The sequence below is a fragment of the Cervus canadensis genome, chromosome 7, assembly GCF_019320065.1.
Source record: "Cervus canadensis isolate Bull #8, Minnesota chromosome 7, ASM1932006v1, whole genome shotgun sequence".
Taxonomy (NCBI): domain Eukaryota; kingdom Metazoa; phylum Chordata; class Mammalia; order Artiodactyla; family Cervidae; genus Cervus; species Cervus canadensis.
In genome coordinates this window covers 31,807,125-31,951,303 of record NC_057392.1, presented here as the reverse complement: position 1 = coordinate 31,951,303, position 144,179 = coordinate 31,807,125, and the positions used below count along the sequence as shown (strand labels likewise).

General features: G+C 41.2%; 1 long non-coding RNA gene across 1 annotated transcript; it reads left to right on the top strand.

The window, feature by feature from the left end:
* The first annotated feature begins 76,730 nt into the window (after positions 1 to 76,730).
* Positions 76,731 to 127,542, top strand: LOC122445114. Its single transcript, XR_006270452.1, has 4 exons — positions 76,731 to 76,836; positions 80,488 to 80,572; positions 123,365 to 123,480; positions 126,151 to 127,542. It is a non-coding gene; the product is annotated as an uncharacterized LOC122445114 (long non-coding RNA).
* Positions 127,543 to 144,179: the final 16,637 nt, after the last annotated feature.

Here is a 144,179-nt window from a genome sequence, read left to right as displayed (position 1 = left end):
CACCAAAGTGATTTGGATATAGATATATATGTCTATATGTATGTATATATTCTATTTCAGATCCTTTTCCATTACAGGTCATTACAAGATACTGAATATAGTTCCTTATACTATACAGTAGGTCTTTGTCAATTATCTGTTTTATATAGAGTGGCGTGTTTCTGTTAATACCAAAGGGGAGAGGGCATGAGAGAGGGATAAATTAGGAATTTGAGATGAACAGGTGCAGCATGATTTGCACAGGTCGGAGATGAATCATTGAAGGGCAGAAGGAACCCGGAAGGCTCGCCAGACATGATGCCTAATGGCTGGCTGAAGATGAGGCTGCTAAAGGAAGGCAGAGAAGTAACTCATCAGAGAACTTCCTTACAGTCGAGTCCACTTTAGACTCCAGATGTCCTTTATGTTATTGTATACACACGTTTATGTTGCAGGGGGTCTCAAAGAGGCGGACACGACTGAGCAACTGAACCGAGTGATAGCATCCAACAGAGACAGAAAGAGGCATACAAGTATAGGCTTGTATTTCAACAAATTCCTTTTAAACATAGAAGGTTTCAGCTTTCAGTCAAAAACCTGCAGCGATCTCCTGTTCTGATGGGAGGAGAAGGGGGCACCTGGGGGTATTTCTGTGGTAGTTGAATTAAATGATGAAGCTTCCTCTTCGTCTCTCTCGGTTGACACAAAATATTTTTTTCTAGAGTTCCTGCCGCTTGGAGTCCTGCTTTTAATCTTGGGTTCACTAAGCATCAGTCAGGGCCGTAAAACGAATGTTCGAAACATATGCTGATTCTTGGGAAGGTGGTGTCTCAGATGATGAAGAAATATGTCCCCCCCATCCTCTGTTTCAATGCTTTGCTCCGCATGCAAGAAGCAGCAAATGAAAGGACCCACATGAGCACGCAGTGGGAAAGCCAAACCTCCGTGTCTTTAATAATCCCGAAACAAATGCTATTGAATGGACGGCTTTAAGTGCTGTGTTTATTTTAGGGAAATTTTTCCAAAGGAAGCCTTCGTATGTGGGGCCATGAAAAGCCTTTTATAAAAGGATATTAATTATATGCTGAAAGTTAAAAGTATTATTGAGCCAGAGTAGCTGGGTAAAATACCAATATACCATCTCACAGATCTACTAATTTAGGCTAGTCCTGATCCTAGATTTCCAGCTGAGAACTGGAATTATTTAGCAATTATTTAGCTGAGCATAAATATTTAGGACAGTTTTTGCTAACAAATCTTGCCTCTAGGAGCCAGGTCCATAACAATATTCTTGGCACTAGTTCTCCACACATAAATCAGACATCTAACTTCACACCTTCTCTATTTCATTTTTACTATTGTGTGTGGTATCATTGCTCTTTTCTACTCCTCGTCTCTTTCTGCACCACCCTGTGGGATGGAAACCTGGCCGACCTCATGGAGCCTGAGCTGAGAATCTGGAAAAGTGCTCGAGGAAAGCAGGGTGGGTTTTTTTGAGTGTTCCATTACGGGTCTGTACAGTTGATGAGAGTTTGAGATTTTCAAATTCTGGGGTCTTATTTTCACAAAATGTGCTTGCTGTTAAATGTTCTCTCTCTCTCTTTTTTTTAATTGAAGTATAGTTAATTTACAGCGTTGTGGTAGTTTCTGGTGTACACCAAAGTGATTCAGTAATATGTAAATTATACATATATATGATGAATATGGGTATGTGTATATGTGTGTATGTATTAGTCGCCCAGTCGTGTCTGACTCTTTGTGATCCCATGGACTGTAGCCCACCAGGCTCCTCTGTCCTTGGAATTCTCCAGGCAAGAATACTGGAGTGGGTACCATTCCCTGCTCCAGGGGATCTGCCTGATCCAGGGATCGAACCCAGGTCTCCTGCATTGCAAGCGGATTCTTTACCATCTGAGCTACCAGGGAAGCCCATATGACTGAATATATATTATACATTTTGTGATTCTTTTCCCTTATAGGTTATTGTAAGATATCAAGTATAGTTCCCTGTGCCATCAAGTAGGTCCTGGTTGTCTACCTGTTGTATATACAGCAGTGTGTATCTGTTCATCTCAAACTCCTAATTTATCTTTTCCCCTTGCTTTGTATCTGTGCCCACATGGGCACAAGTGTACGCCCTTGATCTTGATCTGAAAGGCTATGGAAAATACTGGGATATTTCTCCACCTTCAAGACATCCCTATTTTAAACAACCCACCAATTGTGATGATGAAATCGAGTGTTCAAACCACCATGTACCCTTTGGTGGTATGGGGCAGACTTTCCTGTCCTTTGTGGATTTTAAGCCCTGAAAGTAAAGTGGCTCACTTGTGTCTGACTCTTTGTGACCCCATGGACTACACAGTCCATGGAATTCTCCAGGCCACAACAGGAGTGGGTAGCCTTTCCCTTCTCCGGGGGATCTTCCCAACCCAGGGATCGAGCCTGCATTGCAGGCGGATTCTTTACCAACTGAGCCACCAGGGGATCCCTAATGGATTCCTGTTAACTTGTGTCCTTTGAGAATGTACAGCCCATTAGGAAAGTTCACAGATTTTCCAGCTCTCTGCTAAAATTTCCAGGGAGCTTCAGTGACAGCAGAGAGACTCCAGCTGAGTTCTCTATACACGGTAAATAAATCATGTGAACAACAGTCCCCAATTTCACATTAATTGTTTGGAAATCTCCACAACATCAAACATTTTGTTAAAAGTCTGGAAAAAAATAAGGGTAGCTCTTTTGTTGCCGTCGACATTGTTTTGCTTCAGAGTGATTTGTTCTAAATACAGCTTAACAGGCAGATGACTGGTTTGTGACTAGAGTATCTTTTCTGAGATGAAAAAGCAATACAAATGCTCCCCAGAAGGATGCCAAGCAGGCGGAGAGCAGCACGGGGACCCTGCAGGAGCTGCGCCCGGGGAGATCCTCATCACAAACTGGATTGACAGGGAGGGTCGGTTCCTGCCCCAGGACATGGGCCTCTGAAAAGCGGAAAGTGAATCACGTGCTTTAGGGACGAGATCTGGGAATTGCCTCTATGTGAGAGTTTCAAATTGTTCAAGCATTGAGAGAATAAGGACATGAGATGCGAATGTTGCAAGGATAAAGGGGGAGAAGATAAGGCTCGAATCTCATCATCGCAGAGAAACAGAGGCAGAACCTGGAGGCACGCCCTGGGACGGGAGGCAGGGAGACCGCCCGTTCCTGGGTGGGCTGACTCACTTTCATCCCTCTTTTCCACAGGTGACTTCTGGCATCTGAACAGAAATGGAAGGTGGGGATACCTTCAGAAGTCAGTGGAGCATGGTACAAAATCGATATAGGCACTTGTTGGTCAAGATCTTTCTCACTCAAGATAAAAAAATTACCAGACTGAAAAGAGAAATAAAAGCCAAGCTCTGCTCTGTATTCGTCTACAAGAAGAGTCCCCTTAAAGGTGAAAAATGAAGGGCTTCGTTTTGTTTTTTTTAACGTGATAGCTGTTTGGCTCCTCTAAATGCAAGATGCCATGGTCTCTGTAACCTCAAAGGCTTGAATAGTATGAAAATAAAACAATGACCCTCATTCCACAAAACTCGCCCCCAGAAGTCTGGTCAACTTTCTTTAGTGTTCTCCTCTGTGAACCGTTCATTTCAGATTCTGCCTTGCAGGTAAGGTTATGGTGAATTTCATCCCTGTTTTTATTTTTTCAAAGTTTCAGAATCTCTGCTTTAAAGTGTTTCTATCCCGTCAGCTGTGTTCTCCACTATCTAACCATTTTCTTATTTTCTGATGAACCCCTCTTCTGGGCTATGTGTATGTTCATTAAGTTACTGATTTTCAAAGTTGCATCCTTAGACATATTTTTTTTAACTTTTTTTTTTTCCGGCCACATCACTGGGCATGGGATCCCGCAACCAAGGATTGAACCCATGGCCCCTGCAGTGGAAGCACAGTCTTAGCCACTGGACTGCCAGGGGAAGTCCCGCCTTAGACACCTGTTACACAAGGACTTCTAGAGGTGAGAACGCTAGCCCCACTGGGAAAACACAATGACTAAAAATCACAAAAGCAATTTTTATGGCTAAGTTGAGGGCAGAGACAGCAACATGGAATCTTGCAATGATGCTTCCAAAGTAGAATTGAACTATTTGCATAAGTAGACCAGTGTTAATGAAGCTTAAACTTGGGGTATCAGGATGAAAGAAATCTGTTTTGTTGACTCTTCTCAACAGAAAACAAGAGCTTGTTCACACAATAAACAGTGTGAGGTTACAGTGTTTGTGCCTGAAGTATTAGCTCCTGTTTTCCCTTTCTCTCCACCCTGTATAACCCTGTGCTGTATGGTAGGGCCTTATTGTTTATTTTATATACAGTAGCGTGTATATTTTTATCCCACACTCCTGATTTATCCCACCCCAACCCCTTACCCCTTTGGTAACCATAGGTTCATTTTCTGTGTCTGGGAGTCTCTTTCTGATTTTGCAAATAACTTCATTTGTATCATTTTTTTAAGATTTCACCTATAAGCATTATCATATGATATCTTTCTCTGACTTACTTTACTCACTGTGACAATTTCTAGGTCCATCAATATTGCTGGAAATGGCATTATTTCATTCTGTTTTATGACTGAGTAACATTCCATTTTCATACTGTTCATACTGTTCATGGGGTTCTCAAGGCAAGAATACTGAAGTGATTTGCCATTCCCTTCTCCAGTGGACCACATTCTGTCAGACCTCTCCAACAGGACCCATCTGTCTTGGGTCGGTTTCATTGAGTTAGACAAGGCTGTGGTCCATGTGATCAGATTGGCAGGTTTCTGTGATTATGGTTTCAGTGGGTTGGCCCTCTAATGCCCTCTCGCAACACCTACCATCTTACTTGGGTTTCTCTTACCTTGGACGTGGGGTATCTCTTCATGGCTTCTCCAGCAGGAATGAAGCAGGGCAAAGGCTAATAGAGTTTTGCCAAGAGAACACACTGGTCATAGCAAACACCCTCTTCCAACAACACAAGAGACAGGCAACTCTACACACGGAAGTCACCAGATGGCCAACACCAAAATCAGACTGATTATATTCTTTGCAACCAAAGATGGAGAAACTCTATACAGTCAGCAAAAACAAGACCAGGAGCTGACTGTGGCTCAGATCATGAACTCCTTATTGCAAAATTCAGACTTAAATTGAAGAAAGTAGGGAAAACCACTAGACCATTCAGGTATGACCTAAATCAAATCCCTTATGATTACACAGTGGAAGTGAAAAATAGATTTAAGGGACTAGATCTGATAGACAGAGAGCCTGAAGAACTCTGGATGGAGGTTCGTGACATTGCACAGGAGACAGGGATCAAGACCATCCCCATGGAAAAGAAATGCAAAAAGGCAAAATGGCCATCTGAGGAGGCCTTACAAATAGCTGTGAAAAGAAGAGAAATGAAAAGTAAAGGAGAAAAGGAAAGATTTTCCCATCTGAATGCAGAGTTTCAAAGAATAGCAAGGAGAGAAAAGAAAGCCTTCCTCAGGGATCAATGCAAAGAAATAGAGGAAAACAACAGAATGGGAAAGACTAGAGATCTCTTCAAGAAAATTAGATACACCAAGGGAACATCTCATGCAAAGATGGGCTCAATAAAGGACAGAAATGGTATGGACCTAACAGAAGCAGAAGATATTAAGAAGAGGTGGCAAGAATACACAGAAGAACTGTACAAAAAAGATCTTTATGACCCAGATAATCATGATGGTGTGATCACTCACCTAGAGCCAGACATCCTGGAATGTGAAGTCAAGTGGGCCTTAGGAAGCATCACTATGAACAAAGCTAGTGGAAGTGATGGAATTCCAGTTGAGCTATTTTTAACCCTGGAAGACGATGTTGTGAACGTGGTGCACTCAATATGCCAACAAATTTGGAAAACTCAGCAGTGGCCACAGGACCGGAAAAGGTCAGTTTTCATTCCAATCCCTAAGAAAGGCAATGCCAAAGAATGCTCAGACTACCACACAATTGCACTCATCTCACATGCTAGTAAAGTAATGCTCAAAATTCTCCAAACCAGGCTTCAGCAATGCATGAACGGTGAACTTCCAGATGTTCAAGCTGCTTTTAGAAAAGGCATAGGAACCAGAGATCAAATTGCCAACATCTACTGGATCATCGAAAAAGCAAGAGAGTTCCAGAAAAACATCATTTCTGCTTTATTGACTATGCCAAAGCCTTTGACTGTGTGGATCACAATAAACTGTGGAAAATTCTAAAAGAGATGGGACTACCAGACCACCTGACCTGTCTCTTGAGAAACCTGTATGCAGGTCAGGAAGCAACAGTTAGAACTGGACATAGAACAACAGACTGGTTCCAAATAGGAAAAGGAGTACGTCAAGGCTGTATATTGTCACCCTGCTTATTTAACTTATATGCAGAGTACATCATGAGAAAAACTGGGCTGGAAGAAGCACAAGCTGGAATGAAGATTGCCGGAAGAAATATCAATAACCTCAGATATGCAGATGACACCACCCTTATGCCAGAAAGTGAAGAGGAACTAAAAAGCCTCTCAATGAAAGTGAAAGAGGAGAGTGAAAAAGTTGGCTTAAAGCTCAACATTCAGAAAACTAAGATCATGGCATCCAGTCCCATCACTTCATGGCAAATAGATGGGGAAACAGTGGAAACAGTCACTGACTTTTTATTTGGGGGGCTCCAAAATCACAGCAGATGGTGACTGCAACCATGAAATTAAGACACTTACTCCTTGGAAGGAAAGTTATGACCAACCTAGACAGCATATTAAAAAGTAGAGACATTACTTTGCCAACAAAGATCCGTCTAGTCAAGGCTCTGGTTTTTCCAGTGGTCATGTATGGATGTGAGTGTTGGACTGTGAAGAAAGCTGAGCACTGAAGAATTGATGCTTTTGAACTGTGGTGTTGGAGAAGACTCTTGAGAGTCCCTTGGACTGCAAGGAGATCCAGCCAGTCCATCCTAAAGGAGATCAGTCCTGGATGTTCATTTGAAGGACTGATGTTGAAGCTGAAACTCCAATACTTTCGCCACCTCATGTGAAGAGTTGACTCATTGGAAAGACCCTGATGCTGGGAGGGATTGAGGGCAGGAGGAGAAGGGGACGACAGAGGATGAGATGGCTGTATGGCTTCACCAACTCGATGGACATGGGTTTGGGTGGACTCTGGGAGTTGGTGGTGGACAGGGAGGCCTGGCCTGCTGCGGTTCATGGGGTCGCAAAGAGTCGGACACTACTGAGCGACTGAACTGAACATTGCATTGGTGCTTCCCTGGTGGCTTAGTGGGAAGAAACTGCCTGCCCATGAAGGAGACATAGGTTCAATCCCTGGGTTGGAAAGATCTCCTGGAGAAGGAAATGGCAACCCACTCAAGTATTCTTTCCTGGGAAAATCTCATGGACAAGAGTCTGGTGGGCTACAGACTACAGTGTCACAGAAGAGTCAGACGTGACTTAGTGACTCAACATCAACAACAACCATATTCCATTGTGTGTATGTATCACATCCTCTTTCTCCCTTCATCTCTTGATGGACATGTAGGTTGCTTCTATGTCTTGGCTATTGTGAAAAGTGCTGCAACGTACATTGGGGCACATGTACCTTTTTGAATTTGAATAAAGTCTTCCCCAGATATATGACCAAGGGGCTCCTTTTGTGCATTCTATACACGGGCCTTCTGGACTGCCATGCCGCATGGGAAAGAGGAATTACCCAGTTCTTGAATGAGAGTTCTGCTCCTGGGTGGATCTGAGTTGGTCCTTGAGTTGCCCAAGCTTCACCTCCTGTGGAGTGACAAAATTACCCCTGCTACCTCCAAGGGTACATCAGAATATTGAATGAGAGAGTGCATGCAGCATAATCCATAAAATGCCAAGCTCATGACAAACTTGCAATGATGCTTGTTATTGCTGTCAGTATCCTTAAAATATGTTTGATCCTACTTCTGGGATAGTTACATTACCAAGCAGGGAACAACAAGGCCAGGGTCTCTGGCCTGAAAGGACTTTTCAGTAAACTGTTGACCCCCATTTTCCCCTGTGGCTCCACAGACATCTGTGTTTCCCTCAAGGTTCAAATGTTCTCCATGCAGCTGACCCTGAAGTGAGACAGGTTCCTATCCTGGAATTCTTTGGTGTTTTTTTTTTTTTTTTTTTAACTGGAAGCTAAAAATGAAAGGCTCAGATATTCCAGTGATCCCTGGAAGAGCAGAGCAAAAACAGTAATACTCATTAGTAGCTACCAGAGCTGTTCGGCATGGCAATAAGCTGCAAATTTATGGTTTTGTTAAGAGTCAGGATACATTTGAAATCTTTTATATAATATTAGATATGAAAATACACACCATCTGGACCTCTTGCTGGTAGCCTTGAAATGTCTACATCTCACAGGAATCAAACCCATTTTACCTGCTAGGGAATAAAACACCTGTTTCACATATTACTTCACACTGGGTGATGAACATTTCCACCATCTCCAGCCAGAAAGAAAAAAATGAAACTGTGGCTTCACATTGTTTAGTAGATTTTAAAAAGCTAGCAGGGTTGGGAGCTCTTTCATTATCTGGTTGGAAGAAGGCTCTGCAAATTGCCCCTGTATTAGTAGGGGTTATTATTAGTTCCCCTAATAATTTGGGGGAGTCCTCAGAAGCCCTGCTTAGTGTTGATAAAAATGCATTTCTTTCTCATTATAAATCTGTTTACGAAAACACTTAGTGAAATGAGCCAACTGCAACTTGGCTGCTGGCTGTATCTTGTAATGGATGGTCCCAAAGTGGGTGGAAGGCTGTAATTCACTGGAGAAACTCTGTTGATGACATAAATGTGGAGCGGTTTATGAATAGCCCTAGAATCTTGAGAGAGAATCAGGACTTGCCTTCTTTTCTAGGGTGTCTGCTGTCAGTCTATAGATCTCCTTATACAGACTTTTTTTTTTTTTTTTTTTAATAGATCTCCTTATACAGACTTAAAAAAAAAAAAAGCTTCCTTAGCAGATCTTTCCACTTTCCATAAATCCTTTTGTTCTTCAGCTGAAATTCAACTGCCCCAATAGGGAATTAGGTTGTATTTTTTTTTTTTCCTTAACATACTCATCATACCATTATCTCTGTTAAAAATATCACAGTGAGTCCCTTATATCTTCAACTATCCAGTCACTGTTAATGTTTGCAATTCTTGCATTATCTTTTAAAGTTATTTGTTTGATTCAGAACAAAATGTGATCTGAACACTTCTATTCCTTTCAAATAGTATGCCTATTTGTTTTACAGATGTCCCCATAGTCTGAATTTTGTTGATTGCATCCCTGTGGTGCCTTTTAACAGGTTCTCATGTCCTCTGTATTTTTTTGGTTATTAATATATAGTGTGTACAGTATATTCTGTATTTGTAGGCAATCCAGTTCAACTTTGATTTCTTTGGTGTGACTGCTTCACTGGTGGGATTTCTCCTTTTGTAAGGAAGCATGTATTATCTGATTGTCTCTGCTGTTTGCATCATGTCAGCAGTTGTTCAGGGACAATATCAAGGTTCATTTGCCCATTCCTGGAAAAATATTGCTAATCTAACCCTTTTGCACCTTTCTTGTGTATTAGCTGTAAAATGACTATTTAGAGAAAAAAAATCTCTTGATCTGCTACTGGTTACAAAGTGATATAGTTTGGATAAAAGACTTAATTTTTCTCCCTTTATCTATCAGTTTTCAAAATAGTACATTGCTTTTCTAATATGGTTCAATAGTTACCTATTTGCTCTTCTTAAATATCATTATAAACTCACAGATTTAAACATATTTGAGATATTTCAATCAGCTGGTGTGCCACACATTTTGAAATTTTTTTTCCCCCAAAGAAGAGACCATCTCTGGTGATTTTTTATATCTCCTTTGCTATTTGTTACAAGACGTCCCAGATTCATTTTGTACATTTTGTATCTCTGACTTGGAATCAGCCATTTTTTTTTAAGGTGCCTGGGTTCCTTTCAGTGGGAAATGATATTTGGATGCCATAATCTGAACAGTAGGACTGATTATTGTAACTGGATTAGTGTTTCTAGGTCCTTTCAGTGGACAGAGCTGGGAGATATATGCCATTAGTTCATGGAAATGTTTCCAATTCAAATTCAGGAAGACAGAATTTTAATTTTTCAATCTTCAATCCATATTTGATTTAAGAATCTACCAGAAATGACAGAGTTGGAATATCCCATCCTTATCCAGTCTACTCAGAGCAGGATAGCAATACCAGCAGAACCAACAGTAGCAATAAGGTGATTATTGAAAATAATTTATGATTTTAAACTCATTTTTGTACATACAATATCTCGCATTAGACTTGTCAATTACAGTGTTTTAATATCACTTGAAATTATTTCTCTCTTTCTTTTTATGCCACCAACTGGATATATGTTAGGTATACTTGCTTCATTTTATTTCTCTAAGAATATTTCATAACATTTATTTTTATTTTATAATTTTATAAAATATTTACATGGTGCCAAAGCCAACTCTACAAATATAGCGAATTCAATACAATCTAGTATCTAACCCTAGCCTTCCCTCTTTCCATAATCCAAAGGTAACAGCTTTTTAAAAAATTACTTTCCCATTTATTTGAAAATTAAGTTATGGTTTAAACCTTCAGCTGCTTATTTCCTAAATGTAAGTTTATTAAGTAGCTATACTTCTACCTTGGAGAAGGAAATGGCAACCCACTCCAGTATTCTTATCTGGAGAATCTCATGGACAGATGAGCCTGGCAGGCTACAGTCCATGGGGTCACAAGAGTTGGACATGAATTAGTGACTAAACCATCATAGTTCTACCTATCTATGCATTTATCAGGCATATTCCACCATATATACTTGCATGTGTATATAAATATCAGTTCAGTTCAGTTCAGTCGCTTAGTCGTGTCCAACTCTTTGCAACCCCATGAATCGCAGCATGCCAGGCCTCTGTCCATCACCAACTCCCAGAGTTTACTCAAACTCATGTCCATCAAGTCTGTGATGCCATCCAGCCATCTCATCCTCTGTCGTCCCCTTCTCCCCCTGTCCCCAATCCCTCCCAGCATCAGGGTCTTATCCAATGAGTCAACTCTTCGCATCAGGTGGCCAAAGTATTGGAGTTTCAGATTCCTCATCAGTACTTCCAATGAACACCCAGGACTGATGTCCTTTATGATGGACTGGTTGGATCTCCTTGCAGTCCAAGGGACTCTCAAGAGTCTTCCCCAACACCACAGTTCAAAAGCATCAATTTTTCTGTGCTCAGCTTTCTTCACCGTCCAACTCTCACATCCATACATGACCACTGGAAAAACCAGAGCCTTGACTAGACGGACCTTTCTTGGCAAAGTAATGTCTCTGCTTTTTAGTATGCTATCTAGGTTGGTCATAACTTTCCTTCCAAGGAGTAAGTGTCTTAATTTCATGGCTGCAGCCACCATCTGCAGTGATTTTGGAGCCCCAAAAAATAAAGTCTGACACTGTTTCCACTGTTTCCCCATCTATTTGCCATGAAGTGACGGGACCGGATGCCATGATCTTAGTTTTCTGAATGTTGAGCTTTAAGCCATCTTTTTCACTCTCCTCTTTCACCTTCATCAAGAGGCTCTTTAGTTCCTCTTCACTTTCTGCCATAAGGGTGGTGTCATCTGCATATCTGAGATTATTGATATTTCTCCCGGCAATTTTGATTCCAGCTTGTGCTTCTTCCAGCCCAGTGTTTCTCATGATGTACTCTGCATATAAGTTAAATAAGCAGGGTGACAATATACAGCCTTGACGTACTCCTTTTCCTATTTGGAACCAGTCTGTTGTTCTATGTCCAGTTCTAACTGTTGCTTCCTGACCTGCATACAGGTTTCTCAAGAGACAGGTCAGGTGGTCTGGTAGTCCCATCTCTTTTAGAATTTTCCACAGTTTATTGTGATCCACACAGTCAAAGGCTTTGGCATAGTCAATAAAGCAGAAATGATGTTTTTCTGGAACTCTCTTGCTTTTTCAATGATCCAGTAGATGTTGGCAATTTGATCTCTGGTTCCTATGCCTTTTCTAAAAGCAGCGTGAACATCTGGAAGTTCACGGTTCCTGTACTGTTAAAGCCTGGCTTGGAGAATTTTGAGCATTACTTTACTAGCATGTGAAATGAGTACAATTGTGTGTTAGTTTGAATATTCTTTGGCATTGCCTTTCTTTGAGATTAGAATGAAAACTGACCTTTTCCAGTCCTGTGGCCACTGCTGAGTTTTCCAAATTTGCTGACATATTGAGTGCAGCACTTTCACAGAATCATCTTCCAGGATTTGAAAGAGCGCAACTGGAATTCCATCACCTACACTAGCTTTGTTCATAGTGATGCTTCCTAAGGCCCACTTGACTTCACATTCCAGGATGTCTGGCTCTAGGTGAGTGATCACACCATCATGATTATCTGGGTCATAAAGATCTTTTTTGTACAGTTCTTCTGTGTATTCTTGCCACCTCTTCTTAATATCTTCTGCTTCTGTTAGGTCCATACCATTTCTGTCCTTTATTGAGCCCATCTTTGCATGAGATGTTCCCTTGGTGTATCTAATTTTCTTGAAGAGATCTCTAGTCTTTCCCATTCTGTTGTTTTCCTCTATTTCTTTGCATTGATCCCTGAGGAAGGCTTTCTTTTCTCTCCTTGCTATTCTTTGAAACTCTGCATTCAGATGGGAAAATCTTTCCTTTTCTCCTTTACTTTTCATTTCTCTTCTTTTCACAGCTATTTGTAAGGCCTCCTCAGATGGCCATTTTGCCTTTTTGCATTTCTTTTCCATGGGGATGGTCTTGATCCCTGTCTCCTGTGCAATGTCACGAACCTCCATCCAGAGTTCTTCAGGCTCTCTGTCTATCAGATCTAGTCCCTTAAATCTATTTTTCACTTCCACTGTGTAATCATAAGGGATTTGATTTAGGTCATACCTGAATGGTCTAGTGGTTTTCCCTACTTTCTTCAATTTAAGTCTGAATTTTGCAATAAGGAGTTCATGATCTGAGCCACAGTCAGCTCCTGGTCTTGTTTTTGCTGACTGTATAGAGTTTCTCCATCTTTGGCTGCAAAGAATATAATCAATCTGATTTCAGTGTTGACCAATTGGTGATATCCATGTGTAGAGTATTCTCTTGTGTTGTTGGAAGAGGGTGTTTGCTCTGACCAGTGCATTCTTGTTTGCTATGGCCAGTGGGTACTAAATCTCAGTGCGTTATTTGTATACATAAATAAATGTATATATTTATATAGCTGGAACCCCTTCTTTAGATAAACAGTAACTTGCTATGCACATTTTTATCCACTTTGTCTTTTTTCACTTCAAGTACAACTCAAAGATCTTCTCATAGTCCTATAAAAAAATCTCTTATTTCTTCTAATTTGTATAGTACTCCATTCTACCACTCTACCATAGTTTATTCAACCAATCTCTTATCATGGTTACTTGTTTTTTATCAGGGTTATTTTTATGCATTTGCTATTAAAAATAGACACATAATAAATATTCTAGTGTATATGTATTTTCGTATTTTCACCAGAGGAACTTTAGAAGAGATCCCCGGAAGTGGGATTGCTGGGTCAAAGAGTAAATGGCCATGAAATGTTGTTAATTATCACCAACTATTACCTATTTCCCCTCCATAAGTATTGTAGTACTCTGCACTCCCATCAGTGATATACCAATGTAAGGCTGTTTTAATGTCTACACCTTCCTTGCTGTTTATTGTAGTAACTGGTACTTTACTTCTTCTCTTTTTATTTAGGAACAAGAGGAAAGGATAGCCATCACTTTAAGTGACATTTGTGCAAAAACAATTTCAATGAAGTAAAAATCTGGAGATATAGAAACAACTCTTGGCTCTCTCAGGGTTGTCATGAAGAAAGGTATTAAACAGGGCTTCCCAGGTGGTGCAGTGGTAAAGAATCCGCCTACTATTTCAGGAGACTCAGGAGACATGGGTTCGATCCCTGGGTTGGGAAGATACCCTAGAGCAGGAAATGGCCACCCACTCCAGTATTCTTGCCTGGAGAATTTCATGGACAGAGGAGCCTGACAGTCTACAGTCAAAGAATTGGACAAGACAGAGCATACACACACACAAGCTATTAAACGAACATAATAGAGCCACCACCTTATGAAAATGTCCACACTCCTCACACTCCTTTTGCTTTTGATGTTTGAGAAAGTTGTTTCTACCTTTTACTGTGATTTAAGATGGTTTGCATCCTGTTAATCTCTAAAAAAGGATTAGCATTTCTTTTTGTTTATCCATTCTGGAATGTTGTGCATTGAAAAAAAAAAATAATGCATCAGATTTATATCTCCAGCATATTATCTTTATGGCCGTGGTACTCAAAGCATGCTCTGTAGACACTGCCAGTCCACAGATTATTTTCCTCCATAATGAGAAGGCACACAGATAGGAATAAACATAGCAAAACTCCTGTAGTCATTTGACACTGTGATGATACCAAGTGCATGACCTGTGGACTTCCACAAAGGTTTTGATACATGATAGATTATGAATGTCATTAGTTTAAATAAAACTGATAAGGATTACAAATCCATTACTATATAATGGGTTAGAAGTATGGTCTTTCACCACAGATGATTTAAGGAGCACTGCTCTGTGGCTCTGCTTTATCTTCTGCTTTTATCCTGAGTCAATAGTTCTGCATCTTCTGTGCTTTCAGAGTCTGCTTTCATTTGATTTAATCTTCTAATAAAATTTTCCTTATTGGTTTGGTTCAGCGCTTCCCAAAATGGGCCTTAGTGTAGAGTTATACAGGTTTCTTGACGTCTTTCCTGCAGAACTTCTCAGGGCCTTTAAATGCTAACACATCTTATCAGTCTCTCAGAGAGCAGAGTAGTTTTGCTTGGAAACCTTTTTTGTAAAGTGTTTTATGTTACTAGGTTTGCAGATGGGAACCATAGGAAAATCCTGGTTTAGGCTCATAATTTGCTTTCTACAAAAGTGGTATTGTGGGAAAATGTCAACATTTTACAATCCTGTCAAGTCATTAAGACACTAAGTAAAGACTGGGTGAAAATGAACAAGCAAAAACTATTCCAAGACTTTAGATCACCAGTTATGTCTCTTCCTCTAAAAGTAGCTTCCATTCCATGCCTTTAAAATAACTGGCTACTTATTTGATATTTGAGAAATTACTTAGAACAAAGCTCCTGTAAACACTTAAATAGTATGTTCTGTTCACAGCAAATATATGGAACAGTCTGTTCTGAGGTTTAGTAACTTTGTTTTGTGGAAATTCTTCCATGGATGGCTCTAAATCTCGTCAACTTCAATCTAGACTCAGTCACACTTGAAATTCCCTTCTCTGTGTTTCTAAATTTCCTCAAATTTATGTTCCGCGTTTAGCCCTTTCAAGGCTGCTACTGCTAAGTCACGTCAGTCGTGTCCGACTCTGTGCGACCCCATAGATGGCAGCCCACCAGGCTCTCCCATCCCTGGGATTCTCCAGGCAAGAACACTGGAGTGGGTTGCCATGTCCTTCTCCAATGCATGAAAGTGGAAAGTGAAAGTGAAGTCGCTCAGTCGTGTCCAACTCTTGTCCGACTCTTCACGACCCCATGGACTTAGCCTACCAGGCTCCTCCCTCCATGGGATTTTCCAGGCAAGAGTACTGGAGTGGGGTGCCGTTGTCTTCTCCACTTTCAAGGCTAGAACTCTATACATTCAACCTTTGTTTTCCAACAGCATAATATTTTCATGCTAACATTCACACAGTGTAGACATAAAGAGACTGGGTGTTGGAAATGATCACACTTGGTCACAGGTGGGGAACGGGTAAGATGTCTGAGGGAGCACTAATGACTTGAAGCAGATTTGCTCCTGGTAAACCGAACGTGATGTGATCCACCCCCTAATTCCCACCTCTTTATCTCTATTTCCTTTTACGTCCTAATCTCAAGAAGAATTCAAGAAGCCAGAGATCACTGCTCAGTAAGTTTTTTTCAATTAACATCTGTTTTTCTTCTTCCTCATTAACAAAAACATATTTGTTGCAATAACTTTAGTACACATAGACAAATGAATATTTAAAAATGAAATCTCTGTACTGTCACCTGATGAAAACACTATAAATATTCTTAAGCTCCTCCTTTGGTGTTTGCTTTAAGAATACACATAGTAAACATGTTATATATGTATTATGCTTGTTCAGTTGCTCAGTCATGTCCGACTCTTTGCGACCCCATGGACTGCAGCACCCCAGGCTACCCTGTCCTTCAGCAACTCCCGGAATTTGTTCAAACTCATGTCCATCGAGTCGGTGATGCCATCCAACCATCTCAGCCTCTGTCATCCCCTTCTCCTCCCACCTGCAATCTTTCCCAGCATCAGGGTCTTTTCAAATGAGTCAGCTCTTCGTATCAGGTGGCCAAAGTATTGGAGTTTCAGCGTCAGCATCAGTCCTTCCAATGAACACCCAGGACTGATCTCCTTTAGGATGGACTGGCTGGATCTCCTTGCAGTCCAAGGGACTCTCAAGAGTCTTCCCCAACACCACAGTTCAAAAGTATGAATTCTTCAGTGCTCAGCCTTCTTTATGGTCCAACTCTCACATCCATACATGACTACTGGAAAAACCATTGCTTTGACTAGACAGACCTTTGTCGACAAAGTAATGTCTCTGCTTTTAAATACGCTGTCTAGGTTTGTCATAGCTTTTCTTCCAAGGAGCAAGTGTCTTTTAATTTCATGGCTGCAATCACCATCTGCAGTGATTTTGGAGTCCAAGAAAATAAAGTCTCTCACTGTTTCCATTCCTTCTCCATCTATTTACCATGAAGTGATGGAACCAGATGCCATGATCTTAGCTTTTTGAATGCTGAGTTTTAAGCCAACATTTTCACTCTCCTTTCACTTTCATCAAGAGGCTCTTTAGTTCTTCACTTTCTGCCATAAGGGTGGTATCATCTGCGTATCTGAGGTTATTGATATTTCTCCCAGCAATCTTGATTCCAGCTTGTGCTTCATTCAGCTCTGTATTGCATACAGGCACCAATATATGGCACATTACATTATATGATATATATAATATTGGTTTATATATTGAAAATGTCTATTCTTATCATTATATTTCACTTTATGAGAGCATTTCCCATGAATTCTCCTGCATATTAATCTCAAACTCAGAATCTGTTTCCTAGGTTATTTTAGTGTTATTTGCATTTCCTTTTATGGGATATTTTTTACTGTATGTTTTGCCCATTTTGTATTACTTGCATTATTGTACTTTTTCTATTGACTTGTATACATAATATCATTTATATATTCTGGAGATTAAATTCTTTTCAAATTTTATTTCATTTACTTTTTCACCTTGTGACTTGTCCTTTCCTTATCTTTATGGTGACTGTTGATCTTATTTTTATGGTAGTTTTATTTGTCAATCATTTCTTACAGTTTTATTTAAGACAGACTTCCATAATTTGAGTTCAGAAATATATTGTCCACATTTACTTTAAAATATTATATTTTGTTTTTCACATACACCTTTAATCCTTACAGAATTTATTTTTGTAAGGAGTGTTAGATAGGGATTCAATTTCATTTATTTCTGAAATGATCTTAAATCTATAAATCTTGCAAAACAGTCTTATTTTTATTAGTGTGTAATTTTGGGGAGTTTTTCTATATCAAAACCACATCCTTTTTGAAAATAACAATTTTTCTTCTTTCTATCTGGCCCTTATATCTTCTAACTCTTTTTCTTGTTTTATTTCATTGACTTGGAATTCAAATTCAATCTTGAATAAAATTAGTGGTTAGTGAGCATTCTTGTCTTGTTCCTACTTAAAAAAATAGCCTCCTCATTTAATAAGATATTTGTTTTACATTTTTTGTGACAACCTCTAACAGGCTAAGGGAATTTTTCCCCCTAATTTCCTAAGGAAGCCTTTTTTTCCCCCCGTTATTATTGGATGCTTAAATTTATCAGATAGCTGTTTTGCATACATCAAGACCATATTTGTTTTTTTCTTTAACCTTTTAGTGGCATTACTAATTATATAATATTATAATTATAATGATAGATTATAGATTTCTCTAATGTTTCACCGTCCTTGTATAAATGTACCAAATTCCACTTGATCATGATATATTATCTTTTTTATATGCTTCTTGAAGCAATTTTGCCCATATATCATTTTAAAAGCTTTTATCTATGTTCACATGTTAAAATTACTTCTGTTGTACTCTCCTTTGTCTGGCTTTGGTAATAAAGTTTTACTAGACCCATAAATTGAATTGGAGCCTATTTGCTCTTTTTCCTATATTCTGGAGAGTATGGGGTAAGTTTGGAATGATTGTTTGTTTGAAAGTTTCATAGACTCATTTAAAAATTTCTTAGAGATTGGTGTTTTTTTTGTAGAAATATGTTAAACTATTGGTAAATTTCTTTATTGAATTATGTGGACTTTCTAATTCTTGAGAAATTTTAAATCTATTGCTAGTATGTAGTGATTCTTTGCTTTAAAATATGTTTCCTAAGATTGAAATATTCCACAAATGTCCTAAATCACAAATGTATTAGTCATGCATTTCTAGTAATCTAGCTTACTAATTTTTTGACTTTTTAGAAGTGGTATATCGAAACATCCCACTATGACAATGCATATGTAATTTTCTCCCTGATTTCTATCATCTACTGATTTATTTCTTTACAAATATTTTAGTGATGCAAAGACTTTTTAATTTTTATGTCTTCCTGGAAAAATTGAACTTTTTAGTTCAAGATTAAATGTGTGGCACAGCCCACATTTAATGATTATAGTGCCCTTTTTGATAGGCAGAATGCTAAAATATCCCTCAAGACCTCATCCCCAACTTGTGCATAACCTATAAGATTGTAGAACTCAAATTTGATGGCTTTTACCCCATGGTTATGTTATGGCACAATTGATCTTAAGAAAGGGAGATGATTTGGAGGGTCTAAGCTAATCACACATGTCTTTTGAAAGCAGAGCCATTTCTGTGGCTGGGAATGGCAGAAGTCAGAGAGATTTGAAGCGTAAGAGAGATCTGATACAAGAGATGTTTTCTGTTCCTGAAATGAGTGGGACCACAGGGCAAGGGTCGAGAGTGGCCTCAAAAAGATGAAAAAGATCCTTGGTTAACGGCTTGCAAGACAACAGAGACCTCAGTCTTAGAGCAACAGGGAAAGAATTTCTTCCAACAACCAGAAGGGGCCTACAGCAAATCTCCCCCTGGTCAAGTCTCCAGATGGGGTTGCAGATTGCCAATACCTTGATATCAGCTAATAAGGTCCTAAACATAGATCCTAGCCACTCTGTGCCAGACTTCTGACCACAGAAAGCTGTGAGATGATAAACTGGTGTGTTTTCCAGCTGCAGTCTGTGACCATTTGTTATGCTGTAGTAAGAGAACTGATACACTCTCTCTATCCTTAAGCAGTTTTTTTGTCTTAACATGTATTTTGTTACTTACTAATATAGTTATGCCTTTTGTTAGTATTCTGGTTGTATGTTTTCCATCTCCTTATTTTCAGGCTTTCTGTTTTCTTATATTTGGGGTATTATTTTGTAAGTAGCATATACTAAATTTTAAAAATCCGAACTGAAAATCTATGTCTTTTAATTTAAGAATTTGTCCAAATACATTTATTGTAATTACTAATGTCTTTGAGTTTGGAACTATCATGTTCTTTTCTATGATTTTTTAAAATGTTTTTTTGTACTTTATTATCTTTAAATAAATGAATAAGCATTTGTTTTTTATTTCTTTTTTTCTTACTATTTCCTCTTTTATTGTTCAGAAGTTGTACACTCTAATTTTATTCTATCATGGTTAATTTTGAAATTTTGCTCTGCATATTTAATAAAAATATGGGAATTATCATGAATTTGCATGCTGTTCTTATACATAAAACCACAAAATCTTTCCTAGATTGTTTACATTTAGTAAATGTGTAACCAAAGTAAGAAATTTCCTACGGCTTCTTTGCCCACTCACTTCACTGCTTCCGAAAATGGGGAGAGGGAGGGCTTCCTATCCTCCCACCTTTGCTCCATGCAAGCTGATGTCACTTTATGCAACAGGGCTCAGATTCCAGAATTCTTGCTTGCTATGTGTCACCAGGAAAGTTACTTATTCTCTTATTCTCTTTGAGCTTTGTTTTGCTCATCTACCAAATGGGGTGGGGGTAGTGAGAACTGGCTCACGAGGGGTTTTGTGAGGAGTAAGTATGATAATACACGTATAGCACTTAGATAAATGCTCAGCACTTAATAAAGTAATTTTTATCCAGTATTGGTTTTCTTTTTGCATCATAACTTCTTTGGCTCCTCTAGCTTCTCTCCTCTAAGGGTGTGTTATGTTTATGTGTGTCTGTGTTCACATCCTATTCCATTTTCTCTCACTAAATTATATTCCCTAATTAGACAATCTATTAAAGGCCTTTCTGTATAGGATTTCAAGTGTGAAGGCTCTGTCTGTCAAGTGGAGAGTGGTCCCTAAGGAGCGCCATTCTTCATATCCTCATAATACTTTTGAATGTAATGTGTCGTGGAGTGAATGGGCAGCATACACCTGAGGAAACCTGACCTTAACCCTAAGGGAAGTATTATCATGATTCAGAGCCAAGAAGGACAAGGCACCTTCAGGAGGTTTATGTAAATTGGATACAATACAAATTTTAACATGTGTATTTGGATTTAAATAAAAGCCAAGTGGAAATCTTTGTTCCAAAATAGGCTTTCATAAAAGGTTCATGAGATTTTTTTGGTAGCTTTCTAAATCTGACCTTGAATGCTTATACCTTTTAATTTAGTGGACTTGAAATTCTTGGCTTCCAAGAAACATGTTGTAAGAAGGTTATTTCTGGACCTTCTCCACATGTAACATATAAAATTAGCATCCTTCTTTGGCAACTGAAACTCTTCATCTCAAAGCTCTAAGCTAACCCAACTCATCAGACTGTTACAAGCGAAGACTAATTAAATGTTCTTCTGCTTTCAGTTTAAACTCGTTATTGGCAGAGATACCTAGAGGTCAGATTTGAGCAGCATGAGTCAAATAAATGATCAGCAGCATTACAATTTCGTCAGAAAGTATAATGCTTAAAAAAAAAGAATTACTGCTTTATGATCACATTAAAGCTACAATGCAATTTTAATTCTTGATCCTCAAAGATTCAACCTATGTGTAAAATGAAGGAAGTCTGCTTAAAGGTTGTCTCAGACCCTCACATTTCTCTTTTCGGAGGTTGAGCAGCTGCAGTGAAAATAGCCAAAACGTCTGCCTTTCTCAAGAACAACGAAAAACCTTCCCACTGTTGCCAAGATGGCTAGAACCCATGCAGTGGAGAAGCTGATGCTGTGAAAAAGCATGCAAGACATCACTCCATGACAGCTTAAAAAGACGTGTCTGAGGCCTCTGCTGCCAGGGGCAGGCAGGAGAGCCCTTTGAAGACTGAAAGACATATAGAAAACATTGTTTTTTCATTTTTTAAGGAATTGGGAAACTTACAGGCTTGAAAATGTTAAATGTGGAAATAGACAAGCAATGTAAGAAAGTTTCATTGTATATCTCTTTTCAAAAGTTCCACCTGAAAAGAGGAAATTGAATCATTTGGAGGAAGGCCTCATGAAAAAACAAAGAAGGAGAACCTACTGGAGCATTTGAGAGGACGGGTGTGCACCGAAGCTACACTGGTTTTGTCTTTAGAAATCTATATAGAACTGGTGCTTTGCTCCAGGGCACTTTGAATTATTAATTGTGTTTAATTACTCATCCCCACAGTCTTATGGGGCAACACCATTTTACACATAAGGAAACAAAAGTAAGGCAGATTCAAGAAATAATACTCAAAATACTTCTATCGTTTGTCAGGGGTGAACAGCGCAGCAGACATCAAAATGGTGAATCAGAAAACATTATTAGCAATCACAAGGATAGGTCACGTGACCCCCTGTTAGAAGTTAGAGATGCAAATAGAATAATTCCCCCCAAAGATGAGTTGCAAGGGAATAGCAGAGTCAGGACACGAACCTACGCCAGTTTGATTCCCAAGTCTTGCAACTTTTTAAAACAGTTCTCTAATAAAAAGTCTCCCCCATGCAGCACCCTGCTGATAAGTCCAGGGAGCTCCAAGGGGGCCAGCAAGTGCACAATCAATGGTTGTGTTTGCACCGGTCAACAGGGGAGCTATTGCTCCTACGCACTCCCTGAAGCTGAAGCTCCAGCCCCACACGCTCCTGGAAGTCAGCACCTCTGTAAAGAGTCACTGTGGTCCAGAGTCAAAGCAATGCTGGGATGCCCCACGGCCATTCCTCTGCGGCTGCTCCCACTGGTGCCAGGCGTCGCCCACGGCGCGGCCCAGCTTCGTGAGTTTCAGCTTCTGCCTTTGTTTCTCTGCCGCTGGTGTAAATTGGTGCCCAAGTTTCCACGTCTCCCTCAGGATGTGAGAGGCGGCAATGCCCATCTCAGAGCGTGTGCTGGACTCCTAGGCTCTTCATAGTCACCTGCGTTGCTCTTTATCCAGGGACCAACCTGCCTTGGTGTGGCTGGGACCATTCTCCTTGATCCTCTCAACTCAGCTCTGTCTTTTCTTATCCTCAGGGGGCTTCAGAGTTATCTCAGAGATCTCCCTGCCCGGTTATCCTCAGGGGGCTTCAGAGTTATCTCAGAGATCTCTCTGCCGGGCCCAGTGCCTTGCAGACATTTGCTTCCCTAAGCCAACAATTTTCTGAGAAATTCAGTTTCCTGAGGCAATGATGAGCTTTTTCTGCTACAGACTCTTCAGAGGAGAAATAAACGCAGCATCTCCCTTCTTTCTTTTCAGTGAGAGACACCAGCAGTGTTTCTGAAGGACTGACCTCTCGCTGAAGCCAGTTGGTGATGCAGGGAGGGAAAACAGTGCCTCAGATTTCAGAGCTAGTCGAGCATTTGAGTCCAGATTCCACTGCTGTTTGACCTTCTGCAAGCTACTGAACCTCTCTGGTCTCAGCACTTTTCCATTAGTCAAATGGAGATAATATTCTTACTTCCTGGGATGGCTGTAAGGATGAATGCGTACAGTCATGGGAAGTCTAGAGCAGGTTTTGAGACACAGTAAGTGCTGTGTGGTGTGTGTTCAACAAAATTAAGAGGCGTGTTCTCAAGGTGTTTCCACCATATTGTCATAAGAGGGGTTGGGAGGAGGCTGTGTACTTCAAGGGCTAGTAAGGCTAGGCTGACTCTGGACGATTTTGGAGACTGGGAAGGGTAGACACAAAATTATGAGAAATGTAGGGGACAGACACCAGACTGCCACCTGTGATACAATAAAAGTAGATACTTGGTCTTTGTCCCCGGTTCCCGGCACTCAGTGCCTACCGCCATTGGAATCTCTGAAGGCGAGAGTCATGTGTATGCTGATGAGATGATTGGTGGCTGAGGATGAATCTGGTCCCTAGAAAAACCAAGTGAAGACTGGGGGATTGGAACTTGAAACTCCATCGCTGACCTCTGTTGCTGGGGGAGAGGAGCTGGAGGTTCAGTTCATTTATCAATGACCAATTATTTAATCAACCATTCTGACATAATGAAACTTCCATAAACAACCTTAAGTGGTGGGGTTTGGGGACCATCCAAGTTGATGAGAACGTGGAGATTCTGAAAAGGCGGTACACCTAGGGAGCAAGGACGGTCCCCCATACACGACCGTATGAAACTCTTCCAATTGCCTGTTGTCCAGTGGTATCCTCTATAATTAAACAGCAAAGGTAAGCAAAGTGTTTCCTGAAGTTCTGTGAGCCGTTCTAGCGAGCTGTAATACCTGAAGATGGGGTCGTGGGGACCCTCACTTTATGGCCAGTTGTGAGAAGTTCAGGTGCAATGTGGAACTTGTAACCGCTCTGAAAATGGGGGCAGTCTTGTGGGGCTGAGCCCTTAACTTGTATTTCTGGTAGTCCATGTCAGAATTGTTTAAACTGTAGGACACTCAGTTGGTGTCCTGAGAGTTATTAGAGAATTGATCGATGTGAGGAAAACACCCTACGTGTGGTGTCAGAAATTGTGTTGAAAAACAGTGCAGATCATGTGAACCCCCATAGGAGGTTGGCTGTCTGATAACCCACGCAGGCTGGGCTTTTAGGCACCATGGCCTTAAAGATTCCAGAGGCTGAGCTTCATTTGGAGGGAGTGGAATGACACCAGGAATGGAATTTTAAATAATCCATGCAGCCCTGAACCAGTAACTATGCAGGGGCCTGAGAACGTGGGTTCTCCTTCATGACTCTGAACGTGTAAATCCCCTAGATATTGTATAATTAAAGGCAAGAGAAGAAGGCCTTTGAAAGTGAATTGATTAATGTTGGATTGCTCATAAATTTTGCCGAGTGTGAGCTAGGTCTGGATTTCATTTGGTTTCTCGAAAACAAACAAACAAAACTGGAATGTGACCTTTGTTACTTTCAAATCCATCAGCTATACTGATCGCTTTTATTCTTTCATCTGGTTCCTTTCTAAGTATTACAGACAACTGTAAGGCTGGGATGATTTTGCCAAGTGTGGTGGAATTTTATCATGAGTTGTGGGAAACGAAAGGCTGTCAAGCGGCTTGAGGGAATACCATTGGAAGAGTTACGATTTTCACCAAAATATGCCTTTCTAGTGATTTAAAAAGTAGTGAGCTAGCCATCGCTTTCCTAGCCCCTTTTGATGATGTAAGAGAGAGTTCTCATAAAGGGTAAGGACTCGTAGGGAGGGGCATACTCCCCATCTGAAAGGATGTCTCCATCCCTTTAAAATATTGAAGTTGGCTTCTGCCATGCACATCCAGTATGGTGGCTATTGAAACTCAGCATCTCTAACTCACATAGAGATCAGGCTCGGAGCCTCCCCCTTCCTCTAGGAATTCACAGAGGGTCTTAGAAGGGGTGGGAAGACCTTCATTTTTAGAGTCAATGGACTTGGGTCTAACTATTTCAGTTATCTGATATAACAGATCTTTGGCTCTCTTCAGAATAGTGTAACTGTCAAAAAGGCAGGGGTCTGGTTCTGGAGCAGCTGGTACTGGATTCAAATCCTGGCTTGGACAATTACCAGCTGGAAGACTTTGTGCAAGCTGTTTAATTTCTTTGCACCTCAGGCTTTCCACCTCCCTTATTAAAAAGAGGCTAATAAGAAACTTAATTGCTATGAGGATTAAATACAAAGCACTTGTAACTCGTAAGTAACATACAGTTGGAATAATTGTGGTGTGTGATAAGGACTCACACGCGGGCTATCATTCTGTAACTGATGCTATTATCCTGTGCCCTGGGGAATTCCTTATGCGGTCACTGTGATCCTATTCCCATACGCATATAGGAATGCGTATCGGTGGGTGGTAGGGGCCTTGGATTTTCTGGTCTCTACATTGGACGTTTGCCGTGATGGCCCGGCTAGAGGGTAGGCTCTGCTTACCATCAGAGAGCAGAAAAGGCCAGATGTCTTGAATGGCATGGGGTGTGGACTCCCAGGGCCTGTTGTATCAGAAAGCAGAAGAGCTTCCTGGGAGATGGCTGAAGACCCATCTGAGACTCACCACGGGGAAAAAGTCATCATGTACACAGTGTGGCTGATTAATCATGGCCAAGTTGTTGTAGATAAGGGAAGTGTGTGTGTGTTAGCCCGTCAGTCGTGGCCAACTCTTTGTGACCCCAGGGGGACTGTAGCCTGCCAGGCTCCTCCGTCCATGGGATTTTTCAGGCAAGAATATTAGAGTGGGTTGCCATTTCCTTCTCCAGGAGATCTTCCCAACCCAAGGATAGAACCTGGGTCTCCCACATGGCAGGCAGATTCTTTACTATCTGAGCCCATAGGGAAGCCCCAGATGAGGGGAGAGATGATATCAAAAACATCACGGGGAACTAGTCTGCTCTCTCCTGAATCTCCTAGTTATTGAATCCTATAGAAGTTAGGCTTTGAGAAAAACCAAAAGCACTGTTCTCATGGACACCTCTGCTAAGCTATTAGGAATCCTCAAGAAACTCCCTAAGGCAATGGTTTTCCTTTTCCCCAGGAATTGAGAGTATTTATGGATTGTGACCAATTTTTCTAAGCAAAGGAGGCCTGGGAAACACCACTCAGGTTCCTAACAGCTGTTCATGGGGGTTTCTGAATGTTTTTTCACTATGGGCAGAGAACTTCATGCCTTTCACTTGGTAATGAAGAGAATCTTGGGGTATTGGTGAGGGCTAAAAGCACCATTGATTGTACCCATCCTGGATGGTCAAAGTAAATTGATCACCCCTTTGCTCCACAGCTGGCAGATGTGTGACCATTTTTCAGAAGGACTGGCCTGGTTCAGGGACATTCATACTTCAAAATACTGCTCAAAGGGTACAAAGTCTCAGGAAGGAAGAAAAATAAGCCCTGGGGATCAACTATACAGCATAGTGCCCGTTGCTGACAACTCTGTATTATATACTGCAAATTTGCTAAGAGGGTAGGGTGGTGTCCCAAGGGTGGAAGAACAAGTGTCCGAGCAGGGTCCTGGAATGCAGGAACAGAAGAACCAGCCCCTTCGCGCCCTTCCTGCCCCCATGGTGTAACTACTGAGGGAGTTTTGGACCCTCCTGGGCAGTACAGCCTGTCTGCCCTCCTAGCCCATATAAGGAGAAGGTATCTGCCTTACTCTTCTCCTACCCAGCGTACCTCATCCAATCGACAAATGAGCTGTAAGACCTCTACCCCGCTCCTTGGACCCTGACTGTGAAAATGGACCAAGAAGCCACCTTCACCACCGGCTCTCCCTGACCGCCAGGAAGCCGGCCTGCTGTGACTCTCCCCTCCCGGCTCTAGTAACCTTTATTCTCCTTTCTGCCTCCTGTCTGGAAATTCTTTTCTGACCCACGCACAGACCACAACAGGTAGATCTTATGTCAACTGTTCTTACACAAAAAATTTACAACAACAACAATAATGATGGTGATGATAAAGGGGTGGGAGGAAAATCTGGTTCGGGATGGACATGTTTATGGCCTTGATGCTAGTAATAGTTTCATGCGTGTCTACTTAGCCCCAAACCCACTGAGTTACAGGTATCAAATACGTACACCTTTCTACATGTCAACACACCTCAATAAAATGGCTTAAAAAATAACGTTAAAAAATAACTCCAGTGGAAGGTTTTCTTCTGTCTTGTCCCATGCTTTCTCACATGGGCATCTTTGCCTCTGGCTCAAGTCCAGGAAGGTACCAGAATCTCCTGAAGACAACTGTGCTTGCCTGTTCTCTTTGGTCTGCATTTTAAATAAATTTTTAGCTCCAACTCTGAGTGATATGCTCCTCTCCCCTTGCCCTCCAACTCCTAGGGCAGTCTAACCTTCCCTTTCAAGAAAAGCGGTTTCCTTCACAAAGCCCTGTTTCAGGATAGACATGTATCTTAAAGATATGTAATACACCCCACCCCTCTAGCAAGAATGAGGCAAAGGAGAAGTTAGCTACTCTTAGAATAAGACCGGGACACACACACCCACTCCAGCTGGGGAAGCTGGCTTCCACTGGACCCTGGCCTGTTTGCACGTGACTGTCCACGGGAACCAGAAACCAGGAGCTGTGGGCAGGCCAGGAGGCACCACGGAGTAGATTACAGATCTTTTACAGAAGACTGGCTCACAATACCCCTGGGAAAAACGACCTCCGATAGGACTTGGGGTCAGGAAGCTTTCACCTTGGTTACCCTCTGGGGCTTCGGCTTTTCTTCCAGACATATTCCCTGATGGTTAATTTTCTAAAATCCAGTAAAACCTCCTGTTCTGGTGACTTACTGATGAATTTCTCCGCAGGCCACTTCCCTGGGAGCTTTTGCAAACTCCCATATATCAAGGCTGTTGAATTATACATTCCTTAAATAGAATGCTTCAATTTATTGTTGAGTTCCTTGACAGTTGCCCTATTTATCTGATATTGCTAATCTGACTTAATCTAATTGAACCAGAGAGAGGAAAAAAAAAAAAGGCTGTTTGGCGCCAAAAAATTCAAGGGAACCCACTTCCCTTTCTGACCACAAAACTTGCTGCTTAATTGTACAAATATTTGTGGGCTTGGTGGAGGTGAGTGCTAATTTGTTGTTTAGTATAAGGCTGGAAAGTTTCAGAGACTGCTACGAAAACAGGACCAGAGTGCACGTGTTGTGCTAGATGCTTGGGAAAGGCTGAGGCTTCTGTAGAGAGGACTCTGCAAGTAGAAGCTTGCAGAAAATCTGAAAGGAAATTGGTAAACAGAACAAGCAACAAGAAAAACAGGCAAGAACCTGTTCTAGGGGTAAAAAGGCATTTCCCCCCTCTGTATGGATATGCCTACATTTGCTAGTTTACTGCATTTGATTTTTGCTTTAGAAATTGGTTTAGGAATGCTAAGGGAGGGAATGATTTAAGGAGTCATAATGCCTCAGCCTGGAAATGAGAATACTTAACAATGAGAAACAATCAAATAATTAAAAATTGCAAATATGCCTTTCTTTATGCATCTCTAAAATAGGTGTAGTGTCCCATTAGGAAGATGAATTGGCTATGACTAGGAAGCACTTGAGACCCTCAGGTGGAAGCTTTATTGCGCCATTGTTTTTATTTGTCTGAGTTAACCGCTCCCTGCGCCAAGGCGTCGCTTCGCTAACTTGAATGTGTACCTGGATCCCAGGCGGCTGTTATTAAAAGGAAGGCTCTGATTCTGCAGGTTTGGGGTGTGGCTGAAAAATCTGCATTTCGGACACGCTTCCAGCGAGTTCAGCATTACTGGACCACATTGGCAAAAGTAGGGTCTAAAATCCCTCTTTCTCAAAGTGGGCTGAACATTGGGATCTGTTGGAGAGCTTTTAAAACACTCCCCAAATGTTCTGGTTGGCCAGGCGTTGGGGTTTTTAAGCACATGGCTTTGTTACTGATAGCAAGTTCACAAGTTCCTCTGCCCGTCCCACGGTGAGCAAGCAAACCGAAACGTCTGTGTTCAGAGCAGAGAAGCGTTTACTGCAGGGCCATGCAAAGAGAATGGGTGGCTTATGCTTAAAAAATCCCAAACTCCCTGAAGGGTTTGGAGAAAGCGGTTTTGAAGGCCAGCTGAGGGAGGGGTGCCAATTCTCCAATTGGCTGGTGGTCGGTTAGGTCACCGTTATCCGTCCTGGGGCACCAGTGGGTCTGCGGGCTGTGTGCTCATGATCATCAAGCAGTTAACTTGTCCCTTTTGGTGCTGGTTTTTCATCTGAAAATTTCAGGAAATGTGCACGAGCTGCCGTTATCCGGGCACTTCAGGGAGGAGCTGTAGCAGATGATGGGAGGGGTCTGCGCCCTGAAGACCCCGCAGAGTCCTGCTCGCTTACAGCTCGTCCTCGCCCTCGGACCAGGAGTCCAGCGTGCAGCCGGTTGTGAGGGTCACGGGGGTCTCAGGAGCAGGGCTTAGGCTCACCCATGAAGGCTGCTCTGGGGAGGAAATGCGAAAACGAAGCAAAGCCTCAGCGCTGCCCCTGCCATGGCGTGGTCGCTCAGCGAACCTCGACTGTTGACACAGCCTGGGACCTGGGACCCTGCGCAGCGGTGCTTGAAAGTGAAAGTGACGTCGCTCAGTCGTGTCCGACTCTTAGCGACTCCATGGGCTGTAGCCCACCAGGCTCCTTCGTCCATGGAATTCTCCAGGCAAGAGTACTAGAGTGGGTTGCCATTTCCTTCGCCAGGGGATCTTCTCAACCCAGGGATCGAACCCGGGTCTCCCGCATTGTAGGTAGACGCTTTATCATCTGAGCTTATACCTGGACAAACATCTCCCCAAGAACAGAACACAAAGAGACTATAAAGGACAACAAATGCCTGCCTGGAAGTGCAGCTGGGGCCGGCTGTGAACAATAAGATACATAAAGACCAAAGACCCAACCGCCGCTTCCCAGGTGCTGGGAGCAAAAGCAGGACGCTGTGCCCCCGCCCCCAGGACCACCCGATGGCCTTCCCACCTGAGCTGCTCCTCCGGTCTGACCCGTGGTCCCTCTCCAGCCCCTCCCCATTTCAGGGACTGCCCCCGGCCCCGCGATCAAGAGCAAGCAAGGGACCCTGTGACCTGTTTTCATGCCTTTGTGCTGCAGCGCAGATCCCATAGAGCCTGAATCCATCATCGGGCCTCTTGTCAATGTCTCTAGTGCTCCAGCCTGGTGCACTGGGAGGACCCGGGGGAATCGGGTGGAGAGGGAGGTGGGAGCGGGGATCGGAATGGGGAATACGTGTAAATCCATGGCTGATTCATATCAATGTATGACAAAACCCACTGAAATGTTGTGAAGTGATTGGCCTCCAACTAATAAAAAGAAAGAAAAAAAAAAAATGTCTCTTGACTAAAGAGTCCAAGCACCCCGCCCCCATCGGTAACATTATGGGCAGCTTCGTCTATAACAAGATATACCCCGCAGGGCGCGGACAATACAAGCCCGCGGAAAATCGGTGGTGGCAGACGCCAAGATCCGCGGAGGACGGAGGAAACCTCCGCCCATGTTAGGGGCGCAGCAGACGCTGCCACGTGAGCAGAAAAAGAAAGAAACGGGCGGCTTTAAAACCTTGGGTCACAGCTCTGAGGATTCCGGGAACTTGAGAAGAAACCTTAAAAGTGTGGCTCACACTGCGGATAACAGGACGGCTCACAGGCGGATAACAGGCCCTCAAACAATTACAAATTAAAGCACCATGTGACTCGGCAATTCTACTTTTGAGTATATATCCCGAAGAATTGGAAACAGGACCTGGAAGAGATACTTGTACACCTATGTTCATAGCAGCACATTCACAGTAGCCAGAACGTGGGAACAACCCACATCCATCAATGGAGGAATGGGTAAATAAAATAGGATATGTACATACTGCAGAACCTTATACAGCTTTAAAAAGGAAGGGAATGCTGACACCCTACAATGTGGATGAACCTTGAGGACATCCTGCTAGTTAAAATAAGACAGTCACAAAAAGACGAACAGAGTAGGTTCCACTTACAGGCAGTACCAAGAGTAGCCAAATGCATTGAAACAGAAAATAGGACAGGACTTAGCAGGGGCTGGAGAGGAGGAACAGGGAAATGCCGTTCGGTGAGTATAAACTTTCATTTTGGCAAGATGGAAAGAGTTCTGGAGATTTGTTGCCCAACAATGTGAATTACTTAACACACATGAGATATACACTTCAAAATGGTTATTTCTATTTACCCTCAATTTAATTCTGTGGAATAGATTCAAGTACCATCTCATTTTTCTGATGAGGAAATTGAGACTGAGAGAGAGGTTGAAGTTTTGAGAGAGTAAGAACTGAGACTCGAGCCAAAACTAAAACTATGCTTTTAATTACTGCACTGTTCTGTGCATATAATACACTGTCAATGTTCATTTGATTTTAATCCCAAAGGCTCATGTTATACAGTGCTTAGAAAACGCAAGCTACTTAGACTCTGCAATAGAGAAATACTAGTAGCTAAATTATTCAAGGATTTGAAAAGTTTTAATACTTTTCTTCAAAAGAAAAGAGGTGGATTGAAACAAGAATGCATTTAGAAACAATTTGACTTCATAAAAGTCTGTATGTTGATGTATTGTGTTACTAGAGATATCCTGGATTTTTTTTTAAAGGCAGGCAATGGCATTTATTGGGTGTACTAAAGATTTCTTGAGTTTTAACTTTACATTTAAATGTATGTTACTTTACAACTAAGTATAAACTTGAGGCTATTTTTAATGCTTCATTTAGAAATAAGAAAAGCCATATAGAATACTTCTGAAATGGCATGGGGATAAAGAAATATATACAAATACATGCATATACACACACACACCCCTATACACAAATAAGGGAACCACTATAATGCTGGGAAAAAAAAAAAGAAAGAGAATTAGACCAAGTGCCTGTTTTTGAGAGCAATCTGAGGATATGCAGCATGAATTCATGGAATCACTCAAGAGCAAGACTTCATAAGGTAACATACTACCCTGTATACGTGTGTGCCTTAGTCGCTCAGTCCTGTCTGACTCTTTGTGACCCCATGGGCTGTAGACCGCCAGGCTCCTCTGTCCGTGGAATTCTCCAGCAAGAATACTGGCAAGGGTAGCTACTCCCTTCTCCAGGGGGTCTTCTTGACCCAGGGACTGAACCCGGGTCTCCTGCATTGCAGGCAGTTCTTCACCACCTGAGCCACAAGGGAAGCCCCCTATTACCTCCGCATTCACCTCTTACTGTGTGAGACGTGCTGTTATGGGTGTTCCCCGGGTCTTATTTCCGCGGCCCCTCACAGACACACTGTAGGTTAAATGTGATGGTCCTGATCCGGATGAGAAGCCTGCAGCCCAGGGAGACGGACAGACCTGCTCAGGCCTCACGGCGAGTCAGGAGCAGAGTGAAGAGCTAGATCCAGGCCTTCCTAACTGCTGCACTTGTGGCCTGCAGGGACCCCACTGCAGGGAAGAACCGGGCCCCTCATCACTGAGGGCTGAGGAAGGAGCGGCCAGCAGGCCGAACATGTGAGAGCTTACAGACAGTGACGGCAGGACCGGGATGGTGTTCCTGTGTGCGCGCTCCACCCCACCCTGTCCCTCCCATGTGCTGATCAGAGTCCTGGTGGCTTCTGGGCTGTTCCATCGTGTCACAGGCCATCCCTTTTAAAACACAGATGTTTATTTATTGCAGAGTTCAAAAGGATGTATATATGTATTCCATAATATGAACTACTTTATCAGGCTGTGAACACTCCAAAGGTACCGGAGATCTAAACCTCAAGGAAATGGAAAAGTAGAGGGTCAAGAAGGTGGATGTGTTAAATCCACTGTGGGGTAGCCTCAGTAGAAAACTCAAAAGATGAGACCATGGATGACCAAGAAAAGGAGCGGATTGTGGGGCCTGTGAAGTAACCCTTCACCTTCACCCTTTTCCAAAGTAAGTCTTGAGATGACCCTTGAAGGACACATTCCAAAGTAGAAAGAGGGCCTTCTAGACACAGACTAAGATGGACAAGACAGAGTGCCCAGTAAAGGGAATCCAGTCTGGTCTGATTAGAGAAGAGGATGCATGTTAGGAGAAGTGAGATTAGGGTCCGCTGGAAGAGGTGAGATTCATGACTTAGCACATGAATGGGCAGGTGGTAAGAATGGAGGTGGTGATGAGCCACCGCACGTGTCAGACTGGAAAGCGGATGGGCCCATGACGGCAGCTGGGATTGATGAAAAGAGAAAAGCAAAGCAAAAACTTTCTGGCACAGCTCAGATATTGTTGACCTTCACTAGGGTTCAGTTCAGTTCAGTTCAGTCGCTTAGTTGTGTCCAACCCCTTGCGACCCCATGAATCGCAGCACACCAGGCCTCCCTGTCCATCACCAGCTCCCAGAATTTACTCAAACCCATGTCCATCGAGTCGGTGATGCCATCCGGCCATCTCATCCTCTGTCGTCCCCTTCTCCTCCTGCCCCCAATCCCTCCCAGCATCAGGGTCTTTTCCAATGAGTCAACTCTTCATGTGAGGTGGCCAAAGTATTGAAGTTTCAGCGTCAGCATCAGTCCTTCCAATGAACACCCAGGACTGATCTCCTTTAGGATGGACTGGTTGGATCTCCTTGCAGTCCAAGGGACTCTCAAGAGTCTTCCCGAACACCACAGTTCAAAAGCATCAATTTTTCAGCTCTCAGCTTTCGTCACAGTCCAACTCTTACATCCATACATGGCCACTGGAAAAACCATAGCCTTGACTAGATGGGCCTTTCTTGGCAAAGTAATATCTCTGCTTTTTAACATGTTGTCTCGGTTGGTCATAACTTTCCTTCCAAGGAGCAAGCGTCTTTTAATTTCATGGCTGCAATCACCATCTGCAGTGATGGTGCCTCCAAAAATAAAGTCTGACACTGTTTCCACTGTTTCCCCATCTATTTGCCATGAAGTGATGGGACCAAATGCCACGATCTTAGTTTTCTGCATGTTGAGCTTTAAGCCATCTTTTTCACTCTCTTCTTTCACTTTCATCAAGAGGCTCTTTAGTTCTTCACTTTCTGCCATAAGGGTGGTGTCATCTGCATATCTGAGGTTATTGATATTTCTCCCAGCAATCTTGATTCCAGCTTGTGCTTCTTCCAGCCCAGAGTTTCTCATGATGTACTCTTCATATAAGTTAAATAAGCAGGGTGACAATATACAGCCTTGATGTACTCCTTTTCCTATTTGGAACCAGTCTGTTTTTCCATGTCCAGTTCTAAGTGTTGCTTCTTGACCTGCATACAGGTTTCTCAAGAGGCAGGTCAGGTGGTCTGGTGTTCCCATCTCTTTTAGAATTTTTCACAGTTGATTGTGATCCACACAGTCAAAGGCTTTGGCATAGTCAATAAAGCAGAAATAGATGTTTTTCTGGAACTCTCTTGCTTTTTCGATGATCCAGCGGATGTTGGCAATTTGATCTCTGGTTCCTATGCCTTTTCTAAAAGCAGCTTGAACATCTGGAAGTTAAAGTTCATGTATTGCTGAAGCCTGGCTTGGAGAATTTTGAGCATTACTTTACTAGCGTGTGAGATGAGTGCAATTGTGTGGTAGTTTGTGCATTCTTTGGCATTCCTTTCTTAGGGCTTGGAATGAAAACTGACCTTTTCCAGTCCTGTGGCCACTGCTGAGTTTTCCAAATTCTCTGGCATAATGAGCGTAGCACTGTAACAGCATCATCTCTTAGGATTTGAAATAGCTCAACTAGAATTCCATCACCTACACTAGCTTTGTTCATAGTGATGCCTTCCAAGGCCCACTTGACTTAACATTCCAGGATGTCTGGCTCTAGGTGAGTGATCACACCACTGTGATTATCTGGGTCATGAAGATCTTTTTTGTACAGTTCTTCTGTGTATTCTTGCCACCTCTTCTTAATATCTTCTGCTTCTGTTAGGTCCATACCATTTCTGTCCTTTATTGAGCCCATCTTTGCATGAAATGTTCCCTTGGTATCTCTAATTTTCTTGAAGAGATCTCTAGTCTTTCCCATTCTGTTGTTTTCCTCTATTTCTTTGCATTGATCACTGAGGAAGGCTTTCTTATCTCTCCTTGCTGTTCTTTGGAACTCTGCTTTCAAATGGGAATATCTTTCCTTTTCTCCTTTGCTTTTTGCTTCTCTTCTTTTCCTGGCTATTTGTAAGGCCTCCTTAGACAACCATTTTGCCTTTTTGCATTTCTTTTCCATGGGGATGGTCTTGATTCCTGTCTCCTGTACAATGTCACGAACCTCCGCCCATAGTTCATCAGGCTCTCTGTCTATCAGATCTAGTCCCTTAAATATATTTCTCACTTCCACTGGGAAGGGAAGGGATTTTGAACATCAAAACGGAAAAAAGGAGAGAGACTAGGGGAATATGTCAAAAGGTAAGGGGGAGAATTTGGGAATGAATTTTAGCTTCAGACACTTAAGTTCTTAAACAAATAGGAAAGTTAAAAGTTTATGTAAGGAGATAAATTCAACTTAAGATTATAGTAAATATGAATTCATAGTAGTAAATTCAATGCAGACTGCATCATTCTTAAAATTCTTTTACATGCTCTAGAATTATTGAATTATAATAATGGCAGCCACTATTCATAGAATACTTCATGAATTCCAAAACACTGTTAGGTATCAGCTCATTGAGTTGTTGGAGCTGGAATTGAATCTATGACTTCTGGCTCTGTCTAGATTCCACAGTGATTTTTCCAACCTGATTTCTAGGCCTGTCTCCCCAGTGACCAGGGGTTTAAAATGGCCAAATTAATCTGAATGAAGAGTTTTGGCCACTGATGAGAAGGGAGTATTTATTCTATAGAAATGCCAGCAGTACTCACTGAGGCCTCTTTAAGTAACTATAGGTTGGCAGCTATTTTTCCTGCAAGTTGAATTTTCTCGGAATTGTGACCACCATATGATAAAGTAAGCATCTTTGTCATCTGCTCTGCCCTTTACTACTTTGGTATTTGTCTTTAAAATGATACAGATACTAGTCAATCTCTAAAGTGAATAATGAAAATCTCCAGGGACCAAAGGTCTTGGTTAATGTGGCTAGCAAATAACAAAACTAGTATTGAAGTGATAGATCAAATGACTCCGTCCAGGTCAAGCACAAGGGATATGCTATTAGTTTCCTTTTTTAAAAAATAGCTTTGAGTACAGGGTAGGTTATTTCACTCGTGTCCAAATCATTGCAGCTATACAGACTTCAGCCCACCAGGCTCCGCTGTCCATGGGATTCTCCAGGCAAGAATACTGGAATGGGTTGCCATGCCCTCTTCCAGGGGATCTTTCTGACCCAGGGATAGAACCCTGGTCTCCCTCATTGCAGGCAGTTTCTTTACTATCTGAGCCAGCAGGGACTCCACCTGAGAAGCCCTTGAATTGCTTTATTAAAGTGTAATTTGCATACCATAAAACTCATCAGTTGTAAATGTAAAAATCCACTCATTTAAATTAACACGTTCAGTTCAGTTTAGTTGCTCAGCCATGTCCGACTCTTTGCGACCCCACGGACTGCAGCATGCCAGGCCTCCTTGTCCATCACCAACTCCCGGAGTTTACTCAAACTCATGTCCACTGAGTCAGTGATGCCATCCAACCATCTCATCCTCTGTCATCCCCTTTTCCTCCTGCCCCCAATCCCTCCCAGCATCAGGGTCTTTTCCAATGAGTCAGTTCTTTCCATCAGGTGGCCAAAGTATTGGAGCTTCAGCTTCAACATCAGTCCTTCCAATGAATATTCAGGACTGATTTCCTTTGTGATGGACTGGTTGGATCTCCTTGCAGTCCAAGGGACTCTCAAGAGTCTTCTCCAACACCACAGTTCAAAAGCATCAACTCTTCGGCGTGTCAACTTTCTTTATGGTTCAACTCTCACATCCGTACCTGACTACTGGAAAAACCACAGCTTTGACTAGACGGGCCTTTGTTGGCAAAGTAACGTCTCTGCTTTTTAATATGCTGTCTATGTTGGTTGTAGCTTTTCTTCCAAGCTCAGGAGCTTTTCTTCCATAGCTTGGGCTTCCCTTGTGGTTCAGCTGCAATCCGCCTGCAATGCAGGAGACCTGGGTTCTCTCCCTGAGTTGGGGAGATCCCCTGGAGAAGGGAAAGGCTACCCACTCTAGTATTCTGGCCTGGAGAATTCTATGGGCTTGCAAAAAGTTGGGTGCCACTTTCATTTTCACTAAATCAACTTGTTAATTTTTAGTAAATTTCTAGAGTTCTGCAACCATCACCACCTTGAATATTGCCATCATCCCAAGAAGTTTCCTCATGCCTGTTTCCAGTTAATCCCTGTTCCCGTCCCCAGCCCCAGGCAGCCATTGGTCTGCTTTCTGTCTGTACTAATTTATCTGTTCTAGACATTTCATATAAATGGAATCACACAATATGTAGTCTTTCTTCTCTCTGTGCTTTGAAAGAAGATAGAAGTCTGGCTTCCTTCACTTAGCATGTCTTTTTGAGTTCCTTCCATGTTTTAGCAAGTATCAGTATTTCAACCCTCCTTTGCTAAAAAACATTCTACCAAACATATACCGTGTTCACTTATCCATTCACCTGCTGATGGCTATTTAGCTGGTTTCAGTTCTGGTTCACTATGAATAATGCTGCTATGAGCATTTGCATACATGATTGTGTGGAAGTATCTTTTCATCTCTCTTGCTTAGATTCCTAGAAGTGAAATTGCTTTGAGGCATGGAAAGATGGTAAGTTTTTTAGGAAGCTACCAAACTGCTTCTAGAATAGCTGTGCCATTTTATGTTTCCACCAGCAGTACATGAAGGTTCTGGTTTCTCCACACACATCCTTCTCAACATTTGGTAACATAGGTCTTTCTAAAAGTAGGTCCACTCTACTGGGTGTATACTTGTGTTTCATTGTGGCTTTCATTTGCGTTTCTCTAATGACTGATGATGTTAAGTATACGTTTATATGCTTTCTAGCCATTCACATGCCCTTTTTGGTGAAGTGTCTATCAAATCTTTTGCCAATTTTATATATTGAGTTGTTCGTCTTCTTCCTAAGCTTTAATTATTCTGTATATATTCTAAATAAAGTCTTTAATTAGATATATGATTTGCAAATATTTTCTCTCAGTCTGAAGTTGACTTTTGACTGTCTTAATGGTAGCTTTTGAAGCACAAAATCTTTCAGTTTGATTAAGTCCAACTTACCAGTTTTTTTCTTTTTAGGACTGTGCTTTTACAAAGATTTTCTCCTGTATTTTTTGAAGTTTTATTGTACTCTTGTACTTCTGTCTACAATCCATTTTTTTGGGGTAAAAGTTTAAATTCCTTTTTTTTTTGCATTATTTTTTTTTCTTTACAGCACCTACATAAGGAATATAGAAACTAAGCTGCGTTTACTGGAGTTACAGAGACTCTAGTATGTTTTTAGTGTGTTCTGGAGCTCTGGCATCAAAGAATTCCTATAGTTTGAGTCCTTGACAGTGAGGATGCTTTTGGTGGGGAAAGTGGTCTCTTTGTGCTTTGATAGCAGCACAAGAGAGGACAGGACAGAGCTTGGAGGTGTCATAAGCGTGTCCCTTCCCAGGTCAGCCAATCAGAATGTACTGGTTGCTGTCCTAAGGAGAAATATCCATCTGGTCTCAGCCTGGAAACGAAGAGTGGTATTTAAATGGCCTGCCTATGTGTGCTGGGCATCGCCTAGTCTATCTGCTTGGTCAATAGATAAAGATCAATGATCAATTCTGCTGCTTCTCACAGGTCCACATTTCTCTAATTACAGGGGTGCTCTGGGCACCAGAGGGGGAAGCAAGGACAAGGTGATAAATTAGGGTAAAATACATGTAGAGGCAGAGTCCTGTTGATTTATCAGGGAGATGGTGATCCTGTGTTGGACCCAGGAGAATGCAGACACTTTTAAAGGCACAGGGACCTTCGCAAATATCGCCCCTTCCCCAGCCATCAGTCACTTTAAATCTGCGGTAGCCCTTAGATCCTCAGTTTCTCTAAACTGAGGTTTTTCTGTTCTTCCCAGTTATCACAGGAACGTTCATAAACAACCACCACTGGGCTTATAAAGAACACCTTCAGGGAAGAGAAACAGTGATGATGATGAGAGCGATGGAGGAAAGGCCAGGTGCTCAGGGCGGCCTCGTGCGAACTGAGCGGAAGGAGAGGCCGTGCGGTCCGGGCGGCGGGGATGGGGCCGGGCAGGCCTCCTCCAGAGCAGAGAGGACAGGCTGTGCGGGTCCAGGCGGCGGGGAATGGGCCGGGGTAGGCCTCCTCCAGAGCAAAGAGGACAGGACGTGCGGTCCCGGCGGCGAGGAGTGGGCCGGGGCTGCTCCGGGCCTCCTCGATAGCAGAGCTGGGTCAGCACTGGCTCGAGCCCGCCGCTTCAGAATTCATGCTGATTACACAACTATCGGTTAACCTATAATCCTTCAGGGGGGGACAAAAAGACCTTATTGCCAAACAAGTAAACATGTCTTTTATACCAAACTTGCGTCTCAGAGCCACCCCTCCTCTCTTTTCAGAGATAACTGATTGTTTACTGTGACGCCTTCTGGAACTTGCCACTCCATGGACGCTCAGACACAAGCTCCATAAAGCATGGGAGAGCTTGGAGTGTTAGATAGATCGTGACCCACCCTGAACCTTGCTTTTTTCCTTCATTAATATTAATATTACATATATTTACATTTCTAGTAATATTTCTCAGAGATCCTGCAGGACCACCCCATTCTAGTGGTCCAGACGCAGTACCTTGAATGCTGAAGAGTGTGCCCTGGGCAGGTGGATCACACGGACCCAAATCTCACTTTCGTGCCTGCTGGAAAGTTACTCACTCTTGCTGTGCTTCAGGTTCCACACATCTAAAATGGGCATAAGGACAGTATCTATGCCATATTAAAAAGTTAACACATGGAAAGCCCTTAGAACAGGATCTGGTGCATTGTAAGCAACAAATGTTTATCTGTTGTTAAGCATTTAAATGGCTACACAGTAGATCTATGCTGTGGTTTAGTTGCTAATAGATGCATGTTTAGATTGTCAATAAGTTTTGCTATTATTAATAAAGAGTACTTGCCTTAAACATGCTTCCTCATGTATCTTTATGTATGTATTCCTACCCTATGTGTTTCTGTAGGGTAGAGACAAAAAGTGGAATTCCACAAGAAAGGGATTACACGTCAGATACAGCAGTTTTGCCAAATTGGCTGCCAGTTTATATTCCTTTCCATAAAGGAGATCACCAATTTTTCCATACTCTTGCCATCAATGACTGTTTTAAATATTTCATTCCTCTAAAGAATGAGAAATAATCTTTCTTTCATGTTTTCATATGAATTTCTCAAATTACTAGTGGGAACAAAAATATGTTCATGTTTATCGCTCATTGAGGTTTCCTCAAGGTGAATTCCCTCCTCACAGTCTTTGGCCATTTTTCTATTGAGCTGTTTGATTTGTAGACCCTGTTGATATATTCTGCAGGAGGACACCAAGTTTGTTATATGCTGCGCATATCACCCCCCTCCCCCCAATCTAAGTATTAATTTGTTAAAGTTCTCCAAGGAAACCTATCCCATTCTCAACCTGTCCTGTCACTGGTGGGCTCTCAGGAGGATTAAACCACAAGGATACCGCTATGGCCATGCTCAAACCACAGCTCTAATAAAAGATGATGTGGACTCGGCTCAGAAAATCATTGGTGCACCAGGTACTGCCTAGCCTTGGCGGGTTCAGGCAGGAATGTTTCTCTAAGGGCCTCTGAGTTTTGTGTTTCTGATTATTTCTGCATCCTGAGCTGCAGCTACCCCCGGAATGTGGTTCCCAGTGAGGAGGTGCTAAGCTGCCAGCCTCTGGGAGGAAACACAACACGCTCTGGCATAATATACGTGAGCGATGGAGAATGAACATGAACCCTCGCAAAATTCTCCTGGGACCTTCCACTCAAAGTAGCAGCACCCACATCGCTAGGAGCAGGTAGAAAGGCTGAGTGCTGAGCCCAGAGCAGACCCACTGAATCTGCATCTAAAATGCAGTGAGACCCACTCAGGTGGCTCTTGTCCCCCTTACAGTCTGAGAAGCACACCTCGAAGGCTGTTTAAATAGGCCAGAAGTACCTGTGGGGTGGCCTAGGGTTTCAATTACCATCAGTTATGAGTTGAACTGCAGCCCCTAAAATTCCCTATGTTGAGTCCTGAGCCCTCAGCCCACCAGAAAAGTGAAAGGTGCTCAGTCGTGTCCTACTCTTTGCGACTGCATGGACTGTAGCCCGCTAGGCTCCTCTGTCTATGGAATTCTCCAGGCAAGAATACTAGAGTGGGTAGCTATCCCTTCTCCAAGGGATCTTCCCAACCCAGGGATCGAACCCAGGTCTCCTGCATTGCAGATAGATTCTTTACTGTCTGGGCCACCAGGGAAGCCAGAAGGTGACCTTAGTTGCAAATGAGGCTGTACCAGGCCAGGCTGGAGCCTGAATGCAGTATAACCCTAACCCTTGTAAAAGGGGGCACTGGGCCCAGACACTCACACGGGAGAACGTCCTGTGAGGATGAAGGCAAAGGGCAGGCGGTGCAGCAGAAGCCAGCGGTGCCAGGTTTCATTAGCAAACCCCCAGGAGCTAGGAGAGAGACTTGGAACCCATCCTGCTGACATAGATCTTGGACACCCAGCCTCTAGGGCTCTGAGACAAGGCAATTCTGTTGTTTAAGCCCCTAGTTGGTGGAATTTATTAAGAGTACAAAGTAACATACCACCCCATGGGTTTCCCCTGATGCAGGAGCTGGGCATGCAGCGCCCTGGAAAAGACATGCCCAGGTTTATCTTCTGGATGATGAAATCATGTAGGCGGAATAAATAGGGCTCAAGACAGCAGCTCCCTCTCAGGCAGTCAGTCCCTCTATCAGCGCCTTCTACATCTCATTTTCATTTCACAGGGTGTCAGCACTCAGCACCCTGACAGTGTGCATGCCTGGGACATCTGTAGCTCTCCCTGCCCTTCAATAAAGTGGGAAGCAGTTAGGTGCCGAGAAGGGCCGGCTGATGGAATAACCCTGTGATCTTGTCTCTGCTCAGGTGTTGTAACTAATGGGCTGTTTAGAGGCAGTTTGTTCTGATGGAATCAAAAGGAAAAGAAAAAGTATATTTGAAAGAGAATCCAATTCTTTCTTGGTCACTCATTAGTGACTCAGAACAGTTAAGTGCATGCTTCCTGAAATTGTAGCAGAGACAAACCACCCTCTTTTACTCACAGTTAGTTGCTTCCTACTCAAGCTTTCTTGAAATGGACAGCACTTGGAAGCAAGGTGTTCTGCCACAGACTACCCTTCACTCACTTTTATCTCTGTACATTAGAATACATTTTATTAGTCCTAAACATATCTTTTAGAACAGTGCCTGATTCTTTTCAGAAAAAAATATATTCTGGATAAGCCACAAAGTCCTATGTATAGTATGGGGAACTATATTCAATGTCCTGTGATAAAGCATAATGGAAAGGAATATTAAAAAGAATGTCTATGTATGTATAACTGAATCACTTTATGTACAACAGAAATTAACACACATTGTAAATCAACTGTATTTCAATTAGAAAAAAGAAAAAAAATTCTAATAGCATTAACTAATGTTTATTGAGTAGTTAAATGCGCTAAGCTCAGAGCTTACCCTTGGTCTAAGGATTGCTACACTTAATCTTCACTGCATCCATTTGAAATAGGTGATGTGGTTATCCCCATTATACAGGTGGGAAACTGAGGCACAGAGAAGTTAATTTAGTTGCTCACACACAGCTAAAGAGACATGAGGCGTAATCTTCACTGTCACCTTCAGTGGAACATGCATAACCACAGCTCTACAAGGAAGCCTCACTCAAGTCAGTCAGACACAGGGTACTCCCAAAGGGTCTTTTTTTTTTTCTTTTTTGGTCACAGGCGCCATGTGGCAATGGGTGCAGGAAGTCATGGACAGCAGTAGGAAAGGAATAATGAGAGTTTGGTCTGGAGACAGCTAAATCCAGCCAGAAAAATCAAGCCCATTCTTTAGATCGCTATCACCAAGTCACAACTGTCTCCAAGGAAGTCAGCGGTAGAATCTAGTGCAGGGTTCTCAAACTCCATCTTGCCGCAGGATCCCCTGGAGGCCTTATTAAATACAGATTCAGGTCTCCTCATGAGTCTTCCGGATTCAGTCAGTCTTGGGTGGAGCCGAGAATGTTCCTTCCTTATAAGTCCTCAGGTGATGCTGGCGCTGCTTCTGGGGACCACACTGTGAGAATCACTGGACTGGAGGCAAGGAGACAGTTTCTGAGTCTCCGAGAGCAAAGGCCCAGCCCACCCCTAACCGCCTGGGTGACCCCGGGGAGGTTTCTAATCCCCTTTGTACCTTCCTGAGTACAAAACGGACTAAGGATTGCACCTTGTCTGTTATAGCTATTGTCAGGCATGAGTTAGGGAATGCCTATTTTAAAAATTAGTATGGGACCTGGTGCTTAGTACGCATGCAGCAAACACTAGCTTCCACCACCATCACTTCCACCACCACCACACTTTATTTTTAAATTTAAAAAATGTTTAAAAATTTTTTAAAACACAAATTTCAAATTAAATTTTTTTTAAAATTTTTAAACTTTTTATTATTTTTTGCACACTTTCTATTGCTATGGATGCATAAGTGTGGGTTCAGTTTTAACTAAGTCCTGTTCGGCTCTGCGACTCCGTGGACTGTAGCCCGCCAGGCTCCTCTGTCCATGGGGTTTCCCAGGCAAGAATCCTGGAGTGGGTTGCCGTTTCCTTCTCCAGGGATCTTCCCCACCCAGGGCTTAAACCCATGTCTCCTGTTTGGCAGGTGGATTCTTTACCACTGAGCCACCAGCTAAGCCCTTTGCTTCCTATGTGTGTATGTGTGTTTGTGTGTGTGTTAGCTGCTCAGGTGTGTCTGACTCTTTGAGACACCATAGACTGCAGCCCTCCAGGCTCCTCTGTCCATGGGATTCTCCAGGCAAGGATACTGGAGTGGGTTGCCATTCCCTTCCGGGGAATCTGCCCGGACCCAGGGCTTGAACCCGGGTCTCCTGCAATGCAGGCAGATTCTTCACCTTCTGAGCCACCAGGGAGGCCCTTTTCTTACGTGTGTGGTTTATTCTTGTGCCTCTCTTCTTATCTCTTACATGCTAGACTTCTGTGTTTCTGTGTGAAAATGTTTCTTCCTGATATGTCCTATGTCACAGGTTTGTTGAAAGCATCAAATGGTTACTCTGTATAAAGAATTTAGTATCATGCCTCATCGTGCAGAGATCATCGCTATTTCTTCTCCCTACCATTAACCATTGATTGTACTAAGCATTTTATTACATTATTCCATCTGATTCTCACAGTAACTATAAAGTAGGAAACAGTAGGATAATTATACAAATGACAGAACTAGAGCAGTAGAGGTTAAGTTACCTGCTCAAGGCCACTCAGCGATTGAGTCAAGAATTAAATGCAGGTCTCTTTGACTGAAGGTTAAACACTACTTCTTCATATTACTTCACTCCTCCCTAACTTTATAACTCATTTGAGAATGGACTGAGACCCCTTCGATTGGGCATGCTAAGAGGACATGCTAAGAGAAAGTTTTAATTTATAAATGTAAGTATAGACAAACAGTTCCCCTTATGGGTCCAGGAAATGGGTGAAAGCTTGCCTCCATGATAACCCCTCTCTCTTTGGGGATGATCAAGGTGACTTCCAGCTTATAAAAAAAATCACTCAGCAGGAAAACAGAACCTCCATGAACTAGAGGCATCCATATGTTCTGAATCACTAGCTGAAAAGCATTCTTCTATTTCCCGGTCTTATCCCTTGTTCCCTTGCTGGGTCATTGTCGAGCCAGACAGAGGGATGTTGAAATAACAGTTATAATCCTTTGAAACTGACATGTGCAATGTCAAAATGTTAGATTCAGATTTCCCCGAAGAAAGAGGTATAGACAGAGAAGCTAAGCTCCTGCTTCAAATCCACCCGAGTTAACTGCAAGATGAAAATTCTTTTCCTTTCTGTAATTACTGAGATGGTCCCCACAGATGTTTGTGATGGTAAACTGGTACCAACTGTCAGGGAGTGTGCATAGGTGGCTTTCAAGGTTATGGAGGAGGGAACCACAGGCTTGACCTAGGAGTAGAATGCCTTCCAGCCGAGGCATGTGGCTAATGTTTGCAGGAAGGAGAAGCCTCCAGCAGTAGAAGATCACATTTCTATTTACCTGGAGGCAAAAAAAAAAAAAATCATAAACAGATGCTCTCCAATGTTGCACCAGCTATTTGACTTCCCAACCAAACACCTCCTCAACTACCTCGGGTTTTGGGGAGGGAAAGGCAGCTTTAATTTGTTTTCCTGTTATCTCTGAGTCCTTTAAAAATATAAAATGAAATCTTTTAGGATAACAGAACATGTGTACAGAATGTGGTGGGAGCCAGAAGTTATCCCATAGCTCTGGCCTCTGACCAGTTTGCCTGGGAGGATTTATTTTAAGCTATTCTTATCTGAATTCGTCTGGCTGTGCCAGCATGGAAGCTAATTCTCTGACAATAAGCCTGCTGGGGTGTGTTTGGGTCTCTGTTTGTTTGTTTTGATGTGTATGAAGCCTGCAAAGTGGAGAGCGGCATCACACTCGGCTCAAAATAAGAGGCACAGGCTGGCACCACGGGGATGCAGGCGATATTTGGGAGCTGGATAGTGAACATGCAGGCACTTCGGGGAAAATGTAGGTAGGCACATTCCCTCCCAGCAGGAGACCCGAAGCACAGGGTCTCTTGAGATGAATAGGACTCCACAAATGCAAAATACCAGCATGTCAAGATTTCTGGGAGGAGACATGCAGACATTTCTGCAGAACAGGGAAGTGAGTAAGAATGGCCCAGCTCCAAGCCGAAGCTGTTGACAAGGCCTCTGACCCGGGACATTTCACACCATTTCTGCAACCAGCTGGGGGCGGGAGGGTCCTGGGCTCATCGTCTTCCGAAGCCTTCCAGTCCCGTTGTCAGCCTGGATGAAACCTCTGGTTCCGTGTCTTATCCCAGGGGTTTCCAACCCCCGGGCCAGGCATTAGTACCAGCTCTAGGCCTGTTAGGACCTGGGCTGCACAGCAGGAGGTGAGCAGCCGGTGAACCAGCGACACTTCACCTGATTTCCAGCCGCCCCCATTGGTCACATTGCCACCTGGCCTCCACCCCTGTTAGATCGGTGGTGGCATTAAAGTCTCATGGGAGTGTGAACCTACTGCGAACTACACATGGGAGGGGTCTAGGTTGCTTGCTCCTTATGAGAACCTAACACCTGATGATCTGATTCTCTGTTATGGGGAGCTGTGTAATTATTTCATTATATATCACAATGTAATAGTAATTTAAATAAAGTGCACAATAAATGTAATGCACTTGAATCATGTTGTTCACTCACTCAGTCGTGTCCCACTGCTTGAGACCCCACAGACTGCATCACGTCAGGCTTCCCTGTCCTTCACAGTCTCCCAGACTTTACTCAGATTCATGTCCATTGAGTTGGTGATGCTATCTAATCAACTCATCCCTCCTCCTCCTGCCTTCAATCTTTCTCAGCATCAGGGTCTTTTCCAATCAGCCATCTCTTTGCAACCCATGGCCAAAATATTGGAGCTTCAGCTTCAACATCAGTCCTTCCAATGAATATTGAGCATTGATTTCCTTTAGGATTGACTGGTTTGATCTCCTTGCAGTCCAAGAGACCTTCAAGAGGCTTCTCCAACACCACAATTTGAAGGCAGCAATTCTTCAGTGTTCAGCCTTCTTTATGGTCCAACTCTCACATCCATATATGACTACTGAACAAACAGCTTACTATATGGACCTTTGCTACTTGGACCTTTGTCAGCAAAGTGTTGTCTCTGCTTTTTAATATGCTGTTTGGGTTTGTCATAGCTTTCCTTCCAAGGAACAAGTGTCCTTTAATTCATGGCTGCAGTCACCATCTGCAGTGATTTTGGAGCCTAAGAAAGTAAAACCTGTCATAGCTTCCACTTTTTGCCATGAAGTGATGGGACCAGATGCTGTGAACTTCCTTTTTTGAATGTTGAACTTTAAGACAGCTTTTGCACTCTCCTCTTTCACCCTCTTCAAGAGGCTCTTTAGTTTTTCTTCATTTTTTGCCATTAGAGTGGTTGTTGTTGCTGTTCAGTTGGTCAGTTGTGTCCAACTCTGTGACCCCATAGACTGCAGCACACCTGTCCTTCTCTGTCTTTCCCTGTCTTGCAGAGCTTGCTCAAACTCCTGTCCGCTGAGTCAAGGATGTCATCCAACCATCTCATCCTCTGTCGTCCCCTCCTCCTCCTGCCCTCAATCTTTCCCAGCATCAGGGTGTTTTCAAATGAGTCAGCTCTTCTCATCATGTGGCCATAGTATTGGAGATTCAGCTTCAGCATCAGTCCTTCCAATGAATACTGAGCATTGATTTCCTTTAGGATTGACTGGTTGGATCTCCTTGCAGGCCAAGGGACTCTCAAGAGTCTTCTCCAACACCACAGTTCAAAAGCATCAATTCTTTGGTGCTCAGCCTTCTTCATGGTCCAACTTTTACATGAGAGTGAGTATCATCTGCATATCTAAGGTTGTTGATATTTCTCCCAGCAATCTTGACTCCAGCTTGTGATTCATCCAGCCTGACATTTTACATGATGTACTCTGCATGTAAGTTAAATAAAACAGAGTGACATATACAAACTTGCCCTCCTCTTTCTCAATCCTGAGCTGGTCAGTTGTTCCATACAGCGTACTAACTGTTGCTTCTTGGCAGTTCTCAGGAGGCAGGTCAGGTGGCCTGGTATTCCCCATCTCTTTAAGAATTTTCCACAGTTTGTTGCGACCCACACAAAGGCTCTAGCATAGTCAATGAAGCAGTTGGTGTTTTTCTGGAATTTCTGTGCTTTCTTTATGATCCAGTGAATGCTGGCAATTTGATCTCTGGTTCCTCTGTGTTTCTAAACCGAGCTTTTACATCTGGAAATTCTGGGTTCACATACTGCTGAACCATAACTTGAAGGATTTTGAGCATCACCTTACTACTAAGTTGAATCTCACCAGTGTGAAAAAGGTTGGGGACCACTGTCTTAACTTCCTCAGGGCCAAATTCTTTGATTTCTGCCTCACTTCACCTTGAACTTTGTCTTTCAAAACTGTGCCATGCCAACATTTCACCCAGTGCAGTTCTGCCACAGATGTCCACTGTGCATTTGTCTTCCCCACCTCTCTGCTCCCTGCTCCATCACCAGGCTGCTGATATCTCTCTGCTCTCAGTCAACCCAGATCTTCTAGCTCCCTTGGTATTTCCCCAGCCCTCTTCTTGGAAATCCTGTGGCCTGTCAAAGCTTGCAGGTTCGATACATAGATGTTGAGCTGAGTGGGTCCGTCGCACAGTCATGGGGTCGCATCTCAGTGGAACTTGAGTCTATACCAGCATATTTTGTATTGTTCTCTGACCAAGTCCCTCCAGTTCCCCCCAGTGCTTTGTTCTAAACCTCTGGCCTCTCTTACACCCCTCTCTCCAGCCCCTGGCTCTTCCTTAGAGAGAAACAGCCTGACTGCTTGGTTTACCCAGAGGACTAAGGGGAGACTCTATAAGAATCCTGTTTCTCTTCACCTCAAAATCACTCATCCTTAGCTCCCCCTTGCCCTTATTTCAGAGGAGGAGGTATTCCCCTTTCCTGCCAAGACTCACTCATCCTCATCCACGGACTGGATCCTACCCCTTACAGCTTTGGCTATGGTTTATCTCATCCCCATCATCCTTTCTATTAGGTCAAATTCTTCTCACTAATTCCTACTGATGCTCAGACCTTCCACAGTAAAAGTAATATCTTTGCTTGTCCTTAAAACCATATTAAATTATCAATTTCCTCTGGCCCTTCTTCAACAACCAAGTTTATTGAAAGAGATATCTTGGCAAATGAAGGGAGAAAGAAGATGTGGTTCATATATACAAGGGAATATTACTCAGTCATAAGGAGAGTAAAACACTGCCATTTGCAGCACTGTGGATGGGCCTAGAGATTGTCATACTGGGTAAAGCACGTCAGACAGAGAAAGACAAATAGCACATGCTATGGCTTACATGTAGAATCTAAAGAAAAGGTACAAATGAATTTATTTACAAAACAGACACAGGCTCACAGACATAGAAAACAAATCTCTGGTTACCAAAAGGGAAAGGGGGAGGGATAAACTAGGAGTTTGGAGTTAACATATACATATGCACCCTCTGTGTGCCCCTGTTGACTGTAGCCTGCCAGGCTCCTCTATCCATAGGATTCTCCAGCCAAGAATACTGCCCTCCTCCAGGGGATCTTCTCAATGCGGGGATCAAATCTGTGTCTCTTACATCTCCTGCCCTCACAGGCAGGTTCTTTATCACTAGTGCCACCTGGGACGCTCTACATACACACACTACTCTATATAAAATAGATAACCAAAACGGACCTACAGCATAGGGAAGTACACTCAATGTTCTGTAACAATCTATGTGGGAAAAGAATCTGAAAAACAGCATATGTATATATATGAATCACTTTGCTGTATACCTGAAACTAATATGACATTCTAAATCAACTATATGTTGATAATTTTAAAAAATTAAATGCATTAAAAAAAAGAGAGGTCTCAACACATACATACTTTATAACTCATTTTCTTTACGTTTGGGCTCTATTTCTCTATCAACAAAAACTCTCCCCTCCAAGAATGCCAGCGAAAATGACAAACCCCACAGCTCGGGTTTCCTTGGTTTCTGTGATCCGGGGCCATCTTGTTTCTTCAGCCTTTCAAACTGTTTCTCTTCTACCTTTTACGTTTCATTGTAGGTTTACTCAAGGGTTTATCCTCAGTGTTGCTCCCTTCTCTCCCTAGGGTCTCTGTCAACAGTCTCAGATACCTTCCTGTCCCAAACGCCATCACCACCCAAAGAACTCCTTAAAGAAATTCTAACCTTGTCCCAAGATCCGCCTCATAAGTCCAACTTTCAGCTGGATCTTGAATGAATAATAACAGTAATAATAACATCTACAGCTTACTCAGCACCTACTATGTTCCGGACACAGTCCTAGGGCATTTATTTAAATGATCTTATTCACTTCCTCCACAGCCCCCCAGTAGATATTGCATACTCTTTACAGAGAAACATATCAGGGTTCAGAAAGGTAAATAACTTGCTTGAGATTACGTATTTTATGGCACAAGACTGGTACTTGAACTCTGCTCCCAGAGAAAGCATAGAGCTAAGGTTAGAGGATCAGAAATCTAGTCCTGACTTTGACATGAACTGGGTCTGAGTGTTTCAGTTAGCCTTAGTGGGCCATTGTTCTCTAGTCTGTGAAATGTGGGTGATGGATCCCACCAGTATTGCCCAACTCTGAACTTTCAGGTTTTTATAGTTCAAAAATTGTTGCATCTCAAATCCAACAAGATTGCAAACAGTTGCTTGATCATATGTGTTCAAAGCTGTTGTACTCCATTTGGGCTTAATCAATTCAGGATTACTGACTAGTGTCCCTACAAGAGTTCCTTCTCTTGTTAGATACAAGATTGGCTGCCCCAAGACTCTTATCTCAATGGAAATAAAAAATTCAGTTGTCATACTTTTACAGAATGATTACTTCACCAACCATTTGCAAATAGTGAGTTTGGAACATTTTAAATGAGGTGCTTGAAGGTGGTTCATTAGTTTAGTGTTTTATAAAATGTCATTTTAAAAAATGTAATGGTTTCAAAAAATTTTACTTTCAAGTCAATCTGTGAGATGTCCTGGAAGACAACAATGACAATAAAAAATGCATAAAATTATGCAGAGCAGAGCAGAGCACTTCAGAACCAATCAGGATCCACTTTAGTTTGGAATATCAAATATCCAATATTTCCAATATTTAATGACTTTTCCTTTTGGCCTTTCCAAAAGTAATACAGACCACATCAAAAGCATGGAAGCTACAGGTAAGAAAAACATGCCATCCACATACCTACATCTGACAGACACCTACTACAAACATTTTTGTGTGTAAATTCCCTTTCTTTTCCTCTAAATGTGTTTTTAAAAAAAGTGAGCTTCTGTTCTAAATAATATTTTTAAAATTTTGTTCATTTATTTATTTATCTTTTTGACGGTGCTGGGTCTTCACTGCTGTGCGGGCTTCTCTCTGGTTTCAGAGAGCGGGGCTGTTCTCCAGCTACAGTGCATGGGCTCCTCGTTGCGACGGCTGCTCTTGTGGAGCACAGGCTCCAGGGTGCGCGAGCCTCAGGAGCTGCCACACGTGGGTGCACAATGGCCGTTCCTGCGCTCTGCCGCACAGGTGCAGCAGTTGTGGTGCACCGGCTTCGTTGCTCTGCTGCATTAAATAATATTTTAATTTGATTTTTAATCTTGAAATGTATCTTGAACATCTTTCTGTGCCATCATGTATTTTTTTCTTCATCTTCTTTTTAAAATGAATGCACAATAATCTGGAGTCAGGATGCACCATAGTGTATCTAACCAAAAGCCTCCTGACATTGACCAGTTCAGTTCAGTTCAGTTCAGTCGCTCAGTCATGTCCGACTCTTTACAACCCCATGAGCCGCAGCACACCAGGCCTCCCTGTCCATCACCAACTCCCAGAGTTTACTCAAACCCATGTCCATCGAGTCGGTGATGCCATCTAGCCATTTCATCTGTCATCCCCTTCTCATCCCACCTTCAATCTTTCCCAGCATCAGGGTCTTTTCCAATGAGTCAGCTCTTCGCATGAGGTGGCCAAAGTATTGGAGTTTCAGCTTCAGCATCAGTCCTTCCAATGAATACCCAGGACTGATCTCCTTTAGGATGGACTGGTTTGATCTTGCAGTCCAAGGAACTCTCAAGAGTCTTCTCCAACACCACAGTTCAAAAGCATCAATTCTTCTGCACTCAGCTTTCTTTATAGTCCAACTCTCACATCCATACATGACCACTGGAAAAACCATAGCCTTGACTAGATGGACCTTTGTTAGCAAAGTAATGTCTCTGTTTTTTAATATGCTATCTAGGTTGGTCATAACATAATTTTTACTCTTCTAAACAATGTTCATGCAATTGTCATTTAGCTAAGCTTTTGCACATACCCTTGAATGTTTTGGATAAATTCCTATATATTAAATTAGAGGGCCAAAGAGCATGCACGTTTTAAAAGGCTTTGATATCATTATTGCCAAACTGTTTCCAAAAGGAATGCATTCGTGTATGGCTCACCATCAGGACAGACTCTCTGCTTTCTTCTACGTTCACCAGTGCTTCATATTACTGTTTCAATGCCTGCAAAATTGGGAGTCATTTTAATTTGTATCACATAAAATTTATACCAAATATTGCATCCAAATTATATCATAGTATGTTTTTAAAAAAGTGTATTCTCAGGGCTTCCCTGGTGGCTCAGCAGTAAGGAATCTGCCTGCCAATGCAGGAGACACAGGCTTGATCCCTGCTCAGGGAACATCCCATATGCCGCAGAGCAACGAAGCCCCTGTGCCACAATTATCGAGCCCACGCTCTACAGCATGGAAACTGCAGCTCCTGAGCCCATGCCCCCGCGTGCTCTAGAGTCTGTGCTCCCCGAGAAGAGAAGCCATCACAATGAGGACTCATGCACCACAGCTAGAGAGTAACCAAAACCCGTACAGCCCCAAAGGCCAAGCACAGCCAAAAATAAATAAATTAAATTATATTGAAAAAGTGTGTTCCTTATAGCAAGAGGAAACTGGTGAGAAAAAGAGAAAAGGCCCTCCATTGGGTCAGAAACACTTTTAGAGATATGGGATAAAGTTTATTTCTTGAAATGGTGTAAAAATAATGTTCCAGAGCCTGTATGAACCTGAAGGAAAGAACAGACAAAAACAAACAAGAAACAAGCAAAACTCAAAAAATCCTGACAAAATAAAGCTAAAAAAAAGGGGGAAAAAACAAACAAAAAACCAAGACCAAAAATCAGAGAAGGACTAGCTGATCACTGGAGAAATGATCACTTTTGGGTAAAAATAGTTCCTTATGATTCTGCAAGAAATAGAAGGTAGTCTCATGACATATGATAGAAGTTAAGAGAAGACTTCAGCCCAGGAGGCGAGCCCTGGCCACACATTCTCTGCTGGCATAAAGCACTTCCTAAACCGTCACAACACTTAGGCAAAGAAGCTCACTTGTGTCTCAACAAGTCTCGGATTAATCATCAAGAAAACATCCAACAGCTCAGTTAATAGAATGAGCACCTGGTCTGACATTTAATCCTCAAGAAGCAGAAGGTTTATACCTTGACAACTTCAGCCCTCCCTAAAAAGCAGACAAAAGAGTGTGTTGTAGAATGGTTCCTAAGACAGATTGGAAGCCTAATCAGTTCTAGCTGTGAGATCTCTATAGGTAAGTTAAATATTTAGAGCTTCAGTTCCCACTTCAGTGAAATGGAGATGATACCATTTTCCTGCTTACCTCACAGAGTTGTCAGAAGGTTCAAGTAAGATAATAAATGTGAAAAAGATCTTCAGGACTGATGATCATAAAGGTAAACATGGTGGAATATTGGAGTCCATAAATCTTGTATGATTAACGTAAAAAGATATCTATAAGATCAATGTATGGCAAAAACCACTACAATATTGTAAAGTAATTAGCCTCCAACTAATAAAAATAAATGAAAAAAAAAAAAAAAAGATTTCCCAACTCTAGAATACTAGTTATATTCTTAAATCCTAAAATCTGGAAGGGTTCATTTTTGCCAAATATTTTAATAAATACCAAAGTCAAATAAGCTTAAGTCGAAATGCTGTCTGGGAAGCCTGACTTTCTTAATCTTGCCTTGGCAAACCCACATGATAATTTGAAAAATGTGTTGTCTTCAAACCCACCTGACTCCATCCCCAGAGCATACTATGTCCTACTTTCCGCCAGGTGCTTGACCTAAAACTCCAGAGTCCCTTGCTGTTTGTCACTTTCATCTTCTCCCACTCCATCAAATTAACCAAGGGGGGAAACCCTTCATGAAGATATATATGACGTTCTTAAAGTATTTAATCAAAGCCATAAACTTAGCCATACAATCCTAAAAAACCCAAAGTTAAAGTTGGAACTCACGTAGCTGAGTAGGGATCTTGATGACTATGTTTTTACTCTGAGTCATAATTTGCTAGAGGATTTGTCTACTCTCTTGGAAAACACAAAATTAACGTTCTATATGAGTTTTCTACTCTCACATTCAAATTCAATAACTGATGCTGGGGAACGTCCCTTGTGGTCCCGTGGCTGAGACTCCAAGCTCCCAGTGCAGGGGGCCTGGGTAGGATCCCTGGTCAGGGACTAGGCTCCACAGGCCACAACTGAAATGACCCTGCCTGCCACTATGAAGGCTGGAGATTCCGTGTGCCTCAACTAAGACCAGGCGCAGCCAAATACATACATGAATAAATATTTTAAAAATGATTGATGTTAGGATCACACACTGGTTAATTGACATCGGCTAGCTCTTTCTCATCAATTGTCCGTTTTTCTTGTCAATTATCTGGTTTTCTGTTCACCTTGAGAACAGGAGCAAATACATAACAGCACACCAGAGAGTCTATCCTCTGTAACTTCTCAGGGGTTGATACTTCTTTGTTCAAAGGGTGTGTCATCAAAATGCCATCTATGACTCTCTGGTCCAAGCAAGCCGTTACATGCAAGACACAACAGAAACCAATGAAACCATTGGTTTCATTAGCTCAGTGTTCACCATGTATCCTGGTGCTAGTGGTAGAGAACCTGGTGCCAAAGCAGGAGACATGAGAGACGTGGGTCTGATCCCTGGGTCAGGAAGATCCCCTGCAGGAGGGCCTGGCAACCCACTCCAGTATTCTTGCTTGGAGAATCCCATGGACAGAGGAGCCTGGTGGGCTACAGTCCATGCAGTCACAAAGAGTTGGACATGACTGAAGTGACTTAGCATGCATGCACCGTGTATCCAATGCCATGATAGGCACTAGAATATGGTCCTGAGACAGATCTCATTCTCATGACCCTTCAGTCTTGTGAAGGAGGTTTACTATACACAAGTAAATCAATAAAGATTTTATAAGGTCACAAAGTGGTGGGTACCATGGTGGTTTTAAATGTTATCTGTCAACTTGACTAGGTGGTAAATGCCCAGTCTTTGGTCAAACACTAGTACAGAAGTTGCTATGAAGGTATTCTACAGATATGATTAACATTTACAAAGTAAATGATTTTAAATAAAGGAGCTTAACTTTGATAATACGGTTGGGCCTTGTTTAGTGGGTTGAAAGTCTTAAGAACAAAAACTGAGGTTACCCTGGAGCAAAAGGAATTCTGCTACAAGACTGTGGTAGAAATCCTGCCTAGATTTCCAGCCTGCCAGGACTGATGCTGAAGCTGAAACGCCAATACTTTGGCCACCTGATGAGAAGAACTGACTCATTGGAAAAGATCCTGATGCTGGGAAAGATTGAAGATGGGAGGAGAAGGGGACGACAGAGGATGAGATGGTTGGATGGCATCATTGACTCGATGGACATGAGTTTGAGTAAACTCTGGGAGTTGGTGATGGACAGGGAGGCCTGGAGTGCTGCAGTCCATGGGGTCACAAAAAGTCAGACACAACTGAGCAACTGAACTGAACTGAACTGAATCTATCATACAGATTTCAAACTTGCCAACTCCCATAATCCATGAAGCAATTCCTTCAAATAAATCTGTATATTTATATGCAGATGAATCTTAACACTTCCCTTTTTTTCTGGAGAACCTTTACTGATGCACATGCAATGAGGGACATGAACCAGATGAAATGGAAACATAATGTGGGGATGGTAGAGTTTGGAGAGGTTGTCAAGAACGAGTTCTCTGGGCAAAAGCTCATTTCAACAGAAGCCTGAGTCCAAGGACGGGGTGAGGCAGGCAGAGGTAGAAACGGGACCTTCCAGGCTGGAGGAACATCAGGGGCACTGAGCCGGGGTGGAGATCATCACAGCGTGTTTGGAGAAAATCGGTTAGAACGCAGAGACTGGTTAGATCACACTAACACTGAGGAGAAGTGTTAGACTGTGAGTTTAGGGAAGGGAGCAGAAGAAAATCGCGTTAGATCCTCTAGATTATGCGTTTTTTTTTTTTTTTAAGCATTGGAGAGTTCTGAGCAGGGAGTACACGTAATCTGATGTATGTTATGAAATAATTACCACTCCAGCTGCTGTGGCAATCCGTCCAGTTATCCATCAGAGGTCAGTGAGTTGCTATATTGTCTGTCAATTTATCTCCATGGTCTTAACCTAATAGCATGTTTGTTTAAAGACGGCTGCTCTCCTCGTTTAACTATTCAAATACTGAAATAAGTAGTTAGGAAACAGTGGATAATTTATAAGTACCTTTTCCCAAGGTCAATGTTGTAGGGGTTTTCACATATCCCTTCAATATGATAAAAGCTCTTTATAAATGTGATGGTTAAACAAATAGTTATTAGGTAAAAGAAGAGGCAATATGTGTTAATTTGTTAATCACGGATAGATATAGGTAATATATATACACCTACTTCTAAGCAGGTGATTCTGAAATTTCTATAAAGATATAATAGACTCAGATTCTAGGGGGACCCAGATTCCAGGGGAGGGGACTATAATTAATTCAAAAGGGCATGTACTACTCAGGTCCCATCCACATATTAGTTTCAGCCATAAACTGGAACAAGCTTCACTTGAGCAATAAATTCCCTTACAAATAGCAATTCCAAGAAAATTCCCAGGAAAGCAAACTGCCTACCTAATTGAAAGAGCTCCAGGACCAAGAAACAGATGAATTTTAATCTAAATGATTACCATCAATGGTCCTTTATGTTCTTAGGAAGCAGGCCCTGTGTTAAGCCTCTCTCTTTCTATAGCACGCCTGCTCTGGACAAAGGACCATAATCTGAGTCTGTTGCATGAAACCTGGCCAACTCCATCACACTTTGCAGGAGTCCAGATCACTCTCACGGCCGACGCCTTTGGAGCCACAGAGTGACAGTCAGCCCGGCTGTTATGAATGCCCAACACATGGCAGACCTGAAAATAAATGTTACGGAAAAGGCCACAGGGCCATAATAGACTTGTTATTAGAGTCGAGCTGAGTGCTGCAAAATGACTGAACATCCACTATCCAGAGAGGAACAGAAATTTTAGAGACTGTTTGGGGGCAGGCGACTTGTGGAGCTGGCCAGTTCCAATTTCCATTTCAGCAACAGAAGCTGAAAAAAAGCAGAATGTATATTCAAATGCCTTTTAAAAAATAAACCCAGACTCTGAGTGTTGCTTTCCAATCAGCAAAGGATGAAGGAGAAATGATATGGGAAGGTTTTCTGTTGCGTCATACCTTTCCTACAAAGAACTGAGAGTTTACACGCAGAAATCTTAGTTCCTGGTAACGCAGAGATCTTGCCTCTGCTGCTCTGACAAGGAGAGAAGAAGAAATGGTGTGTGTCCCAAACTTTCAGATGTGGATCCTGCAAAAACAATCATGTCTGTTCTATTCTTGCAAATGTTCATTTTGAAAGGAAGATGTGGTTTGAATTTTTGCTTTAGGACTGACTCTGCTCTGATGAATGACACAAAATGATTTTAGCCCAAAGTTTAGGAGACTCTTCTTAATAGCTATTTGAATTCAGTGTAATTTGAATTCAGTGTAATCCTTGGGGTGTGCATGCATGCATGCTCAGTCATGTCTGAGTCTTTGCAACCCCATGGAGTGTAACCAACCAGGCTCCTCCATCCATGGGATTCTCCAGGCAAGAGTACTGGAGTGGGTTGCCATGCCCTCCTCCAGGGGATCTTGCCGACCCAGGGACTGAACCTGCATGTCCTTCATTGGTAGGAGGATTATTTACCACGGCACTACATGGGAAGATGGATTTTTCTGCTGCTCTTATTTGTAATTCAAGATCTAGTTTTCAAAATAAAACATTTGTCATCACCACACAAGTTACTAAATGTCTAAGTGTCTAGGTGACCCCAAAGTTTTGAAAAGTTAATTTTCTGACCCTCTCTCCAATGTCACCCTTAATTCTGCCACTTTGACATTGTGTTGACTCTTTCAGGAAGCAGTGCTAAGGAGAGTGAAAATGTGTCAACAGGCAGTGTTGTGGGTGAAGGCAGTACTCTGAAGGCATTAAATTTTTATGGATGTGTTTATGTATTATACATGGACAAGTCAGCAAGTCTGTATTAGAAATAATCCGCAGAAGCAATAAATTAATGCTGCATTATTAGTATTTGTTTACATCTTCAAAGAATGGCTCCACATTTGTGGCCAAAATCCCCTTCATCACCAGCTACCAAACACCACCATGCCCTGGTGTCCAGGCCTCACCAGGCCAAAGCTGTGAGGTGCCCCTTTCGGCTCTGAAAACCTTGATTTGCATAAAGCTTCTCAGTCTACTAAATAATCTTTGTTTCTGTGTGGAATTGTAAAGGTTGAGTGGTAAGGGCTTAAAGAATCCTCTTAAATAATTAACTGGAATAAACAAAGTAACATCTTGAACAGTGAGGCTTTTCTTCCCTCCCCTTGGGGGAAAATAGTAAATTCCTTAAGATAATGCATTAGATAGAAAGGGGCAGACATTTTCTTCTTCTTTTTTTTTTTTGACTTAAACAATAGAAGTTTATTTTCTCATAGTTCTAGAGGCTAGAAGCCCACAATCAAGGTGTCGGTCAGGTTTGTTCCTTCTAAAGTCCATCTCCTTGTCTGGAGGTCGGCCTCTTCTCCCTGTTTTTATATGGTCTTTCCTCTGTTGGTGTCCACGCCCTAATCTTTCTACTTAGGACACCTCATTTTACCCTTACCTCTTAAAAGACCCCTTGTCCCCAAACAGTGGCAATCTGATACACTGGGGGCTAAGACTTCAGCAGATGGACCGAGGCAGGCTGTGGGGACACAGTTCAGCCCACTTGAAGCTGATAATGTGTTCACAGGTTGTCTCCCTCACTAGGCTAGATTGGGATACCTCAGGGGCAGAAACATTAGTTATTTTTCTTGTCTGCATCCTTCCGGGGAGCAGCCAAGCTGAGTGGGTGGCCGACAACACGGTGGAGATGCTGCTCACCCTCAGGAAGGAGGTGTGGTCTGTGTGCCCAGCCTCTTGGTCTTCAGAGACTCCAGAACTTTCTCACAATCAACAGTGCTGGGGAGCCCAGTGACAGGGTGAGCTTGATGGTCTTATCTCTAGCTCCAGGAGCTTATGTTGGATTGCTTAATTTTTTTATTTTAAATTGATTAAAATTGGCACATCACAATGTATTAGTTTCAGGTGTGCAATGTAATGATACGATATTTGTATACACTACAAAGTGATCACCACAATAAGTCTATGATCATCTATAACTGTATCATTGACGCCCACCTTCATACATTTTGCTCATCCCCCCCAACCCTCTTCTCCTCTGGTAACTATCAGTCTGTTCTCCACATCTGTGAGTTCTTTTTGTTTTGTTTGTTCCTTTGTTATGTTTTTAAGATTCCACATAGAAATAAAATCATACATTTGTCTTTCTTTGTCTGACATTTTGCACTTAGCATAATACCCTCAAGGTCCATTGTGTTGTTACAAATAGCAAAATTTCCCTCTTTTATACAGCTGAGTAGTACTTCATTGTATACCAAACTATACCACATTTTTATCCATTCAACCACTGATGGACATTTAGGCTGTTTCCATATCTTGGCTGTGTATATCATTCTGCAATGAACATAGGGGTGTTAATATCTTTGAATTAGGGTTTTCATGTTCTTCAGACAAATAGAAGTAGAACAGTTGAATCATGTGCTGGTTCTATTTTTAAATCTTTGAGGAGCCTCCATACTGTTCTCCATAGTAGCTTACATTCCCACCAACAGTGTGAGAAGATCCCTTTTTCTTTACATCTTCTCCAACACTTGTCTTTTTCACAATATCCATTCTGATAAGTGTGAAGTGATATTGTGCTTTTGATTTGCATTTCACTGATAATTAATGATGTTGAAAATATTTTCATGTGCCTCTTGGCCATCTGTATGTCTTCTTTAGAAAAATGTCTACCTAAGTCCTTTGCCCACTTTTAAAATCTTGTTTGTTTGACTTTTGAGTTGTTTGAATTCCTCATGTGTTTTGGACATTAACCCCTTATCAGAGATGTGATGTATAAACATTTTATCCCATTCAGGAGGCTGCCTTTTTATTTTCTTGATGGTTCCCTTTGCTGTGCAGAGCTTTACAATTTGACATAGTCTCAGTTGGTTATTTTGGCTTTTGTTGACCTTTTTTTGGGTGGGGGGAGAATTCTGGTCCAAAACTTCAAAGCTAACGAGATTACTGCCTATGTTTTCCTCTAGGAGTTTTACAATTTCAGGCCTTACATTAAAGTCTTTCAGTCAGTTCAGTTCATTCGCTCAGTCGTGTCTGACTCTTCACAACCCCATGGACTGCAGCACACCAGGCTTCCCTGTCCACCATCAACTCCCAGATCTTGCTCAAACTCACATTCACTGAGTCTGTGATGTCATCCAACCATCTCATCCTCTGTCATCCCCTTCTCCTCCCTCCTTCAATCTTTCCCAACTTCAGGGTCTTTTCCAATGAGTCAGCTCTTCACATCAGGTGGCCAAAGTATTGGAGCTACAGCATCAGCATCAGTCCTTCCAGTGAATATGCAGGACTGATTTCCTTTTGAATGGACTGGTTTGATCTCTTTGCAGTCCAAGGGACTCTCAAGAGTCTTCTCCAACACCACAGTTCAAAAGCATCAATTCTTAGGTGCTCAGCTTCTTTTTATAGTCCAATTCTCACATCCATACATGACTACTGGAAAAACCATAGCTTTGACTAGATGGACCTTTGTCAGCAAAGTAATATCTCTGCTTTTTAATATGCTGTCTAGGTTTCTCATAGCTTTTCTTCCAAGCAGCAAGCATCTTTTAATTTCATGGCTGCAGTCACCATCTGCAGTGATTTTTGAGCCCAAGAAAATAAAGTTTGTCACTGTTTCCATTGTTTTCCCATCTATTTGCCATGAAGTGAAGATGGCGGAGTAGAATGACAGGTGCTCATCTTCTCCTGCAAGAACTCCAAAATTTCAACTCACTGCTGAGCAACCATTGACAGGAGAATGTTGGATCTCACCAAAAAAGATACCCCATGTCTAAGGACAAAGGAGAGCCCCAGCAAGATGGCAGGAGAGGCTAAGTTGTGTTTAGAATCAAACCCCATATGCACCAGAGATGCTTAGAGGGCTCAATCAAAACCTTGTGTGCACCAGGAGAACCCACAGAAACTGAGCCAGACCTGCCTTTGAGTGTTTGAGTGTCTTCTGGGGAGGTGTGGGTCAGCAGTGGCCAGTGGCCCGCAGGGGCAGGGGCTCTGGGTACAGCAGACCTGGGTGTGGTATAAGCCCTCTTGGAGGACGTCTCCGTTAATCCCACCATAGAGCTACCAGAATTACACAGGCCTGGGGAAACAGACTCTTGGAGGCACAAACAAAGCTTTGTGCACCAGAGCCCAGGAGAAAGGAGCAGAGACCCCAAGAGACTGACCCAGAGTTGCCTGTGAGGGTTCAGGAGTCCCGGGCAGAGGCATGAGTCAGGAGTGGCCTGCTACAGGGGTGGGGGAACTGAGTGAGGCAGTGCATGCATGGGACCTTTTGAAGGAAGTTGCCATTATCTTCATTACCTCCAACATAGGTTGGTCTCAAACCTGGAGGGAACACAGCCCCGCCCATCAACAGAAAATTGGATTAAAGATTTCCTGAGCATGGCCCTCCCCACATCAGAACGAGACCCAGTTCCCCTTACAGTCAGTCTCCCCCACCAGGGAGCTTCCATAATCCCATTATCCTCATCCATCAGAGGGCAGACAGAATGAAAACCGCACTTACAGAAAACTAATCAAACCGAGGGCTTCCTTGGTGGCTCAGAGGTTAAAGCGTCTGCCTCCAATGTGGGAGACCTGGGTTCAGTCCCTGGGTCAGGAAGATCCCCTGGAGAAGGAAATGGCAAACCACTCCAGTATTCTTGCATGGAGAATCCAATGGACGGAGAAGCCTGGTAGGCTACAGTCCATAGGGTCGCAAAGAGTCGGACACAACTGATCGACTTCACTTCACTTCACTTCAATCAAACTGATCACATGGACCACAGCCCTGTTTAACTCAATGAAACTATGAGCCATGCCATGTTGGGCCACCCAAGACGGCTGGGTTATGGTGGAGAGTTCTCACAAAATGTGGTCCACTGGAGAAGGGAGTGTCAAATCACTTCAGTATTCTTGTTTTGGAAACCCCATGAACAGTATGAAAAGGCCAAAAGATATGATACTGACAGATCAGTAGGTGCCTAATATGCTACCAGAGAACAGTGGAGAAATAACTCTAGAAAGAATGAAGACACGAAGCCAAAGCACAAACAATATCCAGTTGTGGATGTGACTGGTGATGGAAGTAAAGTCTGACGCTGTAAAGGACAGTATTGCATAGGAACCTGGAATGTTAGGTCCCTGAATCAAGGCAAATTGGAAGTGGTCAAACAGGAGATGGCAAGAATGAACACCAACATTTTAGAAATCAGTGAATTGAAATGGACTGGAATGGGGGAATTTAACTCAGATGACCATTATATCTATTACTGTGGGCAAGAACCCCTTAGAAAAAATGGAGTTGCCCTCATAGTCAGCCAAACAGCTTGAAATGCAGTTTTTGGGTGCAATCTCAAAAACAACAGTGATCTCTATTTGTTTCCAAGGCAAACCATTCAATATCGCAGGATTCCAAGTCTATGTCCAATCCAGTAATGCTGAAGAAGCTGAAGTTGAATGGTTCTATGAAGACCTACAAGACCTTCTAGAACTAATACCCCAAAAAGGTATCCTTTTCATTATATGGGACTGGAATGCAAAAGGAGGAAGTCAAGAAACACCTGGAGTAACAGGCAAATTTAGCCTTGGAGTACGGAATGAAGCAGGACAAGGGCGAACAGAGTTTTGCCAAGAGAACGCACTGGTCATCGCAAACACCCTCTTCCAACAACACAAGAGACGACTCTACACATGGACCTCACCAGATGGTCAATACTGAAATCAGATTGATTATATTCTTTGCAGCCAAAGATGGAGAAGCTCTATACAGTCAGCAAAAACAAGAGTGGGAGCTGACTGTGGCTAAGATCATGAACTCCTTATTGCCAAATTCAGACTTAAATTGAAGAAAGTAGGGAAAACCACTAGACCATTCAGGTATGACCTAAATCAAATCCCTTATGATTATACAGTGGAAGTGACAAAGAGATTCAGGGATTAGATCTCATAGACAGAGTACCTGCAGAACTATGGATGGAGATTTGTGACATTGTACAGGAAGCAGTGATTGAGACCATCCCCAAGAAAAAGATATGCAAAAAGGCAAAACGGTTGTCTGAGGAGGCCTTACAAATAGCTGAGAAAAGAAGAGAAGCAAAAGTCAAAGGCAAAAAGGAAAGTATACCCATTTGAAAGCAGAGTTCCAAAGAACAGCAAGGAGAGATAAGAAAGCCTTCCTCAGTGATCAGTGCAAAGAAATAGAGGAAAATAATACATTGGGAAAGATTAGAGATCTCTTCAAGAAAATCAGAGATACCAAGGGAGCATTTCATGCAAAGATGGGCTCAATAAAGGACAGAAATGGTATGGACCTAACAAAAGCAGAAGATATTAAGAAGAGGTGGCAAGAATACACAGAAGAACTATACAAAAAAGATCTCCATGACCCAGATAACCACAATGGTGTGATCACTCATGTAGAGCCAGACATCCTGGAATGTGAAGTCAGGTGGGCCTTAGGAAGCATCACTACCAACAAAGCTAGAAGAGGTGATGGAATTTCAGTTGAGTTATTTCAAATCCTAAAAGATGATGCTGTGAAAGTGCTGCACTCAATATGCCAGAAAATTTTGAAAACTCAGCAGTGGCCACAGGACTGGAAAAGGTCAGTTTTCATTCCAATCCCAAAGAAAGGCAATGGCAAAAATGCTCAAAGTACCACACAATTGCACTCAACTCACACTCTAGTAAAGTAATGCTCAAAATTGTCCAAGCCAGGCTTCAACAGTACATTAAACATGAACTTTCCAGATGTTCAAGCTGGATTTAGAAAAGGCAAAGGAACCAGAGATCAAATTGCCAACATCTGTTGGATCATCAAAAAAAGAAGAGAGTTCCAGAAAAACATCTACTTTTGCTTTATTGGCTATGCCAAAGACTTTGATTGTGTGGATCACAACATAGCATGGAAAATTCTAAAAGAGATGGGAATACCAGACCACCTGACCTGCTTCCTGAGAAATTTGTATATAGGTCAAGAAGCAACAGTTAGAACTGAACATGGAACAACAGACTGGTTCCAAATCAGGAAAGGAGTATATCAAGGCTGTATATTGTCACCCTGCTTATTTAACTTACATTCATAGTGCATCATGAGAAATGCTGGGCTGGATGAAGCACAAGCTGGAATCAAGATTGCTAGAAGAAATACCAATAACCTCAGATTTGAAGATGACACCACCCTTATGGCAGAAAGTGAAGAAGAACTAAAGAGCCTCTTGATGAAAGTGAAAGAGGAGAGTGAAAAAATCAGCTTAAAACTCAACATTCAGAAAATTAAGACCATGGCATGCAGTCCCATCACTTCATGGCAAATAGATGGGAAAACAATGGAAACAGTGAGAGACTCTATTTTCTTGGGCTCCAAATCACTGCAGATAGTGACTGCTGCCACAAAATTAAAAGACACTTGCTCCTTGGAAGAAAAGCTATGACCAACCTAGACAGCATATTAAAAAGCAGAGACATTGCTTTGCTGACAAAGATCCATCTAGTCAAAGCTGTGGTTTTTACAGTAGTCATGTATGGATGTGAGAGTTGGACTCTCACATAAAGAAAGCTGAACACCAAAGAAGTGATGATTTGAACTGTGTGTTGGAGAAGACTCTTCAGAGTCCCTTGGGCTGCAAGGAGATCCAATCAGTCCATCCTAAAGTAAATCAGTCCTGAATATTCATTGGAAGGGCTGATGCTGAAGCTGAAACTCTTTGACCACCTGATGCGAAGGACTGACTCATTTGAAAAGACCCTGATGCTAGGAAAGATTGAAGGTGGTAGGAGAAGGGAAAGACAGAGGAATAGATGATTGGACAGCATCACTGACTTGATGGACATGAGTTTAAGCAAGCTCTGAGAGTTGGTGATGGACAGGGAAGCCTGGCATGCTTCGTCCATGGGGTTGCAAAAAGTCAGACATGACTGAGTGACTGAACTGAGCTGAACTGAACTGATGGGACCAGATGCCATGATCTTAGTTTTCTGAATGTTGAGTTTTAAGTCAGTTTTTTCACTCTCCTCCTTCACCTTCATCAAGAGGCTCTTTAGTTCTTCTTCACTTTCTGCCATAACGGTGGTGTCGTCTGCGTATCTGAGGTTATTTATATTTCTCCCAGCAATCTCGATTCAAGCTTGTGCTTCCTCCAGCCCAGTATTTCACATGATGTACTCTGCATATGTTAAATAAACAGGGTGACACTATACAGCCTCAAGTCTTTAATTCATCTTTAATTAATTTTTGTGTATTATATAAGATAGTAATCTAGTTTTATTCTTTTGAATGTAGCTGTCCAGTTTTTCTAACCCCGTATATAAAAGAGACTGTCATTTTCTCATTGCATATTTTTGGCTCCTTTGTAATCAATTAATTGACTATGTTTGGGTTTATTTCTGGGCTGTCCATTCTGTTCCACTGATCTCTGTCTGTTTTTATGCTTGTACCATGGTATTTGATTACTATAACTTTGTAGTAAATTTCAAAATCAGAGTGTGTAATATCTCTATCTTTTTCCTTCTTTCTAAAGGTTGTTTTGGCTATTTGTGATGTTTTGTGGTTCTATTTGAATGTTATAATTATTTTCCTAGTTCAGTGGAAAATGCTATGGAATTTTGATAGGTATTGCTTTGAATCATTGGGTAGTATGGACATTTTAGTAATATTAGTCCTTCTTTTCCATAAATAGAAAATATCTGTTCATTTATTTGTGTCTTATTGAAGTTTTCATCAATGTCTTATAGATGTCTGTGTATAGATATTTCACCTACTTGTTTAAAATTAATTTCTAGGTATTTTATTCCTTTTGATGAAGTTGTAAATGGAATTATTTCAATTGATCTTCCTGACTTTTGTTATCAGTGTATAGAAACACAATAGACTTCTAAATGTTGATATTTTATCTTGCAACTTTACTGAATTCATTTATTAGTTATAGCTGTTTTTTGGTGGAGTCTTTAGGTTTTAATCATATAATATCATGTCATCTGCAAACAGTGGCAGTTTTGCTTCTTTTTCATGTTGGATATTATCTTATTCCTGAGCTTTCAGCTTGTCACCATTGAGTATGATGTTAGCTGTGGATTTGTTATATATGGCCTTTATTATGTTGAGGTATATTCCCTCTGTACCCACTTTGCTGAGTTATTTTTAACCATAAATAGATGTTGAATTTTGTCAAATGCTTTTTCTGCATTTATTAAGATGATCACAGACTTTTATTCTTCATTTTGTTACTGTGGGTATCACGTTGATTGATTTGTGGACCTTGTATCTCTGGAATAAATCCCACTTGATCAATATATATGATCTTTTCACGTATTGTTGAATTCAGCTTGCTAATATTTTGTTGAGGATTTTTGCATCAATGTTCATGAGGGATACTGGCCTGTAATTTTCTTTTTTTGTGATATCCCTGTTTAGTTTTGGTATCAGGGTAATGTTGGCCTCATAAAATGAGTTTGAAAGTGTACTCTCCCCTTCAATTTTTTGAAGTAGTTTGAGCAGGATAGGTATTAAATTTTCTTTGAATATTTGATAGAGTTCACCAAAGTATCAACTGATACAGGGCTTTTGTTTGCAGATTTATGTCTCTTCATGGTTCAGTCTTAGAGATTGTATGTTCCTAAGAATTTATCCATTTTCCTAAGTCACCCAATTTGTCAGCATATAGTTATTCATTGTAGTCTTATAATCTTTTGTATTTCTGTGGTACCAGCTAGAAGTTCTCTTTTTAGAGTCTATCTAGTCTTTCTAAAGGGCTTATCAGTTTTGTTTATTTTTTCAAAGTATCAATTCTTAATTTATTGGTCTTTTCTTTTCTTTTTGTCTCTATTTCATTTATTCCCACTCTGCACTTTATTATTTCCTTCCTTCTACTAACTTTGAGCTTTGATTTTGTTTCACTAGTTCCTTTAGAGGTAAACTTCGGTTGTTTATTGGAGAATGTTCTTGCTTCTGAAGATGGGCCTGAACTGCTATCCCTCTTAGAACTGGTTTTACTGTATCATGTTGATTTTGGAATGCTGTATTTCTATTTGTCTCCAGTTATCTTTTGATTTGTGCTTTGATTTCTTCACTTGCCTATTGATTTTTCAGCAACATCTTGAATAATCTTCACATATTTGTGATTTCTCTGTTTTTCTTCTTGTAACTGAGGTGTCTCTGTGTGATGTACTGGGGCTTTAGACGAGTGTATGAGCTCTCTCTGGGGGATACTGGTGAGCTGTGACAAGACCAAGGAAGTGCAAAGGGATGGTGTCTCCTGCCTAAGTGATGTGAGGGCACCTCTGCAAGCCCTCGGCATGCAGCACTCCTGAAGCCTGTCACTCAGGTTGAAGCATCGGGACAAGGAAATGGGCCTTTCTCATGGGCAGGCCGGGGTAGTGTGTTTCAGCCTGCTGTTGTGCAGAGCCTAAGGCTTGAGAGCCTGCCCAGAACTGTCTTTCTGATTGTCACAGTCCCACGAGGCCCAAGAAAGCAAGCTTCTGTGGCCACCAGGGCCGGTGGTCCAGAGTCTCATAAACTTTTGTATACCCACTATGGGCTGTGCTGACCTCCTGGCTTTAGCAAGACTGCAGGAGTGCTGAGGGCAGGACACACGGGATGACCACTGGAGGCAGGGCAAGCCTGGGGCCTGAGCAAGGCTGGGAGACAGTGCTGGGGTGGGGGTGCCTGTGGCAGTCATGATTCAGCAGCACGTTGAGGGTGGCGATGAGTGTTGGGAGCAGAGCGAGCCTGCAGCTTTACTGAGGCTGTGTCCCCATCTTCACCTGCAGAAGTGAGGTACAGAAAGAACGCAAAAATGGCACTCAGCTGTGCCTCCGTTCCCAGGAAAGTCCTAACTTGTCCCTGTCCCCCAGGGATGCTTTAAAATTAGCAAATAAACCCCCTTTTACATGTGGTCCAGGCACTTCTCTAAATGTTGCCTTTATGCTGAGTGTCAGGATGAATGCGGTTACTCGTGAGTCTTTCAGATGGAGTGTCTGAGGATCCCTACAGCCCTTGGGTTCCCAGGACATAAGCCCCATTGCTCCCTAAAGCCAGATGTTCTGGGGGCCTGTCTCTTCAATGCAGGTCCCAAGGGTTGGCATGCTCGCGGTCGACACAAGCCCTTTACTTCTCATGGAGCAGCGTCAGACCACGAGGTCCTTACTGTGTATCACTGCTGAGAGTGGGGTTTTTGGCAAGACCACATCTCTTCCTCTCCTACCCATCTCGATGGATCCCTTTTATCCCAGAGGAACTATTGTGGAGGAGCTGCCCTGCTAATTACCAGTTCTTTTTAGCAGTAATTATGCCATAGGTAGACATGGGTTTGGTGTGTCTGTGGGACAAAGTTCAGGATCTTCTTACACCACCATCCTGGACTCCCTCTGGTCCAAGAGGCATTCATAAGGGACAGAGTAGGGGAAGGGGTTGGAGAGGCAGTACAGTTTTTGGTTAACTGCTTCTCATGCTAGAAATAATTTCTTGTGATCTTTTTTATGAACCTGGCAACAACACTTATGAAGTGCAGATTAAAAAAATAAAACATGGCAAGCTTGCTGTAGAAGATGCTAAAGATATACCATTAATGACATAAGGGCATGTGAGCATGTATGTGTGTATAATGTAGTGTAATAAAGTAATCTTTCTCAAAAGTGTTTAATGAGAGAATAAAAGAAGTATCTAAGACATAAGGGATTTTCTCAGGTGTTGAACAGTTCTGCCTACCAGCTGATAAAGAAACTACATGTGATTTTTATGAAAGATAAAATTTAACCACAGAAAGTGAAAATGGGAACATTTTCTGATGCCATTAATAATTGAATGAAATTACTTCTGTGAAGTTGAATTTTACTTTCCAGGGGATGAAGAAGAAATGCAGATATTCAGAGCTGGTTCACTGTTGCAGTCAGAAGTACAGCTGAATGAGGCAGCCCCAGAGAAAACCTCTAGTGAAAGGTTTGCTTCATTCTTTTCTAGGGTGCCTTTTAGACACTCAGGAACTGTGACTTTGCATGACAACCTTTGCAAGAGTGCACCAGATGTATGGCATATCCAGGGACGGTGCCATCAGTATAGCTCCCAGTCATTGTGTACGTCTTTTCCATAAAGGCTTCAAGTGACTGCCTACCGACTGCCTTTTTCTTGGGGATGGTCTTGATCCCTGTCATGAACCTCTGTCCATAGTTCATCAGGCACTCTGTCTATCAGATCTAGTCCCTTAAATATATTTCTCACTTTCACTGTATAATCATAAGGGATTTGATTTAGGTCATAGCTGAAGGGTCTAATGGTTTTCCCTTTTTTCAATTTAAGTCTTAATTAGGCAATAAGGAGTTCATGATCTGAGCCAGAGTCAGCTCCCAGTCTTGTTTTTGCTGACTGTATAGAACTTCTCCATTTTTGGCTGCAAAGAATATAATCAATCTGATTTCGGTGTTGGCCATCTGGTGATGTCCATGTGTAGAGTCTTCTCTTGTGTTGTTGGAAGAGGGTGTTTGCTATGACCAGTGCATTCTCTTGGCAAAACTCTATTAGCCTTTGCCCTGCTTCATTCCGTACTCCAAGGCCAAATTTGCCTGTTACTCCAGGTGTTTCTTGACTTCCTCCTTTTGCATTCCAGTCCCCTATAATGAAAAGGACATCTTTTTTAGGTGTTAGTTCTAAAAGGTCTTGTAAGTCTTCATAGAACCATTCAACTTCAACTTTTTCAGCATCATTGGTCAGGACAAAGACTTGGATTACCGTGATGTTGAAAGGTTTACCTTGGAAATGAACAGAGATCATTCTGTGGTTTTTTGAGATTGCATCCAAGTACTGCATTTCAGACTCTTGTTGACTATGATGGCTACTCCATTTCTTCTAAGGGATTCCTGCCCACAGTAGTAGATATACTGGTCATCTGAGTTAAATTCACCCATTCCAGTCCATTTTAGTTCACTGATTCCTAGAATGTTGATGTTCACTCTTGCCATCTCCTGTTTGACCACTTCCAATTTGCCTTGATTCAGGGAACTAACATTACAGGTTCCTATGCAATATTGCTCTTTACAGCATTGGACCTTACAGCATGTGACCTATCACCAATCACATCCACAACTGGGTATTGTTTTTGCTTTGGCTCTGTCCCTTCATTCTTTTTGGAGTTACTTCTCCACTGATCTCCAGTGGAGATTGGGCACCTACTGACCTTGGGAGTTCTTCTCTCAATGTCCTATCTTTTTGCCTTTTCACAGTGTTCATGGGGTTCTCAAGGCATAGATACTGAAGTGGTTTGCCATTCTCTTCTCCAGTGGACCACATTCTGCCAGACCACTCCACCATGACGCAACCATCTTGGGTGGCCCCACACGGCATGGCTTAGTTCCATTGAGTTAGACAAGCTGTGGTCTGTGTGATCAGATTGGCTAGTTGTCTGTGATTGTGGTTTCAGTCTGTCTGCCCTCTGATGCCCTCTCTCAGCATCTACCATCTTACTTGGATTTCTCTTACCTTGGACATGAAGTATCTCTTCACGGCTGCTCCAGCAAAGTGTAGCTGCTGCTCCTTACCTTGGACATGGGGCATCTCCTCTCAGCTGCTCCTGTGCCCGACTTTATTTTTTGGGGCTCCAAAATCACTGTAGAGGGTGATTGCAGCCATGAAATTAAAAGACGCTTACTCCTTGGAAGGAAAGTTATGACCAACCTAGACAGTGTATTTAAAAGCAGAGACATTACTTTGCTAACAAAGGTCCATCTAGTCAAGGTTATGGTTTTTCCAGTAGTCATGTGGTTGTAAGAGTTGGACTATAAAGAAAGCTAAGCACTGAAGAATTGATGCTTTTGAACTGTGGTATTGGAGAAGACTCTTGAGAGTCCCTGGGACTGCAAGAAGATCCAACCAGTCCATCCTAAAGGAGATCAGTCCTGGGTGTTCATTGGAAGGACTGATGCTGAAGCTGAAACTCCAGTACTTTGGCCACCTCATGCAAAGAGCTGACTCATTGGAAAAGCCCCTGATGCTGGGAAGGATTGAGGGCAGGAGGACAAGGGGATGACAGAGGATGAGATGGCTGGATGGCATCACCGACTCAATGGGCATGAGTTTGAGTAAACTCCGGGAGTTGGTGATGGACAGGGAGGCCTGGCCTGCTGCGGTTTATGGGGTTGCAAAGAGTCGGACACTGAGCAACTGAACTGAGCAACTGAGGGACTGAACTGACTGAAGTGAACCGATTGCCTTCCCTGTTGCTTGGCTGCTCTTACTTACTGTTTATGAAACCAAAGCAAAATAAAACGGGACACTACCTTCTACACAGATCTCATTTGTTGTTGTTGTCTAGTCGCTCAGTTGTGTCTGACTCTTTTGTGACCCCATGGACTGTAGCTCGTCAGGCTTCTCAGTCCATGGGATTTCCCAGGCAAGAATACTGGAGTGAGTTGCCATTTCCTTTTCCAGGGGATCTTCCCAACCCAGGGATGGGGCTCGTTTCTTTTGCAATGGCAGGTAGAGTCCTTCCCGCTGAGTCACCCTTTATTTTCCCATGAAAACATACCTTCTTACTCCAAAGAATGCATTCTTTAAAATTCTACTGAAAATCCTGCTATTCTATCAACTCCATCCAAGATCTTTGCACTTAAAGTAGCATCCCTTCCGGACTCATTCATTCACAAATCATTGTGAAGCACTTTCCATGTACAGGCAAAAAAATAGGATCACAGTGATGGACAAGTTGTCTTCTCTCCTCTCAAGAAGTGGGCAACCCAACGGGACAGACAGATGATATACTGTGGTATGTGCAGCAAACAGAGGAGACCCCAGGGGAGCCCCAGTGGGAAGCTCACAGGGATGTTTCCTGGAAGAAACTCATAGTATCTCAAATGAGTCTCAGAAGATCAGCAGAAGTTTGCCAGGCTGGGCCTCCAAGGCCTGGAGGTCAATGGCAAGCCTGGAAACAGGATGCTAGACATTCCACACTGTAACTTCTTACACCAACATGTTCATAAGAATCTGTCTTCTCCTTGCCTTCAGAATGACTCCTCCTTCATAGCACAGGTAGACCATGAACATCTAAGTTAAATGAGATAACGGACCTATGGCAAAGTGGCAGAAAATGGCTTCTAAACTTATTCTCACTATCTAAACTTAACTTACTGTTTATTTTCCTAAAGTATCATTAAAGTGCTCTTTAAATGAATATTCAGATCTTACTGCTTTCTACCTTACTCCGTTGTCTCTAGGATAGAGGAGGTGACTGAAGCCAGAAACAGGACTCCATGAAGAAATGAGAGATGGTCATGGAATAAAGCCAGGGTCCCCAGACTTCCTATTGAAAACCCTCCGGTGCTGACAGTAACTTCCTGTGGGGAGGAGGCAGGGCAGGGGCGCAGGGGACAGAGGAAAAGCCCAGTGGCGGCTTCATCACTTCCTCCATAGTCTAGCGTCACTGTAATCAGGCAGGAGGGCGAGGTTGGGGTGGCTTAGGTCATTGGTTTGGAACTCAGGGGGGCTTTGCGATCTCCTGAAGGATCATGCTCTACTGATTTAAGAACCCTGAACAAAACCTCCTAACTTCTTCTCTAAGCATCATCACAAGTAAAGATAGGCTTTGTTTCCTGGGTAAAATACGATTTGAGGGACACATGATATGATTTAAGTAATATGCTCTCGAAGTCTATATTTCCATTTAAGCAACTGGATCATCACCAAAACTGCAACATTAAGATGAGTGGTAAAATGTATGTATATCATCTTTCATATACATCTCTGCCTCTCTATCAGTTTCCACATCGCCGGCACATTTATATCAGATCTCAGAAGCCCACTGAAAATTAGCAAGAGAAGAAGTGTGAAAAGACAGAAATAGTACCCAATCCTTGCAGAATGTCTTATTTAGTGGAGTAGGGAAGCTGAGGAGAAGAAAGAAAAGTACTACTCTTTTTTTCTTTCCCCCTGTGTAACCCCATTACTTTTTCAAATTATTTCCCACCATTCACTTAGTTGTGACCTCACAGCTGCTTTTAACAGATGGAAAAACAGACAGGGAGCAGCCAATCAAGTGTCGCCCAAGCTGGTTTCCCTAGCTCCCGTATCCCAGGCGCGGTCCTTGCCGTCGGCTGCCAAAGCCTCTTGGTTTCTTCACAATGAACAGAAATCTCCGTTGGCATCTCAGAATAGCCAGCACATTCCTCACTCTGGCTTTGGAAACCATGTCAGAAGCCTGGGAAACAAGCTGTAGGAAAAGTCCTGCATTCCAGTGCCCTCGAGGATCTGGCGGGGTTGGACAGGGGACAGCAGGGCTGAAGGACAGGGTTCACTGGTCCAGCTTGCAGGACCACCAGGGCCCGTCCACACATCTCGTCCCAAATCTGCGATCAGCTTCCTAAGCATTTGCATCCTGGAATCTGGCAGACACTACACAAGAGTGCTGTCAGCCCGCGCTCAGCCCTAGAAGGGGTTCATGAAGCTATCTGCACTCTTCTAAGAGCACCAAATTCAATTTTCAACAGATTGAAATCTAGTTAATTTACAATGTTCTGTTTCAGGTTTATATGTTTCAGGCATATATTTTGGGTGTATATGTTTCAGGTATATATATATATACATTGGGTATATACACATATACATATACTTTTCCGATTCTTTTCAATTATACGTTATTATAAGATACTCAGTATAGTTCCCTGTGCAGTACAGAAGGACCTTGTTAGTGATCTGTTTTAGATACAGTAGTGAGTATCTGCTAACCCCAAACTGCTAATTTATCTCTCCCCTACTCATTTACCTTTTAGTAATCATAAATTTGATTTCTATGCTTGTGAGTCTATTTCTGTTCAGTGTATAAGTTCCTTCGTATCTTTTTTTAGATTCCACATATAAGTGACATCATATGAGATTTGTTTTTCTCTGACTTATTTCACTTAGTGTGATAATCTCTAGGTCCATCCATGTTGCCGCAACTGGCAGTATTTCACCCTTTTTCATGGCTGAGTAATACTCCATTGTGTATATGTACTACATCTACCACATCGTCTTTATCCATTCATCTGTCAGTGGACACTTAGATTGCTTCCATATCTAGGCTATTATAGATAGTGCATTTATAGAATATTGGGGGGTGCATCTTTCTGAATTAGGCTTTTCTCCTTCTCTGTGAATATACCCAGGAGTGGGATTGCTGGATCATATGACAACCCTATTTTAGTTTTTTATGGAACCTCCATACTATTTTCCATAGTAACTGTACCAGTTTACATCCCCACCAACAGTAGGGGAGGGTTCCCTTTTCATCATGCCAAATTTGATTTTTATTAGCAGTGCATAAGCCAAACAAATCTCTTTTGTGCCTGCTTCCAGCCCCAAGTCTGAGACCCCCTGCTCTAGGGGCAGACTGGCACTGTGCCAGAGTTGATTACTAGCTAGTTCTCTCCTGCTTTCTTTTTCTTTCTTCCCTCTCTCCCTTCCCTTCACTCTAACTTCTGAGGAGGAGATCAGTGAGGTGGCCATAAAAATTATTGCAAAGGAAGCAGAATAGAAGAGATATGCTGACCTGCCAACAGGTGTGTGAGTAACTCCAGACTTGGAGTTACTTTCTCTCTGCTGAAACTCTTCAGCCCACCTCTCCTGTTAACACCTGTGAAATTGTTCAATAAAACAATCCCACAAGCCCTGTTCCATCTCTCAAATGTGTAGTCTGTTACATTCCTTGTCAACGAGGCAGCGCATAATTCACTTCGAAGGCCATGTGAAATGTTCGTGAGGAACAAATTAAGATTTAGTTCAAACATTCTTGACGGTGTCTTGGTGTGCTAACCAGGTTTATGGATCTGTTTCATGGGAATGCACTTTACAAACCTGCATTTATGAGTTGTTTATCCAGTGAGTATAGGCATCCATTATATTTTTGTCACTGTTGTAAATATGAATGGAATGGAAGAAAATAATCACTGGGAAGAGCTATTTCAGATTTCTGCAAGTTTAAGTACTGCATTAAAAAGCTGGAATAATATGTATGTCCAGCACCAGACACTACATTTGATAAAATAATCATAAGTATCACTGCTTTTATCCTTTTCATGAAAGGATTTTCGGCCAACAGTGGAAAATGATAAATAAAACCTGTCCAAAAACAGGTTCTTAAATTAGGGTTCACAGATCCCAAGAGGGTCATGGGTAGAATGCAGGGTGGCTATGAACTTGAATGTGAAAATAATTACAACATTATCTTCACTCACTTCCAACTGAAATTGAGCATATCCTTCAATCATGAAGATAGGCAACAACCTGTAGTACTATTAGCAGTACCTGTCTCTTCATCACCAAAAAAAATTACAGATATTTTCCTATCAAATTAGAGTTGTTGCAGATATCTGAAAACATTGTTTATATCTCATCACTTCTTCAAAATTATGGTAATTATTAGATCTACTGATAGATTTTGTTTTTTAAAAGCACATGTATTATTATATCACATTTGACTTTTACATATTTTGATAACTATAATTCCCTCTAATTGGTTTCCTTTGCAATCTCTATACATCTTCTTTTACGCATTTAAAAATATTAATCTGAGAAGGGATCCACAATCTACCAGATTGTCAAAGGGACAAGGAACATAGGACCAAAAAAACTTAAGAACTCCTGTTTGAAAATTGGTCATATTTCATTTTTTTGTTCATTCAACAATCAACAACATTAAAGTACCTTTAATACATCCTGGAATGTCCTAAGCAGTAAGGCTATAAGAACAAACAAGACAAAACTCCCACTCTTAAGAATCTTAAATTCTAGAGAAGCAACCTAAATTATTTTTCCAAGTAGAGTAATTTCTTAAACACTCAGGGTCTAAAGCAACAACAGAAATTCACAAGTAGCATAGATCCTTGCTACTCAGAGTTTGGCGCCTTAAATAGCAACTTTGGCATTACCAGGGAATTTGTTAGAAATGCAGAATATCAGGTTGCATCTCAGAATCTGCGTTTTAGTAACATCCCAAGGAATTAGAGTTTGAGAAGTTCTGGTTTAGCTTTTAGACTGCACACTGCCATCCTTACTGCTTCCTTCTTCCCACTCGGCCTGAAACACAGGGTATTAGGAGGCCACTGATAAAAATAAGTCTAGATCAAATTGCTTTCCCCAAGGGCTTGAGAGAAAGGTGGAATGGCTCTTGAGAATTCTATTTCAAACCACACAGAAGAGTAAAAATTCAGGCGGGGGGAAAAAAAGTCCTGACTGAAAATTTTCTCACAGTCTCTCATGCTTAATTTGGTCATTCCTTTGTATGCAATTAAACAAGCTTATCTTGTTTAGTGATACCTCAATGGAGTGAAATTGGCTACACCATTCTTTCAGTCAAACCACTATTCATAGATTTCTATTCTCAACCACGTTATTTATACTCTGCCTAAAAGTAGGTTTCACAGTTATTTAGAATCATGCAGCACCAACAGAGATCTGAAGAGTGAAACACGTTTGAATCTCCTCACATAATATCTGGGGAGAACCCCAACCTGTGAAAAATGAAAGGAGAAAAAAAAGATACGTAAGTAAAGATATTAGAACCCAGCGGTTGCTGAAGAGCTGAAAACATATTGAGTTCTATGTCTGGTGGAAACTTCTGAAATACTACTCAACTGAAGTAAAGTGGTTTGATCACTAATGTTACTAATGACCTGGGAACAGTATTTTCTGCTCACTGCAATCTCTGATCCTATCTTTTGTTTAAAAGTCTGATTTTTTTCATCATCGATTTTTGGTATTCCCTTTTATTTTTAAAATTATTGCTTTAAAATGTGACTTGTCTTGATTAATGAGGCTTGGGGCACCCAAGGTCCTGTCCCAACCCTACTGGACATACAAGGTCAGAGGTGAGGAAATAATTAGAATAAACTTCAGAAATAAAAAGTATTTATTTCCCATGTGATTGTCTTTAATCTTTCAATATTATCACTCACAATAATTTTTAAAACAATCATGATATGTATGTTTTGTTGCATTCATACACCAAGTATAATTAAGATCTGTTGTTATCAGAACAGGTTACAGTCAAGGAACTCTTCCATTTAATTAATAAGCAAACTGAGGCTTGGATAATTAACTCAGACTTGTGGTTTCTCTAAATCGCTCCAGAGTAGAAAAATTTATCCCAAAATAACCCCACTGTAGTGTAAGAAGCAAAGTACTATGTTTGAACATGGTGTGAAATGCTATTGTCATCAAAGTTAATCATCAAGAAATCTAAGGTTAATAAATGGCTGAGATGAATTGGAAAATTTGATCTTTACTTGGATTTAAATTAATGAAATTATATGTTAGAGGGATAGCCCCTCGCTAAGGCATTTAATGTTAACTTTCATAAGAGTCTCACAGGGCATTGTTAAAATTGTCTGTCAATTGCCAGATGAAAAAATGCATTGTATCAGTATTTTTGCAAACATAGATAGCATTAGTCACTCAGTCATGTCTGACTCTTTGAAACTCCATGGACTGTAGCCCGCCAGGCTCCTCTGTCCATGGGAGTCTCCAGACAAGAATACTGGAGTGCGTAGCCATTCCCTTCTCCAGAGGATCTTCCTGACCCAGAGATAGAACCCAGGTCTCCCACATTGCAGGCAGATTCTTTACTGTCTGAGCCTCCAGGGAAGCCCATTTTTGTAAACATAATGTAACCTCAAATAGAAAAGGGTACATGATAGGAAGATAAAGTTAAACCATATCATCCCATAAAGCACAAATAATCCCAAACATCTCCAGTGGCAGACAACTGAAGATAAATAATTTGGTTCCATACCAAATAATTTCTTGAAGACGGGAAATAAACAAAGAAACACCGTGACCACTGTGGCTATTGTATTCAGCTTTGTTTGAAGAAGCAGAGCCTAACTCAAACTGGTTCAAGCTAAGGTGGGATTATGTTATGGATGAATAGGAAGCAGTAAGAAGGATAGGATACAAGAGAAATGTGACTACTTCTAATTGCGATGAGTTATATGTGTGGAAAAAACATTGGATTTCAAAAAGTCAGTACTAAAAAAAAGTGTAAAGTATTTCATTTTCATATTGATGGCATGTTCCTATGATGATATTTTAGATATACTGGCTTATAAGATATATTATTCAAATGAAGTTCACCTATTCCTTCTAACTTTCCTTAATGTGACTACTTGCCAAGGTAAAATTACACATGAGGCTCCCACTGGGGGCTCACGTTAGATTTCTGCTGGACATCACAGCTCTAGAGCTACTGGTGTTGAGATGTAAGTTAGGAAAGAGGATTGTAGAAAACAGGCAGGCAGCAGGGGCTGAGGGGGGAGTAGTTTCCTTTCAAAGGAGGATGGGCCTGGCAAGGTCAACTTCACTGCTGATTCATTGAAGAGTAAGAGAGTCCAAGAAGGAAAGAGGCAAGTCTTGTCCTCCGGCCAGGGCAAGTCTAAACTGGAGGACATCTCCAAGAGACCCTCCAGCCAGGGCAAGTCTAAATGGGGGACATTTCCAAGAGACACTCTAGATATGACAAGTCTAAATGGGGGACATTTACAAGAGACCCTCTAGACAGGGCAAGTCTAAATGGGGGACATTTCCTTCTTTTTCCTCTCTCTGTCTCCCTCTCTCTTGCTCCCTGTCTTCATCTCCATTTTATCTCCATTTCCCCTCCTCCTTCCATCTCCATCTTCATTCCTTCCTTCCTCTCTCCTGTTTTGCATTTCCTTTCCTTCTCCTTCTTTCCTTCCTTCTTCCTTTCCTGTGTTCTTTTTTTTTTTTTTTTAAGAAAAGAAATATTGATTATCCTGAACGAGTCAAACAGGAACACAAGTGATGATTATTAACTGTAGCAGACTTTTCAGAAACAAACACAGTTTTAAAACTAAACATTGATTAAGAAAAAACCTGAAGTTGCTGTTTAGTCACCTGAAGAGGAATTCCTAATTGCCTCCGAGCTAGGGCAACATCTTCCTCACTCTGGAGTGCCTGCTGCCCAGGCCTTATGCGATTGTTCCTGCCGATCAGGCCCACAGACTTAGAGGTGCTTCTTAAAGTTCTGCGGAGATCATCGTTTATGTGTATGTCAAACAGATTGCATTTGTAACATTTAATGCCCACAATAACAGTCATAAAACATGCTGGCGTGTGCTCACTGTGTAAACACTTTCTTCTGAAGATAGAGCCAGGGAAATGTTTTAGGAACTTTGACATTTATGGCCGTATTTATAATCTTTTTTGGATCATTTCCTCACAGAGTCACATGTTTGTATATTTTAAACTCTCTGGAGAAATAAAAGTGTTTAAACATAATATAATGATGTGATATGCATTTTATGAGATCTTGCTCACCATTTAGGCATAAGAAAAGAGAATTCTGTGGTCACTCCTGAAAAGGGTTTCCATAAATGCTGAATTTTCTAGATTTGTGCCACAAAGCTAAGGTGATTAGAAAGAGGAGGAGGAGGTGTATATTCAACTTTTTTTTTGCTTGGAACTAGACTACCCTGGGTTTCCCAGGTGGCACTAGTGGTAAAGAACACCCCCTGCCAATGCAGGAGACACAAGAAGTACGGGTTCCATCCCTGGTCAGGAAGATCCCCTGAAAAGGCGCATGGCAACCCACTCCAGTATTCTTGCCTGGAGAATTCCATGGACAGAGGAGCCTGGCCGGCTACAGTCTATGGGGTTGCAAAGAGTCAGACATGACAGAACTTAGCATGCAGGCAACCCTGAAAATTGAAAACTAGACATATATCCCCAGTTGGGAATATGCATTGGGGAGAATTCCTTGGGCAGATACATGCACTTTTTGTGTTTTCTAAGAAGATGAATATCTAGCAGTTTTATTGCCCCTCTATACTGGCACATCATATGAATTTACCTACTGTTTAGTTTTTGAAATTTCCTATTCTATAGCACAATAGCCCAAGAAATACCCATCCAGCCATAGAAACAAAACTTTTTAATTTTTATCTCAAACAATGCAGCTAGGTTTTACTAAACACTTAATTTGGTATATACCAAGTATCTTATATGTGCTAATTTATTAAATAGCCATAACAAGTCTAAACAGCAAGTGACTGAGATGGTATTCAAACCCAAGGGATGCGTCTGATCTAAAAAGTGTTCTTACTCCAACATGCTGTCCTGGAAGGAGAGGACATAGAAATTTTAACATGTGTCAATTTTTTTTTTGACATTCCTCCAAAAGAGAATATTCCCGTGGAATCTGGACCAACTCTAGAGACCAACAGAGCATGGCGGAAGAGACTGCTGGCTCCAGAGATTAGGACAAGGTAGGCTGTTCTGTCATTAATCTGAGACATTCATTTCTGGGGTCCTGAGCTGTTCTGTAGTAGGCATGACTCGGCCATGTCATGAGGAAGCTCAGACTGTGGTTTTTAGAATAATGGCTTACACAACTAGACAGAAGATTTTAAATTTACCTGAGGGGTGGTGGTGGTTTAGTCGCTAAGTCATGTCTGACTCTTGTGACCCCATGGACTGTAGCCTACCAGACTCCTCTGTCCATGGGATTCTCCAGGCGAGAGTACTGGAGTGGGTAGCCTATCCCTTCTCCAGGGAAACTTCCCGACCCAGGGATTGAACCTGGGTCTCCTGCATTGCAGGCAGATTCTGTACCAACTGAGCCACCAGGGAAGCCCAGCTGAGGGTTAGGAATATCCACTTAATACAAAGCTTTATCTCTCATTATTGTTGAATCTTTAAAAGACCATTTCTTATTCAGGCTCAATTTAAAAATTTTTACACACAAATAATAGTTATGCCTAATACAATATGCCTGACTTTGTCCTAAGGAATTTTGTATGTGTCGACACACAAAATCTTCCCAACAGTCATGAAGTAGCTGTTGTAATTATCTCTAACTTTACATATAAAGAAACCGAGGCACAGAAAGGCTAAGGGTTTGCCCAGGATCAGTCAGCTATTAGAACTGAAGTGTCAGGATTTGAACTTGGGTTTTCTGGTTTCAGATTCTGTGTTTTTCACCACCTTTTTTACTGTCATGAGCAAATTCTCAAATTAAAGAGGTTACTTAAAAAAAAAAAAAAAGATTAACAAAAATAAACATTTCCCCTCTCTGGTGGCTCTTTACTACTCCTCCCCTTGAATTTGGGTGGACTCACGAATGCTTCAACCAACAGAACATGGCAGAAGTGATGCTGGCTGGCTGTGAAGGCTAGGTCATGATAGGTCTTGCACCTTCCACTTTGTCCATGGGAACACTTGCTGCTGGATTCCTAAGTCACTATAGGAAAAGTCCAACGACCCTGAAGCCTCCATGCTGTGAAGAGTCCCAGGCCACGCAGACGTCACTGCAGCTGACAGTCCCAGAGGAGTAGCCTGGAAATCATCCTAACCTGGGCACCGACATGTAAAAAGTCTCCGGACATTGAGTTCCGGTCTTTTGAGGGGTGAGCTTAGGGGTGGTGGTGGTTTAGTCACCCCTTAAAAGACCCCGGTCTTTTAAGACAAGGCTTCAGATATCTTAGCTCAGACACAAGCTGTCTCTGTTGCATTCTGTCTACATTCATGATCCATGGAATCTGAGAGAATGAGAAAACGACTGCTGTTTTAGGTCCCTGAATGTGAATGGTTTGTTATGCAGGAAAGGATAATTGAGATGCTTTCTAATGACAGCTTTTCCTAAACTTGACTCCTAGAAGTAAGTACTAAAAATATTTGCTGTTACATTTTCAGTCCTTTTTCTATACTTGTAAACATTGTTCATATTCAGTTTTAAATATTAATAGGACCATTATATTTAAATGGTTCATACACTTATTTTCACACTTATTTATTCAAAAGATTTTTAATTGAGAACCTGTATGCCAAGAATTGTTTAAGATGTTGAGGATACAAGATGAACAAAGTCTTAAAGCAGATGGAGTTTATGTTTATTTAACAATGTCTTGCTCTTTATGTTCTTATATACAAGTCTATATAATTCCTTTTCTCTGCTCATGCAATATTTGTTTTTATTTGCCCATATAGATTACATAGTACTAGAAGTGACTCATACTGTCAGATACCTACATTTCCAATATTTTTCTATTTCGAACTACGTATAAGTTGTTATTGTCCAGTGGCTAAGTCAGGGCCGACTCTTTATGACCCCATGGACTGCAGCATGCCAGTCTCTTCTGTCCTCCATTATCTCCTGGAGATGGCTCGAATTCATAGCTATTGAGTCAGTGATGCTATCTAACCACCATCTCATCCTCTGCCACCCTCTTCTCTTTTTGCCTTCAATCTCCCCCAGTACATGTATATTTTCTCTTAACAGAAAGTCTAAGTATAACTGGGGAGACTTGTGTTTTTAATTCTAATGCTGCCAAATCATCTTCACCAATTCATACTCCCAACAGCAGCACCCGAAAATGCCTGTCCCCCAACCCTCACTGACACTTGGGTCCATGTTCTAGGAGCAAAGCTGTCATATTTTAATTCCCATTTTCTCCAGTTATTAGTGAGATTAAACATCTTTAGAAACTATGATTTTTTCAGTGAATAGTTTATTCTTATCCTTTGCTCATTTTAAAAATTGGTTGTCTTCCTTAACTATTTAAAAGTGTACCTACTTTAATTATGAATCCTTTATCTATTAAAGGATAAAGCAAAAACAGTTTATTTGAGTCTAAACCTGCTTTTAAACTTCATATTGCTTTTTGTCATACAGACGATTTTGATTTTTATGTGGGCAAATTTGTCCATCTGTTACTTCGTGTCTTTTGGATTTTATATCTTGGCTATGAAGGCCTCCATGCCAAAGTTATATAAACATTATTTTTCTCCTCGATATATAAAAATGTTTTTTTAAACATCAGGTCTTTTTTTTCTTTTTCTAATGTATTGGGCTTTTAATGACTGGCTGGTAGGCATCTAGATTTACTTCTCTTTTTTGGTCTATCGATTGATTAGTCCCCAGCTAACATGTGTAGTGGAGAAGGAAATGGCAGCCCACTCCAATGTTCTTGCCTGGAGAATCCCAGGGGCTGCCATCTATGGGGTCGCACAGAGTCGGACACGACTGGAGCAACTTAGCAGCAGCAGCAGCAGCAACATGTGTAGTTGTAATATATTATAGTTTATTTTTCATGTTTGACAGGGCAAATTGGCCCTCTTGATTTCTCTTTTTCAAAAATATCTTGATTTTTCTTTTATTTTCTCTTTCAAAGTTTGGAAGTGTGGCTTATTGAGTTCTGTTCCAAAAAAGAAAATAAAATTTCCTATGGGATTTTTTAAATTAAGATTTAATTGAATTTATAGAGAAGTTACAAAGAAGTGATATGTATACAACCCAGCAACATGGTCTCTTCTGCATTTATTCAACTTTTCCACTAAGCTTTATGATATATTTTCTTCTGGGTCTTGGCATATTTCTGTTTCATTCCTAAAAACTTAATTATTTTGTTACTCAATTTTGTTAATTGTCAATGGGATGATTATTAAAGTTTTATTCAGTTATTGCTAGGGTGTGGGAAAGCCAAAAGCTTTCTGCATGTTGATCTTGGAGTCAATCTCTTTACTTATCAGTTGTCTCTTGGTCCTCTTCGAGTGTCATTATCTGGACTAAAAATAATGTCATCTACACATAAAAACTATTTTGTTTCATCTACTCCTCCCTTTCACTATTCTTATTTTCGGGATTAATTTTTTAACCAAGAATTCCAGTAAAGTTGTGATAAATTGAGGTGATAGTAAGCACACCTTTCTTGCTCCTGAATATTTTATTATTAAGTAGGACACTTGCTGTATGTTTCTAGTAGAAAACGTTAGCAAGATTTAAAAAAGAGCTCCTTCTATTTCTATCTTAGCATTTAATGAAAAATGGATTTTGAATTTTCTCAAATGATTTTTTCAGACATCTATTAAGATATTAAGTAGATTTTCTCCTTTAATCTACTAATGTAGCAAAACAAAGGACAACATAATGTTCATTCAGTCAACACATATTTATTGAGAACTTTTTATGTATATGTGCTTCCCTAGTGACTCAGATGGTAAAGAATCTGCCTTCAATGCAAGAGATCTGGGTTTGATCACTGGGTGAGGAAGATCCCCTGGAGAGGGGAATGCTTTCCACTCCAGTATTCTTGCCTCGAGAATTCCATGGGCCAGAGGAGCCTGGTGGGCTACAGTCCATGGGGTTGCAAAGAGCCAGACATGACTGAGTGACTAACACTATTACATACATGTCAATGACTATGGTAAATGTCAGGAATATAGACAAGAACAAGACAGGCAAGTTTTCTGCCCTGAAGTTGAGCAAGCTTTGCATTCTTAGAATCGACCCTATCTGCTCTAGGTGTGTTACCATTTCCATATGCCGCTTGACTTGATATGATGCTGCTCTGCTTAGGAATTTTGCATCTACGTTCCTGAGTGGAACCAGATTCTGTTGCTCTGGGACCCGTTCAAACTTGACAGCTTTACAAGTTCTCAGTACACAAACTGGAACAAAATATAGTGTTTCTCTCCATTCATTGAAGTCTTTTAAATCCATAATAAATTTTATAGTTTTCTTCCTATGGGTCTTAAACATTTCCTATTAAATATATTCCCAGATAATTTGCTAATTATGAGTGAGATGTTTAAATCAACTCTTCTAATTATTTGTTGCTTTAATGTATGAAATAAATTGATTTTTGTATATTTGGTTATGATCAGTCACTTAAGCTGAAATCTCTCAATAAAAATCTTTCAGTTTTAACTGATTCTTTTCCCCTGGTTTTGAGACTTCAGGATAGACCATCACAAAATGAATGAATAGTAATAGTTTCCTCTTCCTCTTCAATCCCTAACCCCTTTTCCCTCTCTATCAGATCTTTTAATAAAAAGCATCCATGTATTTTTTTCTTCTTTTAAAGTCAATGTTCCTGAAGTTTTATTGTTAATATCACATATTTCCCCATCTATTTGCCATGAAGTGATGGGACCAGATGCCATGATCTTAGTGTTCTGAATGCTGAGCTTTAAGCCAACTTTTTCACTCTCCTCTTCCACTTTCATCCAGAGGCTCTTCAGTTCTTCTTCACTTTCTACCATAAGGGTGGTGTCATCTGCATATATGAGGTTATTGATATTTCTCCTGGCAATCTTGATTCCAGCTTGTGTTTCATCCAGCCCAGCGTTTCTCATGATGTACTCTGCATATAAGTTAAATAAGCAGGGTGACAGTATATAGCCTTTACTCAATCCTTTTCCTATTTGGAACCAGTCTGTTGTTCCATGTCCAGTTCTAACTGTTGCTTCTTGACCTGCACATGGATTTCTCAGAAGGCAGGTCAGGTGGTCTGGTATTCCCATCTCTTTCAGAATTTTCCACAGTTTGTTATGATCCACACAGTCAAAGGCTTTGGTGTAGTCAATAAAGCAGCAGTAGATATTTTTCTGGAACTCTTTTGCTTTTTTGATAATCCAACAAATGTTGGCAATTTGATTTTTGGTTCTTCTGCCTTTTCGAAATCCAACTTGAACATCTGGAAGGTCACAGTTCATCTTGAAGCCTGGCCTGGCAAATAGATGGGGAAACAATGGAAACAGTGACAGACTTTATTTTCTTGGCCTCCAAAATCACTGCAGATGGTGACTGCAGCCATGAAATTAAAAGACACTTGTTCCTTGGAAGAAAAGTTATGATTATGACCAACCTAGACAGCATATTAAAAACAGAGACATTACTTTGCCAACAAAGGTCCGTCTAGTCAAACTATGGTTTTTCTAGCAGTCTTGTATGGATGTGAGAGCTGGACTATAAAGAAAGCTGAGTCCCATAGAATTGATGCTTTTGAACTCTCAAGAGAGTCCCTTGGACTGCAAAGAGATCCAACCAATCAACCCTAAAGGAAATCAGTCCTGAATATTCATTGAAACTGACGTTGAAGCTGAAACTCCAGTACTTTGGCCACCTGACAAGAAGAACTGACTCACTGAAAAGACCCTGATGCTGGGAAAGATTGAAGGTGGGAGGAGAAGGGGACGACAGAAGATGAGATGGTTGGATGGCATCACTGACTCGATGGACATGAATTTGAGTAAACTCTGGGAGTTGGTGACGGACAGGGAAGACTGGAATTCTGCAGTCCATGGGTCTGAAAGAATCGGACATGACTGAGCAACTGAACTGAACAGATCACATATTTAGATAGATAATCTGTACCAATTTAAGAAAGAATACTTCATGCCTATTATGGTCCTAGTTATCAGGTGCTTTAACTAAAAATGGATGTTGCATTTTTTGCAACATAGTTTTTGGCATATTTTTGAATAATAACTTTATTTTTCTTCTGTGACATATTGATGTGAAAATTAAATTAATTCATAATATTGATTTATATTTGCATTCTTGGAAGAAAATCTGCTAGGGTTTGTTTCCATTATTTCACAAACAGCTAGGTAAATGTAGTATTGCATTTTAGATTTTGGCATCTAAATCTTAATATTTGTGAGGTTACTTTGTCATTTTCTTTTTGAGTTGGTTTTATAAGTTTTTGGTATTAAAGTTTTGCCAGTTCTTGAAATAGGATTTGTTCCCATGTATTAATGCCCTTGAAGAGTTAATAAGTCAGAAAATTATTTGTTCTTTAATATTTGAAAGAATTTTGCTTTACGTCTTCTGAATAGGTAAATATTTACTTTTGTTTATTCTTTTGTTCTCAAGAATGTTTCCTGCTTCCTTAGCAGTTAATATTCATGTTTGATAAGAATGAAATGATTCATTATATCAAGATTTTCAAGTGTTTTCATGTCTAAGATGACAAGTTCTTATCCTTAATTTTTTTTTATCTCAAATTTTTTCTTTGATTAGAATAAATAGAAGTTTGTATATTTTATTTTTTTGCTCTATTTATTGTTGGCTTTTTCCCCTAAAGAACCACTTGGATTTATTTCTCTATTCTATTCCTTTTAGTTTACTAAATTTTAATTTCTGCTTTCATCCTTAATAACTTTTTCCTTTTTTTTCCTATTAGCCATGCTTTGTTTTGCTCTTAGTTTCTCAAGTTAATAACTTAATTCATTTGTTTCTTTTATTTTTTAAAACTCTAGTGCCTCCTAAGTCGCTTCACTCATATCCGACTTTTTGCAACCCTATGTATTACAGCCTGCCAGGCTTCTTTCTCCATGGGATTCTCCAGGCAAGAATGCTGGAGTGGGCTCCCATGCCCTCCTCCAGGGGATCTTCCCTATCCAGGGGTCAAACCCATGATTCTTAAGTCTCCTGAATTGGTAGGTAAGTTCTTGACCATTAGTGCTACCTGGAAAGCCCAACTACAGTTTTAACTAAATACTATAGGTTTGAATATGTAGTGTGCTTATAATTGCAATTTTCTAAGTATTTTGCAATTACATTTTTAATCTCATATTTGACCCAGAAGAATATTTCTTTTTTTCTTCACTTAAAAAGGTTGGGAAATTTTTTAAAAAATTATTCTTTTTCAACTATTAATTATGTTACATTTTGATTAAAGAATATGATCTGCATACATCTGTGTTTTAGAAAATTCTGAGGTTATCTTTCTGATCAAATATATATAATATTTTATGTGTTTCCAAATATTTAAAAGCAGAATGTATGTTCTATTTGAGGAATAAATCTCCATGTGCATTTTCAAATTGATTCAGTTGGTGACATAAGATACCCCATTTCTTTGCCTATTGCCTACTTTAACTCTTAAGGACAGAAAAATATTTCATTTTTTATTATGCATCCATTGCAGTCAGTTCCTCTTTCTAATTCTAACAGTTTTTGCTTTATGCTTATTATATATTCTGTTATTTGGCACATGGAAGTTGAATCCTGATACATTTTAATTTGGGATCTTCTTACCAACATTGAAAAAAACAGATTATCTATGAGACACTTAAATTTTTTTCCTTGAAAATCTAATCCATCTTGTATGACTGTAATTCCAACTGTTAGTTGGGGAGAATAGTTCTTTATATTTAAATATAATCTTATACTTTCAATTTTCTTGTGTTAATCTTTCATAGCTATCTTTAATAGACAATTAGTGCTGATTGTCTAATGACCTAATTTTTGCCATTTAATATGATTAAGTCATTATATTTGTCATAAATTATATGTTTGTGTTACTCACCTTGATTTAGATTTTGTCTCAGTTTCTTTGCTATCTCCTTTGATATTTATCTTTGACTCTATTATACAAGTTTTCTTTCTCTTTTCTCTCTTCTAATGAAAAAGTATACATCCAACTTTTACTTTTGGTCAAAGTTACCTTTAAATAATAAATAACTCTATTTCTCTGTTCATGTCAAAGGGAAAGAATGTGTCTACCATTTTCTCTCCTATGCACTGTAAACAGGAGATACTGCCTTCCCTTCTTTGAGGTCTCCTCCACTATCTGAGGATTTAGACCCAAACTCTTATTTGCTAGATATTATTATTTACATGCTACATTTTCTCTTCCAAGGATTAAAGATGAAGTTTGCAATCTCTGTTGTAGCTACAGTGTATTTACAACAATTTAGACTTGATCCCACATTAAAATATTTCAGTACTTACTGGCAGTAAATACTGAAATACTTTTAATAAAGTACATTTTTATTTTACAGGATGTTTTTAAAATAACTTATTTTATGATTATCTGGAAAACTTTTATTTTTTTCTGTCATGAAGATGACTTGATTGATTTAGGTTTTGACACTTGGTATCACAGAATGATTTTTTACTGACTTCAAAAGCATACAATAATAATAATGTGTCTAGGTTTAGCATTCTTAGATCTTAGTAAATTAGGCCTCTGAAGATGTTGCTTTATTAACTTCTTGTCCCGATTATTTTCTTTTGTTCTTTTCCTCTGTCTTCCATAATTCTTTTTATGAAAAACTAAAATTTCAAACTTTCCAAGAAGCTGGTCGGTTTATTTTAATTTTGTTTAGCATTCATCAAGCCCACTTGATCTGAATATTTACTTACTTAAGTTCAGGTATCTTTTTAATTTACTTATTTTCAAATGATTACAAATGTTTACTTAATTATTTTCTGTAACTTAAAATTATACACACACACACACACACATATAGCATTGCTATTTTTCCTATTTATTCAGGTGTTTTCTTTGGCAGTACCAGTTTTCTTCATGTTGGGTTTCACTTTCTGCCCTCTGCATCTGTCAGCTCTTTTCATAGCATTTTTGTATAATTTTCATTTTCTTTTAATTTTAGAAGAAGACTTCAAATTTGTCCTCTATATTACTGATTTCATTATAAACATAGCCAATTAATCAGTTTATTGATTCTAATGCATTTTCCATTTTGATAGTTCATATTCAGTTTTATAGCATTTTTCCTTCTTTCATCTTACTCTATATTTAGTTCCTTAACCAGCTCCTTTCTTACCTCGATATATTTTCTTCTCTCATTTTTCATCTCCTGCTTCATGGGGTCTTTGAATGTTATTTAGAGCACAAAGCATATGCTGCTTAAAATTTATTCCCATTTCCTGTAGTAAATCTTTTTCAAAAGCATGCTCTTCCTCTGCCTCTTGAGTGCTATATTTTCATTTCTTAAAGTCACAAAATTTTTCATTTGCCTCATAATGAGGTTTTATTTTGTCTGTTTATTCATCCTTGAACGATGACTATTTTATCTGGCCTAGTATTTCTCAGCAAAACAGTGAATAGATTTTTCTTAGATTCCATCATAGTTTGCTTGGATTTTTTTCTAATCCTCTTTTAGATCTATGCTATATGACATTTTACCCATTCAGTGATTACTCATCTTGGTGGGAGACTTACTCTGACATTTTATGAGCTGAGGTCATAGCTTTCTCTGTGTATGCAAAGTCATTGTGCCAGAAGCCAAATCCGGAATGACCTGATCTCGTTGTCTATGTGACCACAAAATCAACTGAAAAGAACCTTGTGAGCTTGTGGAGAATCCTCAACAGTTCAGCCCAACTACTGGCCGTATGATGCGGTCATGAGGGCCTGGCCCCAAGCAGTGACTGCCCTCGGGTTCCTAAGACCTGTGAGGGAGGCGTTCCCTGCTGATCCCGAGAGTGTCATGCCTTCCTACCATGGATCCCGTGTATCAAGGGATTACTACAATGCCTTCAAGACCTCCTTTGCCTTTTTCCTCTCAGGACAGTACCACTTTCTCAGTAAGGGAGCCCTAGTGTCTTTTCTAGATAGGGTCCCATTGGAAAAATCTTACCTGACATTTCCACAAAGGAAAAGGGTTCTGCTCTAGCTCTCGGCAGTGGTGATGGACTTTCCGATTCTCGTGTTCCCTCTGACGCTTTAGCTGGAATTTGACAGGCTCCTGTGCTTATGTGGCCATCTTCACCAGGAAGTAAGTGGGGACTACCTACACAAGCAGGATGGATCTCAGAGGCAGCGGCAGGCTCTCAGCGGGGCTTGTGTTTGGGCGCCGGCACAGATCTGCTACCTGCAGGGCCGGCCACAACCCACTGGCTCCCACCTGGCTCTTGGAAGTGCTTCACTCTTCACCCCAGCCAGTCTCTAGGATGATGGCTAAATTCCAATGATGCTTTGTACTGGTTCCAAGTTGGCCTGGTCTATACACATATCTGAATGTCTACTTTGGTCCTCACTTTTTTTCAGCCCAGTTAGACATGAGTACCTACGAGACGGCAGACACTTCACATGTATGATTTCATTAAATCGTCACAAAATGGAATAACATAGATATTATTATAATTCCTAATTTACAAATGAAGGACTGGAAGCCTAGAAAAGGATTTAAACAACTTCAGGTCACTCAGCTAGGGAGTGTCAGAATTACTACTTGCTGTCCTGTCATCCTCTAAAGCCCATGCTTTTAACCAGTATTTCAAAAGCCTCTTAGCTAGAGATTCCTTCCCACCCCCACCAAAATAGATAGACTTCCCATCTTAACCATGAGTGTTATCAGCCATTTGGATAGCCTGCTGTCTTGTCATACCTTTTCACTATGAACCAGCAGTCTGCTAGATGAATCCATATTTATAGCAAACTAATTCTTCCCTCCCATCTCAGAAAAAAAGACAACTTTCATCCAGAGCAGCTACCTCCCTGTGCTCAAGATTTGCTTCCTCTTCTTCCACGAATCCCCCTCCCTACTTGTTCTGTCATCTCAGCATATAAACACGGTCACATCTGTGCCACTTCAACATTGCGTTTATCTCCAACCACCACTCTTTACTTTTCTCTGCTGTCAAAATTCTTCCATTGTTGTGGCAAACTAGCTTGCACTAACATTTTCCATGTCCTCTGTGTTCCTTAATCCATCCAATGTTCACCCTTAAAACCCCACTAAAACGCTCCACCTAAGATGACTGTGGCCTCCCAATTGTGAGAACATTCTCTGGTTCTTCCACTTTGACTATTGCTACACACAGCTGTGTGGAAGGACAGGGGAGCCTGGTGTGCTGCAGCCCCTGGGGCCACAAAGAGTCAGACACGACTGAGTGACTGAACCACAACACACAGCAATGTTAATGGCTTCCTTTATAGATTCTTCCATTTTCTTTCCTTGATTCCACTATCTTCTGACCTCCTCCTGCTTCCTTGACCTTTATTTTTCCAACTACTTTCTATTTTTCTATTTTTCTTTCTGCCCAATGGTTGGGCAAAATGACCTAGCCTTCTATCCTTAGGTCTTTCTCTTTTTTGAATCTAGTTCCATGTGCTATACAGTAAGCCCTTGTTGGCTATCTATTTTACATACAGTAGTATGCATCTGTTAATCCCAAATTCCTAATGTATCACTCCCCTACTCCCTCTTTGATAACCATAACTTGTTTTTTATGTTTGTGAGTCTGTTTCTGTTTTGCAGAAGTTCATTTGTGTCACATTTTAGATTCCACATATAAAGTGATATCATAAGATATCTGTCTTTCTCTATATGACTCACTAGGGCCTCCCAGGTGGCTCAGTGGTAAAGAACCCACCTGCCAATGCAGGAGACACAGGAGATGTGGGCTTGATCCCTGGGTCAGGAAGATTCCCTGGAGGGGGAATTGGCAACCCATTCCAGTGTTCTTGCCTGGAGAATCCCATGGACAGAGGAACCTGTCCATGGACAGACAGCCACTATGGCGGGTTTTATTCCATAGCGTTGCAAAGAGTCAGACATGACTCAGTGACTGACCATGCACACATCTGGCTTCCTTCACTTAGTGTGACCATCTCCAGTTCCATCCATGTTGCTGCAAACGGCATTATTTCATTCTTTTGAATGGCTGAGTAGTACTCCATTATATGTATGCACCACGTCTTCTTTATACATTCATCTGTTGATGGATACCTCCTTGGCTTGGCTATTGTAAGCAGTGGTGGTATGAAAATTGGGGTCCATGTGCCTTTTCAAATCAGAGTTTTCTCTAAATATATGCCCAGGAGAGGAATTTCACCATACTATTCTTTATTCCTAGAAATTACCCTCCTTCCCTTGCAACCTTGTGTTTTGGGGAAATTCTCATTCATCAGAACTCAACCCAAATACCACATCCATTTGGATTTTGACCTTGCTTCACAGAAACATTTACTATTTCACTTCTTTGTGCTCCCACAAAACCTGGTACACACATCTCTATGCTGGCATTCAGCATGTGGCTTTATTTTGGGTTCATTCACTTCTTGGTCTTCTGTCTGAGACTGTAAGCTCTTTGAAGACCAGGACACCAGCTTTCAACAACCCACCTGACTCTCCAGGGTTCATCATTGCAGCCGGGCCAGGCGTCCCAGCTACCCTGCCTGGTTGTGCACATCTAGAGCCACATCCTAGCTTCTTCTTCTGGCCAGTGCTCCTGTGAATAACTCACCATGTGCGGTGCCTGTGTCCAAGTTACCTGTCACATTACAGGTAACTACTGCAGGCAGAGAGGAGAAGCCCTGCTATCATGTAGGACTCAACCACAAACTCATAAAAGGGATGACTTCTTCTTTCTCAAAATTTTAGGCACTCATACTAAGCATAAGGCAGAATATAAGAATATACGGTATCACTGGAAACCAAAGTGTTGTAATAAGGGCATATACCAAGGTATAAATTGTTGTTTTTCCAATTTGTTTCTGTCCATAAGAAGGAGTGTGGGCCAAACATAACCCATAAATGAGTGCTGTCTAAACAGGAGTTTATCTCATGCCAATGAAGTATTTACACCTGATTGAATCTGGAGGCTTCCATAAAGAACTTGTGATGGGATTGAGATTTCTCCATATTCTAAATTTGCACTGGAGAGTTCTCTTCATATTCAAGGTATTAGTCTTTATCATTATGTATTTGCCTTCTTATTTATACTCTATTTGTATTAGCTGCTATGGTTTCTCTCTCTAGGTTCTGGATTTCCATATTTAATCATTTCTGTGAAAAGCATATGCTCACGTTTGAAATCTCTGAAATGAGGGTGTGTCATACAGTTACTAACATCTGATAGTCTTTCTTGTCTAGGATCGCTCCTGACTCAACTGCTCTGGTCCACGCAGATCTGCTTGTTCTTGGGGCCGGACTGAATAACTTCCAGCTCTCAGCCCTGAGGGGCACGTCTGTGGCAGCTCCCACCATAGTGACCGCAGGACAGGGCTGTCTTCACCCCGTACCTTCTCACAAGAATCTGAATTCTCTATTTCTTTCACTGTTGTCAGGAAGCTTCTTCACCAAGAACTGCCGTGTCCTGCTCACCATTATCTCAGTGTGAAGGTAGTTGTCTTTCAATGTGAGAGGAAGGACGTCTCGCTTCAGTGTACAAGCAATTGGTTACACAGGTGTTGAAAACTAAAAGAGCAAAAAGAAGGCTTGAAAATCATCCTAACTATAGGAAGCAGCTACAACTCTCAGGGCTGAGGAAACCAAAGGGGAGGTCTATGCTCCCCAGGACCTAGGAGTCGAGAGGAAGAACCCCGTATTATTGGTGTTCGGAAGTGGGGGAGAGTCATGTGCTTGGTAATCAGGTTTCAGAGGATAAGGATTCAGCCGGCGCTCTTACCACAGAAGGTGAGGTCACGGGCCGATGGCGGGGCCCCTTCACAAAGAAGCGCCACAGGCAGGATATAGAGGTGTTTTGAACGCCTGGAGGTTGGAGCAGTAGCTGTCTTCCGCTGCTGGGGGGAGGAGCAGGCTCTGAAGACCGGAAGGAAGGCCTTCCTGCCACCTCTTCCGCTTCCGGTCTCTTGTCAAGGCCTTCTCCTGACAAGAAGAACGTAATGGAAACCCGTGTAGTTTTTAGACTTCAGAGGAGTAGAGAAAAGGGGCACTGGGGTCTCTGAAACCACGCGGAAACCAAGGGCACAGCTCTCCACAGCTGGTTACTTTCTGGAACCAGGGCCTTTCCCTTCTAGGTGTGAGTTTCTGCCAGCTCTGAGACCTCAAGGAAGGGCGGTGTGAGAAAGACCACCTGTCCACCTGCTGCCTGCCTCTGAACCTCTCCCCTTGCGCTTCAAGTACAAGACAACATGTGCAGAACTCACTTTACCCATGGGCTGGGAGCGAAAACATGAGGAGAAACACTTCAATTAGGATGCATGTTGTGGTTGTTCTGAATGTGAAGCAGGGTCTCTCATCCGCGGTGCTGTGGATACGGGTGGCTGGATGATCCTCTGCTGCAAAGCACAGTCCTGAGCATGGTGGTGTGCTGATCCGCACCCCTGGGCTCTTCCCACTGGACACCAGCAGCACCTGGCCCCAAGATGGGACCACAGAAAGGTATCCACACATTGCCAAATAGTCCCTCAGAGGGGAAATTGCCCCTGGTCTCACGGTGAAGAAAAGGAGCTTAAGCTCTTCATGGGGCTTCCCTGAGGGTGGCTCCTCAAAGAGCGAACACCCTTCTAATATCTTCCTGTTAAAACCCTTCAACTCCTTTCTGGAATATTTCCTGTCTCTTCCTCAAGGCTTGGTTCTATTATGAGTAGGTAATGTGCACCCGTCTCCTTGTAAGAAAAGGGGGAGACAGATATGATACACAAACTGTATTGCTCAGAGTCCCAATTACTTGATTCATCCAGCCGTCCCAGCATGAACTGTGCCGTCCGGGCCTGCCTCCGCTCAAGGTCTCTTCATCCATGTGTGTGACAGTGTCTCCTCACCTTTTGTAACATTGTGATCTCCCTCACCCAATAAAGATAACATCCCAGATTAAAGCAACAATTCTCAGAAACTGTGCAGTTCACACCTACTACACAAAGGGGGAAAAAACCCATGGATGCCATGTCATCTTCTTGTCCCAGCAAAAAACATTGCTTCACTTTGTGGTGTGAGGAATCATCAAATTTTCTTTATTTATTCTCTACCTTCCAGATCATAGCTACAGGGTTACTTGTGTACAAGGGTCTCTTCAAGCAACAAAGCTATTTAGCCCTTTGTTCAGTTCAGTTCAGTCCAGTCGCTCAGTCGTGCCCAACTTTTTGCAACCCACATGGACTGCAGCACACCAGGCCTCCCTGTCCATCACCAACCCCTGGAGTTTACTCAAACTCATGTCCATCAAGTCAGTGATGCCAGTCAACCATCTCATCCTCTGTCATCCCCTTCTCCTCCCGCCTTCAATCTTTCCCAGCTTCAGGGTCTTTTCAAATGAGTGAGTTCTTCACATCAAGTGGCCAAAGTATAGTTTCAGCTTCAGCATCAGTCCTTCCAATGAATATTCAGGACTGATGTCCTTTGGGATGGATTGGTTGGCTCTCCTGGCAGTCCAACGGACTCTCAAGAGTCTTCTCCAACACCACACTTCAAAAGCATCAATTCTTCAATGCTCAGCTTTCTTTATAGTCCAACTCTCACATCCATACGTGACTACTGGAAAAACCATAGCCTTGACTAGATGGACCTTTGTTGGCACAGTAATGCCTCTGTGTTGTCTAGGTTGGTCTAGGTTGATCATAGCTTTTCTTCCAAGGAGTAAGCATCTTTTAATTTCATGGCTGCAGTCACCATCTGCAGTGATTTGGGAGCCCCCAAAAATAAAGTCTGTCACTGTTTCCACTGTTTCACCAGATATTTGCTATGAAGTGATGGAACCAGATGCCATGATCTTAGTTTTCTGAATGTTGAGTTTTAAGCCAACTTTTTCACTCTCCTCTTTCATTTTCATCAAGAGGCTCTTCAGTTCTTCTTTGCTTTCTGTCATATGGGTGGTGTCATCTGCATTTCTGAGGTTACTGATATTTCTCCCAGAAATCTTGATTCCAACCTGTGCTTCATCCAGCCCAGTGTTTCTCATGATGTACTCTGTATATAAGTTAAATAAGCAGGGTGACAATATACAGCCTTGACATACTCCTCTCCCAATTTGGAACCAGTCTGTTTTTCCGTGTCCAGTTCTAGCTGTTGCTTCTTGACCTGCATACAGGTTTCTCAGGAGGCAGGTCAGGTGGTCTGCTATTCCCATCTCGTTCAGAATTTTCCACAGTTTTTGGTGATCCACACAGTAAAAGGCTTTGGCATAGTCAATAAAGCAGAACTAGTTGTTTTCCTGGAATTTTCTTGCTTTTTCGATAATCTAACAGATGCTGACAAATTGATCTCTGGTTCCTCTGCATTTTCTAAAACCAGCTTGAACAGCTAGCCCTTTATAGTCACATGCAAACAGTTGAAGTGAAATCTTTACAAGATAAAAAATTTTATTTTTAGGTAATGTAACCATTACAACCCTAAGTGGAAAATGATAAGAATAAAGACACATTTTCCTCTTATCCAGAGTTGGAAATTAGGATGGGAAGATAGAAGATTGTTCTTTCAGTTACAGTGTCCATTAGATTAATGATTTTCCTTGTCAGGTAGGCTCCCAGATGTCTATACAGACATTCTTGGGCACCAGCTCATGATGATACTGGTGGATAACTACAAAGAGCAAAGATTCATTTATAAGCATCATTGGTTTGGTGCATCATTACCACATTCTGGGTAAATTATAAGAGAAAGATTCTTGGTGAAATATCAAGTGAAAACTTAAAGCTGAACTCCTTTCTGATTTTAGAAGTGAAAAAAGTCCTATGTTTCACTTATAACTTGAACACTCCCCCATAAATTACCCAGCACGTGTCTATCTCAGAGAGCAACATTGTGATGCCTGTTTAGGCTGATAGAGAGAACTGACTGGTATTATTCTTCACAGCATGGTGCCAAGGGAAGGATGCTAGATTTGGAACTGGAGGACTTGAACTCTAGGCAGTTGAACTCTAGGACTTGAACTTTGCCATTAACTTAGTGCATTTCTTTAATCTCTCTGACTTCTGCTTTCTCATGGTAAGGGGTACATGAAATAATCTCTAAGTTTGCTTTCCATGAACCAAAAATTGCTGTCTGTAAAACATGGCTAAGATTAAAAAAATACTTCCTCTAGGGCAGGGATGGCATTATTCTAGTCCCTGTCATCATTCAAAGTGAGGTAGACTCATTGTGGTGAAACCATATAAATCTTTGTCAGCAGCTTTGGTGCAAGGGTTACCCAATTAAGCTTTCATTTCAGACAATACTTTACAATGAACAGCCAGATAATAAAGAGGACCTGGACAATTCTCTCCTTTTTAGGCTCATTCATTCATGAAGAGATTTATACAGTACAATATTTTCTTCCCATAAAGCTGTTTTTGTTGTGGTGGTAAAAATAAGAGATGATGAGACGAGGCAGTAATCTAACACTTTAGTGGAATACACTTTTCTCCAAATCAGTGAGAAATCTTTATTACAATGTATTCTCTTTTGGTATGAATAAAAGTTGATCAATATGTAAACATTGAGATTTCTTGCCATAAATTGTGGATTTTGCAGAAATAATTGGTATATGCCTAAGTGGTATTTGTTACTCCAGCTCATAATTACTTCATTTATTTCCCCATTCTCTCTTCATCAGTAGGATCATTTTTTTCTCTTTTGAGGCCCCCAAATACAAAAAGAGTTATAGCAAGTTTGTGAAAACAGCTTTCCATGAGGGAATGATTATATTTTTAATTACCAACAAAGAACTAAACAGATTTGAGACTAGAAGAGCCACTTACACATCCCTAATTCAGCATCTATTTGCCCATCAATTATTTCCTAACAGAGAATGATCTTTAGTTTAAAGTTTTGCCATCTTTTTGACTCTTCTTTGACCATCAGGAATTCTTCATCTTTATAGTCATTGCAAATAGACCACAAAGACAATTACAATCAAATAATTCTATACCAACGATCAGATCTTAGAGGCTCAGAGAATTCATAAGGCTGCAATCCTTTGTATATGTGTACAAATTTTATTCAGTTGTAACTGTTTTTCATGAGGTTCCAAGACAATAGAGGTTATCTTCCAAATCAAAGTGTGAGACATACACAGAGGATGGAGAAAGGAAGTGTTTGGTAACCAGATATGCAATTCTTAGTTGATCAACCACCTTTATCTCAGGAAAAGTTTGGAGAAAATAAGGGGGAAAAAATCAGACTAAGAAATAGTATTTTGGAGAGAGTGTTGCATGTGCTATGAATCCACTCAGCCCCAGTGCCATCATGCCCTTGTGTTGCCCTCACTCCTGAGAAATCCCAAACGGAAAGGCTGGCTGGTGGGAGAAGAAACAAACGTGGGTATGTTGGGCTCAGCCTGCACAGTCAGTTTCTTGTTGTGCTTTTTGGTTTGTCATTTATAATTTGTGAGTTTTCTTTGAACCAGAAACAGGCTCCTTTGCAAAGATAGAGAGCTGAGATAGATACTGGTGATCTGAGATACTGGTCAGGAAGATTCTGCAAAAGGCACAAAAAGATTGTAGCAGAAAGAAGTTAAAAGTATACCTGGGGTGCCAAGAAGCCCCAGAGGCAATTAGGGATGCGTTTGCTCATGTCAAGGGAGATGGGGTGGGAGGTCCCTAGTGATGGAGGCAGTACCCTTGTGTGGTGTGAGTTACCCCAAGAAACAAGCCTGAGACAGGGTTTGCGTGCACATAGCTTCATTTAGGAAAAGCATGAAAGGAAGAGTGAGAAATGAGCAAAAAAGGAAAAGAAGGAAGGGAAGTCTGACAGGTGCGTGTCACTGAGCTAGGCTGTGGGTGCTCCAGCCCGCCACGACCTCCCATGGCAGAAGAAGCTGCAGAATCGTCCACACAAGTGCAGTCTAATGAGGGGAGTTCTGAGAAAGGTTTTACTGTCTGTAAAGATGGACTCAGGGAGGTGGAAATCTCTCTCCCCCTCTTCCAGCCTTTGACATTGTTGCCTATCAGAGAGGCAAGCATCTCTTGCCACATGAAGGGTGGCTGATACGCTGAGGACCAAAGTCTGAGAAGAAGGTGAGGAGGTCAGTCCTTGATGATGTGATTGAGCCACTGTTATCCAGCCTGGAACTTTCCTGCCTCTGGATTTCTTGCTAATCAAGGGAGTGTGTTTTCCTGGTTGTTCAGGTCTTTGTGGGCTGGATCTTCAGCCCCATGTGGCTGAGAGCACTCTTGGCCGATGCAGCCTCCAACAGCGCTCTCCCTCACTCAACAATCTCACTTTCTTCCCAAGCCTCACTGCTGTGTGAAGACGTTTAAATGAAACAATGTTTTATTAACTTCAATGGGAAAATTCTAATGCATTCCATCCCAACTCAAGGTATCTGAATAATATCCCAGATTGGAAAAAAAAATGTATCAATCAAACAATAAAAACAAGTTTAGATAAGCAATAAAGGAGATGATAATAAATATAGCTTGTCACCACATGTCAGATAACGAAGGTTTATTGTAGTCATCAAAGGCGGTGAGCAGTGGTGGGGGCTGGAAAGAAAGATGAAGCAGTGCTGCAGGTAGAGTCTTCCCAGGGAGGCAGACTCTGAGAAGGAGGTTGGTAAGCCACAATTTTAAGGTGAGACCTCAGAATCAGTTCACTGTGGAAGACTGGCTGAGTGGTCCCAGCAAGTTGCTCAGCCAGCTGCCCTGGGAGCTCCAGAGTGGGATGGACATTCCAAATTGTCCTGACCTGCTGTGGAGGGGCCTGGATTTTACATCCCCACTTTGACCTGTCACTGGGGTTAGGCTGTGCCTAAGAGTGTATCAACACCTCAGTCAAGGTACATTGTCTTCTCTTTGGGGCAACACCCAGAGCAGACTGTGAGTTGACCCCAGACCCTGGGTGACAATCTTGCAGGACGACAGGCTGGCCTGGGCTGGTCCTCGCTGCAGGCCCTATGGAGCAGAGCCTTTTTTGGAAGGTGGTAGAAAGTCAGGAGACTGATCTTCATGTATGCCTTCAACATCCGAATCACTCAGTCTTGTCTTAAGCATATATTTTTCTTTGAATGTTTAACCTAGAAATGGTCAAGTTGAGCTTTGTAACATATTGAAAAAGCATCATGGAAAATGCCATATCTTCTTCCCTTTCATCTGATTGGCAAAAACAATGCAAAACTTAGGAGTTCACCCAAATAGGGCACATGATTAAAATTTGTTCCACATCCTATTCTTTGACAAGACATTTGTGCTCAGTAAATTAGTATATCTTTGTCTGAAACAATAATGTCACTTCTCATAGCATGTCTGTCTAGTGGGCTTGAGGGGGTTAAAAGTTGTTATATTAAAAAAGAAGTTGTTTAATAAATAGTTCAAAATTTCAAGCATTATTGTGGTGAAAATTCATTAACTGGGCAATTGTTATGTGCATTAAGTCTGTATAGAATATATGCTAACCACACATCCACAAAATATACCCTTCCCTAAATCTTCATTTACTTCCATGCTGATGGGGTTGAAAGTAGAATAGAATGCACCCTTGGAAATGGTCATTTTAGTTGACCATTTGGAAAGTTGTCATCCTGTGGGATTTTTAAGCAGCAAAGATACCATCAAATATAACATAATTAGATTTGCACTTATGTGGTTAGTCGCTCAGTTGTGTCCGAGTCTTTGTGACCCCATGGACTGTAGCCCACCAGGCTCCTCTGTCCATGGGAACTCTCAAGGCAAGAATGCTGGAGTGGGTTGTCATGCCTTCCTCCAGGATAATTAGGTTTAATCTGTGACAAATCCAATATCTTTCATTATGAGTGTGTTGTCTTGACACTGAACATTATAAATCCCCATGTAAGCCAAAAAGAAGATCATGCAACAGCCAACAAAAGGATAGAATTTTTTAAATATCACCCGTCTAGGACCTAGAGATTATCATTTTAAGTGAAGTAAGTCAGACAGAGAAAGACAAATATCATATGATATTGCTTGTATGTAGAATCTAAAATATGACACAAATGAACTTATTTACAGAACAGAAATAGACTCACAGACACAGAAGACTTCTGGCTACCAAAGGTGGGGTAGGGATAAATTAGGAGTTTGGGATTAACAGATATACTCTATGATATATAAAATAGATAAACAGCGTCTTACTGTATAACACAGGAAACTATACTTTTAAAAATATCACCCATCTAACCACAAATTTAGATGTCTGTCTTCTGGTATTATACACTGAAGTTTTGGGTGACCCGCTGTACCTAGAATCCTGGCACGAAAAGGCACAAAAAGATTTTAGCTGAAGGTATAGCTGTGATACCAAGAAGTCCCACAGGCAGTTAAGGATGCTTTTACTAATGACACACAGCCTAATGGAGACCTGGTCCCTTTGACATCAATCGAATGGAAACTGTCCTTTGGGAAAGGGCTGACTAAGCCTTTCTTCTTTTGGGAAGACCAAAATCTTGCACACCAAGATTATAAAAGAGAACATTGGAAAGAGGGACTTTAAATGGCAGTCCTGTACCCAAAAGGTCCTGTCCCCCTTTCACATGATTAAGTCCAGCTGGTTATGGAGGCGACCTTCAGCACTGCACTGGCGTTGCAGTGCCTCTGAGCCCTGACCTAAAAAGTGGGGAAATGTAGGAGTCAGATGAAGGGACATAAAGAAGTCCCGGGCCGGTCTTCGGTTGCCTGGAGAGCTGTTTCCGCGCTGTGTGCACACCAGTAGCTCTTCTTGGTGCTGGCTTAATGCTGCTCCACCTAGGCTTGCAATTACCCTGGATGGAGCCGCAGCAAATCTTCGTGATGCCAGTCTCATCTTTCCACCTCATTGACAGCCCAGGAAATGCATCTGAAATTCATAGTAGCCTCATAGCCTATGGCAAGAGAAATACATGCTGCTAAAATTTTATTTTAGAATTCAAGCTGGTTTTTCTCAGTTTCGGATGCTCCGTTTTTTTAAATCTTGTGCTGCCTACCACACTGTATCAAAATAACCAGCCAATATTGTTCAACTGTCAGAGGCCTCAGCTGCCTCTGAATTTTATCAGTACAAATAAATACTGGAACATGCTTAAAAAAAAAAAAAATCATCCCGATAGATAGACGCTCACATTAATAGAATTAAAAACAGAGGGGAAAATGTCTATAAACTTGGACTTGACTGCCCCCTCCCACCTTTCCTTTACTGACTCAAAAAAAAAAACAACAAAAAACGGTTGAATAGATATTCAGACTGATTTAATGTTTAGGCTGAGAGGGATGCTAGGCTGGGTCCCAAATTTGTGCAATGTTCAAAGGGAGAGAGATTTTAAAATCCCAGCAAAAAAAGAGATATTTCCAAATTAATGGCATTGCCCGAATGCCTTGGCTCCCTGCACCCCACCAGGAAGGTTTATTATTTTCTGGTAAAATGCTGCTCGGATGGGGAGTGGTAGTCAGCGATGCGTCAGAGCTGCTCTTTGAACACATTAAAAAGCTGAATGCACAACAAAGAACAGATGTTGCAGCATGCCTTATTTATGCACCCATCAGCAATCTTCCAGTGACCACAAAACACAGCCTTTCCCCCCCTCCTCCCCTTCATGGTATTATTTCCTGATAAGCTCACCCTCTTGATCAATTTATTTGTCTTTGACCCCCACTGAACTCTTAGGTAATCGTGTGTGTGTGTGTGTGTGTGTGTGTGTGCGCGCGCACAAGTGTGCCTGTGTTGTTTGCGTCTGCCTCCACCGGAGCTGAATTCTATTGAACTGTGGAACAGGTGTGGATTCTGCAATTAGATCACATCTCCGAGAGAGACACTCAGAGTGATAATGGCGCTGAGTTCTTCACAGTCGAAAGCAGCACCATAGCGACCAGCAACAAGGAACTGGAAGAGGGACTACTATTCGGGAGGTTATTTTTAGCGTATGGGATGGTCCGGGAGGATGCGGTCAGAAGGCGCGGGAGCGCGTGTTCTGGGCTGGGCAGCTCGCAGGCAAACTTGTTTCCCGGGCGCTTCTCTGGGGTGCCCCCCACCCCACCTCCCGGCTTACAATTGGCACGGAAGGAGTGATTAGGAAGTGAGATGTAACACAGATTAAATGTTATGATGGACCAAGATCCGGTTGGGTTCTTAAAACCCATTTGCTTTTACTGGTTTTAAAGGCACAGCTCGTTACTGAAACCTCCAGCTCCAGATCTCCGAGCTTTAAAAAGTAGCAGGTAGAGGATTTAGGGGGAGGGTTACTGAAGAAAAAACATTTGGAATCTAAAGAGAAGCAAGAAAATGTCCTCTTCCAACACAAGAAAGCTCCATTTTTTTCCCCCAGTGAGTAAATCTAATCTGTGACCTCCATTTGAGCTTCAGAACAACATGATACGTTAACACAGAAAATACTCACCCCCGCAAATTGATTTAATAGGCGGCAAATAAATAGGGCAAGCAATTCTCACAATAATATTTGGTCCATTTTGGAACTTCCGACGCTAAGTGGTATTTCCTTAACATATTTTCCGTATTATCTATGAAGTGGGAAAAATATTTGGTACCAGAGTCGTGGTGGAAAACTCAGCCCTTGGGAGCGTTCCAGCTGTTCCCTGAGGCATCTCAGAGCGGTGCTGTGGGCAGGCTGTCAGCCGCAGCTGTCCAGGAGAGAATTCGGGAAACCAGACCGCAGAGGGGCGGGCTTCGCACAGAGGAGACACGGGCATCCCACGGACCCATCAGGAATCCGGCTCGGAGGACAGAGGTGCGGGCAGCTTGACGGGCTGCAGATTCCCCATCCTGTGGGCCTGGGAGCCCAGTATGTGGACCACTGCCCTCTACCCAGTGGCCTTGGACTCTGGACGGCCAAGGTCAGAGACCAGCATCACAGGATGCTGGATCACAGCCGAGACATTGCCAAGGGCACAGTTCTTCTTCTGGCACCAAAACGAGCTCTTTGGATGAAACACCTGAGGGTCGAGAAAAGGTTCTCTTGTCCACAATGCCTCCTCATCTTGAGAGATTTGTTATGGGCCCAGGAATTTTCTATCTTGTATAGGTAGCCTAGCTAAGATCCCTGGCAGAAAACCCACATTTTCTGGCTAAGAAACTAAAGCAAGAGTGACAGCAGGCATAAATACCTGCTTGGTTTTCTGTGACTATTGAATTCATTCATTCTCCAGCCACCAGATTTTATCCAGCATTTATAATTCCTCTCTCAATTCGGCAAAATAGTCCTCATATTATTATCGTGTTATCAGTTGCCTGAATTTAGCCTCATGAACCTTGATTTTGGGTCAGTCACTTCTCTCTGGTCTAGCTTTCCGTGAAATGAGGAGTGAAACTGGAGATGTGGTCTACAAATGATTGCAGTAGAACCCCTTTTATGAACAAAGTATAAGATGAAAAGTGGAGTTGCTCTGTTCAAAAGTGGGATTGGGGCCCGCACTCGGCTCTCATTCTTTTTCAGGGGCTGCCTTGACCAAATTCCAAGACTGCTGAGAACCTGTACAAAATGTCTAAACTAGATATTGAACACGCTTTCCTAGAGAAAGCATAATCAAATGTCTGGGTCTTCCCCAGAGTGTCCCCAGATGGGAGCTGAGGAGCTGAGTGGGTTAGTGGCACAGAGGTGCCAGGCCAGCATCTCACTGCGGCACCAGAGATGGGGCTGGGCCAGCTCCTGGTCTCAGCTGGGAAGGGATTTGGGGCTCCGTGAGGTCAGGCACCCAGGTTGACAGTTTCTTTGGTCAACTGCAGTACGGCCCTTGCCATCCACCTCTGCAGGCACTAAATCATGTTCTGCTGCAGCTGCTGGGTTCCAACACCCCCTGGAAGGAGCTCCGGGTGGGGAGCAGGAATGAGGCACTCTGTGCTTGGGGAAAAACTGGCAGACAGGTCTTCAGATTGTTAGATATTTTCAGGAGCCGACTTTATGAACCCAATTCTCCTGTCCCCTCATGGCTAGAAAAGCACTGAAATCCTTCAAGGTGATGATCATTCCTTGTGACTAGTAAAAGCTTCACGCAACTAGCTGAAACCTTCTGTAAAAATAGGTGCTTGATTCCATGTACTCCCCCTTCACCAGAGTCACAGGTACGCTGATCTTCCTCCTGCCTCTTGGAAGCAGCTTCTCCAAGCTAGCTCAGGCACTGTCTTCTGGGCTGCAGTCCTCGTTTTGCCCTGGATAAAACAACTCACAACTCTCACATGCTGCATTTTCGAAGTTGACACTTATCATGAAACTCTTTGAAGAGTCTGACTGGTCCAGTTGTCCTGAAGATACAGATTTTTATTTTCCTTCTTTTCCTCTGACTGCTAGTGTAGGATGGAAGTATTCAATGAGATTTGACCTTTTCCTTTGTCATCATCATCCTTTATCATCACTGATTTCAGTAACTGTATCAAGAGCCTAGAGATTAGGTGGGACTTTTGTATAATGTTAATTTTATCATTTTTCTCATCCAAGCTCCAGACGTCTTCTCCAGTCCTACCCTGGGTCTTGCCCCATCACTGTATTGGGTGTTTACCTTTAAATATTTTAATCTACTTTCTTATATTTTCTTTTGTTTTACAGTTATTTAAATATACCTTCTTAGACTTTCTTTTGCAAATGACTTTTTACAAAAACCAGAATGAAACATATTCAAGTCTTTCTCATCTTGGCCCCGTGTCTTTTTTTTGCTGAAACCATGGGAGAGAAATGGCAGTATTACTTACTATTATTGATATGGTGACGACTCCTTTGCAGATGTTACAATGTCAGTGTTTTGTGGCAAATTTGCATGGTCGCTTTAACATGCATTGATACACCTTGCCATTTAGTCATCTGAGTGAAGGCTGACAAGAGACATGGGAGCCCTGTGTTGGCAGAACATGGGAGATACTGCCTGCAAGCTGTGAAAATGAAGAAGTCAGACCATAGAACTCTGATTGAAGGCTTGACATCATGGGGCCAAGTGATCCAAACAAGATGTAAATCATAGCCTTTGAAACAGAAGAATTCATTAGCTCTCTGGTGTTCATTGTAGCAACAAATCAGTAATGGAATTAGCTTGGAATCATATATTCTTTGCCCAGGAAGGAAAATGAATTCGTAAAGAGTAAGTGCTTTGTTTAAAAACCAAAGAAACGTTTTTGTTTGTTTCTTCTAAATTTTACTAAGCCTAACCACCCTTCCAGAAGACCAAAGGCATAATGATAAAGAGACATTCAACTTCCACTTCCAGTGCCAACTTAATGGATAATGAAATAATGGCCAGTTATAGGCAAACATCTTCCAAATGGATCCAAACTGGAATTTCTGAATCTTACTCTTACAACTATGCTTCATCTCCCCTCTAGCCTGAGAGAGAGCCTCAGCCTCACATTTTGCATTAGAACTAACACAATAAAACCCAGCCTGAATACACTGTATCAATTAAATACAGGCTATCAATTAAATACAAGCTATCAGCGACAAGTAATTAAGCTCTGACTCCAAATTCTTAAATTTGAGTAAGCCGCTTCATACATACACAAATCATCAAATCAAGTGGTCAAGGCATTTGGTCAAAGGGTAAATTTTTCCTCTGTCTTGTAGCCTGTTTAATAAATTATAATGGTAACGCTCATGGCAGAACGCTGACCACATGGGTCATGTGTGCTGACAGCCATCACTCCAACTCTTTATTTCCAATCACTGACAATGTAGTTGCGAAGGAGCTATTTTTCTCTTAAAATATATGTAGAAGAAAAGATGGGAAATTTCTATATTAATGACATGATAATGACATTGTGAAAAGAAAATGGTGATGATATACCCACTGTGGGAATAATATGTCCTGAGGCTAACAAAAGCAGCTTACCTGTTTAACTTATTAGAGTGTTTTATAAACATATTTGAAATTAGCAACTCAGTTCATCCTGAAATAAAATAATGCTACATTTTCTTTTATGTACATGAAGAAAGAAGTTGCTAATTGCTCACCAACAACCCACCTAAGAAACTGATGGAAATACATCTATAATAAAATTGGAACAATATCATTTCCCATACCTTCATGATACTCATTCTGTTGAGTCATCCCCAAAGACTTTTTAAAAGAAAATAGAGTTCTGATTCTATGCTTGCCATTAATTTGCTACAGAGTTGAGCAACCACTGCTTCCTTAGCTCCATTCCATCAAAAAGAGTCAAGATCAATTATTTAAGTGGAATGTAACGTTGGATAGGTGTGAGTTAAAGAACTTTGGAATTGTGGAGATAAAAGGTTTTCTCTCATGGAATGCCATTATTATTAATATTATTGCCATCATCATTATTTATGCTCTCAGCACATGGATTGTGAAAACGTGTTATTCGCATAACTGCTATGCCCTCACCATGTCATTTTCAAAATCACCATGTTCTTCTCACAGAAATGTCACTGAAATGTCATTTTTACAATAGCTGCATTATGAATCTGCTATAACTTGAATTGCTTTACAATGAAAATGCAATTTCTTAGCAATTAAAATTATTCCACCCATCCCAGTCAAATAATAGAAAATCACCTCCCTGTCCAATGTTGCTTCCAGGGTAGTGCAGAATGCTGCAGAATGAACAGTGTGTGGCTTCTCCCATGCCCAGGAAGGCCCATGTCTTAGCCATACCAGTGGTTGCATTATACCACTCATGATTATCCACAAAACTTGATCCAAACTAGTGTAGCACAGTATTAAAACTCTTATAAGATTGGAAAATTGTACTCACTCAGTCATATCCTTTTTAAGTTCACCCAGGACCCTAACCACATCTAAGCTTGCAGGTATAACAACACTAGATCAAGATATGTAACAAAATATCAATTTCATTTGGGGGAAGAAATTCTCATAAATTCAATTCCTTATCATTATGTTTACTTAACTACCCTTCTTGTGTTAATTGAAAGTTTTCTTCTTAATAGCTACCCCTCAGAAACTGTTGACTTGGCTGGCATTACTATCATCACTGATAAGAATGCAGCAACGTGCAAAGTGTAATACAAGTTATCAGCAGGCTGCCCATAGGATAAAATTCTTAATGGGAATAGGGTCATGTTTAGAGAGATTTTTAAATGTTCACTTACAAATTCATTTGTTTTCAAATGAAATCTTACATGGAAACCCAAGATGTAAAAGGTTAAAAAATGGGCCAATGGAGATTGTTGGAGATACGAGTATGGATCCAGGACCCTAGGAATAAGGAAAGAGAAGAATTAATGAATATACATAACCAACTGAAAAAATAAATAAAAATAAAGGAGGGGCCATAGGATAAGTACACCTGTATACAGATAAGAAAGTGTACATGGGTCAGCCTGGAGTTTTGGCTTCTCTCTCTGACCCTCACTTGAGTTCAGCAGTAGAAGTGCTTGGTATTTACCTCCCCGTTAAAGCATACGGTGAAGATGTTTGGCCAAAGAGACAGCTCATTGCTTCAAATAGCTGCAAAATCAGGAGAGAGAGGAAGCTTCCCCACATGAATGGTTGTAACCTATTTGGAAGTACATCCAATCCATACTCAAAAGCCATAGAAAATGTGCCTCTGTGTCTAGACTGGAAACTTCCCAGAAGCGAATAGGTATTTTCACACATGAGTATGGGAAGGTGATCAAAAATTCACAAATGCTTAGGGAAATCCAACATCACAGAAGAGATGAATGAATAGAAGAACTAACTCTTGAGGAAATAAAGTTAACAGGAGAAGCAAAAATTTTAAAAGACCTTAACATAAACATGTTGAATATCCTTACAGAGATTCTCAAAGTTATTAAAAGCATGGAAAATAAACATCTCTAACAACCAATAGCATTAGTATAAAAATTACATGCTCAATATATGAATTGAAGAGCAGAATCAATTCAGATGCAGGACCAATGAGTGAGCAGTGAGATTAGAACTACACAAGGAACTGAAGATTCAGATTTCTAAAATCAGAAAATACCAAGCAGGATAAGCAACAATACTGTTTAGAAATACCCCAAAGCAGAGAGGAAAACTATAATACAAGAGTAAGACTTCTGGAGGGGACTTTGGAAGATACAAATGAAAATCAGATTGGAGTCTGAGTTCTCAAAGGCAAAACCAGACCCTAGAAGAGGATACAGGGTTAAAATTATGAGAGGATTTGTTTTATACTTATGTCTGATATCCCAGAAAACCAGCATTTAGTAATTATGTCACTTACAGACCACCTCAGGAAAAAAAAAATACATTCTAGCAAAAAGAAAAATGAGTTGAAAGAAGAATAAGAAAATGATAATGAGGAAAGAAAAAAGCCACACTTCTACTTAAAACTGTTTAGATACACATGAGAAAGAAAATTATCTAGAATCTGGAATGAAGGTCCAAAATGACCCCACTGTGGGAGGTGCTGTGATAAAGAAGCTGACCCCATCTTTGATGTTTGGGTGCTGACAAACCTCCCACCTCTCCCTTCCCCTCTGCTCCCGTCTGAACAAGGAAATCAGAAAGCTTGGGTTACCTTTGGTCCCGGCAGAAATTCAAACCACGCAGGGCCCTGTCACATGCAAGAACCCTCACTCAAGCCCCAACTCCTAGTGAAGATGAGAACTCAACCAGTCTCCTCTCCAGACCTTCTCAAGCCTTGTTTGAACCAAGCTGAGGATCTCCTATCCTCTCTTCGGAAAGCCTTCTCACGTACTAAACCTTTTCATCTCACCTTAATGGGTATGTGGTGCCATCAGCCTTGACATTCAAATCTAATTTGGGGGGGAGATTCATACTGTCTCTACAAGTGACCAAAACTGGTGTGGAGAGAGAAGTAGGAATGAATAAGGTGAGGGGAAATATATAAATGCTGGCTAACTCTAAAGACTGATTTTTAAAATCAACATGACTGTATTAATATTAAATGAAATGCAAAGCTATTAAAAGAGATAAAGAAGATATGTTATTCTGATGTATATATAACATACCAAAAATCACTGGACATTCAAATGACAACAAATTCTCTCATGTTAGAAAGTTCTCTCATAACTAAATTTTGAACCACAAAGTGCAGTTTGTGAAAGGACATCATCCAGAAAATAAATAAATTCTGGGAGAAGTGTTCATGTGAGGAACAACAGTTTCCCTGGTGATATGTGCCAATTTCTCATAGCCCACACCTGGAATTAAGGGGCCAGGCATGTGACAGGCAGAAGACAAAGCCTGTGAGATTATATCAGAGATCAGCTCTTAGAGTCCACACCTCTGAATGCTGAGCTAGGAAAAACCTATCCCATAGTGGGAGGCAGGAGGTTAACTGCCAGTCTTAGGTTTGGGTTTTTGCTAAGTCTAAAAAGAAAAATGTTTGCTTTGAGAACTGTCAGCTACAAGACTATACTTATTCATGCTGAGGCCATTTCCAGAAACTTCAAGCTGGAAATTTATCTTACAGCTGTCCCTGATAAGTAATGTCCCAGGTTCCAAGCATAAGCAAACACAAATACACCATGAAAAATATTTTAACACCACAGTGTCAAAAAATCTCCATGTTCTAAGAAACATGAATTGATATATAAAAGTTATTTGACATATGAGGAGGCAAAAACACATGTAGAAACCAAATATGGCATTATAATACACCTAAAAATGATATTTATTGGATTATCATATATACCATATAAAATAAGCTTGTTTTATATATTTAAAGAAATATTTAAAATGTAATAAAAGTACAAAAAGTAATAACAGTTCCTAAAAAATAATCAAGCAGGTTTTTTAAAAAATCAAATTCTTGAAGTTAAAAACATCATAATTGAAATTAGAAAGGCAGGGAAACAGTTAAACAGTGAATTAAGTACAGCTGAGAATAGAATTAATTAACAGTAGGGCAGTTAAAAAGATACTGCCCAGAATGTTGCAGAGGCATGGTGGAGAATAAGTAAGAGGGTATTGTGATATCTACCTAGAGTTAATATTAAAAATAGGGTGTGGCACACGTCCAAGGAATAATGGCTAAACATTTTCTAGAACAGATGAAAGGTCCCAGAGCCAGATTCAGAAATTCCAAAAGATTCTCAAAAGAATTAATAAAATGAAAACTAGATCAATCTCCTTTGAAAGTACAAAGCACTGATGCTAAAGAGAAGGTAATAAAAGCAGTCAAATAGAGTCTACAGAAGCACAATGATTAGAGTAACAGATGATTTCTCAACAGTAACAATAAGAGTCCAAAGACAGTTAAAAAAATGTCTTCAAACTACAGGGTGTAATTCAACTGGTAACTCAAGATTGTATGCCTAGTTAAATTGACCTTCAAAAGCAATAGTAAATTATGTCTCGGATGTTTAAAAAGTACAAACCTAAAGTGTACAACTTAATAATTTTTATAATTGTAATTCAAAGCCTTATCATGAAAATTCTATCATTTCTTTGTCAATCCTCACCCTCCCTAACTCCACTCCAGAACAACCAACTTCTATGCTTTTTTCCATTGTAGACTAATTCTTTCAGTTCTAGAACTTTATATAAAAGGAATTCTACTTTTTGTACTTTTTATGTGCTCAAGTGTAAGCCTTCTTGCAACATAATGTTTTGAGATTCATTTATGTTATTCATTATCTTTTTATTGGTGACTGACTGTTCTTGAGTAATATTCAATTCTTTATCCATTTTCCTATTGCTGAATATATGAGCTGTTTCATTTTGAGCATCATGAGTAAATTGATATAAGCATTCTCATACATGTTTTTTTAAGGATGCTTACTCCTTATTCCTTGCATGCAAAAAAAAGAAAAAAAGATTCTGTGCTTTGCTACAAATCAAGGTTAAACAAAACTCAATAAATCAATATTCTCTGAGTAACACAAAATAAAAACCAATAAAAAAGACTTTAAGAGCATATATATTTGTACATTTAAACGCACTTCTAAGTAATTCATAGATTAAAGGAGAAGGACAGTGGCAATTAGGAAAAAAGACTAAATGATTTTCAAACTGTATATTTTAATGTGAATTGTAGCTAAAATGGCAATTAGAGCAAAATTTATAGGCTGTATAAATGAAATGCATGTATTAGTAAAGAAGAGAGGCTGAAAGGAAAAGGCATTTAATTTCAGATATAAGAAAAGATAACAGAATTAATTGAAGAAAATAAGTGGAAGGAAAATGCAACAATAAACACAAAAATGAATGAAATGGAAGGCAAAGATATAGTCGAGAGAGACAACACAAAATTGATATTTTGGGAAGATGGAGAAAATTGACAGACTTCTAGCAAGATTGATTAAGAAAAAGGAAGAGAAAGCATGAATAATTATCATTAGCAGAAAAAAAATGATTGTAACCACTGTGGAGATTAAATTTTTAATGAAAAATATAAAGAAAATTTTATAAAAATAAGTGTAAAATTTAAATGAATTGAATAAATTGCACACACACACACATACACATAAAACATCAAAACTGACCTAAAAGTTCTTTCTGGAGACACTCTTTGTCTTATAACTTTTCTGCCCAAGTCATAAGTTTATTAGGTATTTTCTGCTTTTCAAGTTATTGCAGAGGTAAGACGGAAAATGAGAGTCCAGAAATTCCAGGAGTTGAAGGATTAAAAATTACAACTGTTACTCATCTCTAGATGGTAAATCTTTTTCAAATTTTCCCACGGTCACAGGGCTAAGATTGTGGCTATTAAAATATAGACTAGGAGAAAAGACCAAATAAAAAAATCTTAGCTAATATATTTTCATTAAATCCTCTGATTCGGTTAAGATGACTCCCTGTAAACACTCTTCAATTAGGCAGAATGGTCCAGGGACTGAGACTGCCGTAAGAATCCTGTCAAGCTCAAAGGACCCATAATGATATTTCGAGTGGCATCTCACAAACAAAACAGTGTACATTATTTTGCCCAGGGAAAGGAATAATTTTTTTTTAAAGTATTTAAGAGAATTTTGTTTCCAAAAATGCCAACAACCTGGATTAACAAGAGACTGCAACTGTTCAATACACCTGAGCTGCAGACATTGTAGACCTTTGTAGATGTGACTGGGGAAAATTATGAAGCGGGAAAGATGACCCAGAGAGTAGTTAAGGAGGCAAGAAGGACACTAGGCTGTGAAACTTCTCCCAGGCAGCCATGCCTAAAGTTTAATCAAGAAAGGCTTCCTGGGAATTCCCTGACAATCCAGTGGTTAGGACTCTGCACTTTCACTACTGGGGTCTGGGTTCAATGCCTGGTTGGCAAAAATAAATAAAGAAAAAGGAAAGAGAGAGAGAGGAAGGAAGGAAGCAAAAAGAAACACTTCCTACCTCCACAGTAGGGGCTGGACCACATTATCCTAGAGGAATTTCCAAATTGTTACACTAGTAGCAGTGATGAAATTCCCATTCTTTCCCTTTCCAGAGGGGGTGCTGATTTAAGGTCAGCTGGACATGAGTTTGAGTAAACTCCGGGAGTTGGTGATGGACAGGGAGGCCTGGCGTGCTGCGATTCACGGGGTCGCGATGAGTCGGACAAGACTGAGCAACTGAACTGAACTGAACTCTGCTCCACTGTTAGAGTTGGTGTGGGGTGAGGGAAGGACATGTTAAACATAAGACATAAAACGTCTTACACAGAAGATGTCTTTTTTGTGTGCTTAGGTCTCAAAAGTAAAAGAAGTTGAATCCAGTGGAGATCTAGATCTTAATGCCGTATTTGAGTGAGATTTTTGGATGTCTTCATGAACGAGTAAGTGTATTTTACTTTTGAAAGAAAGAACGTTTTTGTGATCAAGAAGGGGTGACTATGGTAAGCTGATATTTATTAACAATTCCGTATTCCCATTTTGTCATTGCCAAGCTTCCCCAGGGACAGAGTGCAATGTCTGACCTCATTGGCTCTGAGCTTCTCCATGTGACTGGCCAATAAATTACAAGAAAATGTGATGGTTGCCCCTTTAAGTTTGGCTCATACCTCTTACATTTCCATCTTCAGTCATGAAAACAGCGTGTGCTAAATGAGTTACTTTTTAGCCTTGGTTTTAGAATGAAAAGGCACATAAGACAGAGTCTAACTGAGCTCACCAAAGATAATAAGAATTATAATATAACATAGAACATGAGAAAAAGTAGCTGTAAACCATTGAGATAATGGAGTCATTACTGTAGCAATAGCTGAATAAAATACTCTTCAATGTATGAGACTAGTATGAACTTACTAATAAAATCAAGAAAGAAAAAATTTAAAAACCAAGAAAATGCATAGGTAATTTCACACATGAACATATACTAAAAATTCTAAACAAAATATTATGAAACTGAATCTTGCATTGTATAAAGAGATAACTCCTGATGACTAATGGGTTTATTCCAGGAATGCAAGGTTGGTGTAACAATAGAATATGTATTAGTGTAATTTACTGCATTCAAAGAATACAGAAAAAATTATACAATCACCATAGATGTTAGGAAAAAAAAGGCATTTAATAAAATTCAACCATGCAACCCCATGGACTGAGGCCCCCCAGGCTCCTCTGTCCATGGAATACTAGAGTGGGTAGCCTTCCCCTGTTTCAGGGGATCTTCCCAACCCAGGGATGAAACCTGAGTCTCCTGAATTGCAGACAGATTCTTTACCATCTGAACCACCAGGGAAGCCAATTTTTAAAGACTTCTCAGGAGAGAGGACTCTCTTTCATCTGATAACAGTTATCTATAATGAACCCACAACAAACAACCACTCCACAGTAAAATGTTAAAATATTTTCTTTTGATATCAGGAAAATTCTATTTATAGGATTTTTTGATAGAGTGTCCACAAAATTTTTAAATACAAAGAATAAAGATTACAAATCAAGAAACAAAATATTGGGACTTCCCTGGTGGTCCAGTGACTGACTCCACACACCCAGTGCAGGGGGTGGGTTCTGTCCCTGGTTGGGGAATTATATCCCACATGCTGCAACTAAGACCAGGTACAGCCAAATAAACAAATACATTTTTTAAAAAAGGAAACAAATCATCTATTTCATAGGTGGTATGACAGCAGCCATTTGAGAAAAATGAAAAATACTGTGTTCCTTTCTAAGCTTTACCTTTTTTTTCCTTACGATTGTATGCTAAAATTATAACTATAAAAAGCACAAGATTTCTTCAAATAATAGATTTTAAAGGAATATTAAGCAAGGTTGTCAAACATAAAGTTAACAAGAACCAATTGTCAGTGATACACCAATTGCAAACAGAAAATATAATTTAAAAGGAATACAATTTAAAATATCAGTGAAAATATAACCTATTTAGAAAGATCAAACACAAAATGTAAGGCCTTTATGTGAACATAATTTTTAAATTTGAAAGCCAATGTAGACATCAAATAAATGGAAATACCAATTATATTCACAGATAAGGAGACAATATTTTTAAAATGACAATTCTCCCCAAATTAATCTCCAGATAAAGTAGAATTTCAGTTGGAATTCCAAGAAGATTTTTGTGGAACTTAGTAAGTAATTCTAAAATTTACAAGGATGTCAAATGGCCAAGAATAATCAATATACTGCTGAATATACTAGTCCTACCAGATATCAAGACTTTTTACTTCACTACTAGCAATAAAAATAGGTAGCATTGGTGAAGGGAGATACAGAGAATTGAACAAAAGAATACAAACCCCAGGCAATAAATTCTACTACATTAAAATTAAGAATTTGTTTGTTAAAAAAATAAAATATTTAAAGGCAACTCACAAACTCAATGAAATACTGCAACACCAATAAGCTGATAATTCAATTCCAGAATACACAATGTTTTCATACAAACATGCTTTTATAGAAGAAAAATGATGCTTTCACCGTACACCTGCAAAAAGTGATCAGTATCCTTAAGAAAATCCCATTTAAAATCTCAGTGAGATACCATTTCACAACTAACAAGTTATTAATAATAATAGTCATGCTAACAATAATGATAAAGTCTCACAATACCACATTTGAGCTGCAACATGAAGCAGTCTGTATCCTGCACACTGCTGGTTGGATTATAAAATGCTGCAGCTATTCTGGAGACCTATTTGGAATTACTCCTAAAGCTGAAGATGCTCTTTTTCTATGCCCCAGTTCTTGTACCCCTAGGTGTACACAGCAGAGAAGTTTACTCCTGTGCCCCAGGTGACGTGTTTTCTAATAGCAAGCTATTAGAAACCATCTAACTGTCCATTTTCGGTAGAAATGCGTAAGTAAATTGTTGCATAGTCATAGCATGGTTTAGTATATAGTAGTGGAGGTGAATGAACCCCTGTACATATCAGTGTGAATGAGTCTCAAAATTCAGTGCTGAGCAACAAAAGCAAGTAGTAGATGAATATATTTTACGGGGTCTATTTATATAAATGTTAAAATCGGCAAATTAAAAACCATCACTTGGGAAGGCATACATGTACGCAGTAATATTCTAAAGAAAAACGGAAGCCTGATTAACAGAAAAGTCAGGATCATGGTTATTTTTGGAGGTAGGAAGAGAGATGCATGCATACAGGCGCACAGAGGAGGTTCAAAGGCACGGAGATTGTTCAAGATCTTAGGCTTGGTCATTGCAAGTTGTCACTTTACTATTATCTTTTATGATTCTTTAAGCTGTATGTATACTTCATGTGTGTGCTATATCTCACAATGTTTTAAAAAGCAAAAAGAAAATGGCTAGCTTATGGAGGTCACAAATGCATTCTGATCACAAATAATCAGACAAATGAGCAAAGCCAGCTCTTATAATGTGATATGAAGAGGTATCTGTGGTTTTGGAATAAAAAAATAAAAGCCAGTAGTAACATTTTACACCAATTTTTAAATGTTTATCAGATGTCATGGGAGCTCTGGGTGTGCTATAGTTTCTCAAAGTAGAGTTACTTACTATTGCACTATTTAGGATTACTTTGGTTGTTGAAGATAGAAACCTGTGTTTTGTGAACAAAAGAGTAAAATGCATCGAGAGGTTCATGAGACCATAAGAAGGTTAGGGGTCCAACCAGCCTGAGAGATCAGGCTTCTACCACGCAACCAGAGTTATATTTCACGTCTTTGCTTCAGACAGGTTTTTCAGTTTCTAACATTTAACACCGAAAGAATCCTAAATAATACCTTCAGGAATTTTACTTCGAGGAAAAGGCTTTTTGCCATCTTTTGTCTCTGTTTAACTTTACTTGCCAGCTTTCCTTTTTATATCAGTGTTCTCTGCAAGGCAAAAAGCATTGATGACTATGCTAAGATTTTATACTTACAAGATCCGCCACAGATAAGAATAAAACACTTTCCCTGAAAAACTAAGCTTGCAAGTCTTAGAGAAGAGCTCCGTGGGCCCAAGCAACGTCACAGGCCCATCCCTAAACTAATCAGCTGCCGGGAGAGGATGGGATCTGTCAGATCTCACACCCAGCCCAGCTCCGCTGATTGAGTGAGGGGAACTTCCCTTCACCCCTATGTGTGCATGCGGGCTCAGTCGCTCAGTTGCCTTCGATCTTTGCAACCCCATGGGCTGTAGTTGCCAGGCTCCTCTGTGCGTGGGATTTTTCCAGGCACGAATACTGGAATGAGTTGTCATTTTCTCCTCCAGGGAATCTTCTTGACCCAGATATCCAACCCACACCTCCTGCATGGGCAGGCGGTTTTTTACCATGGAGACTCCTGGGAAGTCCCTCAGTGCTCAGCTTGAATACCACCTCGGAAATGCCTCTCCTAACCGTGCTCAAGTGAACGCCCTACTGTTATTCCCTCTCGTATCATCCTGTGTTTCTTTTGCAACATTCACCACGATATGCAACTGTTTTTTAAAATAGCATCAATTTTTCCTGCTTCATCAAAGACAGTCTTTTTGTGATTTTTTTAGAAGCATAATTGATTTACAATGCTGTGTTAGTTTCAGGTATACAACAAAATGATTCAACATATATATATACATATATATATATAATTTTTCAAATACTTTTCCCTCACAGTTTATTATGAAATATTGAATATCTCAAATATTCAAATTTGAATAATATTGAAATGTATTTCAAACAGATATTCTTTTTCAGATTATTTTCCTTTATAGGTTATTATGAAATACTGAGCGTACTTCCCTGTACTGTATAGCACATCTTTGTTGGCTATCTATTTTATATATAGTACTGTGTGTACATTAATCCCAAACTCCTAACTTATCCCTGTCTCCCCACTTCCTCTTTGGTAATCATAAGTTTGTTTTCTATGTCTGCAAATCTATTTCTGTTTTGTACATAAGTTTATTTGTATCTTTTTTTGATTTCACATAGAGGTAATATCAAATGATATTTCTTTTTCCCTGTCTGGCTTACTTCACTTAGTGTAATAATCTCTAGGAATATCCATGTGGCTGCAAATGGCACTATTTTTTTCATGGCTGAGTAGTATTCCATTGTGTGTGTACACACACATATACTATATCTTCTTTATCCATTCATCTTTCGGTGGACATTTAGGTTGCTTCCATGTCATGATTATTGTAGATGATGCTGCAATGAACATTGGAGTGCACATATCTTTTTGAATTGTGGTTTTGTCCAGTTATATGCCCAAAAGTGGGATTGCAGGATCATACAGTAGCTCTGTTTTTATTTTTAAAGGAATCTCTACGCTGTTCTCCATAGTGGCTGTAACAATTTGCATTCCCACCAACAGGGTTCCTTTCTCTCCACATCCTATCCAGCGTTTATTATTTGTAGATCTTTTGATGATGGGCAGTCTGACCAGTGTGTGCTGATGCCTCATTTGTAACAACTGTTTTAATTTCATTGGTGTGCAAGATATGGTGGGCAGAATAACGGCTTCCAAGAGATGTCTTTGCCCGAATCCTTTGAACTTGTGACTAAATACCTTGCATGACCAAAAGGAACTTTGCAGATGTGATCACTGACCTTTGAAATAGGGAGAGTATCCTGGTGGGCCCAATCTATGTGAATCCTTAAAAGTAAAGGACCGCTCCTTGACCCTGTGGTCAAGGAGAGCTGTGATGACCGAAGAAGGACCAAAGGACTGTGACGTGGGAAGGCCTTGGCTCTGACACTGTAGCTCTGATGATAGAGGGAAGAGGTGTGAAACAGGAAGTGCAGGTGGCCTGTAGAAGCTGGGAAAGGTAAAGAAGTGAATTCTCCCCTAGAGGCTCGAGAAAGAAACTTTCAATCCTGCAAGACCCATGTCAGACTTCTGCCCTGCAGAATCGTTAGATAATACACTTGTACAGGTTTAAGCCATTAAATTTGTGGTAATTTGTTGCACCGGCAGTAGGAAACTAATATCCCTTGTTATTGTTTTACTAGAATGTAATCTTCAAGAGAGAGGGGATTTGTGTACCTTTCTCATTGGATCTCCAGTTTATAGCACAGCACCTCACATAAATTTTTTGAATGAATGAGTAGATGAGTAAGTGAATAAACTAAGAAATCTGTGATTCCCATCCTAAAGTTCACCTTGCGGTCTTCATTCAGAGTGTTTGTCTTCTTTTTGTGAGAGTCACACATGTGGAGAATCAAGCAGAAAATGCAGCGGATGATCTCAAGTTTCTCTCTATGGGTCAGAAGGGAAAACATTGGCTGAGAAAATGTGAAAAACGAGCCCTCTTCTATAAAGAGAGAAGAATTATGCCAAGCCAAGAGAACAATCAAAGATGCCAGCAAATCATAGGTCTGGGACAGCACTTACTATTTGAGCTTTTAGATGGGGTGTTTTTTCAGTTGGCTGATATTTCCTATTCAATTTCTCTAAAGATCCCACTGTCACTAGAGTGGTAATATACTGGGTCATCCACATCGACTCCAAAATGGTCTTTCTTCTGGTGCAGTTAGATTTTCTGATTTACATCCATTAATGGGAACCAGTACCTTCTCCAGAAGAAAAATGATGGTATCTTCTGAGGAATGTATCTTTTTCCAGGCAATTTGTTTTTGAAGAGAAAGTTCATATTACTCATCAGATAATTCACTCTGTCTCTATGGGTTCAGCAATAGAATACCTTCAATAATTAGAATCAGTGAGTTAAAACTGGCAACTTCCTTCACCGAGAATAGTCAAGTTAAGAGTCGTGCCAGAAAATGAGCAAGTCACTCCAAGGAAGAGGTTAAAACAATATCATCTGAGCCAAGCTCAGAATCACTGAAGTTCTATGAAACAGAGGTAGCAAAACAGGTTGCTGGTGGGATAAAAGAATGGTCCTCGACCATCTTCACACACAAATTTCACTTCTACACTTATATATATATATATATATATGTGTGTGTGTGTGTGTGTGTGTGTGTATAAGTATATATTCCCTTCTGACATATATATATATATATACCAGCAGTAGCTAAGATATAATTTCTTACGCAAAACGTGAACATATGGGATGGCTTTGCATGGTGGTCAAGCTTTGGGCAGGGAACCAGGAATGCCCACTGGGAATGAACTGTTATCCCCATGTGCACCTTACTCTTGCGTTTGTCTTCCCTGACTCCCCATCAAATATTCTTAAATCCTTGAATCTCCATGTTTGTTCATGGTAACTGTGGAGGAAACGATCTTGGACAGAATTAAGTGGGCACAGGTGGTACCATAGTACATACTAGCTCCCAGTGTAACATCTGCTTCAGATTCTTCAAAGCGTCTTATTTTTACAACGGTCCTCTTTGTCTTTTCTCTCTTTTTTGTAGTTCTGTGGGTTTTTTTCTTCCTATTTCAAGTCTCTGGAAGAAAGAGGAAATGGGGTGGAGGATGGCAGAATTTCCATATGCTTCATCAGATGATAGCACGCAGTTACGTCTGTTGTATATGATGCCAAAATATTTCACTTTCTGGACCAAGACTACCCAACTGAGCTTTCTGCAATGATGGAAATATTCTGTATCCTTACTAGGTCTGTCCACTAGCTCCACATGTCTGCTGAAGGTTTCAAATGTGACTCGTCTAATGGATAACTGAATTTTAAATTTTAAATTTTGACTCATTTTAACTAATTTAAATTTAGCCATTTGTGGATACTAGTCACTGTATGAGGCACCACAGTTCCAAACACTTGATGAGCATTAGAATTTCAGTTCAGATTTTTCTATACTTTGCATTATCCTCAGTTTATTTAAGATAATAAAGTCCTTTCATGTTAAAGTTTGCATCTCCAAAAATTGTTTTTCTAGGTATAACCATTCTCTTTCCCTGTCTCTCTCTCAAATTTACTCCATCTTGCTTCCTCTATAACGCTTATCCTCTCCAATCACTCACTCAAACACACACGCACACACACACAACGCTAGTTTCAATGAAGAAAGAGTCATCCTCATGTATACTGCTTCTGAAAAAAAAAAATAAGAGAGAAAAGAAAAGGAGGGACATTTATGATGGCTTGTCACCTAACATTTTCAAATGTAAATAGAAAGGAAAGTTTATAAATATAGTGCAATGTGTTTATGCAGAGCTACGAGTCGCCACTCATTACAGAGAGTTTACACAATCACAACACTTGCTCCAAAGTGAAATGTGTGATGAAGTGCTGCCATTAACCAAGAGGGGAAAAGCAAAACAGAATTGGAGGGTTTTTAAGCTTTTAGACTTTTAATAACTTTGGAGTTTCATGAAATTCTGCCCCCCCACCACACTGGATGTTTTTCTTCTCTTAAGCCATTGTTGGTCAAGGGAACGTTTAATAAATTGCTTGCTTTTGTTCCTAAGTGGTAGGCTGGACTGTGTAACTAAGAATGCCTGTTGTTTGACAGTCCTGCCCACTGTCTTTCTATCATGGAAATAAAGTTGGGGACATGCCATTCTGAATGTGACCAGCTTCCAAACTTCCCTTAAAAAGTTAAGGTTTGATATCTAAATTTAGTATCCATAGCTTGTCATGCGTGCCTACTAACCAGAAGAACTATTTCATTACAGCAGAATCTTTCTTAGAAAGACATGAAGGATGCATGCTGTTTCAGCAGCCCCTTCCTGTCTACGCTGGCAAATACCCACATGAAAGAACTTGGTAAAGAACCCACCTGCCAATGCAGGAGACATAAGAAACATGGGTTCTATCCCTGCTTTGGGAAGGTCCCCTGGAGGAGGGCATGGCAACCACCCCAGTATTCTTGCCTGGAGAATCCCATGGAAAGAGGAGCCTGGCGGGCTACGGTCCGTGGGGTCACAGAGTCAGACACGACTGAAGTGACTTAGCATGCACAAGGAAGCAAGGCAGGCATTCACCATGATCCTTCAAAGCTGGGCTATAACCTCAGGACCCTTGTTGGCCCTGCTCTGCTTCCCCTGGGAAACATTTGAAACAGATTTGGTTCGAATGAGATGTGTGGGTACACTGGTGTGCCGGGAGTCAGGGGACACAGGGAAGAAAAGACAGCCAGCAGAAGTGCATTAGGAAACTAGAGCCAGTGACCGAGGCTTAACCCCAGGGACTAGGCAGGACACAGTGTAAAATACCAGTCAAGGGACAAGAGAATGAGGATACTGGTATCCCCATCATCCTTAGTCATCACTTAAGGAAGACCTCAGAGGGCATGTTACACATCACTTGGGTGAAGGGTTATTTCTACCCAGGGAGTTACTGACAAAGGTGCAGCTGTAGGCTGTTAGAAGTCAGGCTGGAATGCAGAGGTAGGAGTGTGAGGTCCTAAGGGCCTGTAACCAGAACACTGGCAGAGCCTGCCACAAAAATGTTACTTGTGATAGAATCCCTCTTAGGGGAAAGAAAGAATGTTAATTTTATAGGGTTCCCTTTTGTTTCTCCAAATATTGCCTTTTTGTGTACGTGCTCATTTATTAATTCGAGCTGCAAAAGGAGATTGTCTAGAGTTTGGTGAACTCTTCCCCTTTAGTTCAAGATTTAATAAACTTCGGTAATGACCTTCCCATATTTCTTAGACGAAAGAGGACGCGTCCCTTATTTTGTTCAGAAACCCCTCTGTATCCTTGATTGCTTGAGCCATGGGATTTTTTTCCTCATTTGCTTAACCTTTTCTTCATGTGGAATGGTCTGACTCTTTTACAGCTATCCTAGGTTTGGATCCATAAAGGGTTGTGTCACATATACAAAAGGCACAGCACCCCGTGAAACTCCAGTTGTGGGTCTGAGGTTGCTGAGACCGATCATCATGAAGCGTTCATGTAAGTTATGTTTACATGTTAGTTTCATGTACTCAAAACATAACATAATTAAACAATAAAACCCCAGATGGTTTTGCTCAGGCACAATTTATCATAGAATCCACCTATCACAGACATACTCAACAGGGAGGCTTCTCACTCAAGATAAAGTCAGGACTTTGTACATCATCCAAGGTACATGGTACGAGTTAGACCAACCAAGCCCTCTGCAGGAAGATAATACAGATTTGGTGGAGGGTGGCCCTTGATGGCGAGGTGTGGACACAGAGGGGATGGAGAGTGGCCTGACCTCAGGGGAGTGACCATGAAGAGCCTCAGAGAGACACAGTGCGGAAGAGACAGGGGTGGCTGGGAGCCAGGGGCCAGAACCGAGGTGGAGGACCACGGGGCTGATTCAAGGAGCCACCGGGGCCCAGGCATGGCTGGAGGCAGGTCAGGAGAGAAAGAGTGAGAGTGAGGGTCTTCCTGGGGAACCAAAAGTGCAGAGAGGCCTGGAAGAAGGGGAAAAAGCCAGAGGGGAGGTGAGCTGAGGAAAACAGTGCAGAATGGTTCAGGGTCTCACCTGGGAATGACAGCAGCCACCTAGGGCTCATGTGACCCTCACGTATCCTCCCAGCCAGAAATACGTCTTTGTAGAGCTCTACCGAGAGAAAGAGCACAAGGATACATGTGCAAACAGCACCCTAGATCAGGCTCATTCAGCTCTCGCTTAGAAGACAATATATGTTTGGGATTCTGCCCAACTGGTTAATAGTTTTTAAATATTTAATGACAAAAACAGCACATATTTATTGTAGAAAGTTTGAAATGTGGAGGAAAAAATCAAGGAAGAAAATTAAAGTCTCAAAAAACCTACCTTCTCAGAAATGTTTACATCTGTTCTATAGTTTTAACAAAAGATTGGTGTAATACTATGTAATGTAGTGTAGTGTAATGTAATATAATATAGTCATATAATTAATAAACTGGGTTGGCCAAAAGGTTCACTTGGGTTTTACCATAAGATCTTCTGGCCAATCCAATAATTATTGTAAATGGGCTTCTTGGTGGCTCACAAAGTAAAGAATCTGTCTGCAATGCAGGAGACCTGGGTTCAGTCCCTGGGTGGGGAAGATCCCCTGGAGGAGGGCATGGCAACCCACCCCAGTATTCTTGCCTGGAGAATCCCCATGGACAGAGGAGCCTGGCGGGCTACAGTCCATGGGGCTGCAAACAGTCAGACATGACTGAGCAACTAACACACACACACAGCTACTGTAATATAATAAAATGTAGGATAATGTATTATACTATAATGTAGGATAGTGTATGATACTATAACGTGGGATAGTGTATGATACTATAACGTGGTATAGTGTATGATATTATAACGTGGTATAGTGTATGATATTATAACGTGGGATAGTGTATTATAATGTGTTGCTTTGTAACTTTTTAACTTAATACTTGAGTGTCATTTCATTCAGTTGCACTTTATCTGTTTGTGAGAAACACTTCTAGGGACATAGTATTTTTGAAGGTAACAAAGTCACCACCACCAAAACAACATGCACAAAATATATGCTAGAGCAAAACATCGGTTCATTCGTTCCCTAACATGACGAGTTACCGTGTAGTTCAGGGTATTGTCCAGCAGGAAACAGGTTGCGCGTTCAGATGAGGACCCTTTGAGGAGAGTTTGGTAAAGCATGTAGGGAGCCTGTCAGGACCAGGAGGCAGGGACATCAGGGCTACCGCCAGCCGCAGACCTGAGGAGCAGCAGAGAGGGGGCAGTGACCAGACACGGCGGGGCGGCCAGGCATGCTGGCCACCTTTGCAGGAACGCGTGTGGTCTGGATCTAGGCGGACAGCTGACTTGAGACGGACCTGCTGGGTGGGAGCTGGGAGGAGATACTCCCCAACCCTAGAAGGCTCTTTCTTTGACATTCTGCCCATGGCCTGTCCCCATGCTGAACCCACCCAGAAAGCGACTATCAAGGAAGCCTCCAGACGCGATGCAGAGACGCCAGCTTTCTGCGGTCGGAGAGGGGGTGCTTGTGCTTTGTTGCCGTTGCCGTTCTTCAGTCGTTAAGTCCTGTCTGACTCTTTGCAACCCCGTGGACCACAGCTCGCCAGGTTCCTCTGGCCTTCACCATCTCCAGGAGTCGCTGACATTCACGTCCATTGAGTCCCAAACACAACTGCTCACAGAGGGTCACTTCTCTTGTCTCTGTATTCTGGGTAGCAGAACTTGTCTATTTTTCACTTATTTGTTCACTTAATTCTTCACTTATTCAACAAAGATATTCAATAATATTAATACCAGAAAAAAATGGAGAAGGGAGTGAGTAGCAGGTGGCCTGTTACCCCACATAGGGTATTGTTAAATGTTGGAACATCAAAGGATGAAGTTCTTAATAGGTAATGATAATGTATATTATTCAAATAATGATGTCAATTTTCTTTTTCACTTGAGGATGCTGGCAGAGCCACATTTGTAAAGAATTTAGATTGTAAGGAGTTGAGCCATGGGTCTAAAGGTGGAAAACATTTCATTTAAACAAGCGTGGGTAATTTTCTAAGTGCCAGTGCCAATTCCTTTCCACCTCTTCTGTTGAAAAAAAGAAAATTCTCTGCAGTTTGGTTCAGAGTTATGGTTTCACTTCGATTTCCTTCTTTTCTTCCTGGCAGTTAATACACAAATTTGATATGAGAGAAGAACATTGGAGCAGAGACGTCAGAAACGTGTCCAACAAAGGCCAAAGCCGTCGCAGAAGAAAGATGCCCCGCTTTCACTGATGCTGCTGTCTAGTTATTTTCCTCCTCCCACTTCTTAGTATTTTATCAAATTTCCTTTATAGTCAACAGCTGATATAAGGTGTCAGATTATTGTGTGCTCAGCCACTCAGTCATGTCCCACTCTGCAACCCCATGAACTGTAGGTAGCCTACCAGGCTCCTCTGTCCATGAGATTGCCCAGGCAAGAATACAGGAGTGGGCTGTCATTTCCTCCTCCAGGGGATCTTCCTGACCCAGGGATCAAACCTGCATCTCTTATATCAAATTATTAGCCAAATCATAATATAATAGGAGAGGGTACACAGCACGTGCAAAACCGTATCTCTGCAGTTGCACAAATGAGAACAATTTTGATCCCACTTAACCAGGTAACTTTTCAGGAAAAATAAAATTATCTCCCCCTGGTCTAGACCACAGTGACCTTCATAAGTCCCCAAGAGAAAATGGCTTCCAATGGAAATCAACCAGCCATGTTACTTTTTCAACTAGAACATTTTCTTGAAAGGCCACAAAGATTAAACTCCTTATGCAAATCATAAGGCTTTTCAATTGCTGTCATTTCATGTTGCAAAAAGATAAAGTCTAAATATTCTGCTGGATTAAATAACCCACATCACCCTATGATAAAATACATGAATTAGTAGGTTTGGCCTGACATAAGTGCCCGTCTTCTATACGAGCATATTTTATTCAAGGTCATATAAATGAGAATAAATAACTTCAATAAAAATAAACATCTTCACCATTGTTAACAATCTCAGAAAAATTGGCATTCGCTTTTTATGGCATTTGTCCAATACTCCTTCAACAGACAGAGGGTTTGATTCTCCCCAGAGGAGAAAAAGTGGAATCTTCCCCAGGAAATAGCATGTTTATTGCAGGTGGGTGCCTCTGTTTTTTCAGTCTAGGGAAGTGTGGTGATCTGTTTCCTTCTGTAAGCGAAAACTGACTTTATGTGTACAAAACCCAGGTGACTGTAACTGGGAGTCACCCCTCCTTGAATATTAAGGTGCTATTTGTAGGTTATTCAAAAAGTGAGGTGACAGTTATTTTGAAGAACTTGATTTTATGACAAGGCAAGGAATTATTTGAAGTATTTAAACAACTAATTGATACTTCTCAGCAAGACCCCTTAACCAAATCAAGAATCTCTCTTAGTTTGGGACAAGCTTTTTGCCAGTGTTTGAATAACATCACATCTTCCAAGACAGCACTTACAGGCTTCTGTTTATGTAGCATCAGAGCCACCTGCAAACTTGTCCCCTGTGTTTCCACCCTATGTACACCTTCTGAAGAGTTCAATAAATTGTTGAAAAGTGCTTTTTTTTTAGTTAATTTTTTTTAATGGCACACTCTTTATCCATAGAGGTGGGGAATTGGGGGGCACATGTTTAGGATTGTGGCCATTTTAAACTAAGAGGATGCCAAATCACAAACAATCGTGCAGCTGATCTACTTTGCAATGTTGTCACACAAGCCTAACAAAATATTGTGCTACCGACACAGTCGTTGTATTCTGCACTGGTAATTAACCTTGTCGAGTTGTTTTAAACAAGCCTCATGCACATGTCATAAAGCAAATGACAAATTAAATGTTCAGATATGATTTGTTTAAAAAAGCTATTTTCCTTTTGGATTTAATTTTATTCCAGGCAAGCTTCTGTTAAGTAGCATTTTATGGATCCACAATGCTGAAAAGAACTTGAAAGGCTTCATAGAGACTTTATGCTTTTGTTTTTGCTTTCTTTGTTTTGGGGTGAGGCCCAGAACAGTGATCTGATTGGCTCAAGGTCACACAGCTATTTTGTGACAAAGTCATAATAGATTCTTCTGACCTTGAAGTTAATCCTCATTGCTCTGGTCTTTGTCTTGGTGGATTAAGCATATGGCCCAATGTGAGACAGAGGGAATATTTGACCTTATGGACTAAAACCAAGCCTATATGTTTGTCTCTGAAAATTGTCCAAGATTCACTCTTGTTCTATTTGCTCTTTGCTTTTTCGTTTATTTCCATATCAACCAAACACCTTGTCTAGGAACCTTCTCAACTTTCCAAACTCATTCAGCCTCAAAACTCCTTTTATCTGAACTAACACACTTTGAAGTCCGTGTACTTCAGTGCCACTCCTGTACTACCCCGGTTTGGCTCTCCACCCCACTAGACTGAGATGATTGAAAAAGAAAAAAGATTTTCCCTTTGGAAAAGGGCACATGGAGATGTAGTCAAGACAGGAAAAACAGGAGACATATAGTACTTCCAATCAATGGGCTGAATAGCATTTTCACAGAGATGTGTAGGGAATAGCTAAATGAAAGCAACCCAGAAAAACAGAGATCCTTGTTTTCATTAAGTGTGTTACTTATTGATTTTCAGGACCTAGAATTTTATTTATCAGGATTGACATACTTACCCACATCATTTTCCCTTTGACCCTAAAATGAAGTGGAAACTTTATAATTATGGATCTGTGGTAAAGGTGATTTAATACCTCCCATATATTCATCTTTGGCCGCCTGATGTGAAGAGCTGACTCATTGGAAAAGACCCTGATGCTGGGAAAGATTGAAGGCAGTAGAAGGGGATGACAGTGGATGAGATGGCTGGATGGCATCACCAACTCAGTGGACATGATTTTGGGTAAACTCTGGGAGTTGGTGATGGACAGGGAGGCCTGGTGTGCTGCAGTCCATGGGGTCGCAAAGAGTCGGACACAACTGAGCAATTGAACTGAACCGAACTGAAATATTCATCTAGCTACTTTTACTATCATTTTCATATCCTAGAATTCAGGGACTCAGCCAAAAACTACAAATTAGTGATCAAATTAATTTATCCATTCTTTGCTCCTTCAGATCCTAAAATGCCTCTCAAAGTGGGAACAAGAAATGATTATAGTGAGTGCATATGTGTTTATAACATAAAGGAAACTGTGAGATAGATACAAAGAACAAACTTGGAGGGATTTTCACAACAGTTAAGTGTTTCTAAACCTCCTGCTTTCATAGCTTCAACTTTGGACTTCAGCACTTTGTAAAGATGAAGCCTGTGGCTGGGACAGCCCAGTTCTCTACTCCAGTTTTATTCAGCTCTTTGCAGATTGGCTTAAATATTTAATCAGTAGACCATAAAGTAAACATTCACTTTTTGTCCTGATCACAACTGACCACCTCTGAGCCATATGTGTATCTTGCAGGATTGGGGGAAAGATGCGCAAATAACCAATGATTGGAAGGAGACCCCTCAGTGGAAGTGAAGAGACTAAATCTATTTCTCTTCTTCTTTAGTGTTCGTGAACTGAAGCAGCAGCTCACCACTCCCTTGACTGTACTGTTGACAGTCCTAAGAACATTTGTTTTTATACTCGCAGACACACATGCAAACAAACCCACAAATTCCCTCAAACAACAACCCTTGAAGGAGGAGGCCCTTTTAATTGTTATTTTCGCCTTTCCTGTGATTCTATCATTGATATCTGAGTGAGCAGGGGGAATGGGAGGGTGACAACATTGTAGGCAGATGCCGCTTCACACGCCCTCAACATTCACGTCTATACCCGCAGGCTGCCGACCACAAGCATCCGTGACTCTTGGCCAGGGGCCTCCTTTCTGGACAGGGAGTCATGCCACCCCATTTCCAGGTCAAATCAGAAAAACCCGAGAGTTAGCAGCCTTAGAAGCAGCCCTCAACCAATCACAGATAAGGTTTTAGAGGATACATACTCCACCTTCCTCACCCCTTGGCTGAGAAAACACTAGTAAGTATAAATATGTTCAAGGATTTAAAGGAAAATATAAGGACAATCAAAAAACAAATGAAGAACATCTAGAGAGACTGTAAACTATAAAAACAACCAGAGACAAATGACTAATATTTCCAAAGAAATGACATACTTCTTGTCCACAATCATACAGGTTTAAAAAAAAAAAAGTAATAGTTCCAAATTGCTGAGGGAAAATAACCATCAACCTAGAATTCTGTACCCAGATAGAGTGTGGTTAAAACTTAAGAGCAAAATTAATACATTTTACACAAGAAATGATAAGAAAGTCTATATCATTAAAATATGTCGACTAAAGACCTCAGACCCTCAATACAAGCACAGCTGAAGAATCTATTTTGGCAAGAAAATAAATTGAACTCAGAGAAAGCTATGGAATACAGAATAAGGGAAAACAAATAAATAATTAAATGTTGGCAAATATAAGTAAGTGTCGGCTGTAAGAACAACAGTAAAGTAAAAAATAATTATAGCAACACCAATAACAGCAACGGTTTTAGTGTGGAGCTAAAATACTAGAGAACAAGAAAATTAGAGAACAAGATTTTGGAAGGCTAGAATGAGACATCCTGATGCTACTAACAATAGTATTTAACAATGCTATAAGTGCCTTATTTATTAATCCTCAAAACCACTATATGAGATAGGTACTGTTATTACCTTCATTCTACAGATGAATAAACTCACCTAACAATCAAGCCAGCTCTTTGTTCAGCTCATTAAATCTTTTGCCACTATCTTTCTGGTAGCATCACCTTTCTGTTTGGCTTTACTGTTACCCAATTCATTTCTTTTATCTCTCCTGATAGAACTGAAACTATTTAGGAGAACAGGACATTCTTTTTGCCACTTTGTGACTCCCATCTCCCAGACTCTGTTCCCCATTGTATAACAAGGATCTTCAGCCACAATAGGTATCTAAAAATATATCTGAGTACATTATTGTCTTGCTTTGGTAGAATTAATTTGCTATGGTTTCCCAAGGAAAGGTAAATACAGGCATGGGGTTGGCTATAAACTTACTAAACCTAAACCTAGGTAAACTTATTTTGGCAGACATAATACATATGGAAAGTAAATAATCTGTACTTGTAGTAGCCACTATATCCTGGGAGGTCACTTATCAAATATGATTCACTGAAAAGTTCACACAGAAAGCTAAGCAGGCAAGGCCCCTGTCCTCTGGATATTTATATTTCAGAAACAACATGGTGAATAAAAAATGGAAGACTTGAATGACCACACATGACTCTGGTTGATGATGATGATTCATTGTTTAAGTTAATATTTAAAATACTAACTTCTTTGATCCTTGAAATAACCCTTTGAGTTAGGGATTATTCTATGTCATATTTCCAGATAAGGAAAACAGAGAACAAAGCAATTAAGCAACTTGCTCCAAGTCACAAAGACAGTAATTTTTGGAAGTGAGATTCTGACCTTGCCAATCTAGAACCCGAAATTAAACCATTTCTAGCAGGACTGTATGTTAATGTTGATATCGAATCAGTAATTTACCAAATTTAATCCAGGCAAGATTCCTGCTTCCTCACCACCACAGACAACTGCAGTTGTCAGTGGCAGCTTTCCTCCAAAAAGAGTCACAGGCATTTTCCAGAGAGGAAATGTATTATGAGCCATTTTGTGGTTTGCATTATTGTCATGGATGCAACGCTTCCCATCAGAGGCAGAAGATATTTCCTCTACCAATCCAAGCATGAGTGAGCCTAGCCTAGACCAGCCAAACCCTCACTGACCCACAGACAGTGGAATAAATGATCCTGTGCAGCCAAGCTAGCGAGGTTTGTTACACAGCATTTTTATAGTGATAGCTAACTGATACAGGCTGACATCAGGGGCTGTGGCACTTACTTCAGCATCAGTGACTATTGCCTCCTTCTTCCTTTCAGATAATAGGAAGTGGTGTGGGGTCCAGATTAGAAGAATAAATGTCAAAATCAGAACAGATGCACTTGGAAGCTTTTGTGAGCTGCCATGTTGGCATTTTGCACACATATTAAAAGTCCTTGAAATATCGCTTGTTGGCTGTGCTGTCACGATCCGTGCTATAGACATTTTGATGCACTTTATTACAAACTTTAAAATCATATTAGCAGCTGTTATTTTATATCACAATGGATTAATAAGATGCGTTTTCACAAATAAGACACATTTTAGATAGTTTTGAAAAAATTTCAGCGTGAAAATCTTGTGCCAGGATTCTACATTTTAAATGACACATTTCCAAATAGCCTAAAGTGAAAATGTTCAAGTAATATGCCTATTTGTACCGTGCTTGAAACTATCAGCCCTCCAACAACCCAGGAAACACGTAACCTTCCTACATGTGTGTGTGTTTTTTTCTATTGTAGTATATGAAAATCAGGGAAAATATATCTCTCGGTTCTTATTTCAGGGTAATTCAGTTAGTGCCACTGAAAAAAATAATGAAAGCAAAATAAATATCTTTTCATGTTTTCACTGCAATACTTGAATAATATACATGCAAATTATCACAAAAGCATTGATTTCCCTTCAAATATTAGAATAATGGAATGTTCTATTGCCTTTTCATGTGGAATAATTAGGAAAGATAAGGATTTTTTTTTTCCTTGGAGGCAATCCCACTTCCTATGGTGTTGCTAAGGAATAAGGAATTTTCCTTCCAACTGATCTTAAAAGAAATATCTAAGATCTATATCGCCTGTTTATGGATTACAGCTAACTTTACAGTCAGGCGTAAACTGTACATTTGAGTGCAGTAAGACACGTCCCCTGTCTCACAATAAAAATATTATGGAACATTATATTTCCATATAGTAATGGTACTCATATTACTAGTAGAAAGGTACAGTACTCATTTAATTGACTAACATAAAAGCCTCTCAAGTAAGATCAATACTTTATTTTCTCAACAGTTTTCATAAATGAAAATTTAATTCAACCTATATTCCTTAGCCCCCGAGACAGAGAAGGGTCAGGTCTGCTGACCACCCAGCTCTCTGGGGCAGAGATACGAAATCCTTAAAGCAGCTTCATCCTGTGAGTAGTGGGTCTCAACCTGGCTGCCTTAGAATCACCAGGGGAGACTTCAAAAGACACCAATGCCCATGCTCCTCCTAAGATCAATTCAACCAGAATTTCTGGGGATGGGTTTGGGGTATTGTCATATTTTAAAAACTTCCCATGTGACTCAAATGTGCCCCCAGATTTTCCATCCTTTGATTCAGGCTCTAAATTTTAGGGATTCAAGATACAAGCCAAGATCTGGTTAGATGGGCTCCCTTGTTGCCTGCCCTGCGTCCCTGTTCTGGTTGCTGAAGGCAGAAATTCCCTGCCCAGCACCACATTAAGCAGCTTTTTTGTTGGTGGTGGTTTTTTTTTTTTTTTCCCGTGTACACTGTGGGTCTTTATTGCCATTGCTTCACTGCTTTTGAGTGCCGATCTCCCATTGACAGCGGTGGGGTGCTGCTCCTGGAGTCTGGAATGTACAGTTGAGAGCTCCTTGGAGCTTCTGGAGAGGGAATTTTGCCCTGAGCTTGTTACACACACCAGGATTTAGGATTCTTTCTTTCTCCCTTTAACTTCCTTTATTCTTATCTTGCATCTCATATATATACCTTGACTGTGAATCTTGACTTTAAAGTCGCTTCTTTACTTTCTCTGAACTTGGCACGCGTTGTCCTGTTCTCTGTGGTTCTCAGTAAGGTCTGCCCTGGGGTGAATTTTTTCCTACGAGTCAGCAGGTAGGAAGATGGAAATCAGTTCAGTTTCATCCCCGACCAGAGTCAGATCTTGAACTGAGGTTAATGATTTAGGCTTTACCACCCTGCGTAGTGTAATGAATGTACCTAATGAGGGCAACGTTTCAGTCCTTTTGATAAAGAAATTGTATAAATCTGGACAGGGCCCTCAAAGTCTAGTGACACTGGGCGTGGGACCATCTTGTAGTCTACAGGGAAAGCCATGTTTCATGACTTTTATAGTTGACCAGGGGGAAGAGGGAGCTTCCACACAAAACGCCATGCAAGCCCGCTCCACAGCAGTCATAGGTCTGCCTTCTCCCAGCCTAACAACGGCGACACCACCCCCCATCCACCAAGATGGCTACGCTGGCCGTGAGGCTCTCTCCCCAGGACCACGGCCAGGATCCAGCACATCACAATGGACAACACGAAAACATGGCTGACAGCATTAAGTGCACGTCTTGCCATCTTGGCATGGGAGAGGGGCACCCCATGCAGCTACACAAATGGCTTTGAGTGTGAAAGTTTCTGCAGTCTCTCCACGGGCTGCAAAATACTTATAAGGGCACTAGGCTACATAACATGGCACCACTCCAGTCAATCCCTCAGGGAAAGGAAAAAGACAGTTTGTTTGATGGAGGATATTAGATTGTCATGGGCTTCCCCAAGAGTTCCACAGTGAAGGATCCACTTGCAATGCAGGAGACACGAGAGAGATGAGTTCAACGGGATTGAGAAGATTCCCCTGGAGAAGGAAATAGCAACCCACTCCAGTATTCTTGCCTGGGAAATCCCATGGACACAGGAGCCTGGTGGACTATATAGTCCATAGGGGCGTAGGGTTAGACAAGACGGAAGTGACTGAGCACTCAGGGACACCTTTGATTGTCATCACCCCCACTTACCTCAGTAACTATCATTCAAGTCCTCTAACCGAGAAAAACCCAGAACTTGTGTCAGTTCTCATTGTGATAAATCTAAAGTGCTGAATTTTGGTTCTTAGAGGAGAATGAATCTTTTCACTTATAATCACAATGCCCAGTTGCTACTTTGCTCCAAAGTTTTGTCATCAAATCTGCTGGCAGAGCTCTCATTGGCATGCCATCTCCTCCAGGCATTGGATCCCATAAAACCTGCCATTGAACTCCTCTGTACTGGATGATGTGTTCCTCTCTAATTAGTCAATGCTGGGGGGCGGAGGGCTGGGGGGGGGACCTTTACAAAAAAGATATTTGAAAAAATGGGGAAGGTGGAGTTCAGAACTTAGTTGAATATCTTTGTCTTTATTATCTTCAAATTGCAATCATATGTATTTGTACTTCCTCCAAAAGAAACCTTGGAGAGATATAAGCAGCATAAAAAAAAATTAATGCAAAACCCTCCATATATCATTTTTTCTGCCTGCAACTAACAGGGAAGCAGGCTGTGATCAATTTGTTTGGCCTGGTAAATGGGGACCTAGACACAAGGTTGGTCAAAAATATTTCTGATGATAAAAAAGGAGCCAAATTGCTGATGTTTTCTTATTTGCTCTTCTTTAGTTCAGTGCTCTTTGAAATGGAGAAAGATTTTTGAAAAATCATGGATTTTTGCTATAAATTATTTAACAAAACAAAGCAAAAAGACAGGTCCATTTCCTTTCATAAATCTGACTGCTCCCACAGCAAAAATGTTCAAGCATTTCTGGAAGCCCAAATTGGGACATTTTCAAATTCACATTTACATTGGCTATAAGATTTCCTTACTGTCTCATTAGTTTTTGAAATGGAAATGCTGTAGTAAAGGCATGGTGAAAGAACCAACTTAAAGGAAATGTGTGGGAAATTTACCTTCAAGTTTCCTTTTTTAAACGGGCTCCAAAACAAGTGTCCAGACGGGTGAATGAGGCACCACAGCCACCATCACCCTCACGGCAGAGGCGCAGCCTGGGGCTTCCTTCATCAGCCAGCTCCGCCTCAGTGCCCAGCTTTGCACAAACAGGGAGGCAGAGGTTGTGAAGGTGGAGAACTAGGGCCAGGAGCTCCTCGGGAGCTGTGTGAGCTTGCAGCAATTCCCATGACCTGCCAAGCTTGGCCAAAGGCTAGCCAGAAGGATCAGAGGTAAGCAGTGAGTGGTGAAAGCACATGACATTTATAGTAAAATAAATCAGATCTGTTGCTTAGCTGACCAGAACACTAATGCAAAAATGAGTAAGGGGTCCCTCAAATACGGATCCAAACACTGGCTTCATTGATGTCTTTCTTATAAGCATGGCCAACGGGTTTAGAAGACACAGGATGAAAGTGAGGGAAATTGGGAGGGAAGAAATGAACATGAAGGAAGAAAGAGTCAATAGTTAGTGCACAGATAATAGTACAAAATATACAGATGAACAGTGAATATTTGAGTAACAGAACAAAAGGGCCTCTGTAGCAGTAGCTCATTTATGAACAAGCTAAGTGCCTGGACCAAGTCTCCAAGTCACTTTCTGCCCACCCCTTGGGGTGCTCACACAGACCTCTCAAACATTTCCACCAGCAAGGACAGTGAACATTGCCCCTGGAGGCCCCGGTGACACAGCCTGAAGCAATTCTAGAAATCTGGGTACCACCCTTAAACTACACTTCTATGAACATTTTGTCCATCCCAGGTTCTGGGGCACAGTGGACAAGCCCCTGATGTGTTAAAGCAGTTGGTGCAGGAGAAAGGAGGGCTGTGAGAGTAGATACAAACACAGGAATGATGGGAGTGGAACACTGACAGATTACACCAACAGATTGCATGGCAGATCTGAGACTTTCTTCCAATCTCCTTTCCCAGCACCACTCATTCTCATCCAACGCTTACTAAGCTCCAGATCGCACAACTGCTGGGAGATCCTGTCAGAATACAGGGTCCCCGTCCCATCTCCAAGCTTCTGACTCAGGGGGTGTGGGCTGAGGCCTGGGAACCTGCATTTATAACTCACTCCCCGGGCTGTTTCCACCCTGTGGTCCTCTCTTTGAGAAGCACAGGCCCAACCTCATCTTCGTTCACTGCCTTAGCGGGGCTGCACCATGGAAATCTGAGCAACAATTCAGAGACTTGAATTTTAAACCCTAGCTGTTATCGTTGTTCAGTTGTTCAGCTGTGTCTGACTCTTTGCGACCCCATGGACTGCAGCACACCAGGCTTCCCTGTCCATCACCATCTCCTGGAGTTTGCACAAATTCGTGTCCATCGAGTTGGTGACGCCATCCAACCATCTCATCCTCTGCCGCTCTCTTCTTTGCCTTCAATCTTTCCCAGCATCACGTCTTTTCCAGTGAGTCAGCTTTTCACATCACTAAGTATTGGAGCTTCAGTGTCAGCATCAGTCCTTTCAGTGACTATTCAGGGTTGATTTCCTTAAAACCCAGATTTTGGGGGAAATAAAGAGACACTTGGTGTGGACAAGTATTTGGAAAATTATCTGAAAGACTAGAACAAAGACTTCCTTGTGAGGAGTTGATTTGAGCTTAAATGCTTGTGAGGTCCCTGGGACATGGATACTGGAGGTCCCTGGATACTGGATTGGGGTGGAGAAAAAGACAGTCAATGGGATGTGAAACCACAGGGGACCTGTGCCCCAGTCCCTGAGAAGAGCCCTGGGAAGGTGGGAAAACCAAGAAGATATTAGTCCATGGTATATCTGAGCAGGATTTGGTCAACTTGGTCTTAAAGATTCAGAGAGTAAATATGTTAGCCCTTGCATGCCATATGGACTCTGTCACAACACTTCTGTAATCCACACAAAAGTAGCCACAGACAACATGCAAATTAATGGATGTGGGATATTCCAATAAAACTTTATTTACATAATCAGGCAGATGGCTGGCTTTGACCTGTGGGTTGTAGTTTGCTTGCCCATCCCTGGTCTAAAACGACAAAGCCTCACACAGCCTGAAAGGGCTCCCTACATCCCAGGAGACCCAGAAGTACACCATGTGTTGGAGAGCAGCTTGGAAGATGGAAAAGACCTTCTCTGAGATTCTAAAATCTAGCCCGGCACCGTAAGTGGCCAAGATAACCCTTGATCCCTATGGGACCTCACCAAGGTCCTGTAAAGGACGCTAGGTCCCGCTTTTCCAGGGTGTTGTGGGACCAGGTAAGCCCCCAGAGCAGTTAAAACCCGCAGCAAAAGGGAGAAGCAGAGGGTGACCCCAAGTTTGTTCTGTTTCTGTACCCTTGCAGAATGGAGGCATAAATAGAAATTGACTTTTTCCTAAAGCCAGGTTTGTGTCCTATTCCTGTTTGCAGAAAAGAGCTATTTTACTTTGTTAATTTGAGGGCTTTTTTTTTTTTTAAACACATACAGCATGTCAATAGCCACATGCCATTTTGGACCATATAGATTTGGACACTGAAATGTCCCCCTTTTCTCACTTTTCAGAGCAGTCAGACCAGTACCACCAGCCCTCCTGGGTGGACTTTAGAAAGAGTTAAAGAGGCAGTTGTGTAGGGAGAATAGTCTCCCAGTTGCTGGAGGTCTGGGAGGAGGATGAGGATAGGAATTCAGAAAAGCCGCGTTTACAGGCAGTGATGAGACCAGAAAGACAAAAGACCTCATGGGACAACCATTTTAAGGGAATCTGAATAATTCAGGTTAATATCAAGGTCAGCGTCTATGACCATTCTAGGAAAACCTGCACCATGGGTTAATTAAAAATCTAAATGTAGTAACATCTCCCAGCCATGACTCACTTCTTAATAATTTTCAAGTGAAAGATGAATAGAGCAGTAAATCAATGTCACTCAAATAACACAATTCATCAAGAATAACAAACAAATAGAGTAACTTGATGTTCACCCATTTCTAGGAGAAATACCCAAAATTTATACAGACATCAAGGTAGAGTTTATAATTCAATTACCATCTATGGATAGAAATTGGAGTTTGGATGGATCACCCAGACACCAGTGTCTCAGGTTTAATAAAGGGAGGTCTTATCATTTCAGATGCATTGAGAGTCCTGCTGTGCGTTGAATGATTTCACAAGATCTACATGCTTCATCTTGAGTCCAGGGGGTTTGGAAGTTTAACACTTGGATACTGGATCCGTAGAATCTTAACAAACCAGACCAAACCAGAATATGGAGACTCTGAGGTAGACTGAGAGCCCCTTTGGTAGGTCTGTAGAATTTCAAGGGACTGCTGTCAACACTGTATGAATGAAGATAGGAAAATACTGCATCTCCATGGGCTAGAACAGCTAATGCAGATCACTCCCTTTTGCCTCGTACCAAATAAGGGAGTGAGTTGCTCATAGACTTCTGTATAACTATGAAAAGAATATTTTTAAAATCGGAGGGAAAAAGTTGTTTAAAGAAATTAAATTCATCTGGCAACAGTTGAATATCATGGACTTCTGCTTGGGCAATAACTTTCCTGTCTCCCTAGTTCAGCATGGTCCCCTAGGAAACTTCTGAGAGCTACACACATCATTTTAAGTTTTCCAGGAGCCACATTTATGTAAGTCAAAACAAGTATGTGAAAATAACTGAAATAATATTATTTCATCCAGTGTATCACAGTATTATTCCAACATGGCAATCAGCTTAAAACACTAATGTGATTCTTTACATTTTCTCTAAGTCTTTGGAACCTGGTTTGCAGTTCACACTTAGAACACATTGCGTATGGGCCACATTTCAGGTGCTCAGCAGCGATGAGTGGCTAGAGGCTACCGTTCTGGACTGTGTGCTGCAGACGCCCCATGATCAATGGGGAACAGTGAGAAAAAAGACCTGCTTTCCCCCAGACACGGCCAGAACTCTCTTCTCCTGCAATCAGCTCAAAGCTACTTCACAGAGTTTAGCGTCAACAGCAACTTTCCCTGAATGGAGACTCTTACTCTCACTGATTTAAACACGTGAACATGTGTGGAGTCCCTGATTATTTCCAGCCACAGAGCAGGAATGGCACTTAACTGTTAATGACAACCAAGTATCAAATAGCAAACACTTGTGACACCTCAAGCTGAGCACATGTCCTTTCTCTCGCTCTCCCTCTCTCTTTTTAAAGGAAATTGAAATCTTTAAAAGCTTTCTTGAAATTGCATTCTTTTTATTCTTAGATTTGATAAATAGCATATGTATTGGGCGGTGGGGAGCAGGGGAGGAAAGATTCATATTTTTGCAGCTGACATGTTCCTGGGAAAAAGGCCCAGGGAAAATAGTTGGAGTGGAGAAGAAAGCGAAGACTCCCCAGCTTCCATAACTGACTAGAGCCTCCTGCTGCATGGATATTCTGGCAGAGGGGCAGGGAGCAACTCAGGTCATAAACTGCCAAGTGAAAGGATGACGCTGACCTACACGGTGGAGTCTGCTTTGAAAAGTGTAAAATAAAAATGTAGATTGGCATGTTCAAGAGGTTGCTTTCTCGTCCCTTGGGAAAGGGAAGTCAAGCAGGAAAATCAGTAGGCGACTGGGTTTCGAAAGGCCTGGGGTTTGGAAGGTGCCGATCCTTAGAATCACCTCTGTCAGTGTATTCACAGAAAAAGCAGTGACTTGCCAGGTTTTCTGGGGATTTTAGAAGGACTCAGTGAATCCTTCTCTTCCACCACACAGAGAACAAAAGGCACAGACCATTTGGACTCGGCTGCCTGGTGTTGAACCGCACTGATGGATAATCTCACAAAGCATCCCAGAGGGACCCCAGCACGTGGGTGTGTCTATTCAACCCGAGCCAAGATGGACCAGGCTGAGGAAGCCCTGCCACCTGAACGAGCCGCAGGGCTGTTAAATTGGCTCAAGAAGGCACAGTGAGGACCAGTGGGGAGAAGCTGTTGGAAGGAAGCTCCAATTCACTATTTGGAAAGGGCTTCTAAAAATCAGGAGTCCTACAGTGGTGTGGATTCTGGGGGGAACGCTTCAAATCACTGGGCTCATTCCGGCAGAGATCAGTGGTCACTCCTTAGGTAAGGTGCATGGGGACATTCCCCCACTCTGCAAGGTTCCTTCGCTCCATCAATATTCAAGAAACTGTCTTTGTGCCCAGCCCTAGAGTCCCAGAAATGAAAAAGACATGGTCTTAGCTCTCCAATATGAGGTTCATAATTCTATCCATGATTGGGGTCTAAAAGCATGGCTTAAGTCTCAACTTGTATGAGCTGGAAGGAGTATGGACCATTATGGGATTTGGGTTCATATAAGGCAGAATATCATACTAAGGCAGAAAAATCAGTAAAACCATTGGAAATGGTACACACCTCAGGCCATGCCAGCGTGCCTGCCCGGAATCTTTCCTTTCTCATCTATTAACTTTCCAGTGCCAGGCACCTCTCCCAGTCTCTTCTTCAATAACCCAAACTGAGCTTCCTTGGAAATCCCATTACACATCAGTCAACACCATCATGCTCTAAACCTTCAGATGTTTTTGTTTTCTCAGTCAGGTGATAAAGTTCTCACAGTTCACGGACAAGCACAATCTGCATTTCCTCTATGTGTCTTTAATGCATGACAGTTTTAGATTTCTGTGTGAATGGTGAAAAAACACTTATTGAATGAATTGAAAATTCAAGAGTATGAAGAACATTGACAAATCCAGGATATTACAGCATACTAACACATATATATGGAATTTAGAAAGATGGTAACGATAACCCTATATATAAAACAGAAAAAGAGACACAGAAATACAGAACAGACTTTTGAACTCTGTGGGAGAAGGTGAGGGTGGGATGTTTCAAAAGAACAGCATGTATACTACCTATGGTGAAACAGATCACCAGCCCAGGTGGGATGCATGAGACAAGTGCTTGGGCCTGGTGCACTGGGAAGACCCAGAGGAATCGGGTGGAGAGGGAGGCGGGAGGGGGGATCGGGATGGGGAATACGTGTAAATCTATGGCTGATTCATATCAGTGTATGACAAAACCCAAAAATAAATAAATAAATAAATAAAAATAAATGACATAAAACAAAAATCAATGAGAAAACTACTTCCTGATACTTTTGAAACTAGAGTATGTATGGGTGGGCACAGGAAAAGACGGAGAAAGGCAGAGATCCTTGTTAGAGGAATTCAAATATTCGTTGGACTGCTAAATTAATTAATATTTGACACTCGATACATGCATAAATTAACATTAGGAATTCTATACATATCTGGCTTGGGCTTGCATATGCTCAAAACAAAAGGCTTTATTGCATGATTCAATTTTTTAAAAAATTAAACTCTATCATGTTCTCTTTCCTTAACAGAGTTTTTTTTCTGTTGTGGTTTACAATTTAGATATAAAATTAACTCAAAGCTCTCTTCACTTTGTCTAAGAGTTTCTTTATGGTACTCAAACATTCATCAGTAACATGGGCCAATCAAAACAGTGTGCAAAGGCATGTCAAACCTTTCCCTCTGGAACAGCCTTATCCCAAGCTCCATCTCAGCTGGGAGTCACCTTCAACTAGTATATCCCAATCTTTCCTGCCTTTCTACAACTTCAACTCATCATTGAATTTCCACTAAACAAGAAAACTTGTAAAAAATTTTCATTTTATGTGCACAGGAAAAATACTAAAAATCCATTGCCACTATACTTTAGCTCCTAGAGAAATACAATATGATTCATCTAGAGATGTTTTAAATGAATTAAAGATTTTTAAACATTATTGTGTACAAATATAGTGATTGGTGTCATGTTATTTGTGCTGGTAAAAGAGGTAAAGAAATAGAGAAAATTAAGATTTTTAAACTCAAGTATGATCAGTAGTTCTGTCTTACCCAGGAAGACGGGTTCAGGGTAAATTTCAAGTAACATAGTGGATAAGTTCTTCCTCCCTTCTGGAGGCATCCGTGTCAATAGTAGAGAACATGTCCGGCAAATGAAAGCCGATGAGTAAGGCATGGACACTCACGCTTCAGCCTTGGGCCTGTATAACAGCCTCCCTATTTCAGCCGAGAGGAAGACAGAGGAATGGCCACGCTCGCAGCCCTGGAGGAAGAAAGGATAGATCCAGCTTTGGCGTTGGGATTACTGAGGTTATGCTTGTCTGATACTCATATTACAAGGTCTCTGGGTCTCAGGCGCCTCCTGTAAGAACAGTTCTCTCGCATGTAGACTGCTCCATCTGGGGTCTCTCTGAGCCCTCCCAGCAGTCCATGTCCTGCTCACCAGGTTTGCCTAGAAGAGGAAGCTACAATCTTGCAAAGTCAACCCCAAGGAGCCCAGTCACCTTTAGCTCTTGTTTCGCGTCACACTGGTGCCTACCTTGCCCCCAGGTAGACAGTCTGCAGTGAGCTCGGTAAAGCCCCACCTCTGAGACCCGGAGACACACAGCCACCGAAGGAAAGGGCCTTAGTGACCTGGGATCTTCATTTCCATCAGCAGCCTGGCATCACTTACCCCAGACAGGGACAGGCATTTTATTTTCTTCGGCTCCAACATCCCTGCAGATGGTGACTGCAGCCATGAAATTAAAAGGCGCTTGCTCCTTGGAAGAAAAACTGTAACAAATCTAGACAACTTATTAAAAAGCAGGGACGTTACTTTGGCAACAAAGGTCCATCTAGTCAAAGTTATGGTTTTTCCAGTGGTCATGTGTGGATGTGAGAGTTGGACCATAAAAAAGGCTGAGCATCGATGAATTAATGCTTTTGAACTGTGGTGTTGGAGAAGACTCTTGAGAGTCCCTTGGACTGCAAGGAGATCCAACCAGTCCATCCTAAAGGAGATCAGTCCTGGGTGTTCATTGGAAGGACTGATGCTGAAGCTGAAGCTCCAATACTTTGGCCACCTCATGCAAAGAGCTGACTCATTTGAAAAGACCTTGATGCTGGGAAAGATTGGGGGCAGGAGGAGAAGGGGACGACAGAGGATGAGCTGGTTGGATGGCATCACTGACTCGATGGACACGAGTCTGAGTAAGCTCCGGGAGTTGGTGATGGACAGGGAGGCCTGGCGTGCTGCAGTCCAGGGGGGTGCAAACAGCGACATGACTGAGCGACTGAAAAGCAACGTGGGGTTGTATTTTTCACAGCTTCATTACCACCTGGTGTCTAGGCTCCTTTGTGCCTTAGTCACACACCTCTGTTTATACACACACATGCACATGCACACACACACATCTGCATACATAGACACATAATACCTCCTTCTATTTACACATGCCCATATGGAAACGGCATGGCCCCTTTTGCTGAAGCATCATCATCTTTGTCATATTTATTGAAGGATTACTATGTTAATGGCTACGTTGCCAATAATTCCTTAAACCTTCATAGCAACCCTTTGAGGTAGAGTCTACTATTCACCCCATTTTATAGATGACAAAACTGAGGTACACAAAGATGAAGCAACTTTCCCCATATCACACAGCTGGGAAGTTCAGAGGAGGATCTGAACCGCTCTGATCCTAGAAGCCACACTCTGTTCCAAGACTACCCACCACCTCCTGTCCC